At 38.5% G+C, this 144,179-nt stretch overlaps 1 protein-coding gene across 3 annotated transcripts; it reads left to right on the top strand.

Annotated features, from left to right (window-relative positions):
• The first annotated feature begins 79,466 nt into the window (after positions 1–79,466).
• On the top strand, positions 79,467–143,463 carry TNKS2 (tankyrase 2). 3 transcript variants are annotated; one of them, XM_036828431.1, is made up of 27 exons: positions 79,467–79,984; positions 92,497–92,721; positions 94,918–95,013; positions 96,913–96,949; positions 97,140–97,215; positions 97,584–97,678; positions 99,676–99,742; positions 102,296–102,482; positions 103,559–103,641; positions 106,012–106,103; positions 106,191–106,269; positions 109,232–109,403; positions 111,450–111,529; positions 115,540–115,685; positions 117,054–117,219; positions 117,991–118,210; positions 120,975–121,084; positions 121,794–121,982; positions 123,871–124,123; positions 125,123–125,205; positions 126,299–126,419; positions 129,619–129,716; positions 130,570–130,644; positions 134,913–135,018; positions 137,069–137,255; positions 140,127–140,283; positions 141,115–143,463. In XM_036828431.1, the coding sequence occupies exons 1-27, from the start codon at positions 79,786–79,788 to the stop codon at positions 141,175–141,177; spliced, it is 3,462 nt and encodes a 1,153-aa protein (XP_036684326.1). In that variant the 5' UTR covers positions 79,467–79,785; the 3' UTR covers positions 141,178–143,463. The 3 variants fall into 3 exon arrangements, with proteins under 3 accessions (XP_036684326.1, XP_036684324.1, XP_036684327.1); XM_036828429.1 differs by having other exon boundaries at positions 103,559–103,680; XM_036828432.1 differs by lacking the exon at positions 121,794–121,982 and having other exon boundaries at positions 103,559–103,680.
• Positions 143,464–144,179: the final 716 nt, after the last annotated feature.

Genomic DNA, 144,179 nt, shown 5'->3' with positions numbered 1-144,179 from the left:
CTGTAAGTACAGACTCTGTAGCAATAAAAAGAAAATGCTATTTGTTAAATGAATTAGTATTTCTGGTTCCTTTGAGACCCCATTCATTTTTTCAATTTGGGGTACTCGTAGGTTTGGGTTGTTGATAAGGTAGCATTATTAACAGAAAAACTTGCTCTTCTTCTGGATATGAATTGCAATTCAAACACTGAAAGAAGGGAAAAAGACTCAAGTGGGAGAAAACCTTAAAATCCTCCACCACAATCCCATAACTCTTAAAATAAGATCCAAATGCCCAGCCCTGACCTCTCTGATCAGGCCCCAAATCTGGTTTCCCTGGTCACTAAGGTCTCTGTCACGTGGGCCAGCTTTCTGCTCTTCAAACAAGCCAAGTGTGTGCCCTCCTCACAGACGATGCATCTGCTATTCCCACTGCCACACGTACTCTCCCCCAGGTTTTCTCCTGGCTGGGTAGCTTCTGGCGTCCAGGTCACTCCCTGTTGAGGCCTTTCTGGAGCTCTCAGTCTAAAGAACTACCGCCAGCCCCCAGCCCCCCCTCCATCTGTCCAGTCATTCTCTCTCTATCCCATGAACCTTTATTTTCCCATGAGGTTTGTTTTCTTCATAACACTTATCACTCGCAGAAATAATCATTTATGTTTGCTTGTGTCCTACTGTCATCTTCCCACGTGAGACCGTAAAATCCATGAGATAGATCAGGGACATTGTCCACACAGAAGAGTGCAATTCATACTTATTGAATGACAAGTGATTCCACAAATTACAAATCTTTGCCAAGCACTGACCAATACAAATCATATGAGAAGAGGAACCTCAGATTTCTGCACACCCATATCTATGCACCTGAATCATGTAGGATGAAATACCCAGGCCCTGAGGTTTCCACATCAAAGGCTCACTGACAATACCCAGTTGTCCCTAAAGACTCGTGAAGGCCCCCCCTTGCAAATATAAGAGGTCAAATTGGGAACTTTGAGCATGAGGCAGATGACTGTAAAATCAAACCAAGAGGTTTAGTAGCACCAAGGATGCTGGAAATCTGTGGGGCTGCTTCCAAGGTTCCTGGGGAAAAAAAGAGTTGGTACCACCTCTAGGTATCAGCAGGGAGAGTTGTTGTTCCAGTTTTATATACTGAGAGTAGCATAAGATTTCACATGAAAGAAAAAAATTCCTTTGATTTAAAAAAAGCATAGTTTAGAACCCACTTTTTTTTAAGTATAGTTGGTTTATAGTATTATATTAGTTTCAAGTACACAACAGAGTGATTCAATATTTTTATAGATTATACTCCATTTAAAGTTATTACAAAATAATGGCTATATTTCCCTGTGCTGTTCAGTATATCCTTGTTGCTTATTATTGTGTACATAGTGTTTGTATCTCTTAATCCAGGGGTCCCCAACCCCTGGGCCACAGACCAGCAGCAGTCCGTGGCCTGTTAGGAACCGGGCCGCACAGCAGGAGGTGAGGGGCGGGTGAGTGAGCAAAGCGCCATCTGTATTTACAGCCGCTCCCCATCGCTCGCATTACCGCATGAGCTCCGCCTCCTGTCAGATCAGCAGCTGCATTAGATTCTCATAGGAGCACGAGCCCTACTGTGAACTGTGCATGCAAAGGATCTAGGTTGCACGCTCCTTATGAGAATCTAATGCCTGATGATCTGAGGTGGAGCTAGCCCTGGGCAGTGGCTGCAAATACAGATTATCATTAGCAGAGAGGTTTGACTGCACAGAGACCATAATAAATCAACTGTTTGCAGACATATCAAAACCCTATCTGTGAGTGGCAAGTGACAATTAAGCTGCATCTTACGGAGCAGACTGGACATAAGCAACACACTTCAGGTGTCACTGTCTCCCATCACCCCCAGATGGGACCATCTAGTTGCAGGAAAACAAGCTCAGGGCTCCCACTGATTCTGCATTATGGAGAGTTCTATAATTATTTCATTCTATATTACAGTGTAATAATAATAGAAATAAAGTGCACGATAAATGTAATGCGCTCAAATCATCCGCAACCATTCCCCCTCACCCCATCCGTGGAAAAATTGTCTTCCACGAAACCGGCCCCTGGTGCCAAAAAGAATGAGGACCACTGTCTTAACCCCATACCCCTATCTTGCTCCTCCCCACTTCCCTCTCCCCACTGGTAACCACTAGTTCTCTGTATCTGTGAATCTGTTTCTATTTCTTTTGGAAACTATTTCTTTAGAGAATTTCTCTTCACTGGGGACAGAGTGAAAGTGCTAGAGGAAAAAAATTTTTTTTTTTTTTTTTACTGAAGTCTTTCTCAATATTCAGAATAAATAGTTTAAATGTTGTACTTCAGAGGTAGGAATTTAAAAATTTCAAGGCCAAGCACCCCGCCTGCAGGCCCAGGGAGTTGAATACCTTCACCCCTCCGTCCATCCTTCGCTCCTCCCCAGATGGTGGGTAATGCTCATTGCTCACTCCAGGCAAAGCACATTAGAAATACGGGGCCTGCAAACGTGCTACTGATGTGGGTAATATTTCCTGCGGGAAGAGAAACCAGGAAAATAATTGCCCTAGAAATAATTCAGTCAATGGGCATCCCTCGCCCAAACCCCACCAGGTGCCCACTCCTCCTAGGCGCAGGGTGATGGCATGCTGGCTAGCAGCTAATGGTGCAAGCCAGCATCCCAGAAGGCTTTGGTAAAAAGTCTGCTCACAGCCATCAGAATGATTTGGAATGTTTAGCTGCAAATAAACTCCTTCCTCTCATTTGCACTTCATGCCTTCAGGCTCCCAAGGTGCCGCTTCCCCTGCTGCTGCGGGGACAGTGGCAGGGGTTTTGTAGCCACTCTCCCCGGCAGCACAGGCCTGGGAGCGCCGAGCAGCCGCCCCTCACCTCTGCGTAGTGACTGCCGTCTCACTGCTGCTAGGCAAGAGATCATCGGTGCTGCTGAGACATGGCCAAGGTTCAGAAGGATGCAGAGCAGGCATCTAAACACAGGGCTTTGGTGCCAGCATTTGAGCCCTGACAGTGGTGGGTTAGGGGCCAAGGTCACCACACAGCTCAGTGTGACCTCAGAGGTCAGGGCACCCTGCCTGTGCCCAGGCCCCAACTCACTCAGCTGCCATGCTACGTAGATGCCACTCTTCCTACATACCAGCCTCCTGCTAGGGTAGCAACAAGAAGGTGTTAGGTGACATTAAATCCTATATGGCACGCAGGTAGTGACTGCACATCACCCGCTAGTTGGATCGTGACAGTCGCAGCTATAATTAGGGAAGGGGATCAGCACAGCCTTCCGTGGGTACTGCCAGTACTGGCACCTGGGCTCTTCGCGTTGTGCCAGCCAGCTTATTAGTAGTGTAGAACTTGTTCCGTGCCAACTGGGAAAACAATCACTTTAACTTGAGCCAGGGAGAGAACAGCATCTGCTGTTTGAAGAGCCACACCCTTGTGGTCCGACAAACAATTGGTTAATTGAATCCAAAGACCTATGCGTCTGCGTCTTTTTTTGGAAGTTGCTCCACCGCCCCACCCTCTGTCACTATATTGTCATTGCGGAAGCCCAGCGACAGCCCTAGTCCTGAGACTGGATGTGTGGCACTGGGGACGGGGATGGAAGGTTTTCAGTGGGGTACCACTCTCAGAAGTAGGGGCAGGCATTCCATTTCACAAGGGGCATCAAGAGACCAGCTAGCACAGGCCTCTGTTCACAAAGGTCCTCAAACTTAGAATTTTGAAATGACCTGCAAAAGAAATTATATATACAGTCAGTGAGATCCCCTGACAAGAGTGAAAGAAAATAATATTCAAGATGAAACTTTAAATTAGCATCCTCTTACTAGATGACACTGCATGGAGTGCAATAAGGTAATAATAATAGTAATAATTACTGACATGTATACAAAGCATACTGTTCTAAGAGTCTAGGTACTTGTATAAGACTTACATTTAATCCTCACAAAAACCCAAAAATGAGTTAATACTATGTCCCTTTTATAGACTAGAAACTGAGGTATAGAAAGACCAAATAACATGCCCAAGGTCACACAGCTGATGAGATAACACGGCTAATAAGTGCCAGGATTTGAACTCAGGCTATCTGAGCTCCAGGGTCCCTATGCTTCACTACTATACTATGATGTAATTGTTTTTAAAAATAAATCCTTGGTAATAGCACAATCACATTGCCATTCTGTGGGTTAAAAGCACCCACCTCTTAGCATGGAAACACTTGGCATTTCACCGTTTTTTAATATCCCAAGAGTCTCTAAAAATGGAAGCACCCCAGACTCTCTGAAAGGCCTCAGGTCAGGCCAGCAACAGCCTGTCTTCTTCATGAGGATTGCTCCTACTTGAGAGAGAAGCGACACAAGTTCTGGACGAGGATGTTGAAGGCCCTGTGAGTGGGCCTTTCTCTATGCTGCAGAATCGCATTCATGTGGTCATGTCAGTTCTTCAACTCAACGCTCTCAAATTAGGGATCAAGAGAGCTTCTCTGTACCTAATAACTGGCGATGCCGAGGCCCCTGAGAGCTCCAATTCCGTTCCAGCCTCCCCGATGGAGTGACAGCATCAGGGAGCCGTGCCAGGCACCCAGCCAAGGTGCTGGGAGGCATTGCCCAATGTGAGCTCTAACTGACCTACAAAATGGAAAGGTGGCAGTTGAATTGGGAAATCTCTCAGCAACAGAGTCCCGAGTCTGCTGGAGGGGACCACTGTGTACAATTAGTATTTGATGAATGGACATTAGGATTTATTCACTCAAACCCATTACTAGCCCTCCCTGGGAGGGCCCTGTGCTGGGCAATGTAGGAATGGAGATGAAAGAGACACGAGAGCCTGGAACCATGAACACACAACAAATCACTATTACAGTGTGGTTCATGAAGCAGACCACGGCGTGTACGCATGCTGGGCGAACCCAGAAGAGAGGGCAGTTTTCATTCTGCAGAGGGAATCTGTGGAAGGCTCCATTACAGGAGCTGACATTCTCAGGCAGCCTCTAAGGATGACCAGGTGTTGACTTAGCCAAGCCGAGAAAGCTAAGTGAAGGACAAAGGGAGGCAGCGGGGACACAGGAGTAAAGGCAGGGCCCCTAAGTGCCATCCAACCTGTTATCATCTTCCTGCCTTTGAGCAAACTTCCTGTTAATTAGTCGACTTAATGAATATTTACTGAGCACCTGCAGTGGGACTCATAATGCTTGAAAATTTGGGGGCACCACCTGGAATTCTTAATCAATGTTTGAAAAAGAACTAGGTGTTTCTGAACTAACTCTGATGCATGTTTCTCTTCAGAAACTAAAGTCAGCAGGAGCCATAGGACAAATGCAGAATTGCACAAGTGCATGTGCACACACACACGCACACACGCACACACACACACCCCACCCACACCTTCTTGTGAGGATGGAGACTGTCGAGGGGTTTAGAGCATTTTCACCTTCACGCTTGATTCCCTTCTTACTCTGACTTCTTAGATTATATCTGATGGGTTGACATCCTTTTTCGGGGACTGTTAGCAACAGATCACACTCCCAGCAGGGCCTTGAGACAAGCCTGTCCCCCATCAGGGTGGCTATCATCAGAGACAGAGGCCTGCATGAACAAGCACAGTGAGGCTGTCATGCCTTCTTTAGGGATTTCTGGGGCCAAGCTGACGCTTAGTTCTCTATCCCTTTATTGCCCTCAAATACTGTAGAAAAAAATCTGCTTCCAAGAAGAAGCCAACCGTGCCCTACCCCACACTAAGCTTCCAGGCCTGGCACAGGCTAGAGCTGCCAGAAAGAACTTTGAATGAAATTTAGAGTTTTAACTAACACCTATGGCTGGATACTTTTATCCTTTTTTAAAATTTCTTTTATTGAAGTATAGTTGATTTATAATATTGTGTTAATTTCAGCTGTACAGCAAAGTGATTCAGTTATGTGTATATATACATTCTTTTCCATATTCTTTTCCATTATGGTTTATCACAGGATATTGAATATGGTTCCCTGTGCTATACAGTAGGACCTTGTTGTTTATCCATTCTATATATAATAGTTTGCATCTGCTCATCCCAAACTCCCAATCCATCCCTCCGCCTTGGCAACCACAAGTCTGTTCTCTATGTCTGTGAGTCTGTTTCTGTTTCATAGGTAAGTTCACTTGTGTCATATTTTAGATTCCCCATGTAAGTGATATCATGTGGTATTTGTCTTTCTGACTCCCTTCACTTAATATGATAATCTCTAGGTCCATCCATGTTGCTGCAAATGGCATTATTTCGTTCTTTTTTATGGCTGAGTAGTATTCCATTGTATATATGTACCACATCTTCTTTATCCATTCCTCTGTCGATGGACATTTAAGTTTCCGTGTCTTGGCTGCTGAGAATAGTGCTGCTATGAACATAGGGGTACATGTATCTTTTTGAATTATAGTTTTGTCTGGACATAATCCCAGGAGTGGGATTGCTGGATCATATGGCAACTCCTCTATTTTTATGAATACTTTTATTCTTGAAGTGTTATCACATTTGTGACAACAAGTAACTGGAAAACCTTTCATTATCTACAGATGACCAGAAAAGTCAGGGGACCTGCCGTACACATACCCAAGAGCAGAAGGGAACTAGCTCCACAGAACAGGTTCAAGCAGGTGGTGGGAAAGAATTAAGTCGGTTTCTCTTTGTACTCTCCAAAGTTCTGTTCTTAAAATGTGATGTTTACCTACTTTCACCAGGAATTCTCAATATTCTGCTAGCCCAGCAGGTTGAAAAATGTCATCAACACAGTGGCTGGCTGGGTTCAAATCCCATTTCTACACTTACAGGTTTGCATAAAATTAGGCAGGATCGGGCTTCCCTGGTGGCACAGTGGTTAAGAATCCGCCTGCCAGTGCAAGGGACACTGGTTCAAGCCCTGGTTCGGGAAGATCCCACATGCAGTGAAGCAACTAAGCCCGGGTGCCACAGCTACTGAAGCCTGCACGCCTAGAGCCCATGCTCCGCAACAAGAGAATACACTGCAATGAGAGGCCCGTGCACCACAACGAGGAGTAGCCCCCACTCTCTGCAACTAGAGAAAGCCCACGCACAGCAACGAGGACACACACAACCAAAAATAAATTAAGAAAAAAAATTAGACAGGATGTTTATTCTCTCAACAGCCGCATAGAGCTTAGAACAGGATCTGGTACATAGCAAATGTTCAGTCAATGAGGGCCGATGTCATCAACTTACTCATCAGAGACCTTGAGATTAATCAAAGTTCTGCTCATTAACTTCTAAAGAGAAAGAGGTTAGTAAACATTTGGAATCTTGCTCCAGCCAGAAAAAGGCTGATGCCACTAGGGGTGCGTCCCTTACAGGACAGCAACACCCTTGTTTCCAGATTTCTGCCTCTAGGACCCACCCAGTTCAGTCCCTGTTCATAGTCATTGCCAAGAAAAGCTTGTTGAGCAAATGAGTGAAGGAATGCATGAATGAATGCATGCATGCCTACTCTGCCTATGCTCTGGCCACCGTGATCTGGTTGCTCTGGGGCCAGTTGAGTGGTAAGGATCTCTCATCTCTCCTTACCTTGAATCTACTGGGGCTCTTCAGAAACTCTTCCCAGCATGAGTCCCTCACTCCAACCTCTGATGACTGAAAGGCGATTGTCCTAAGCAGTTGCATATCGAGTTGTAGCATGTATCAGAATCACTTGGAGTGCTTTCTAAAATACAGATTGCTGGGCCCACCCCCAGAATTTCTGCTTCGGTAGGTCTGGTTAGAAATGTGCATGTCTAATAATTTAGTGGTTTCTAGGTTGAAATTTGCATTTCTAACAACTTCTAAGTGACACTAATGTTGCTGCTCCTGGGACCTCACCTTAGGAAACATTATTCTAAACCCTGGATTTGACTGCATCACCCACTGCTTGAAAAAATCTCGGAGAGTTCCCTTTAAAAGTCCACAAACTAAAGCTACTAAATAAGGTCCACACTCCTCAATCTTGGGCCCTTCCAGCTTAGCCCCAGTCCAACATTCTGGCCTTGTTTCCTGCCACACCCCTCTTTCTCTAGCCTCACTGAGCTACTCTCTATTTTGTGAACATTCCATGGCGCTGCCTTTGCACGGTTCCCTCTGCCTGGAATGCCTTTCTCAGTTATGCTAACAAACTCCTGCTCATCCTTGAAGACCTGATTCAATTGTCAGCCTCTGTGTCACTTTCTGTGAGCTCCTGTGGATATACGGTGTGGCCCCAGCACACTGTACATGGCCCTACTATCGCCCTTGCACATTGTCTTTTAGGTGCCTGTTATGTTACTTGACTGTCTGCCCCTCCAGCCATGACCACGTGTTATTCCTATTTGATGCTCAAAGACCAGCACGCTTGCCAAAAGGAGCAGTTTAGTGCCTATGTGATAAATAAGTGAGTTCCAGGCTACAACTGCCCTAGCTGATATCTAGCCTGCTCCACAGATGTTTACTGTATTAATCAGCTATTGGTGTAATAATGCTGCATAACAGACACATACACATACACACAGTCTCCAACAACAACAGTTTTTCTCACTCAGCTAGGGCAGCTCTGCTTCAGGCAGAGATTTGGCTGAGCTGGGCCACAGGCTGCAAGCTGGGTTCAAGCTTGCTGTACACATTTTCTCATTCTGGGACCCAGAGCTCTGCAAGACATGTTCTTCTCATGGTGGATCACATAAGCACAAGAGGTCTAGCCAAAACATGCAAGCATGTTTACAGACTCTGCTCACATCACATCTGCTAATATTCTGTTGGCCAAAACAAGTCATAGGGCCAAAACCAACATTAACAGAGTGCCATGGTGCCACTCTGTCTGCCATGGTACCAAAAAAACCACATGGCAAAGTGTATGGAGGTATAATTCTATAAGAAGCCAATTGGGAATTGGGAAGGAAGTATTGGAAGAATAACAATCCAACCTATCAAATATATTTTCCCATCTTAGGGGCCTCAATCATCTTTGTTTTTTCTGTTCAGATGACACAATAGAAACCCAGACACCCAGTGAATCTCCATTGCCAACCCTGGACATTAGCTGGGCTATCTCTGGACTTCAATTGCTGCATCCATAAAATGGACAGAGCCAAGCAAAGGCCCAGAAAACCTTGGTGGTATTCAGCCTTTTGATAAGAAATAGAAAAGTTGCCCCTCAGATATTTCCATATTTCTATTCCCTCTCTTAAGAAAAGCATTGCCACTGGTTACACTAGTTTTTCTTTTTCTTCTTTTTTTTTGATTTGTGTCTATACTACATCATATTTAAGATGTAGCTAGTTACTTCAAAATCTCACTTGAACTTCGGCCGTGCTTGCAGTTGTTCAAGTATTGATACTTAGAAAGTCATCTAAAATAATAGACTATCCTCAAAAATGTGCCATGTTGTGGTTTAAGGACTATGCTCTGGGTGGTCTGGTGGTTTACAAACTGTTGTGTAGGCAAGCCCAGCTGGAAGGGTCCTTTAAGATGGCAGAGAACTAAGAGATCAAAGGCTTCAGACAAACGGGTGTTCTTCCCAGAGCCAGGTGGGAAGAAACTCTCCTGTTACTGTACTATATATAGTGCTTGTGCTCTGAAAATAAGAATATTTTTTTATAGAGCTCTGGAGATTTGAGACAGAGGTCATTGTGACCTGCTCTCTGCTGGTAGGTCAGGACAGACCTACTGACTTCCCAGGGTGGTAACTGGAGCCAGTCAACTTATTCTTGCCTCACTGCTTCAGCCTTGAACTTCTGTCAACCATAGGCCTGGTCCGGAAACCCCAGAAGGGCTAGACTGAGCCACTGCATTTTTTTTAGTTACCATATGCAAAGTCATTATAGTCATTAGTGGAAACTGCCATTGTTAGAGAAATACCGCACTGGCCTGCTTGTGTTGAAAGCACAATTTCCATTCTTCTTTTGCAAAATGTTATGGGTTTAAAATTTCTCTTTTTTGATCTAATTCATCTTTTCATAATGGTACTTTCCTTGAGCTGAGGCCTCATTCACTATGATTTTACCTAATACTTAATCCAAAGGCTGACAAGCAGCCCTGCCTAAACCAGCAGAAGGAAACCAGTGGAAGGAGGCCATAAGGCAGTTCCCATGGAGATGGGAGAAAAGGCAGCAAGCCCCTACCCCACCCTCTACACACCCACACTCGTGTTCCGTTGCTAAGAATTACATCACACTATAGGTCTTCTCCAGGACAGGGCAATGACCTCTAAAAGTTTGCTGTGTCCCCTCTGTGAGCTTTTTGGAAACATGTAGCAGCACGTAGCACACCTCTAGTTCGTGACCCCCTCCTCTCACTACTCAGCCTCCCACCTACTTTTTTTTTTTTTTTTTTTTTAATTTATTTATTTTTGGCTGTGTTGGGTCTTCGATTCTGTGCGAGGGCTTTCTCTAGTTGCGGCAAGTGGGGGCCACTCTTCATCACGGTGCGCGGGCCTCTCATTATCGCGGCCTCTCCTGTTGCGGAGCACAAGCTCCAGACGTGCAGGCTCAGTAGTTGTGGCTCATGGGCCTAGTTGCTCCGCGGCATGTGGGATCTTCCCAGACCAGGGCTCGAACCCGTGTCCCCTGCATTGGCAGGCAGACTCTCAACCACTGCGCCACCAGGGAAGCCCTCTCCCACCTACTTTTAGCAACTAGCCAAGAAATCATCCGATATCCACACAGATGCTAAAGAGCAGGAGGCAGATTCTGTGTCAAAGCAGGCAGCACACGTAGCATAGTCCAAAGATCCAGGAGTTAGGAGACGGGGGCTCTGGCCCCATCTGACTAGATGGTGACCCTGGACAGGTCCCTTCATCTTGCTGCCCCTCAGTTCCCTTTCTGATCTCCTTCTCCATGTAAGTTTACCTCGTTCTTCTCTACTTCAACCCACTGTTGGACTCTTTCATAACATAACTTATAATTATTCTATCTTTTTACTTGCCCTTAGTCTGAAGAAATATTCATTTAATGAATGAATGATATCAAATGATCTAATTTTAATATTCTCTGACTTTTCAGCTAGTCAAAGCAAAAACAAAAACAAATAATTGTATAAAGAAGCATTAGCTCCCTTCTGGAGTTCCCAGGGAAGACATGGGGAGATGGATGATTAAGTGAAAATCCCCTGTTCATCAGCCACTCCTTCTTGTAACATTGCGTTTAGCATCATAGAGGACAATTTATCATTTTATATATTTGTGTTTTTAAAGCGCCCTGAATAATTGTCATGAGCACAGAAACTGGGAAGTCTTTCTTCTCTTTCTGGCACTTTCTTATCTTTCTAGCATCTCTCGCCTGATCTGATAAATCATTTTAATTAACATTTAGGTATGCAGTCTAGCTTACTAAGCAAGTCTAGGCTAGTCTCCACTTTCATCACACATTTTTAATGAGTTTTTGCATTGTTTCTGCCCAGTCTATCAACCCCAGAGAACTTAAAATCAAATTGAAACCTAAAAGTGTAAAAATAATTTAAATTGCCCTACAGACTGGAGTTGTTTGTGTTAGCAGAAACCATCCGGGCAAAGCCACTGTAACTGACTGTCGTTAGCCACTGTTTTTCAATATAACATTTAATTAAGATGTTGCTGATGATTGGCCAGTGGCCCCGGTCTCCATCCTCACCCCACTCCATAGCCCTTCAATTGCATCAAATTGGGCCAGCCCAAAGCTAATGGGCAAATTACAGAAAACTGCAGCTTAAATCCCTGCCCCCCAGCACACATACTTATCTCTTATTTGGTGACGTTGACTGGAGTTTTTATTCTGCTTTCTACTTATTTGCTTTCCAATAGCTAAAATGATAGATCTCATCCTTGCTCTTTATGGTTGCTTCTGACACAGGATGGAGATCCCAGTCTCTCTGAGACATCTCCTCTGGAAAGATATAGATTTGATCCTCTGTGCTGGCCTCCAGAGAACTTCTGGCCAGAGCAAATACATCCATGTAATATCAGATATTCATGACAAAAATTAAGCTGACTCCTAATGTTTTTGTTTAGATCTTTGCCCTATGTGGTCAACCTGCCATCTTTCCAGGCTTATTTCCCATTTTCCTTCACGCTAATCAGAACCAACTTTGCCTTGTTCCTCCTACAAGCTTTGTGTTTTCCGGAATCCTTGCCTCCTGAATACTCATCCCTTAAGGCTCAACTCACCTGCAGCCTCCCTCATGAAACTGTCCTAGATCACCACAACCGGAAGTAATCTAAACCCCCATGGGACTCATTTCTCTTAAAGGACTTTTCTCTTTCTGCCTTATGGTTATTTATGAAATTTCTTGTCTTCTGTATCAACAGTAAATTATTTGTATGCAGGGACAATCTCTTCATCGTCTTTGTATCTCACAGAGTAGTCACTATCATTGCCTCGCTTGTGACATGAGACACCTGTTATACATTTGGAGCTTGATACATGTTACTAAAGATAGATAACATTCTGTCATTCCTTTTGGACTCTAATGTCAGTAGGGAGCTGGAAAGCTAGTTAATGAACTAGAGCATGACTTAGGGAGAGTTTTCTGACTCAGTGTACGTCCGGGTGCCTAGGACTTAATCCATATACATCACAGGCCTATGTCAGGAGTTTTAATTTCACACTGAGCTAAGTGATAAACTATGGCTACACCAGCATCTACTTGGAGATGCGAGGACATACAGGTATTGATAGAGAAGTCTACTCCAACAGGTAAGGGCATAACTCCCTTTTTGTCCCTTTTGGATGACCCTATTCTTGTACTACCCATAGGTTCAGGACACAGCGACGGACATCCAGGGGGAAGCATATAAATGGGATGGATCCAGGGGCCTGGCTAAGTCTAGAAGAGCATGACCCAAGTTAATTCATGAATGCACAGCCAGATCTGAGAACTGAAAACAAAGTCAAGAGAGTATTCTGCATTGGGATTAGGAAAGATGGGAACTTTCAGAGAACTAGGGGTCTGAGATGATGTCACACTGCTAGTAGGAGGCACGGCTGGAATTTGAACAGAGTCAGCCCATGCTCTTCTCTACTGGGCTACACATCCTAGCCGGGGCCCCACCCAGACCCCACTCTCCCGGGCTTCATACTATCGCCTCTTTGTTGGCAGGAATTGTCCTGGGCCACGATACCTGTGCCTCAGTTTTGTCAGCTGTACATTGGAGGATAATAGTGCCTACCTTACTCAAAATATTAAATCCAGGAAACCCTGCTACAGCACAGAGGAAATGCTTGATAAATGTTCACCTGCTTATTATCATTGTTCTCTTTCTGGTTCTGGAGGTTGGGAAGACCCTTCCTCATCAGGCAATGAAACGTGCGGCCATGATGCAGAGGCAGAGAGCACTGCTGGGCTGCCACCAACGTTGTTTCCGAGGTGATTTCCTTGCCTTCAAGCCCCTCAGAGATGCAGCTTCTTGAGCCCCAGGGCCATGATGTTTTCCTAGTGCTGCAGGAATCCTGGTGAGCAACCTGGGCCCCCACCTTCGCCTGAGAGCTTATTAGGGAGTGAATGTTTGTATCCCCCCCTCCCAAAATTCCTGTGTTGAAATCCTGACCCACCCCCAATGTGATGGTATTAGGAAGTGGGGCCTTTGGGAGGTAATTAGGTCATGAAGGTGGAGTCCCCTGTGAATGGGATTAGTGGCCTGAGAAGAAGAGACAGGAGAGGCTGCTCCTCCCCCTGCTCTTCACCACGTGAGGCCACAACAAGAAGGTGGCCATCTGCAAACCAGGAAGAGGGCCCTCACCTTGCCAGCACCTTGATCTTGGACCTCCCGGCCTCCAGAGCTGTGAGAAATAAATGTCTGTTGTTTAGCAGTCAGTGCCAGTCAGTGGTAAAGCGGCCCAAACTGACTAAGACAGGGCTGCTCAGGGCTCTAGTGGGAGCAGCATTGGTGTGAGAACCAGTGAGTAAGTGCAGACAGTGGCTAACCTCCTTTCCCAACCAAAGCCCCGGGACCCAGGCCAGCTCATCCCAGAGAGGCTCTGCCAGACCTTCACGGAACCAAGCAAGGAGCAGCCTTGCTCCAGGCCAAGTCATAGGCCATGGGCCAGGCCCAGCTTCCGTGAAGCAGTCGGATCAGGGAGAGGCCCTGCCCCAGTCTGTACCTCCTCCTACACTCCTTGCCAAGGGCAGGCTTTCAGGGGGGCATGTGGGCCAGGAGCCCATCACAGCTTTCCCATGTGCGGCTCCCTGTAGGACTGAACAATTGCCAGCCTCTTGGCTCTGTTGATGAGAGCACTAAGAAGGTGTGCTTCCAGTCTCCCCAGGACAATGGTGACCCAAAGGCCTTCAACATTTCTAGCTCTTGCTGGGATCTAGACACACTGGGCTGGGGAGTGTATGGGTGGTGAAGGCTGTGCTCTTGGCTGTGGCTATGCTGTGAGAAGGGCAGCGCATGATACAGGACAAGGGTCAGTTCTCCTCGAAGCCTCCCACTGCCCTATCAAGTATCATCTGTCCTCAAGACAACTCCTTCTTCAGGCAAAGAGGAGGGACTGACTTGGGTTCTGCTCATTCTCCTCTCCTAGATACTTTGGAACCCCTGGGACCAATCACCTCAAGGCCAGAGAGAAGGCAGCACCTCAAAACCTGGGCGTGGGTCTGAAACCAGTAGGGCTGCCCAAGGAGAAAATTTGCAAATGGCCAGGCCTGAGAAATAAGATGACTAAGAAAGGAATCCAAGGAGACAGGCCATCAACTTAGAGATTTACCTGTGCTCACAAGCAGAAAGCAGAGGCTCCATAACCACAAACAGGGCAGAAGAAAGCAGAAGCCTGACAATTCGAGACCCACATGGAGCAGACAGAGGCAGGCTGGCCCGAGTGGGTAGTGTGGCTGGTTCAAGGCAAACCTTACAGAGCCCAGATTCCAGCTCTGACAGCTCTGTGTGAAATTCTAGAACACTTCCATTGGCTCAGACCAAGGTCCTAAAAGAGAAACTCCTCTGGAGAAGAAGGACCCCATCTGTCACTCTTGGGGCAACGGCATTCAATTTACAACACTGATGAAGCACCAGTGCATGCTGGGACCTGCGCCAGGCACTGGGGTACAGCAGGAATGAGATGACCTATTCCTGTCCTCACAGAGGACATAGCAGGAATTGGAGACAGTGCACTAGTGGTTACAGATGCACTGAGCATTGCACAGAAGTCCACTTAGCAAGAGAAAACGTTTTTCATCACTTCTCTACTCAGTTCCTTAATGAAGAGAACTGAAAATAGATATCAGATAGAAAGCAAACTTATGGTTACCCAAGGGGATAGCACAGGGGATGGAGACAAATTAGGAGTTTGGGATTAACATATACACACTATTATATATAAAATAGATAAACAACAAGGACCTATTGTATAGCACAGGGAGCTATATTCAATATCTTGTAATAACCTATAGTGGAAAAGAATCTGATAAAAACAACTGAATCGCTTTGCTGTATACCTGAAACTAACACAACATTGTAAATTAACTATACTTCAATTTTTTTAAATGGTTAAAAGATTTTAAAAACAATTTTTAATTTAAAAAAATAGATGTTAGATATAGAAGCTATCCAACCCTAGTCTCATGAGAGATTTTTTTTTTAAAGATAATTTTAAGGAGAGCCTTCACGATAGTGACTTCATGGTGGTGATTTACCCTAAACATCCCCAAAGTTGCTCAATCATTGAGGTTAGTTTTATCACCCATGAATACCTAAATCCTTCTTGAACTTTACCTATGTACTGCTTGATTCTATTCTACCACTGCGGGGTTAAATAGCGCTTCTAGTCTCTCAGGCTTTATCTCTCTCTGTGGGAGAATCCTTATCTCCTCAATGTATCTTCCCCCAAAAGTTGCTCCCTTCCCTTCATCACTTAGTTCTCCTACCCTGGATTTTTTCCTAGCCCCATTAGGTCATTCTTGAGAAGGGTGGTCAGAAATGATAGAAACCTCAGTTTTGTTGCCAGTACCCTTTGCCAGAACTGCCCACATACTCCCCCGGCCAGGAGCAGTCCCTGCCTTGCTTGCCTCTGCAGACCCAAGAAGGCATGGCCAGCGCCTGCCCTGCAGGAAGGAACCCTCATCTATAACGCCTCTCTCGTGCTCAGGTGCCTTCGTTTGCAAAGCTCTTTCACAGATATTTTCTCATTTGATATAACAATCTTGAGAGGTAGGCAAGGTAGATACTAGCATCTGCATGTTATAGAAAAGAAAACAAAGGTTCAAGAAGTTTAAATTAATCGCCCAACATCATCAAACTATCAGTGGCAGAGGCAGAAATTGAACTTGAGTCTCCAGAGCTGTCCTGCCCCATCCATTCCCATTGTTTAACCCCAAGGCCACTTACTCCAACTTCTAGTATCTGCCTCAGATCTCCTCCTTATTTTGGTGCAAACCTTGCATTCGGAGCCCGTGAAGTTCCAGATGAGAATCGCTTCCTCCATCGGAGGAAGTGATTACCACAGCTGAGAGGCTGACCCTCCCCATGCCTCTTCTGGTCTCCAGCTTCCCAAGAGAAGAGGGGAGAAGAGGTCAAGACCACTTCTAATGCTGCTGATGCTCTGAATAGTGACATCTCAGCGCAAGTCCACGTTTCTGCCTGACACTAAGCCGTGCCCACAACAATGCTCAAAAAATGTTTGGCAAATGGATAGGAATTCTGCTGTTTGCTTGTTTCCTAGCTCACTCCCTTATTTTGCCTTCTGGCTCATATGCTCTTTAAACTTGATTTTAGAAATTTCCAACAAATAATTCCACCCCTTTCAATTTAGAGACCCTGATATGACCTATTTCTTATGACTGTCAGCATTGTTTCCAAAGAGTACTTAGTGTGTGCACAAAATACTAGAGGCTCCTTTTATTCAAGCATATGATCAAGGCTTTTTTTTTTTTTTTTAAATAAGTTTATTTATTTATTTTTGGCTGCGCTGGGTATTCGTTGCTGCGCACGGGCTTTCTCTAGTTGCGGTGAGCTGGGGCTACTCTTCGTTGTGCATGGGCTTCTCATTGTGGTGGTCTCTCCTGCTGCAGAGCACAGGCTCCAGCAGTTGTGGCACACGGGCTCAGCTGCTCCACGGCACGTGGGATCTTCCCCGACCAGAGAGCGAACCCGTGTCCCCTGCATTGGCAGGCGGATTCTTATCCACTGCGCCACCAGGGAAGTCCCATGATCAAGGCTTTGACAGAGCAAAGGGGACCCACAGGTGCTTAACCCAAAAGGGAGTGAGGGTGGAGGAGAAGTGAGATGGCTCAGGGAAGGCTTCCAAGAAAGAAACAGTGGCTGGGCCAGTCTTTAAAAATGAGTAGTCAATATCAGAAATATGTTTTATTTTAGTGTGAGTTACCATTACTGTGTTTGTTTATTGTAAAGGTGGACATTTAGCATTCAGAGCAGTTTTCAATATAAAGTCATAAAAAAATGAGCAGCCAAGAAGGCAGAGAGGGAAGGATGTTCTAGGCAGAGGGCGTGGCACATGCAAAGGCACAGAGTGTGAGAGTTTATGGCACTTTGGGGAACTCTACGAAGTCTGGTGTGACTAGAGGGCAGGGTGGGATGGGACGGCGCTGGGAGATGATGGGCCCGGGCCAGGTAAGGCAGAGCCTTGTGTGCTGTGCCGAGGTGATGAGGCTTCATACTGAAGGGGATGCGTAACCATTGAGAAGTTAGTATAATATGATCGGATTTGTGGAAACACTCTGGCTGCATAAGGAAGATGGATCAGAGAGGAGCTAAATCTATTGAGAGGCTGCTGCTTTCATCTGGGTGAGAAATAACCAACAGAATTATTGAATGATGCACTGTGTCTTAGAAGACCAACACTGAATGGGATCTTGCCAATGGATCATCTTGTCCAAATGCTGTTTTAGAGATGAAGTAGGGGTGGCACTGCCTCGCCTGACCCATTTATTAGTCCTCTCTTCCATGAGTGTGTTAGTCTGCTAGGCATGCCATAACAAAACACCACACACGGGGTGGCTTAAACAACAGAAATTTATTTTCTCACAGTTCTGGAGGCTAGAAGTCCAGGATCAAGGGGTCGACAGATTTGCTTCTCCTAATGCCTCTCTTTCTGGCTTGCAGATGGTTACCTTCTCTCTGTGTCCTCATGGCCAGCCCTCTGTCTGTGTGGTCTGCATTCTAATCTCTCCTTCTTATAAAGACATCAGTCATATTGAATTAAGACCCATCCTAACGACCCCATTTTAACTTAATTACTGCTTTAAAAGCCCCATCTCCAAACACAGTCACGTTCTGAGGCTCTGGGGCTTAGGGCTTCAACGTACAAAGTGAGGGGAAGGGACTCAGATCAGCCCTAACAATGAGTAACAAGAAATTGTATTCCTAGATGCACAGGGGATGGATGTTAGGACAGGCATCTGGGTGTTAAAGGATGAATTCATGGCAGAAATTGGGAGAAAGGGAAATCCAAGCAGAGTGAATAAATGAGCAGCGTCCATCCTGGAATGTCCATCATGACAAAGTCCCTTGAGTCATAGAGCCCATGTCATGAGCAGTGTCGCATCCATGCTGATGATCATTCATCCCGCTCCCACCCAAGCACACAGCACCAGTCGGCCAGACATCTCTTCAGTGGGTCATCTCTAGTTTATTATTTGTACAGCCTACACATTGGTGGAGACCAGAGGTGAGGGCCTCTTCCAGATCACTGAGGAATGTGTTAAGTTGTCTCATCATCTTCTCACTGATCCATAAAAGAATCCCAACACCAAATTAACACTCTGCAACTGTCCCCATGGTGGAATACTATGCAGCCATTACCCAGTGACAACAGGGTAAGGCTCACAATATAGTATTAAGTGAAGAGACATGATACAAAGTTGCATTATAACTTTCATACTGTTAAAAAAAAAAAAAAGACTGGAAGACATTTCAAGAAGTTACCAATAACAGTGGTCTCTGGGAATAATGAGACTGACATATCTAGTTTTACAAATTTTCTATAAATTTACGTGAAAAATACATTTAACAAAGTTTTAAACTTCTATCCACAATAGTCACTTTTGCATATGCTCTTTGTTTCCTAGTACAGTGTTACAAAATACTCTGGGTGCTTTAAGTTTCTAATGAAGTTCACTACCAAGACAAAACATGTCCTCTCTTCCATAACAGTTTCCAAAAAATCAGTTTCTGAGTTTTTAAAATGGAATTCAAGGCAAGTGTTATAATATTTCTTTGTGTTCACCTATTTACAAAATAAACTTATTCTAGAAAATTTGAAAAATAGAGACAAGCACATAGAAAAAAGAAAATCACCTAATCTGACTCCACAAACATTTTGGTGACTTACTTTTCTATGTAAAACTGTTTAATGGGAGCAAACTACTTTATAACTTGCTTTTTTACTTATCAATAAATTATAGACATTGCTCCATACATCCATTATTCCTACACATCATTTTTATGACTGCCTACTATACCATTGCATAGCTATATCTTACTTTAGTTAACCAAGTCACCTTTGATGGAAATGTAGGTGGGTTTTTTTTTTCTTTCAGTCACAAATTAGACTGTAATGATAAATCAAAGCATATGTCCATGATTATTTCCATAGAATAAATTCCTAGCAGTAAAAATGCTGAATCAAACTCATTTGAGACTTAGGATATATATTGCCTAATTACCCTCCAGAAATGTACTCATTTACCCTCTCAGGGTGCCTATTTTTCTCACCAGTATTGAATATCATAATTTTAAAAAATCTTTTTCAATTTGAATAGGGGCAAAATGACATGTTATTACTTTATGTAAAATACTTTTTGAATGTCTAGATAAATTTTGTTCATTGGTTTGCCTATGTACATTCACTTATTTATCCCCTCAAAAAGCATATTTCTCCAATGTTCTATACTTGTCTGTTTAGTGTCTATTACATGCAAAGCTCTTTACTAAGTACATTTTCACAGTGGGTTATATTTATTTTATGCTACTGACCCTATACTTTATCTGTGATTCTACCATATTGCTGAGAATTACAGTGAAAATAACTTACTAGCCCATAATTCCTATGGTAACCTCTGGAACTTCCTAATAGATGTGTTATGTCACTAATCCACCAGCTAGCTGGTCACCTTTAGTAATGTTAAGGTTTATATTTTAGCCAATGGTCCCACAGTTTTACCTCCAGAAACACCTGGGTGGATGCCATATGCTCAAGTGATTTATTTACATCTGAATTATCATTTTGTTCTAGAACATTTTGTGCATGCATCATCATTTGACATGCACCATCTGGCTTGGCAGCTACTGAAATTAATTTAAGTGTCCGGCATCTTGTCTGAGATGCCATTGCTGGAGTGCCTCAGAGACACTAGACAAAATCATGTGTGGAAAAAAATGCCACCAAAGGGAATGGAAGTCAAGTTTAAGGTTAAAAAAAATTAGTAATTATAATACAGAATCTTCCTAAAATCCAGTACTGTCTTCATTTACTAATCTGGAATCAATGGATTTAATTCAGTAATAGGAAAGTCTCTTCAATGCTTAGAGCATATATTAATCAGACTTCTCTCAGGAGAAGGGAGCTCCTGCCGGATGGTTCAATGGAGATAAGTTAATACAGGGAACCAGTTATAAAGGTACTGGAAAAATTGAGCAGCTAAACAAAGGGCAATGAGATAACCCAGCAATTCACAACAACAGGGAGTTGTTATACCATATTATCAATACCCAGAAGCCAGAGCTACAAAGGAGAAACTGGAAACTCAAGACACCCCCTGATGAAATACCCTGGCTTCTCCTTTTCTTTTTTTCTACAGTCTCCCTCCTGGGCTCTCCATCTGTGAAATGCAGACAGAAAACAATTGGCAAGGAAGCTTGGGGAAATGCAATCTACTGGGGCAGCCCTGCTGGGATTTAGAGCAGAGCAGAGGAAATAGATATGAGATCTCAGATCAAATAAGCAGTGAGTGGCACAGGACACCAGCAGTGAGCTAGTATTTTGCCATGAAGAGGCTACTTCTCCTCTGCTCATGGAAGACTGCCCAGTGCCTCAGTCTCTCCAGATATTCACATTTATTGCTCTTCAACTCTAGCCTCCCCATGAATAGGTCCCCCATACCAGCCCCAGACCCACTTGTACTTCCCACTCTTAATCTCTGTTTGCACCTTGACCGATGTCACATTTCATCATCTTTGTCCATGGAGGTTGATCTAGACTCTGACCAGCTTTGAACTCCGTGTGCCTCTGCAAAGGCTCTGGACTTTCAGCCAATATCCAGACTTGTGACCTTTGCCCAATCCCATGGATCTGTCTGCACTTCCCAATTCCAGTTGTTCTTTCCCAAAATCAATGGAGCCATAAATAGAGGTTCAAGTATATTAAAATCATAATGGTAACTAATGTCATGAGTAAAAAATCATCTGTATCTATCAAATATTGGAGGAGCAAGGAGGGAATATGGGACAGGGTGAGCTAAATCTTCATCTGATGCAGGAGGTTAATATGTAACATTTAAAGTTGATAAATGGAGATGGAATTATAGCATATAAATTAGACAGCTGGAAGTAACCAACATAATTTAAAACACAAACAACTAAAAAAGAAATAGGATGGTTGCCTTTGGGCAGTGGGGCTGTAGAGGAAGGTGTAAAACAAGGGTTTTGCTTTTCATTATAAATTCTTCTGTATTCTTTGATTTTTTTTAACCATCATAGTTTCTGTACTCAGATTTTGCACTTGCTGGAATACTCTTCCCCCAGATATCCACATGGTTGGCTCCCTCAGTTCCTTCGGGCTTTCCCTGAGCACACTATTGAAAATAGCAACATCCATCTCCCCATTCTGTGTTTTCTTTCCATACCACTTATCACCATTGAACATTCTATATAATTTTCTTATTCATTTTGCTTCTTTTCTGTCTACCCCAATTACAATGTAATCTTCATAAGAGCAGGGGCCTGGTTTTGTTCACTGATAAATACCATCACCTAGAACAGTGGCTGGTACTGTTGACTGACTATATGAACAAATTGTGTGTGTGTGTGTCTGCATGTGTGTGACTACATGAAAAAAAAGTTAATGACCAATAAGTCTTTTAGAAAAATCCTCACTTTTTTTTTTTTTGCCTGTTTGTTTTTACTTTGTTATGTTTCACATTGAGATAGTTCTTGGAGGATTAACTATGCCTGAAGTTTTCCAAGTGGGTTACTCTTTTGTACACTTGTCCTTCAAAAGTTCCTCTGAGTTCAACCTAATGAAGCAACAGTGTGGTCCAAGAGCAGGGAACTGACATCATTGGGAAAAAGTAAAGGAGATTCACTGGCAGAACACTTCCTTACCCATGAGGATGAAGATTCCCCAGGGTGCTACCCAAGAAAAGAACCTTTAAAATGAGGGCAAACTCCATTGAGAAAGAATATAGCCAAAAGAACATACTGTCATAATGGGTGGTAGGTTTCATTTGTTTTCTCAAAATTTTCAGTTATTTAAATCTAGGTCTTCCGTGGTGGTGCAGTGGTTAAGAATCCACCTGCCAATGCAGGGAATGTGGGTTTGAGCCCTGGTCCGGGAAGATCTCACATGCCACAGAGCCACTAAACCCGTGCGCCACAACTACTGAAGCCCGTGCGCCTAGAGCCTATGGTCCGCAGCAAGAGAAGCCACCACAATGAGACGCCCACGCATAGCAATGAAGACCCAACGCGGCCAAAAATAAATGAATAAAAATAAATAAATAAATCTAAAAAGCTAAAGAATGAAAGGTTAGACAATCTTGTTAAAGTATAGGTCTTTTAGAGAGTCTAAAAACTACACACTTTGAGGACCTTAAATTCACTGTAACCAGTGTACTCTTATCCAATTTCTTCTGAAAAGACAAGTAGTTCCTCACAAAGGAATCCACAGGTATTAACAGCAAAAACACCCACTCTCTTCAGTCCCTCGAAGGCCTTCACCTGCAAGTTTGCTGCTGAGTCCTCTCACTGATACGACTGAATCACCAACACAGTTGAGTAGATAAGACTCAGAATGCAGAGTAAGAGACCCCGGTCTGGGTTCAAGACAAAGCTCACCACTTTCTGTGTTGTAACCGTGGAAAGATCTCCATGCTCTGAGGACTGGCCCCAAGCTCCTCATCTCTGTGGCAGGAGTAATGGAACCTACTTCACAGGGTTGTAAGGGTTAGATGGGGTAAGGGGCGTAAAATGCTTGCCACAGTCTGTACAGCATAGTAAGTGTCAATAAGAAGCGGGTATTTTTATGATTACTATCATTTTCGGGGTAGCTACAGTCATTTGTGAAGTTAGGACATGTCTCTCAAAAAACAGATAAATGTTGGATTCTAAATTTGATTTCATACCCATCACCTTACCAATACATTCCTCACAAATTGCCAGTCCTTATAACCGTTTAAATACACATGTTTAAGCTTTAATTACATGACTCTTCCAGAATAGAAGATATACCCTTACCTTTGACACACACACACAAATTTTGCCCCGTAGTGGTAGACTTGTGTTTTGTTGGAAAAACATGTTTTATAGTCCCATAGGCTCTGCCACTAGTTCTCATGCTGTGCTCCCTAAAATTTTATACTTTAGGATGATTAACAGATCTCTATCTATTGACTAGTATTCTCTGGGTAGTGGTTAGATTTTAAGATGACCAACATCTAGGTTTGGATTTCATCAGGCTGGCCGAACATTACTCAGGAGTTTGACTTGACCAGAAATTTCTAAAAGGAAAAGACTACTACCTCTGGCTTTCTCTTTCCAGGGGAAATGTGAACAGTTCAGTTTACCAACTCCGTCACTGACTAGACAAAGGCCCAGGTGCCCTAGAATTAGAGTTTCCAGATAAAATAAGAATGCCCAATTAAATCTGAGTTTCAGATAAACAATAAATAATTTTCAGTATAAGTATGTCCCAAATATTACATCACTATCTGAAACTCAAATTTAATAGGCATCCTATATTTTTATTTGCCAAATCTGGCAACCCTACCCAGAGCATAGAGATAACCACTAACCCCCTCACACTCCTCCATCATGGAGTTAACTTCCCACTAAATTTTGAGTTTCTTGAAGTGGGCCCTGCGTGTTTTGGTCCTTGTGCCTAGCACAGCATAGTTGTTTAATGAATGTGTCAGGAAGGAAGGAAGGAAGGGAAGGGAAGGAGGGAGGGAGGGAGGGAGAGAGGGAGGGAGGGACGATGGATCTAATCTTTGAGGACTCAGCAAGGGTCAGACTGTCAGATAACAACACCAGTGCTGCCGCCCTGAGCCCAGCAGCAGCTTGACCCCAGCTTCTAATCATGTAACTTGTCCTGATTCCCAGCATCCCTATAGACAAGACAAATAAAGGCAGGTGATCTGAACTGTACAACCCATACACTTCAAGGGTGATAATAAACAGCACTGATACTGGTCCACAGTGCTAAACACTCAATAGGGAATAGAAGGGTCCAGATAGAACTGGAGAAGGGGCCAATGCTGCTTAGTTCCAGGTCATTGTTGCCAACCAAAAGTACCCATCCTCAGCATGGCCAGATCATCCAGCTTTTCAAATGAAGCCGGAGATCCATGAGTTTATGTGAAATCTCCCAGTTATTAATTAAAGACAACTAATTCAAAAATTGTTTTATTAATATTTTATGGCCAAATAAAACACACTTGCAGGCTGAATTTGGCCCCCAGCCCTTGGTTCACATCTCTGGACTTTGTAACTCAAATTTTCTGTCTCTGCAGAGTTGCCGATAAGTTCATAAACTATTTTGATTGAAGTTGCTGCTGTACTAAATAAGTAACTTGAAGGCATCTCACCACTTTTGTGCCTATTTAGTTCAATTGGTTTTAAAATAGTGCTGACGAGATTAAGGACAAAAGAGCAACCATCCTATTTTTATAATAGCACATTTCACTCTCAGTCTTGACCAGTCCTCCCACCTACTCATGGCATTGGTTACATCAAGCCAAGAAAGGGGAAAAAAAAAAAAAAAAAAAAAATATATATATATATATATATATATATATATACACACACACATATGTGTATGTATATATATATATCTGGTGCAATATAAATCCATCCTAATTCCTGGAAAGCCAACCCAGAGTATGATCATTGATCATCCTAAAGTCATCTAAGTTGTTACCCTAAAGATCATAAAGTTTTAAAATATTTAAACTGCTCCAATGAACCATTTTCAGATCTAAAAAAAATTTTTTCATATTGTCCTATGCTTTCATTATGGTTTTAATTCCTCTATTGCCTATTTTATAATTTTAAACATACTTTATATAGTATCTTTCAGCTTGTTGATCTCAAATATAACACCAATTCTCTTGTTTGGTCTGTCAACTCTCCCTCATGGAGTATTTCTTCCTTATGTGTTTGTGTTTTCTCCTGTGAGCACATTTTCAGGAGGGATTTTTTTGGGGGGTGGAGAGATGCCTATGGAAATCCCATGTATCCTGTTACAGAAGTGTTGCTACAGGGAAATTTGGTATTTGCTTCTACAAATTTCACTGAGTTACCTTTTTTATGTTTTCTCTTGGATCGAACATTCTGGGACTACTTGGGTAAATATAAATTTGAACGCCACCTACACAACTCACATGGCTGGGTCTCTGATTTCTCAAAGGCAGAGAAATGTTTTGGATCACTTCCCTAATTGCACAAACTGTTTCTAGTCCTATTTTACTAAAGGTGCAGCCCTGGAAGCGTCTGTCTCTGAGGAGAGCTCTCAGATTTAGTTTCATCTCTTACAAAAGCCCAAGGCCACACCTCTGTCCTCAAATGAACATGAATATTAAGTCCCCAGTGACTAGTCCCTTTGGTCTATTTCCAGACTAATATCTTTCTGAGCCATTGTAGCACCAGATCTCAAAGTCACACATCTGGCTTCACATTTCCTCATTGGTTTTGGCTCCCAGGGAATTCTCTTTCTTTATTTTAAGCTCGGGTATTGCATTTAAATTTTTTGTGTCAACATTTTGTCCTGCATTTACAGGTGCTTGGAATGAGAAAAGAAGATAATATGGGCTATCTCAGTAAGCCATATCCCCAGAACCCAGAAAATATATTTTTATAAAGTTTTCTATTAAATGGAAAGCATACATTATCTTGGCAAAATTCTTATCAGAAAATACTGTTTCCATTTCCCAAATAACTTTGGTTCATTTCCCCAGCTGAAATTTCTTTTTTGGAAGGAAGTAGTGTATCCAAAATTGGCCATATGTTGTATATAAAATTTTATAAACTGCCTTCTTGGTATATTGTTTTTATCTTAAAACATTAGATAATTACCATCTCCTGTATCATTAAAAATTCATCCAAAAAACCCTGATTTTTAGGACCTGTGTATTATTTCACTGCATATCATAATTTATTTAACAATTACTCCATATTGAACGTGGACATATTTTCCAATGTTTTATATAAATGATACTATGATGATTATCATCATATTTAAATATTTGTTCACATTTTTTTATTATTTCCTTAAGATATATTCATAAAAATGTCTTTACTGGGGAATTGCATTAACTCATTCAAGCCTGTGTACTACATGGGAAATGATTGTTTAAATTGTATCACTGCCAAGAACCGAATTGGCTAAAGTGCTAGCAGGAAGAGAATGATTAGCAACTACCCTCCAGTAAACCACAATTTCATAAGATTATTGTTTGTTTTACGAAAAGTTGTCTCTTGATTGCAAGTCGTTAGGAACCAATGATAAGGAAAACCCTAGATGGGTTTCACAAGTGTGTTTAAATTTCACAAGCTTTGCCTATACCACCAGAAAGCCAAATGCAGTTTGCTGCTTTCATACAATCTCCCAACTTGCTTTTCAAAGACAGCCCTTCATTTCCTGCTCCACGTTTCCAAATGTCATCAGTCTATAAGGATCCAAATTGAATGCCATTTCCTTCAGGATCCCACCTTATCAGGAGAAGAAGATGCCTAATATCACCCTCCTCTGCTCTCCCACAGCACTTACTATATTCTCACAACGTCAAACACCGTCCACTCTTACAGTCGTTGTGCCCGTCTCCCATACTCAGCTATATGCCTTAAGAACAGGATCTGGTTTTCCCTGTTTTACTGCAAAATAATCGACATATATCAGTGTATAAGTTTAAGGTATACAGCAGGATGATATGATTTACATGTATTGTGAAATGATTGCCACAAAAGGTTTAGTTAATATCCATCATCCCATAGAGATGCAATAAAAAGAAAGGAAAAAAAATTCTCCTTGTAATGAGAACCCTTAGGATCTACTCTTTTAACAACTTTCCTATATATCATACAGCAGTGTAAACTATAGTCATCAAGTTGTACATGACATCACAAGGACTTATTTATCTTGTAACTGTAAGTTTGTACTTTTTGACCACCCTCCTCCAATTCCCCCTCTCCCCCACTCCACCTCTGATAATCACAAATCTGACCTCATTTTCTATGAGTCTGGTAACTTTTGTTTTGTTTTGTTTAGATTTCACATGTAAGTGAGACCATACAGTATTTGTCTTTCTCTGTCTGACTTATTTCACTTAGTATAATGCCTTCAAGGTCCATCCATGTTGTTGCAAATGGTAGGATTTCCTCGTTTATTATGGATAAATAATATTCCAGTATTCCACTCACAACTTCTGTATCCACTCTACCAATCAATGGACACGAAATGTTTCCATGTCTTGGCTATTTTAAATAATGCTGCTATGAGCATGGGGGTGCAGTTGTCTTTTTGAGTTAGTGTTTTCGTTGAGGACACAATCTTTTTTATAATTTATTTTATTGAAGTATAGTTGATTTACAATATTGTGTTAATTTCTACTGTACAGCAAAGTGATTCAGTTATACAGATATATACTGGGTGGGCCAAAATGTTCGTTTGGTTTTTTCCGTAAGATGGCTCTAGTAGCACTTAGTTGTCTCTGACTTCATTCGAAACAATTTTGTTAGATTGTATGTGACAGCTGTCATATCAGCGTGCATTTTAAAAAAGACATCAAAATTGGTGAATTTTTGTGTAGCCATTTTAATATTGACAATGGAAGAAAAAAAAGCAACATTTTTGACATATTATGTTTTATTATTTCAAGAAAGGTAAAACACAACTGAAACACGCAAAAAGATTTGTGCACTGTGTGGAGAAGATTGCTGTGACGGATCAAACATGTCAAAAGTGGTTTGCCAAGTTTCGTGCTGGAGATTTCTCACAGAACGATGCTCCACTGTTGGGTAGACCAGTTGAGGTTGATAGCGATCAAATTGAAACAATAATTGAGAACAATCAACGTATACCACTTGGGAGATAGCTGACATACTCAAAATATCCAAATCAAGCACTGAAAATCATTTGCACCAGCTTGCTTGTGTGAATCGCTTTGATGTTTGGGTTCCACATAAGTTAAGTGAAAAAAACCTTCTTGACCATATTTTTGTTTGCGATTCTCAACTTAAATGTAACAAAAACGTTCCATTTTTAAAACAAATTTTGACAGGCGATGAAAAGTGGATACTGTACAACAATGTTGAATAGAAGAGATCGTGGTGCAAGTGAAATGAACCACCACCAACCACACCAAAGGCTGGTCTTCACCAAAGAAGCTGATGTTGTGTATAGGGTGGGATTGGAAAGGAGTCCTCTATTATGAGCTCCTTCCGGAAAACCAAACAATTAATTCCAACAAGTACTGCTCCCAATTAGACCAACTGAAAGCGGCACTCGACACAAAGCGTCCAGAATTAGTCAACAGAAATGCATAATCTTCCATCAGGATAACACAAGACCGCATGTTTCTTTGATGACCAGGCAAAACTGTTACAGCTTGGCCGGGAAGTTCTGATTCATCCGCCATATTCACCAGACATTGCACCTTCGGATTTCCATTTATTTCAGTCTTTACAAAATTCTCCTAATAGAAAAAATTTCAATTCTCTGGAAGACTGTAAAAGGCACCTAGAACGGTTCTTTGCTCAAAAAGATAAAAAGTTTTGGGAAGATGGAATTATGAAGTTGCCTGAAAAATGGCAGAAGGTAGTGGAACAAAAGGGTGAATACGTTTTTCAATAAAGTTCTTGGTGAAAATGAAAAATGTGTCTTTTATTTTTACTTAAAAAACTGAAGGCACTTTTTGGCCCACCCAGTATATTCTTTTTCATATTCTTTTCCATTATGTTTATCGGGATATTGAGTATAGTTCTCTGTGCTATACAGTAGGACCTTGTTGTTTATCCATCCTATATATAATAGTTTGCATTTGCTAATACCAAACTCCCAATCCACCCCCCACCCTCCTCCCCCTTGGCAACCACAAGTCTGTTCTCTATGTCTGTGAGTCTATTTCTGTTTCGTAGATATGTTCATTTGTGTCATATTTTAGATTCCACATATAAGTGATATCATATGGTATTTGGAGGACAGAATCTTTGATTCATCTTCACATCCCCCAAAGTACCTAGAACTCTAACTCTGTCTAAGGCATAGGAAAGAGTCAATAAATAGTGCTTGTAGATTTTAATGCACAAATGGTAACAATCCTAACTCTATACAATTTCATTAACAACTTAGCAACAATATATAGTTCTACTATTAAAGAGTGAAAAATTCGTTTTTACTCAACTATTTTGAGGAAGTTTTCCTCTCAGAATATAAATACCGCCTTGATAAAAACTACCTAGTAATAGATTTAGAGACATCAAAACTTAAATAAATCAGTATGATTCAAGCAAAAATAAAGTAACATTCAAAAATTCAGTTAATATGATTTTTTGCATCTAACATTGTAACTAAGTTTATCTACATGATGGCTGAGAATAAGCCTAATTATAATACAAATAGCAAAGTTAAGTGATTTTTTTTCCTTTTTGAATACCTTTTTCTTTTGAAATTTTAGTAATAATCCTTAACTATTTGAGAAATGAATCTGGTCACCAAATGACCATTTCGTACTTTTTTTTCCTGTTAACAATAAGCTTATAGTGGATGGATGGATAGATGAATGGATGGATAGGTAGATAGATAGATAGATAGATGATAAGCAAATACAGCAACATGTTAACAACTATATTATTTAAATCAGAGCTTGGTAAACTTTTTCTGTAAAGGGTCAGATAGTAAGTACTTAGGCTTTGCAATCCCCATTGCAACGACTCAACTCTGCTGTTATAATACAAAAGCAGCCAGAAACAATACATGAATTAACAGGCATAGCTGTGTTCTGATAAAACTTTATTTACAAAAACAGGCAAGCAACTGGATTTGACCCATAGACTGTAGTTTGCCAACCCCTGATCAAAATGGTGCATATATAGATATTCACTATATAATTCTTTCAACTTTTCTGTATCTTTTAAAGATTTTATAATAAAATGTTGGGGGAAAAAATATGTCTATGAATTATCCAAAGGTTTTAACTACTATGCAAATGTTTAAATATTAAAAGCTTATATATTGTCCCCATGTTTTTGTTTTTATATGTGCTCTTTGATACAGCCTTCAGATGGTAAACAGTTCAATATCAAATTTTCTGAAATATCCTTAGATTTGGGCATTAAAATCATCCTGAACAGGAATGATTGATCCAAAATGATTGGTCCTTGGTAATAAGAAGAAAAATTGCCTCCCTGCTTTTCTCGCCCCAGTGACTTTCTGTGTAGCAATGACTTTCCACTTAATTGTGACCTTTCCTTTCGTGTCAGGGAAGGGGAGGTGGATCTTTTTGTGGCACTATTATTTTATATACAGTGTATACGCCTTTTTCCAACCTTTTAAAGACGTTCTATTATTTAAAGTTGGCATTATCTAAAGTTGACAGCAGTGACTTTTCACATTATATTATTTCCCTTTGAATATTTCCATCTACGTGGTACTTAATATAATTTGACATATTTTCATTTTCTTCACAATTTGGGATTTTTAAACTACTTTTCCTGGCAGTTGTGACACTGGTTACTTTAAAACATTAAAAGGAGTCTAAATTTGAGGTGTTTATAATATTAGCTCTGCTAGACTGAACAAGATGACAATCAGGCCATAAGACACCCTTTAGGATCTGTGTAGCCTTTTTTTTTTAATTTATTTATTTATGTATTTTTGGCTGCGTTGGGTCTTTGTTGCTGTGCGTGAGTTTTTCTCTAGTTGTGGTGAGCGGGGGCTACTCTTCGTTGCGGTGCATGGGCTTCTCATTGCAGTGGCTTCTCTTGTTGCGGAGCACAGGCTCTAGGCATGCAGGCTTCAGTAGTTGTGGCTCGTGGGCTGTAGAGCTCAGGCTCAGTAGTTGCGGTGTGTGGGCTCAGTAGTTGTGGCGCACGGGCTTAGTTGCTCTGCAGCATGTGGGATCTTCCCGCACCAGGGCTCGAACCCGTGTCCCCTGCATTGGCAGGCAGATTCTTAACCACTACGCCACCAGGGAAGTCCCCTGTGTAGCCTTCTTGAATTGAAGCAGAAAAAAATTCTGCGTCATAGTCACTGGCTTAATTCATAATCCAAACCAGCGTTAGGAGGCAATCATAGCGTCTTTTTCCCTGACAGAATTTTTCTTTAGGCCTATAACGCAATTCTGGCCTTAGAGACAACCATTCTCCATAGAAGACAAAAAATGGGAGCAGGGAGGAAAACGGTCTCTGTCATAGGATCATTTCAGCCACCACAATCCCAAGAGCTTCTGAGGAGCCCAGACCTCCTGGGTGCACACACTGCCTGCCTCCCAAAACTGAGGATCCCACCCAGCCTTCTTGCCACTTGGCTCTTTTATGGAGACCCCTGGTGTAAGACCCGGTGGATCCCCCCAGAGGACCTGGCCCTCTCCTGTGCTGCAGTCACCTGCACTAAGCGCCTACAGTCACCCACCTTGTTCTAGAGAGTCACCATTTTAAATGAAGAAACTGACTCTGAGAGAAGTTAGATGCCTACTACCTACACCCTTCCCTCCTACTGGGGTGAATCCCCAGTTCTGAACTCTTCTGTTTCTGCCCCATCACCACCATTTCCTGACAAGGCAGCTATCTTGCAAATGCCTCCTTTTTGAAATAGTGCAGAGTATAAACTCTGAAGTCAAGTATATCGGAGTTCAGCTCTCATAACTGCCACGTACTAGGTATGGGTTTTGATCAGGTTACTTAACCCTGCTGTGATGGTCTGATAATGGCTCCTAAGATTTGTCTGCATCCTGATACCTGGAACCTGTGAATGTTACCTTATATGGTCAAGTTTTTGCAGGTGTGATTAATTAAGGATCTTGAAATGAGGAGATTACCCCGACTATCCAAGTAGGCCCCAAATGCCATCACAAGTGTCCTTAAAGAGAAAGATAGAGGAAGAGTAGATGCCACACACAGACAAAAGAAGTGATGTGAAGGTGGCGGTGAAGATTGGAGTGATGTGGCCACAAGCCAAAGGATACAACGGCAGTTAGAAGCTGGAAGAGAAGGAACGGATGCTCCCTTGGAGCTTCCAGAAGGAACCAGCCCTGCTAACATCTTTTTTTTTTTTTTTTAATTCATTTATTTATTTATTTATTTATGGCTGTGTTGGGTCTTCGTTTCTATGCAAGGGCTTTCTCTAGTTGCGGCAAGCGGGGGCCACTCTTCATCGCGGTATGCGGGCCTCTCACCGTCGCGGCCTCTCTTGTTGCGGAGCACAGGCTCCAGACGCGCAGGCTCAGTAGTTGTGGCTCACGGGCCCAGCTGCTCCGTGGCATGTAGGATCCTCCCAGACCAGGGCTCGAACCCGCGTCCCCTGCATTGGCAGGCAGATTCTCAACCACTGCGCCACCAGGGAAGCCCCCTGCTAACATCTTGACTGCAGGCCTCTAGCCTCCAGAACTGTGAGAGAATAAATCTCTGTTGTTTCAAGCAACCTACTTTGTGGTAATTTGTTACAGCAGCCATGAAAAACTAATATACCCGCTAAGCCTCAGTTTCTTCATCTATTAAACAGAAATACTATATACCTTGCTAGGCTGTTTTGATAACAAAAGTTAACAAATGCAAAATACTACCTCAATCTCTGGCCTGTAGTAGGTATACAGTACATAGCAGCTATTGTTTCTATTATAATTATCTTCATTATTTTTTAACATGAGTAAAAGAGTATAGGCAGCTTATCCTAAACCCGACACTGCTGTTTTAAAGATTAGTCAAACCAAATACTCAGTATATCTTCTTTGTATGGGAAGAACCGTATATTTATTTATAGTTTTTATCAAATACTGCCTTTCATCAAAAAGCTGTCTTCTATACTGTTGCTATATTATTATGAAGTGCCAGATCTATTCATGCCAATAATTAAATAAGCCATGTTGCATTTTTCCAAGCATTTAATTGTGAATTTTACCATAAATTACATGTTTAAAATGGAAAATAAACAGTTCCAGCTGTTTTGAGGACAGCAAATCTAAATTCAAACTGCTGAATTCTGGAAGAACTACAGATCTTTTAAGTAAGCTATAATTTTTAAAAACCGATGTCAACTCTTGCTTATTCAAAACTTTAACATATGTAAGTAGGGGAAAGTGGGAGTTTTACATTATTAAAGACTGCTTCCCCTAACACAGAAGTGTAGTATGTAGGGAAGTAATCATTCATTTAACTAATGATTGTTAAGGAACTGTGCTAGGCATTGGAGGATACAAAGGTGAAAAAGACAGAGCCTCTACCTTGGAGGGACTACCAGGACAGTGAAGGACATAGAAATTTAAGCAGATAGATTAAAATTCAGAGTAATAGTGAAGCTAACAATTACCAGGTGTCTCCTATGTGCCAAACACTGTATAACTCTTTACATGAGTTATTTAATTCTCACAACAACTCTATGAAGTGAGGTTTTAGCAAGATTAACTCCCTAAAGCTCATATGGCTAGTTTAAGAAGTCTAATTCCTGAGACCTCTGTCTTAACCACTACTACAGAGGCATAAACTACATACTATGAGAACACAGAAAAGAAGAAACTTACTGTGTCTGAAGGAAGTGAGGAGGCTTCATCCCAGAAATACATTTAGGCTGGATCAAAACTGAATGGGAGTTAGGAGGACTTTTTTAAGGTGAAGAAAATGTCAAAAGGCACTCCAGAGGGAGAGAAGAACCTGTGCAAAAGTGAAGCATCAAAAAAGGGCTATTTTTTCAGGATGGCTGGAGTGCCAATGAGGTTTGGTGATCAGGAGTAGTATACTGTACACAGATAAAGACATCAAATGATTAAAGTCTTTGGGGAGAGCCAGGATCAGATTTGCATTTTAGAAAGATGCCTGAGGATCCACGTGGAGGATTGAGTGTACAAAAAGAAGTCAAACCTGGAGGCAGGGCCTTCTAGTTCAAGGTGGTAATCAGAACACTGCTCACTTACCAATTCCCATTAGAATAATGAAGCAAGTACAAAAGAAAATACTTTGTATTACTGTTGGAAATCAGAGAATGATGCCATCCACATATCAGAAGGCATTGTGGCAGAAGAGATGCTTGATCTCACTGATTGGTAGACTCATCTAAAAATGTCTGAAACAGGGGCTTCCCTGGCGGCACAGTGGTTAAGAATCCGCCTGCCAATGCAGGGGACATGGGTTCGAGCCCTGGTCTGGGAAGATCCCACACGCCACAGAGCAACTAAGCCTGTGCGCCACAACTAATGAGCCTGTGCTCTAGAGCCCGTGAGCCACAACTACTGAGCTGGCGTGCTGCATCTACTGAAGCCCACGCACGCACCTAGAGCCCATGCTCCGCAATAAAAGAAGCCACCGCAATGAGAAGCCCACGCACCGCAACGAAGAGTAGCCCCCGCTCTCCGCAACTAGAGAAAGCCCGTGCACAGCAGTTAAGACCCAACACAGCCAAAAATAAATAAATGAATTAATTTATTTTTTTAAAAATGTCTGAAACAAATTTGAAGCTCAGTGTGCGCACATACACACACTAAATTTAGACAAAATAGAATTCAATGGAAAATAATTTTTTAAAAAAGGAAAAGGGGTAATGTTAGATGTATAAAAGGGAAAATTCAACCAGGAATACAGTCATGAATGATTATGCACCAAATAAGATAGCATCAAAATAGATAAAACCAAAGCTGCTAGAAGCACAGGGAAAAGTCCAAAGTTGTAACCATAATAGGAGACTTTAACATACTCTCTCTTCTTAATAGATCTAATTAAAAGCAAACACAGTTAATGTATAAAAATATAACTGAAAGTTTGAGTTAATAATATATATCATACCTTGTATCCCATAAGTTTTAAATTGTTTCACATCTTAGCCAGCAAGAAAATCTCCATACATTCCAAAAACTAAAAAATTGTACAGGAAAAAAAAAAAAATTGTACAGGCTACATTTCCTAACTGCAATGCAATTAATAAAAGGGAAAACAAACAAAACAGTAGACCATTGGGAATTATTAAACACTATATTAAATAGTTTGGGCCACAAAAGAATATTAAATTGCAATTACAGACTTTTTAGAAAAGTCTAAAAGACTAAAGTCTAGTGTTTTTAGAAAACACTACATATCTAAACTTGTGGAGAAAAGTACTCAGAGGAAAACATGAAGCCTCAAGCATTTATATTAAACAAACAAAAAAAAAATCAAAATAACTTAAATATAGCTCAGTCAAGAAGCTGTAAAAAGCACCAAAAAATAAAGTTAAGGAAAATATGAGGAAAGACAGAATGCAGCAGCTCACAGCATAATCAGTTCAAAGTATCAATTATTTTTAAGAAACGGTTCATTTTTACAGACTAAGAAAACTTAGCTCTGGCAATCATAATCGAGGTTAAGAAGAAAAAACACCATGGTACAACATAAGGAATGAGAAAGGAGGCACAAACACAAATAAATTTATTTAATCTCTATTTTCTGAATACATATTATGTATATATATGACAATATCTTTCATGAAAAGGTGATAAACCTAGTAGGATAATAACCAAAGGCGAAAACTTTTCAACATGTCTAAAAATATCCCCCCAAATGGTACCAGGTTATATAGTCCCATGTGGTTTCACAGATTAGTTCTTACAAATCACAAAGAGGAATCCATAATTTATATGCTAAAGAATATAGAAAAAAAAGGAATGTTTCCCATTTCATTTTACCAGATGATATAACCTTGATATTTAAACCTGAAAAATATGCAAAACAATACAGTTATCTAACATATAGAGATTTAAAATCCTAAATAAAATACTGAAAATTATAATCCAGAAGTATACTTTTAGAATATCTTAATTTATAATTCAGTTAATGTAATTCACCTGTTAACAAACTAAAAATGTAAAAGCTGTGTGATCATCTCAACACACACAGAAAAATCATTTGACATCTAAATCTCAGCAAACTAGGAAGAGAAGGAAATTTTCTCAACACAATAAAAAATATCTATGAAAAATCTGCAGCTAATATCAAACTCAGTGGTGAAAGTCTAAATGTTTGCCATCTAAGATCAGGAACAAAATGAGAATATCCGGGACTTCCCTGGTGGCGCAGTGGTTGGGAGTCCGCCTGCCAGTGCAGGGGACGTGGGTTCGAGCCCTGGTCCAGGAGGATCCCATATGCTGTGGAACAACTGGGCCCGTGAACCACAACTACTGAGCCTGCGCTCTAGAGCCTGCGGGCCACAGCTGCTGAGGCCCGCACGCCTGGAGCCCGTGCTCTGCAGCAAGAGAGACCACCGCGGTGAGGGGCCCGCGCACCGCAACAAAGAGCGGCCCCCACTCACCACAACTAGAGAAAAGCCTGTGCGCAACAACGAAGACCCGACGCAGCCAAAAATAAATAAATAAATTTATTTTTTTAAAAAAATGAGAATATCCACTCTTACCACTTCTAGTCACCGTTGTTCTGGAGATTCTAGCCAGTGCAATAGCCAAGAAAAAGAAATAAAAAAACATCCAGATTGGAAAGGAAGAAGTAAAACTGTATTATTCACAGATGTCATGTTTGTCTATGTAAAAATATAATGAAATCTGCAAAAAAAAAAAAAGCTGTTAGAAATAATAAATAAGCCTAGCAGTATTGCAGGCTTAAGATTAATACATAAAAAGCAATTGTATTTTTATACATACTAGCAATGAACAATTAAAATTGAAAGTTCAAAAATAATGAGAAAAAGATTAACTAAGAACTAAATGCATGGAGAGATATACCATGTTCCTGGGTTGGAAAACTCAACACTGTTAAGATGAAGATTTTTCCCAAATTGGTCTATAGATTCAATGCAATCCCAATCAAAATCTCAGCAGTTTTTTAAGAACTTTACAAGCTAATTCTAAAATTCACACGGAAATACAAAGGACCTAGAAAGACAAAACAACTCTGAAAAAGAACAAAGTTGAAGGACTAACACTGACTTTACGATTTATTAAAGCACTACTTTATTATTGTGGTACACTGTGGACAGCATGGTATTAGCTTAAAAAGAGATAAATTGATCTATGGAACAGAACAGAGAATCCAGGGAAAAATAAATACATGGACAACCTGTTTTTGCCAAAGGTACAAAGGGGTGAAAAAAAATTCTTCCAAGAATAGTCTTTTCAACAAATGGTGCTGGAAAACTTGAATACCTATATGCAAAAAACAGCAAAAACAACTGATCCATACCTTGCACCATATACAAAGATTAATTCAAAATGGATCATAGACCTAAATGTAAAACCTAAAAGTATAAAACTTTTAGAAGAAAACATAGGAGAATATCTTTGTGACCTTAGTGTGAGCAAAGATTTCTTAAATATGCCATAAGAGCACAATCCACAAAAGAAAAAAATTAATAAATTGGACTTCATCAAAATTAAAAACTTTTATTCTTCAAAATACACTGTTAAGAAATGAAAAAGACAAGTCACAGACAGGGAGAAAATATTTGTAAAGCATATACCTGATAAAAGATTTATATCCAGAATATATAAAGAACTCTCAAAATTCAACAGTACAAAAACAAAGAACCCAATTTTTTTTTAATGGGCAAAAATATTTAAACAGATAATTCACCAAAAAAGATACATGGATGACAAATAAACACATAAAAAGATGCTCAATATCACTAGTCATTATGGAAATGTAAATTAAAACCACTGTATACCTATTAGAATAACTAAAATTTTAAAGTCTGACTGTACCAAGAGTTGGCAAGGATATGAAGGAACTGGAACTCTCATATAACGCTGAAGGAAATGTTGTGGTACCACCATTTTGGAAAATTGTTTGGCTGTTTCTTGAAAAAAAAAAAATTCAATTCTCAGTTTTTCCACCATAGATTGTTTTGTCTGTCCTTGAACTTCATCTAAATGGAATCACACAGTATTTACCATTTTGTGTAAATCTTCTTTCACTCATCACAATGCCTTTGAAATTTATCTGTATTATTGTATATATGAGTAGTTTTTTCCTTTTTATAGCTGAGCAGTATTCAGTTGTATGAATAAACCATAGTTTGTTTATCCAGCCTCTTACGGATGAACACCTGAGCTGTTTCCAGCTTGGGGCTATTATGAGTAAAGCTATGAATGCTCTCAAACAAGTCTTTCTGTGAACCACGCTTTCATTTCTCTTGGGTAAATACCTAGGAATTAAATATCTGGCTCATAAAGTAAGCCTATTGTTTCCTTTCATAAGGTACGACCAGAAATTTTCCCAAAGTGGTTGTACTATTTTAGGTTCTCACCAGCATTGTATAGACGTTCTAGTTTTGGGTGAAGCAGAGCTGGGGATTAACTACGCACAGTCGTGAGCAACTTTCTGGGGTGCTGGAAACGTTCTATATCTTTATATGGGTTTGGGTTCCACACATGCATTTGTTTGTCAAAAACTCAGCAAAGGAACAATTTTGTGTACATTTCATTGTATGTAAACTTCATATCATAAGAAAAAGCTGTAAACAAGTATTGAATACTAATGATTTGAATAGCTAATGAATGCTTACTGAAATATTTAGGGTGAATTGTTCTGATGCCTGCAATTTACTTTGTGATGCATCAAAAAAAAGGTAGATTGATGGGTGGACAGAGAGATGATTGCATTGATAGATACCTGATAAAACAAGAGCATAAAATGTTAATGATACAATTTTATAGTGTGTATAAAGGTGGTCACTTAAAAATCTTTTCAACTTCACTGTGTGTTTAAAATATTTCAAACCAAAATGCTAAAACTGAGCAAAAGATAAAACATAAATCTACCATAGGAGCCAGCTATCCTACTCCACTCCTAGGTATCAACCCAAGAGAAATGAAAGTATATGTCCACACTCAAATATTCAAAGCAACTTTATTTGTAATGACAAAAAACTGGAAACAACCCAAATGTCCACTAAGAGGTAAATGGATAAACAAAAGGTGGTATATCCACACAATAGACTACTATTCAGCAGTAAAAAGGAATGCACTATCAATATGTGCAACTCAAAATAATTTTGCTATGTGAAAGAAGTCAACCCCTGCCGAAAAAATTCCTACTGTATGATTTCATTTATATAAAATTCTAGAAGATGGAAATAATCTATGGTGACAGAAAGCAGAACAGAATTGCCTGGAGATAGGGTGTGGGGAGGAGTGTGGAAAGGGGTGGGGATGGGGAGAGAGGGGAGGATTACACATGGGAATGAGGAAACTTCAGGGCTTGATTGTGATGATAGTTTCACAGTCGTGTACATATGTCAAAACCTATCAGATTTTAAACTTTAAATAGGTGCAGTTTAGTATATTTCAATTGTACCTTTAAAAAGCTGTTTTTAAAATCCTAAAGAAAATATTGAAAATTTTAACCCAGCAGTATATTTTAGAATATTTTAATCCTGTAAGCTTAATGCAATGAATGCAAAGATTACATAATATTGAAAAAGTATTAATATGATAAATTATATTAATTAGTTAAAATTTAAATTTTCAGCTAACATTTTTAAAGCCTGATATTTTTCATTCTAAGAGAATTTCATAAATATTTCATAAAATGATTTTTAAAAAGTCTCTCAAGCTGATATCCAAAATGTTATTAGTGATAAAATACTAGATGGTTTCCCATAAAGCCAAGAATGCCCACTATTACTACCTTCATTGTTTAATTAATCTGACATTTCTAGCTAGTAGAATTAAATAAGTAAAATGAATAAGAGATATAAATATTGAAAAGGAGGTGATAGAAATGTCATTATTTGTAGATGAACTGGTTTTCCAACAGAATTTACAAAAATAAATCAAACAAAAGACTAGTGGAAGAAATTCCAATAAGTAGGTGGTTGGTTGTAAAACATATCAAAATAATGGTTTTTATATATTGTAATAACAACAATACAAAGTATTTCAAAATACATTTAAAATAAATATGCAGATCTAATGTAAAGAAAACTACAAGTCTTTACTGAGGGGCATAAAGTAGTCTTGGAAAACTGTAAGAGGTCGTGTTTCTGGACTAGGAAGGCTCAGTGGTAAGATGTCAATTCTGTAGAAATTAATCCAAGGCAACACAATGAAAATAAAAACGCCAGCAGGATTTCCCTCCAATTTGACATGATTCAAAACTTCATCTGCAAGAATAAGCATACAAGAAAAAAAAAACAGAACAATATAGAAAGAATATCAGTGCAGGGAAACCTGTCCAACAAGCTAACAAAATGTGCTAAGAAGGCACAATAACATAAACGTTAGGCTGAAATTTGGGTAATCATAGACAGATCAGTGGAACAGAATATAAAATCCCAAAAAGGACCCAAATATAGCAGTAACGTCTCAAATCAAATCAAATGGTATTCTAAGCACAAATCAAAAGAAGTCAAAATATAAAATATAAAAACTGGCAAAAACCCCAAACCTTAAATTTCTTTCTAACAAGAAAAAACAACACAAACAAAAAAGAAAAGGCAAATTGTGGCGAGAAAAATGTAATATATTATGACAGAGAAAGAGTTGCTCAAATATAAAAGAATCTCTAACAAACTAATGTTTCATTAGAAATACATGCAAAATCATAAACAGTGCATTTTTTATTGAAGGATAGTTGATGTACAATGTTGTGTTAGTTTTCGGTGTACAGCAAAGTGATTACATTATACATACATATATATTCTTTTTCTTAATTTTTATTTTATATTGGAGTATAGTTGATTTATAATGTTATGTTAGTTTCAGGTGTACAGCTAAGTGATTCAGTTATACATATACATATATCCGTTCTTTTTCAGATTCTTTTCCCATATAGGTTATTACAGAATATTGAGTAGAGGTCCCTGTGCTATATAGCAAGCAGGTCCTTATTGATTAGCGATTTTATATATAGTAGCTTGTATCTATTAATCCCAAACTCCTAATTTATCGCTTCCCCTCTTTCCCCTTTGATAACCATAAGTTTGTTTTCTATGTCTGTGAGCCCATTTCAAACTGCATTTTTAAGAAATACAAATGTTGCGTAGACAAAGAACAAATATAACATTACTATTAATCTGAGAAATGCATATTAAAATAATGAGATAAAGATATTTCCACCTGTCAAATGATTAAAGATAGTATCAAAGCATAACAATAGTAAATATTTGCAAAAGTGACTTTTTGTTGCATTTGACCAATGGGAGTCACCAGCAAGAGACAGGAAGCAGGAGAGAGATTGGAATTTTTATTTCCTGCATTTGGGCTGTGGTGTGCCATGCTGTGTTTCTATACCTGAGGCCACAGTACCTGTTAAATGGTCCTTCCCTCAGCTACAGCTCCCACCAGGTTCCAATAACAGCTCCCTCCCCAGACTCTTTCAAACCCCAGAGGCCTAGGGTGGAAAAAGTTTCCTGAGATATCTAGTTTCTAGATGCGCTCTACCTGCTGGTTCCTCTAACCCTGGCCTCACACCTCTGTAAATGCTCCCTCTGTTAAACTCTTCAAACCCTTTCATAACCACCTTAAGTGCGGTTTCCTAGCAGGACCCTGACTGATACACAACCCTACAGTATGAATGTATTGTTTAAGTCTCCGTGTGTGTGTGTGTGTGTGTGTGTGTGCATATACAAATGTAGACTTAGACATAGGTAGAGACACTCAGAAAAATATCAGAATGTATATATACCAAAATGTGTTACTTAGAAACACACACATGTGTATACACATACATACATTTCTATGTATATAAATTCAATAAATAATAAAGAATGTAGGAAAGATTTAGTAAAAAAAAAATGCCTTTGCTTAGCTTTTTATACAAAAACTTCATTTAGACCTTCACTATACACAGACTATATAAAAACTGCATGTAAAAAAATTAAAACTTTAAAGAAGGAAAATATAAATTAAAATTTATACAATCTCTTAGGGAAATGAATTTATAAATTCCATAGGAAGTTTGGGAGGGGAAAGTCTGAAAAAGATGAATCAATTTAACACTTAAAAATGTAATTTCTACTGACCACAAACAAAAGTAAATGAAAATGTATATGAAAAACAAAAATATGTACATAATTACAAGACCAGCAAAAGGTTCATATTATTAATGTATAAAGGACCATAACCAGCGAGAAAAGGGCATGAATGGAAAGTCCATGAAAGAGAAGTTGACTTTTTATACCTGCATTTAAAACTTCCAAGCCTCATCTCTCGCAGCACCTCCTCGACCCTATGCCTGTTCCTCTGGTTTAGGATTCTCATCCCTTCCCACCCCAACATTATCCCAGACCCCCACGTCTTCACCAACTCTCACCCTATCCACTCACCTGCACAGGCAAACATCTCACCTGGAAAACCCCAGCCAGGACCCCGCACCTTTGGGCCTGCACCCAAGTAACTGGTATAGCTTGGAATATCACACAACTGTGCAGACTAATCTCCCTTTCAATTAGTGACCAGCAATCTCACACTGCCCAGAAATCCCAATAACTTCCCTGATAATCTTGCTTTCCTACTTTTAAAGACAATAATTACATTTGACAGTACTGTCTACCAACGGGATCCACTTCCATGTCTCTCATTCACTTTTCAACCTTCTCCCATCTTCCCCCGTCTCTGACCCACTCTAATAAATTTGTGCTTACTCAGGTTGCCAAATCCCATAGACACTTTTCAATCCTAATCTTACTAAACCTCTCAATTGACCACATCCTCCACATTGAAACACCCTGCTGTTCCAATTCCATGAAACTTCACCTCCTTAGTTTCTTCCTTACCTCCCTGCTTGCTCTATCTAAGTTTCCTCTTCCAGCCTTCCCTTTTCTTCCCCATCTCTAAAGAGTGTGGAGTTATTCTAGGCCTCTATTCAGGAGTCTTCTCACTCTATACTGGATGATCTCACCCATTCTCATTTATTCCAGTATCAATTCTATGCTATCAAATCCCAGATTTTTATCTCCAATCCAGGTTTCTCTCCTGACCTCAAGACTCATATCACCACCTGGATATCTCGTCAGCTGCTCACATCTAATATGTCCAAAACAGAACTCATTCTTTCTACACCCTCCGTCATCCAAGCCCATTGCTCTACCTCTCAGTAGAAGACACCTCCATTAAAACAGCTGCTCCAACCAGTAACCTGGAAGTCATCATTGTTATTTCCCTCTTCCTTACTTCCCAAATCTAATTCACCACAAATTCTTGCTGATTCTACCTCCAAAATATATCTCAAACCCATCCTCTTCTGCTGAGTATTTGGCCCCAACCAAGCCACCTCTGTTTTCCTTCCTGACTACTGTCATAACCTTTTGACTGATCTCACTTCTACTCTTGCCCCTCCCTACTATTCATCACACAAGGGCCAGAAAAAAAAAAAAATTCTAGAAATATAAACCTGATCCAAACCCTTCAGTGCTTCCTATTAAAATTAGTGTCAAAATCAAGAACCCTCACCATGACACTACATGACCTGGCTCCTTGTAACTTTTAGGCTTCATCTCATATCCTTTCTGACTTCTCACTCTCCTCCAGCCACACTGTTCTTCTTTCAGGTCCTCAAACGTATCAAGCTCTTCCCACTTCAGGGAGCTCACCTATGTTTTTCTCTCTACTGAACCACTTTCCATGGCTCTTTGCCAGTCTAACTCTTACTTATCCTCTGGTCTCCGCTTAAATGTCATTCCCTCAGAGGTTTTCCCCAACCACTACCACCCTCAATCTAAATTAGGTCTCTCTAGTATACCATCTTGTACTTTGCCTTTGTATAATTTACCTTGGTTTGTGTTATATACCTATTTATTTGATTATTTCTAGTGTTTTCCCACTAAAACTAGATCATACACTGCATGAGAAAGGGTGCCAGGGAATATTTGTTTAGCTCATCACTTTTATACCCAGCACTCTGCCAGCACCTGGCACATGATCTTGGGTTTTTTTCCAACAATCAGATTAATGAATACATGAAGCTTTGGCTCAAGCCCCACTTCTTCTATAACTCCTTTCTCAGCCACCCTCCCTGCTCCCCAACGCTGGTAGATTTCAGCACGTGCTTCCTTGTTCCCCACTGAGTACCTGTAATCACACTTGACAAACAGTCTCACTGAACTTCTTTTGGGTTCTTAAATGAGCCAACACTCCATATCGCTTCTGGGCCTTCACACATGCTAATCACTCCAACTGGAACACTGCTTTCCTCACTTAACCAAATGATCCAGCTCCCATGATTAGGGTCAGTTAATGTTAGAGAGTGAATTAAGAACCTGCTCCAACCATTCCCTCCCTCCCTAGGAAGGTGAGAGGAGACCTGCTTCTACCTTCTTAAACCAACACCTTTCAATGTGAAAAACACATTAGGAAGAGGAAATTCTAAAATGACCTACTACTGGCCCCAGAACCACACTTTGCCACTGAAAATACTACAGATTTAACTCCATCTCCCACCAATGGAGTAGAAATAAATAAACCAGTTTCTCTAAAATGGCTTCAAGGACGGTGTCAATGCCATCTGTGTTAACAAAATTTCAGGCAAAAAAAAAAATCAATGGTTACATAAGGCAAGAATGCCTAATTTTCCACATAGTCGATTGGCTTTTTCGGAAGAACAGCCTTGAAAGTATCCAGAAATCAATTGCTTTGGTAATGTACACTCAGCAACCTCAAAGTTGACATATGACTTAAATCACCAAGTGGAAACAAGGGAGGCCTTAATAAGCACTGACCAAGTAAAGATGTACCCTGAGAACAGAGAGTACACGAGAAGGGGTTGACTGGCATGTGCCAAAACAAACTCAATCATCAATGGTATCGCATGTGCCATTTTTTTAAAATATTTATTTATTTGGTTGCGCCAGGTCTTAGTTGCAGCTCGCGGGCTCCTTAGTTGAGGCTCACGGGCTCCTTACTTGCAGCAGGTGGGCTCCTTAGTTGCAGCTCATCAGCTCCTTAGTTGCAGCATGTGAACTCTTAGTTGTGGCATGCATGTGGGATGCAGTTCCCTGACCAAGGATCGAACCCAGGCACCCCGCTTTGGGAGCATGGAGTCTTAACCACTGCGCCACCAGGGAAGTCCCAACATGTGCCATTTTTTATAATAACTATGTTGCGGGCATCACAGGTTGGCTCACTTGGCATTCATCCCTACTTTTCTTTCTTTGTTTCCTCTAGTATAGAAGTTAGGAAAGTGAAATTATTACTTTCTCGGCCTCTTCTGAAACTAGGGATGACTAAATGAACAGTTTTGGCTGAAGAAGCCTTCTTCTTCATTCCCTCAATTGCCTAAGTCAAAAACTTGGAGTCGCTGGGCAGTTGGACTGGCAGTAATGAGTAATAGTCTAATAGATTCAAAAGGTTTGACTATAATGGGATTGGGAGCTTATCTCAGAAGCCATTAAGTGTATGTTTGTTTGCAGACAAAGACAGATCCAAGAAATATTTGAGAGCTGAACACAGCAGCATTTCTTAGGCCTTACCTAACACTGCTTCTAGCCTTAAGGCTTATCACCAACAATCATCTACAGGATTAACATCTCCCAATCCAGCTGTCCAGCCAGGTAGATCCATTGATTATTTAGGAGTGTGTTGTTTAACTTCTGTATGTTTGTGAATTTCTCAAATTTCCTTCTGTTATTGTGATTTTCTAACTTTGTTTCATTGGAGTTGGAGAGCACACTTTGTATGATTTCAATTCTTTTAAATCTGAGACCTAACATATGATCTCTCCTGGAGAAGGTCCCATGTACATTTGAGAAGAATATATATTCTGACGTTGAGGGAGTGTTTTATAGATGTTCTGTGTCTGTTACTATGTTTATAATTTGATCAAGTTTCTATTTCCATGTTGATCTGTCTAGTTGTTATGTCCATTATTGAAAATGGGATATTGAAGTGTCCAACAATTATTGTTGAATTGTCTATTTCTCCCTTCAGTTCTGTCAGTTTTTCTTCATGTGTTTTGAAACTCTGTTGTTGGGTGCATACATACTATTGTTGTTTTATCTTCTTAATGAATTGACCCTTTTATCATTAAAAAAAAAAAAATTGGAGTCATCCTTGACTCCTCTCTTTCTCCCACACCCCACATCTGATCTGTTAGCAAATTCTGTTTGCTCCACCTCCACAATATATTCCAAATCTAAATATTTCTCACCACCTCCACCACTACTATCTTCATCTAAGTCAGCATGATCTATTGCCTGGGCCATTGCCATAGTCTCTCTGCCGCCATTCTTACCCCCTACAATCTATTTCCCAAAGAACAGCTCTGAAGTTATCTTTTTTTAAATGTAAACCTCATCATATTACTTCTTTGCTCAAAGCCTTCCAACATCTTTAAACAGAATAAAATAGAACTCCTTACCATAATCTACAAGGCCTTGTATGATCTGATTTCCAGCCACCTCATCAACATCCACGTCCACCACTCTCCTGCTTGCTCACTCTGCGTCAGCATTGCTGGCCTCCTTGCTGTTACTCAAACATGCCAAGCATGTTCCTCATCAGGGTCTTTCTATTTGTTGTTCTCTCTTCCTGGAACACTCTTCCGCCAGATACGTCTCCCCTTCATTTATTCGGGTCTTTACTAAATCATCACCCTATCAGAGACACCTTCTCCAAACATTGTATCTAAAATAGCATTATGCACATACTTCTTACTTCATTGCACATATTACAACTTGACTTTATCATTAATATGTATTGGTTTATTTCTATATTGTCCCTCCAACACTTACACATGCACAGGCACACAGACGCTATTTTATTTACAACTGTATCCTCAGCATCTAAAAAAGTGCCTGACATGTAGCAGGAGCTCAGTTATTGTATTTGTAGAATTAATAAGCTTCCCATAAACCTCTGCCCAAATTTGAGTTATCCTATATTACCATTCTTTACCATTTCTTCTACTTTTTCTAAATTAATAATTATGACACACATGGTTCATTTTCCACCCATCACTTAAGCCTCATACCCCACTTCCATGGCAATAAAACCCTGATTTTTTTCAAGTAACCACAGAGCCATTGATCTATCCCAGTCCCCAACAATGAATCATGATTCGCCTAAACCAGTCATGGTAATCCTATTCTACTTTGGCATAGACTGTTATACAGTAAACATGTCATCTGATTTTTTTCAAGGGAAGGGAAAATTAAATAAAATATTTCCCATCTCAAATAAAAAGACCAAGTCTTAGAAGTAACTAATGTTTTGTACTTGTCCCTTCCTTCTTGGAACATGGCTTTGAAGATATAATGCTCAGAGCTGTGGCAGCTATCTTGCAACAATGAGGTGACGTTCATGAAGACTAAAAGTCAACTTAACGAGAATAGTACAATGGAAAGACAAGAAGAGGTAAATCCTGATGACATCATTGAGCCAGTGAATAAGCCTGGAACTGCCCACTTCCGATGCTCTTATTAAGTAAACAATAGATATTCTTATGGTTTAGGCTATTGTTAGTTAGGTTTTCCTTTATTAACAGCCAAATGAAATCATAGCTCTTTCAACTATTTTATTTATGAATGTGTTTGTGAGGACAAATATGTTTTTCTTTTATGTAGAAGAACATTCTGGATAAGAAAAGAGAAGGAAAGAGGGAGAGAAGGAAGGGAGAAACAAACTCAGCTAACTTATGGATGAAATAATCCTGGAAGTGGAGTAGATTACAGGAAGGATAAAGAAGCAAATATATATATATATTTTTCCAATATCTTACCTAGTCTCAACTTCCTCCAAACTATCTTTATCTGAACCTTCCACTAGTACATAAAGATCATAAAGTAAGCCACTTCTTTGATAAATCTGTTACAGTGATTTCATACCATCACACTGTAAAACCTTTAATGACTTCTCATAATCTACCAGATAATGTTCATCTAGTTAGCATTCAAAGATTCTAAAATCCAGTCACACCAATCCATTGAATTTATCTCCTACTCTTTCCTAATCTAAATCTTCCCACTCAAATAAAAACAAATAAATAAGAACAAACTGTCCTTACTGTTCTCTTATTCTTTATTATATCTAAGCCTTGATCTCCCCATTCCAAGTTGCTGGATAATCTAACAGAGAAAGTAAGTAGGTATTTAAAACACTAGCAAAGCAGAGGGCAGAGAGAGAAAGAGAGAGAGATTCAACTATAATGCATTTATCCAGAATTTTGTAACCAGAAAACTAAAATAAACTGTTTAATTTCATCATGCATGCATGTTTTGTGCTTACAGTTTTAGAACTGTTTTATTTTGAATTGCATATGGTATACACACATCATAAATTTTCTTCTAAAAGTTAAATCAGGCCCTGACCACTTAGAACACATCTTCTCTCCTCCCATCTAAATCTGGCTCCATCCCTTGAAACTAAGTCAAAAATCTAACCTTCTCCAAGTAACCTTTCCAGACCACAGTTGGCTCCTTTTTTTTGATGAATTTTTGCAGTTTGTAGATCCAAGTTTTCTCTTAAATATATATAATATATTTGTTTACACTGCAAACTGATCTGTGTAAGTTATAACTTACCTCTCTTATTAGACTCAGAGTTTCCTACTCATGAGTAAATCCTTAGAATACACTGTACTTTTTTTCAGTCTCCCACATCGCAGCTAGAACAGCAAAAATGCAATGAACACTTGTTGAATGGGAAGAGTACAGACCCTTGACCTACCAGTTTATGTGACCGAGATGCAGACGACTGTTTGAATATAAATTCTTTATGTTTCAAGAGTTATCAGCAATTTATTGGGTCAAAGATAAACCCTGGATTAAGCTAGAAAGTAGGATACTATAATCGGCATCAATAAATGAAGACCCAAATCCTCCTTCGAGAAGTTCTGCAGGACTCTATCAATTTTAACCATATGCTCCTTGCAAAGTCTTTCCTAACAGACAAGGGAGGATAACACAAGAACTCCTTCTTCCTAACACAAGAACTTACTGGTTCAGACATTAACCATCGCTACCCAGTCCCACCCCTCCCCTTTCACCCAGCATCACTGCTATCCCCATCGCCAAATCAAAAATGCATATACTTTAAATCAGAATATAGAACAGCAACGAATAGCACTTATGCCATACCAAAATTTATTGCCATCACATGCCTACCTGCCCGCTGCCTATGACAGTCTGCTACCTGCCTCAGTGACAAAAATTGGCAGCCAGCATGCTTCTCCCTCCGCTTCAGTGTTAATGAGCTCTCCTGCTCCCTCCCTGTTTGGAAATCATGGCCAGCCGCCTCCAAAATATCAAAGGGAAGGGAGTAGGAACTTTGGCACCCTACTTTTAAAAGGGTGCCAGTCCACATTACCCCAAATCAATTAAATCAGAATTATTTTAGGGTGGTGGGATCACACACACACACACACACACACACACACAGATACACACAGACACACACACATGCACACGCTCCCTTACTTACTTTCTTAAAGCTTCCCAGATAATTTAAGTGAGCAGTCAGGGTTGCAACCAACTGACTCAGGACTTCCGGCTCTGCCTTAGATCGCCTGACCAGTGAGATCCAACTCCCTGTCGCTTCATTGGTAGATCTTATTTTCTAGCCTCTGCTCTTTAAATCATGAAAATAAAACGTCCTTTGAAGAGTCATACTTCCCCAAATTTCATCATTCATCAGTAGCTGATCTAAGTACAGAGTAAAGAGGCTCTCAGACCAGGCTCCTAACTTGTCAACTATGAGTCTTGCATGTTTTATACAAGAATACGGCTCTCCCTTCAAAGAACTAACACAAAAGATTTGCTCTTTAAGTTCATGCCAGAGAATGTACTTCTCTGATATCTAAATGCACCTTCTCTTTTTTTTTTTATTTAATTTAATTTTATTTATTTATTTATTTTCTTTCTTCAACATCTTTATTGGAGTACAGTTGCTCCACAATGGTGCGTTAGTTTCTGCTCTACAACAAAGTAAATCAGTTATACATATACATATGTTCCCACATCTCTTCCCTCTTGCATCTCCCTCCCTCCCACCCTCCCTATCCCACCCCTCTAGGTGGTCACAAAGTACAGAGCTGATCTCCCTGTGCTATGCGGTTGCTTCCCACTAGCTATCTATTTTACGTTTGGTAGTGTATATATGCCAGGACATGGAAGCAACCTAAGTGTCCATCATCGGATGAATGGATAAAGAAGATGTGGCACATATATACAATGGAATATTACTCAGCCATAAAAAGAAACGAAATTGAGTTATTTGTAATGAGGTGGATGGAGTTAGAGTCTGTCATACAGAGTGAAGTAAGTCAGAAAGAGAAAAACAAATACAGTATGCTAACACATATATATGGAATCTAAGGGAAAAAAAAAAAAAAGGTCATGAAGAACCTAGGGGCAAGACGGGAATAAAGACACAGACCTACTAGAGAATGGACTTGAGGATATGGGGAGGGGGAAGGGTAAGCTGTGATAAAGTGAGAGAGTGGCATGGACATATATGCACCTTCTCTTATATCAGAAGCCTGGCTAAAAGTGACACCATCAAGATGGCAACATAAATCATTCCCAGCTTCGTGTCCTTCTCACAAAACACCATCAGCAACCATCCATAGACATGGCACCACTGTGAAAATCCCAGAAACTGGGGTTGAGGCTAAAGCATACTCCTGGACCACAGAGACTGAGATGGACCACTTTTGAAGTGTCAAGGGGCACTCTGACCATGTCACCCCCTCCCCTAGGCCAGCATAGCATGGCACCAAGAGGACTCCCCTAGGACTACAGTTTTTCCAGTGGGAAAAGAGAGCCCAAGGTGGATATCCAGCTCCCCCAGCATTGCAGGATTCTTCCCAGGAGGCTGACTCAGTTCTCATCTCACAGGGACCACTGAGGGGATCTTCAGGGCTCAACCACTGGGGATCAGATAGAGACGGAGAAGGGGGGCAGGGCTTCCAGCAACCAGTCTCCAATCTGGGCAGACCACGTTCCTGCTTGCAACAGTGCCAGAGCAGAGATCTCAGCCAGCACTTCTGCCCATCTGCAGAGCCGAGCCAGTGGCTGATCCCAATCTAAAATAATTCTGATTTAATGGATGTGGGTCATCCATTAACATAATAAAAGCCATATATGACAAGCCCACAGCTCACATCATACTCAGTGGTGACAGACTGAAAGCTTCTCCTCTAAGATCAGGAACAAGACAAGGGTGCCCACTCACCAGTCTCACCACTCATGTTCAACATAGTACTGGAAGTCCTACTCAGAGTAATCAGGCAAGAAAAAGAAATAAAAGGAATCCAAATTAGAAAGGAAGAAGTGGGAATTCCCTGGCAGTCCAGTGGTTAGGACTCCACGCTTCCACTACAGGCGGCAGGGGTTCGATCCCTGGTGGGAGAACTAAGATCCCACATGCGGCTCAGCAGGGCCAAAAAAATTAAATAAACAAATAAATAAATAAATAAATAAAAGGGTGCCAGTCCATGATGTAAAAGGAAGACTATATTCTCTTCCAAATGTGGACACTGCCTATTTCCTTTATTGTAGTCGTTAGCTGATGTCGCTGGCAGTGAACATACCAAGTAAGCTTTTCCAGGATGAGCCTGTAGACTTGGAAATAAATCTTCCAAAACAAAAAGTCAAACTTCTAATTGTTTCTGTTTGTACCCACACATCCACCAACACACTTCATTTTTTAAAATATTTTTTTAACCAAGCAAGTCAAATTCATACTCCCTTCTGTCCCGTTACCAATAGCAAGTCATTTAGATTTCTACTTCTCCTTTTGGCCTATTTTCTTTGTCTTCTCAATTTACAAGAACAAAACAAAACAAAAACAACTTTTTTTTGTCACCAGTCATTGCTACATTTCCCATTTTCCCTTTTCTGTTCTCTGGCTCGTTTTTCCTGTCCTCTTGCTGAACAACAGAAATTTTAAAAAGTAAACTGAACTGTGGGTAATCTATAGTTGAAGTTTTAAGGTCAGTATGTTAAAACTGGATCTGAATACATCCAATAGATCATTTATTTCTTTATAAATCTGAATACAGATGCATTTAGTATTCATTATAAAGTGTTTTAAGGAGAAATGTAAAATTTTTTCTCAGGAAACTTTTATTTTGGAAGGCTGCATACTCGTTTTATGCCAATATCACATTATGATATGACAATAAATATGAACTACTATAAACTCTTTTCTACTGGATTCATTGACATGAGTTTAACAGGAAATCCAGAGCTCCAACTTCAATCAATTCCAGTGTCAAATGTCTGATTATCATATGCTCTACTTAATGAGTAACTAGCTAGAGAGTAAGATCTCAGCTTGATTGCAGCATGATATGTACAAACCAGACCACTGCATTTTCTATTTTTAACACAGTTAAAGAGTAACAAATATGTTTTAAAAGTCCACGAAAAAAAACACATAGCTAGGAGAATTGAAAAACTAAACGCTTCTAATTACAGGTTAAGTTACTCTCAAGGATCTGGGCTTGATTTTTCCTTAGGATCTCTCTACCAGTATCTATATTATTTAAGCCATGATTGTCTAGTGTGAGGACAAAGCCAAACAGATTCAAGCATACCCATGATTTTTATTATGCTCTTCCTCAGAATGAATCAAGATTTGAGTCCCAGTTCTACCACTCAAGAGCTACATGATATTTAGAATGCTTTTCAGTCTCAGTTTTCCTATTTGTAAAATAGAGATAATAACCTACTTCACAGGGCTGTTGTAGGAATTAAATGAGAGAATCTATATGAAATATCTATTTCAGCGTCTAGAATCTAGTGAATTTCCTTCGAACCTCTCCCCATCTCTAAACATTCTTACTATTGCAAGCCAGTAGGGATGTATATGGGAACATCCCTTCCATTCCTTTACAGCAATGAGTTGAATGAGTATCTTTCTGTTTATAAGTGTTCTTGCAAAATATATTGTTTTGTGTGAAGGTAATTTTGACTTCTATAAATAGTATTATATATCTCATTCTAGTTTTATTCTATTTCCATTTTGGCTTCGGCTTGGAGGAGCTCTTGAGTTCTTGTTATTGTGGTTTGGGAAAAGCATAAAATCTGTTAAATATTAGTCCTTCACAGCTCCTTTTCAAAGGCAAATTCAAAAGCAAGATTTTCTAAGTCAGGTATGCCCAAACTTGCTTGGAACAACTTTATCTGAAGAGATGAGATATACATGCAAGGCAAAGACATGATTGTAAGGGTGCAGACTTTTTCTTATCATAGGTCTTTTTTGGTTTTTTTTGCAGACGTGGGAGGGTGGGGTGGATGGCCCAGGTGCACAGGGTTGAGTTAATCATATTCTCCACTTCATGGCCCATTATCATCATTGGTCTCTGCAAGGCCTCACCCTTATTTTATTTATTTCCTTTAACCCCTATTCCTCATACCTTTCTCCTTCATCCCTCATAGGCAACCATGCCAATGAGTTGAATAGATATCTTTTTGGTTGTTAAGTGTATTTACAAAATATATTGTTTTGCGTAAAGATAATTGTAATTTACTTAAATAGTATTTTGCTATATATTTCTATTTCTTTTTTTCACTCTACACTATGCTTTTAAGTTCATCTATGCTGCCATGTGTAAATCTGCTTAGCTATTTCTGATTATTGCCTTGTTCTATGGTGTGGAACCACCACACCTAGCCACTGTCCCAGTAATGGACACTCAAGGGAGCATCTAACCACCTACCACTACAAATAATGCTGAAATTAAAATTCTTAAATGAGTTCCCACATTTACCTATGTGAAATTTCCTTGGCATACATATCTGGGAGCAGAGCTATATATTAATGTATATAATATATAATTTTATATATTATACTTGATACAATTTTAATTTTATCAAGTACTGCTGGATTACACCTGTCTACTGGTACCAGCTGTCCCTGAGAGTTCCTGTAACTCCAAACTTGGCATGATATAGCTTTCTAAGAAATAGAAACTGATATCTCATAGTTTTAATTTGAATTTCTCTGATTATTGATGCATTTAAGCATTTCTTAATTTGCTTGTTGGAGTTCCCTGCACTGTAAGTTAGGCAAATTCATGTTCATATCCTTTGCACATTTTCTTATTAGAATTGTTGTCTTAGTCTCCAGAGCATTATCTGTTATGGAAACTTGTCAAATGGTTCATGCCATGGAAACATAAGGGTCATTTTTAATTAAAATACCATGATCCCTCTAGTAAGCCAAATATGCACAAAATAATGCTTCCCAGCTTTAAATTGAGGAATTTGGGTTGCTAAAGGCAAAAAAGAGGACAAAATTAAAGAAACATCATTCAAAATTTCATTCCTCATAGTAAAAACAGCTGTAAGTTATGGTATTAGTACGATGTTTGTACTAAGAGCCATATCAGTAAAATTGATACTTTCCTCTTAGAAAGAAAGCATTTAGCAAAATTTATTTATCAAATAACACTATTGAATTCTGAATATCTGGAATATAGCTGTAGAAGGCAATTACTATCACATACCCAGTTTAGAAGATACTTCACTCTACAGTTGCTTAAAAGCACTGAAATTATGAGTTGCCTCATAACTCTATATATTTTATACAGACAATAGATACACACATGATGGCTTTATGTATTTAACACTGAAACCTCATGCTACAGGGGGAGAGTTTATGATTAACAATTATTTTGTGAACCTGTGATGTGAACTGGAAAATGTATGGTGGATTTAGTAATGATGGAGTACCAGCTATATTAGAGCAAGGGATGGATGTGCTGCTATGCAAATAAAAGAAACGATGTCTAAACACAGATCCATAGCTCAGCGGGTAATCTACATATACCTCTGGGTCTTCACTCAGCATTGAAGAAAATAGTGAACTGTGCCAATGATTAAGGGCAGCTAATAAATACTTTAAGTTTGCAATGAGAAGAAATATTTCATTTATTTATTTACTTTTAACATCTTTATTGGAGTATAATTGCTTTACAATGGTGTGTTAATTTCTGCTTTATAACAAAGTGAATCAACTATACATATACATATATCCCCATATCTCCTCGGTCTTGCGTCTCCCTCCCTCCCACCCTCCCTATCCCAGCCCTCTAGGTGGTCACAAAGCACCGAGCTGATTTCCCTGTGCTATGTGGCTGCTTCCCACTAGCTATCTATTTTACGTTTGGTAGTGTATATATGTCCATGCCACTCTCTCACTTTGTCCCAGCTTACCCTTCCCCCTCCCCGTGTCCTCAAGTCCATTCTCTAGTAGGTCTGCATCTTTATTCCCGTCCTGCCCCTAGGTTTTTCATGACCTTTTTTTCTTGGCTGCGTTGGGTCTTTGTTGCTGTGTGCGGGCTTTCTCTAGTTGCGGCGAGCAGGGGTTACTCTTCGTTGTGGTGCGCGGGCTTCTCATTGTGGTGGCTTCTCTTGTTGTGGAGCACAGGCTCTAGGCGCGCAGGCTTCAGTAGTTGTGGCATGAGGACTCAGTAGTTGTGGCTCACGGGCTCTAGAGCACAGGTTCAGTAGTCAGTTCAAGTTATCCATGATCAAACCAGTCAGAGATTATTATTAATAATTTTAATATGCTTTATTTTTTTAATTAATTTTATTTATTTATTTATTTTTGGTTGCGTTGGGTCTTCATTGCTGCATGCAGGCTTTCTCTAGTTGGCGGCGAGAGGGGGCTACTCTTGCGGTGCGCGGGCTTCTCGTTGCGGTGGGTTCTCTTGCTGCGGAGCGCGGGCTCTAGGCACGTGGGCTTCAGTAGTTGTGGCTAGCGGGTTCTAGAGCGCAGGCTCAGTAGTTGTGGTACACGGGCTTAGTTGCTCCACGGCATGTGGGATCTTCCCGGACCAAGGAGCAAACCTGTGTCTCCTGCATTGGCAGGCGGATTCTTAACCACTGCACCACTAGGGAAGTCCCTATGCTTTATTTTTTAATGCTAATAGATTCTAAGGCTAAATTTGGTGATTTGCATATGTTCTAAAAATCCATTAAATGGTCTGTGGACATCAAAAGTTAGAGAAACACAGTTTGATGGTAAGCTGTGATGAGAGAGTGTTTTACTCTGTGCCTCTGGGTAGCACTGATTTACAACTAGCATACAAGGTTTCAGACAGGAATCAAAAGGAGAGACTCTTTCTCTTCCTAGGTATGAGTCACGGAAACGGGTATTATTACTATACTGTACTGTCTATTTTTTAAACAAGAAAACTGTAATTTGGGTAAGTAAAATGAGCAGAGTCATATAGATTGTACACACGAGACGCAGACCTAACTCAGGTTTTCTCACCCCTAATTCAGACTCTGCTTTACACCATTCCTTCTCAGAATTGGAGCCTTTAGGGTGTATTTGGTATAGTGCAATGCTTTCGTTATTTAAACCATCAACTTAAAGGAATACTCACCTGGAACTCTAATTGGGTTGATGACTACTAACTAACTGAACTTCTGACAACTAGGTACTAGTTGTTCAGCTTCCATTGGGAAACTTCCTGCTATCCTGCAAAATTTTCTTCTTCTGCTTCCTTGAAAGAGCATTCGATGCAGCTCAAAGCAGTGCATGTTTGAGTCCAGAGCTCTCTCTATTCTAATGGCACCCTATTCCCCAGACTATGTGCAAAGCACCAATTCCTCTCCCTACCCCACAACTTGCCTCCCCTTCCCCAATTCACTTTCAGACCTGGACATAAGGAAGCAACTGAACGCTTTTTTCATATTTCTTTTTAAGCCTTAAACCAACATTGCACTTTGTAGTTGGGATGAAGGTTCATATTCATGCTATTTGCCCGTCTCTAAAGATGAGTAAAGCCATTTCCACTAGATGGCTGTCTTTACCAAGAACTGTAAGAGCCATGCCAGCTTGTAGCAATTTGCAAATTTTAAAGCCTACCTTTTACAGAGAAGTATATATATATGCAGCCATTTAGTAGACTTACTAATACAAAGCTTTTATCTATGATTCCATTTTTTTTAGGCACCACTTTGGAAAAAGTCAATAAATATTAAAAATGTAATGTGCTTTTAAAAAATAGAGAAATTATTTTTGTTTCTGGTTGAATTTTTTCTCCTTTTAATTGAACCTATAGTATGTATAAATTTAAGGTGTACAACATGTTAATTTGTTATATTTATATATTGTAATATGATTGACATTGTAGCAATAATTAGCACCTCTATCACATTACATAATTATCATTTCTTTTTAGTGGTTGGATCAATTAAGTTCTAGTCTCTTATCAAGTTTGTTGATTATAATACAATATTGTTGTCTATATTCACTAGACTATGCTAATGCACAAATTTCTAGGACTTATTTACTACTCATTGCAAGTTTGTAGCCTTAAACAACATCTGAAAATTTTCTTAAAGAAATAAAGAGTTTTACCCAAAAGAAAGACTGAAAGACATATATAAAAATTATCTCTTTGTAATTGTTGTTCATATTCTCAGATCAAAAAGTATTTGTTGATTATAAAAATTAAGTGTTTGATATTTGGGAGAAAAGATTGGCTACTGCTATTTACAGTTGACATTAGTGTTGCATTTTTTCCCCAGGTGATAAAGATACTTTTAAGTTAAAACATAATCCATTGAGTAGAATTTATCATATGCTACAATTTCTACTGTGATTATCAATGAGGAAAAGTGCACAAATTGTAAGCGTACAGCTAGATAAATTTTCACAAAGTGAAATGAATATAAATGTTTTTGTGCAATTGTAGATTTTATCTTTTTAGATTCTATTTTCTATTTGTTTGGTTACACCCAAGTAATCAACACCTAGATCAAGACTTAGAGTACTACAGCCACCCAGAAGCCCATTATTCTCCCCCCTGGTTACCTGCCCAAGATGGTGACCATAACCCTGACTTCTAATGCTATTAGACTTTTGCCTGTTTTTGAAACTTATATGAATCTTCTCAATTCTTTTGCTTTCCATTGTGTTTGTGGGTCTCATCCATGTTGTTTTCCCTGCTGTGAAATACCACAACTTTTTATTCATTCTATTATTAATGGACACATGTGTTTTCTAGTTTGGAACTATCATGAATAGTGCTTCTATGAAGTTCTTAAACCAAAACGCGTATGCATTTCTTGGGGTGGGGATATACCTAGAAGTGAGATTACTGGGTCATGGGATTTGCATATGTTCAGCTTTGGTAGACATTGCCAGTTTTCTGAAATGTTTGTAACCATCTACACTCTCACCAGCAGGGTATAAGAGTTCCAATGTTCTAGTTTTCCCCAGCATTTGGTAGTCAGTCCTTTTATATTGTAGCCATTCTGATAAGTAAGTAGTGATATCTCATTGTGGTTTTAAATTGCATTTCCTACTGAAATTGTTTATATGCTTACGGGTTAAGAACATTACAATCTTTTGTTCATTTTTCTAGAGTTTTTTATATCTTTTTTTAAAAAATATTAACTTGAGACATCTGTTCTTATAGTAATCTTTTTATTTATTTATTTATTTATTTATTTTTATATTTGGTTTTGGCTGTGTTGAGTCTTCGTTTCTGTGCGAGGGCTTTCTCTAGTTGCGGCAAGTGGGGGCCACTCTTCATCGCGGTGCGCGGGCCTCTTCACTGTCGCGACCTCTCTTGTTGCGGAGCACAGGCTCCAGACACGCAGGCTCAGCAGTTGTGGCTCACGGGCCCAGCTGCTCCGCGGCATGTGGGATCTTCCCAGACCAGGACTCGAACCCGTGTCCTCTGCATTAGCAGGCAGATTCTCAACCACTGCGCCACCAGGGAAGCCCCTATATCCTTTTTAAAATTAATGTGTAGGAGTTCTTCATATATCTGAGGCTTGTCAAATCGGTGGTCAGATATAAATATATTGTAACCATCTCTTCCCACTCTGGGGCTTGATTTTTTACTCTATAGTGGTATCTTTGATGAACAAAATCCAATTTATCATTTTTTTTAAAGATTTATATTTATTTATTTATTTATTTATTTATTTATTTATTTATTTATCTATCTTTGGCTGCGTTGGGTCTTTGTTGCGACGTGCGGGCTTCTCATTGTGGTGGCTTCCCTTGTTGCGGAGCACGGGCTCTAGGCACATGGACTTCAGTAGTTGCAGCACGCAGGCTCAGTAGTTGTGGCTCTTGGGCACTAGAGTGCAGGCTTAGTAGTTGTGGCGCACAGGCTTTGTTGCTCAGCAGCACGTGGGATCTTCCCGGACCAGGGATTGAACCCGTGTCCCCTGCATTGGCAGGCGGATTCTTAACCACTGTGCCACCAGGGAAGTCCCTATCATTTTTTTTCTTTATGGTTAGCACATTCTTTGAGTCCTGTTTTTAAAACTCTTTGCCAGTTCCAAATTCATGAATATATTACTCTATGATTTCTTCTTGGAGATTTATTATTTAACCCTTTATATTTAGATATAATCCACCTGCAATTGCTTTTTGTGTATGGTGTGAGGCAAGGAAAAAACTCATTTTTTCATGTGGATATCAAGTTGTCCCAGCACTATTTATTTAAATGACCATCATTTCACTACTACAGTTTCATCTTTGTCACAAATGAGGTAAATATGTATATAAATATATATATAGGTTTGTTTCTGGACTTTCTCTTCTCTTTCCTTTTTCTATTTTTCTCTCCTTGGGCCCATTATGTTCGTTACTGTAACAATAAACAAGTCTTGATATCTGGTAGTGTAAGTCCCTAAGCCTTGTTCTTCAAGGTTCTATTAGCTGCTCTTGGTCTTTTGCATTTCCAGATAAATCTTAGAATCAGCTTGTCAATTTCTACAGGGAGAATAAAAACAACAGCTGGGATTGTTATTGGAACTGGATTAAGTCAATAAGTCAATTTGGCGGAAAATTGATAATCTGTGGTGGCTTTATAATGTGTCAATTTAGGTAAGCAAAACTACATGTCCCAGAATTCCCTTCCCTGATTGCTTTTTGGTTAGAGTGAGCCATGGGAGATTTTTTTTGCCTGAGATTTGGAGGGCAGAAGTGAAGCAACAGTCATGATTTTCATGTTCAGAATTCCAGAGCAGGCATCGTTAGAGCTCATGAACAGTGCCACTTATCTCTTGGCTCACTTTGCTGGTATAGGAACAGCAGTCAGGCCTATAATTGCTCCAGCTTCCTCTGAATCCTCTTTCAGCTTCTCTGACTCCTTGGTAGTGGGCACCAGTATCTCCTGCAGGACACCCACATCACCAAGATTGGAGGCAGTGAGAGCTGAGCTCACTCATGTGTCCTCATGTGTTCCAGCTTTTCTTTGCTCTACCAACTTTATATCCATCCTCCTTTCTCAGCTGCCTGCCATACAGATTTCAAGCTCCAGCATGAGACACAAAGACAACAGCTTTACAGAGACTCTTTGACCAACTCCCACACTGTGTAAGGTCAGATTCTTATCACAAATCTCATATATATATATACATATATTATACATATATATACATGTATGTATATATATTATATGTATATATAATATGTGTGTATTTATTTATTTATCTTGTCTTAGTGATTCTGCTTTTCTGGTTGATCCCTGATTGATACAGCATTTTTACAAATTGGGTCTTCCAATTCATGAACATGATATAGACTTCTATTAATTTGATCATTTTTAATTTCTTTCAGTAATGATTTGTAGTTTTTTGATATGGTGGTTTTGCCCATATTTCATTATATTTATTGCCAGATATCTGATGTGTTTTTTATGCAATTATAGATTTTATCTTTTAAAATTTTATTTGCTATAGTTTGTGACTGGTATATAAAAACACAAATTGACTTTTACATTTTGATCATGTATCCTGCAACCTTGCTTAAATTCAGTTATTTGTTTTAATAGTTCATGAACTCTTTTGGATTTTCTACACACATAACCATATCATCTGAGATTAATGTGTTTCCTTCTTCCTTTTCTTGACTCTTTTGGACTGGCTCAGACCTCCAGTACAACGTTGAGTGATAAAAGGTAAGCTTGTCTCATTGCCCATATCAAGGGGGTGTTTTTAAATACTCACTCTTAAGGATTATGTTTTCTCTAGGTTTTTTTGTAGATATTCTTTTTTTTTTAATATTTACTTATTTATTTGGCTGTGCTGTGTCTTAGTTGCAGCACACAGGATCTTCATTGCTGCATGTGGGATCTTTAGTTGTGGCATGCGAGATCTTCTTCCCTGTCCAGGGATCAAACCCAGCCCCCCTGTACTGGGAGCACGGAGTTTTAACCACTGGACCACCAGGGAAGTCCCTTAGATATTCTTTATCAGATAAAATAAATTTCTTCTATTCTATTTGCTAAGAGTTTTTTTTTAACTTTTTATTTTATATTGGAGTACAGCTGATTAACAATGTTGTGATAGTTTCAGGTGCACAGCAAAGAAGCTCTATTTGCTAAGCGTTTTTTATCATGAATGATTATTGCATGATCAAATGCTTTTTCTGTATCTACTGACACCATCACGTGAGTTTCCTCTTTTTTCTGTTAATATGGTGAGTTACACTGATCAATTTTCATTTAAAGCCAATTTGGTCATGATATATCATCCTTTTTATATATTGATGGGTTCAATGTGCTAATATTTTGTTTAGGATATTTATATATCTGTTCTTGAAAGAGATTGGACTCTAATTTTCATTTCTTAAATGTCCTTTTCAAGCTTCAGTACCAAAAGTTATGCTAGCCTCTTAACATAAGTTAGAAGTGTTCCATCTTTTTCCCTTCTCTGGAGGGGTTGTATAAAATTAATATTTCTTCCTTAAATATTTGGAAGAATCACCCATAAGGCCATGTGGGCCTGAAGATTTCTTTATTGGGAACTTTTTAAATTACAGAATCAACTTATTTAGATACGAGACTATACAACATGGGTTGTATATATCATTTATTATATTTTTAATGTCTGTAAGATCTGTAGGAGTTTCTTTTTATTCCTGATATTGAAATTTTGTGCTTTCTCTCTTTTTTTCCTTGACTTATCTTGATAAGTCTGTCAAATTTATTAGTCTGTTCAAAGATCCAATTTTTTGTTCTGTTTGTTTTCTCTATTGTGCATTTGTTATATATTTAATTATTTCTGCTCTTATCTTTACTTTCTACTTTTGTAGATTTATTGATATTTTGCTGTTGTTTTCTAATTTTTCAAGATAAATATTTAGATTCTTTATTTTTAGTCTTCCTTCTTTTCTGATTATACATTTAAAGCTATATATTTCCCTATAAACACAGCATTAGTAGCAGCTATGGGTATTAATATGTTATATTTTTATTATCAGTCAATTCAAAATACTTTCTAGTTTCCATCATGATTTTTTACTTGAGCCATGACTTATTTAAAATTATATTGCTTAATTTCTTTAAAGTTGAGGGTTTTCTAGTTACCAGTTTTTGATTTCTTACTGAATTCACTATGGTCAAAGAACACATTCTGTATTATTGCAAACCTCTGAAATTTTTATGACACATGCTTTATGATCCAGCATATGGTCAATTTTGATAAATGTTCCACATGCATTTGAAATGATGTGTATTATGTTGTTGTGTGTAGTGTTCTATGTATGTCAGTTGTTTTGTTAATCATGTTGTTCAAATCTTTATACTTACTGATATTTTGTCTGCTTGTTCTAACAGGTGTTGAGAGATCCACGTTAAAGTGTTTCACTGTGACTGTGGATTTCCCTATTTCGCCTTTTAGTTCTGTCAAATTTTTGCTTCATGTACTTTGAAGCTATCTTATTGAGTGTATATAAATCTAAAATTGTTATATCTTCCTGAAGGATTCACGTCTTTAAAATTATTAAATGTTTCTCTTTACTCCTAGTAATATTTCTTGCTGTAACGTGTTCTTGTCTGATATTGATACAGCTACATCAGTTTTTATTTCATTAATTCTTTTTAATTCTTTTAGATTCACATTTTCTGTGTTCTTATATCAAGGTATGTTTCTTATAAGCAGCATATAATAGGATTCTGTTTTCTAACCAATATGATAATCTTTTCATTGAAATATTTAGTTCATTTACATTTAATGTAACTAAATGTACACTTAATGTAATGTAATGATTAATGCATAATATTATAATATGTTTACTATCTTATTACTTGTTTTACATCTCACCCAGATGGTTTTTATCTTTCATTTCTTATCTTCTTTTGGTTTAGTTAAATAATGCTATATTATTATTATTAAATAATGCTATATTTTCCATCTATTAGTTATTTATACTTTTTAAGCTATTCTTTTAGTGGTTAGCCTAAATACTATAATTTATTACCATATGTACTAATTTCCTAAGGCTGCCATAACTAAGTACTACAAGCTAGATGGCTTAAAACAACAGAAATGTATTCTGTCATAATTCTGGAGGCTAGAAGTCCAAAACACAAGGTGTCAGAAAGGTTGGTTCTTTCTGAGGGCTCTGAGGGAGAACTATTCCATGCCTCTCTTCTAGATTCTGGTGATAGCCAGCAATCCTTGGCATTCCTTGGTTTGTAGATGCATCATTCCAATCTCTGCCTACATCTTCATATGACATTCTTCCTATGTCTCTGTGTTGTCACATGGCTGTTTTCTTATAAGAACACCATACTGGAGTATGACCTTATCTCTACTTCACTAATAATTCTCCAATGACCCTATTTTCAAATAAGATCACATTCTGAGTATCTGGGGTCAGCATTTCACATATCTTTTTGGAGGAACACAATTTAACCCACCACACAGTCTAAAATTAATTATTACTTTTATTACTTCCCTGACAATGCTGAGACTTTAGAACACTTTAATTCCATTTACCATTTCCTGTCTGCTGTGTTATCGTGGATTTAATTCCACATATTTTAAAATTGCAAAGAACATTACTGTTGTTTTATACACTCAGAATCCATTCATGTTTATCTATATATTTATTCATATATTTAGCTTTTTCACTACCCTTCACTTTTTTTCCACATTTTCTTTTTCTATCTTGGAGCATTTGCTTTCCCTTTTTCTCCTAGTCCGCTGGGACTCCAGTTACGTATATGTTAGACCTGTTTACTATGTCCTATCTGTCACTGGTGAAATTCTCTTTTTCTTAATCTAGTTCTTCCTTCTTTTTCTCTATTTTCTTGAATATATTTACCATAATTATATTAAAAATTTTACTGATATCTATAATTCTGAATCACCTGTCTGGTTTTTCCCTTATGTTTTGGTTATTGTGTCCTATTTCTTGGCATGCCTAGTACTCTTTAGTTGACAGTCAGATATTGTGTTGAAAAGTTGTAGAAATTCTGGATGATGAGGGAATCTCTAGAGAGGATTCACCATTTCATCTGCTAGGTAGGTAGAGTTAGGGCTGGTCACCTTAATCCAATCACAGACTGAGCTAACTCAAGGTTATGCTGCAGTTTTACTAAAGCTTTTTCTACCTCTTCATCACTCCCACCCTAGAGCATAGCCTGCAAAGTTCCAACTAAAAGCCTGACTAGTTCCCCAGGGCCCTTCTCCCATGGCTTGTCTTGAACTCTAATCCTTCACTGCTAAGTAGCCTGGGACAGCCAGAAACCCCACTCTGCTTTTCAGAAACTTTCTGCCTCCTATACTTTACAGCTTCAGAATTCAGCAAAATGCTTTAAAAAAAAAAAAAAACCTGACCAGTTGAGTTCATTTTTCTACCCCTCTAGGCTCTAATTTGTGTTGCTTTAGACCCACAGGATTACCAGATACTCTGTTGGTTTTTCTGCCTTCCAGCAGCTGTCCTTTGCCCAAGACTTTTATTGCATGTTCAGCCACATTCCTTGAGCCCAGAATTGTGAAATACCCTTTGGAAAAACATGTCTGAAGAATGTTAGTTCAGCTCTCCGTGGTTTTCTCCTCTCCAGAATCTTGACCTCTCAAGTTCTAAGTTGTTTATCAGCTTTCCGATACCCATAAAGAGATTTTATTTGTTTTTGCTGTTGTTTTATCCAACTTCTCTCTAGTTATTCTGAAAGGATGCATTTTTCTGACATAAGTTACTCTACCATGCTAAAAGTAGAAATCCCAACCACAGAGTTTTAGAGCTTCCCCTTCAGTGAAGCTATTGATTTTGCTTAAGGAAGTTAGATTGCTGAATAAGAGAGTTTCTCTCTCTTTTTTTTAATCAGGTATATGATGATCTCTAAATACTAACTATATAGTAATTAGTGTGCCTTTTGACAAAATGTGAATTTAAATTAATTAAGAGAACTTGCCATTGGACTATTTTGTCAAGAAACAAATGAGAAAAATATACACAATAAAAACAAACATGCAATTAATAAAGGACATTGAAAACAACTTTTGTTCACGATTGAAGCAAAAAGAGAATGTGGTAAGGTTTTCATAGGAATAGAAATGCTCTTATTAAGTAAATATATGCTACACTAACCTAATAAAGTAATTTGCAATCTTAAAAGATGGAAGCAAAATGTTAATTTTATTTCATTTATTTCATATTGGTATAGATAACTAAAATATTTACAAAATAAAAATAGAATCCTTTCAAAAAATGTTATACCTTAGTAAACTATTAGCAGAGCCTTCTTTTTTACCTCATGTGTATAGAATTGAATTGATAATATTAATTTCATGGCAAGCTATCATTATCCATTCAAGTTAAGACCCATTAACATTTTAAAAAATGTAATATTTATTGTCTTTTTCCTTTATTTCTGTCCCCAGTCTCCAATTCCATGTTCTTTCTACATCCCATCATAAAGTCTCTTTCTTATGTATTATATAATGTATGTCCTTCCAATCTACCTTTCAATACATGTATTTGTCCTTGAAAATATGTGGTATTATTTTGTGTATTTCTTAATTTACATACATGAAACTATTCTATCAATTGCATTCTTTTTCAATTTTTGTACAATCTTGTTTATGAGGTCTTATTTATGTTGCTGTATGAAAATCCAGTTCATTTCTTCTGATCATTGCATCATATTCAATCATATGCTTATATATTTTCCTTATCCATTCCTTTATGAAGGACATGTAAGTTGTCTCCAACTCTTGACTACCATAAGCAACTGCAATGAACATCCTGTGCATGTCTACTTGTGCATCAGGTAAAAACTCTTGAGAGGAATTGCTACATCATAGCATATACACATAAACTTTATTAAACATTGACAGACTGCTCTCCAGAATGGCAGCACTATATCATTCAACCATAAATGGTTTCCCAGTATCCTCACCCGCTCCTAATATTATCTAATGATCTAATGAGTATAAGGTAGTCTCTCATCTTAATTCACATTGTAAATATGTCAGTCTTTCCCCCAATTAATCAATAAAAGCAATTCTAGTTAGAATTCCAGAATTTATGAGGTAATCAAACTTTTTCTAATATTTATGTATAAAAATAAATTCCACAAATAGAAAAGTCAATTTTATAAAAGAGGAGCAAAGAGGAGGAAACCTAACCTACAAGATATGAAAGTATATTACGGAGTTATAATAATAAAAACATATGCTTCTATTGCAGGAGCAGGCAAATAGACCATTGAAACAGAATTGAAATTCAAAAACAAACCAGGGATATATGGGAATTTTTTAAATAATAAGAACAGCAACAATAATAATGTGGAAGACAATATTGTCACAATTCTTCCTTTCTTTTTGGCCCCTGCCATAGTTTCACTATGGACAGATATCCTTACCCCACTGTTTTGGGGCTTGGCCATAGGACTTGCTTTGGTCAATGGAATGTGAGTGAATGTGACATGAGCAGAGGCTTTACATGTGTTTCATGGCTTGTCTTCTCTTGCATATCTGCCACCTGCCATGAAACACACACACACACACACACACACACACACACGATACACATATCACAGAAAGAGGTAATACAAATAGTAATAGCCAATACTTACTGTAGACTTTTTATCCCAGGTACTATCCTAAGTACTTTAGTTGTAATAACACAATTAATCTGCCCAGTCACCTCATGGGGTAAGTAATGTTATTATCATCATTTTACAGATGAGGCAACTGAAACATAGAACTTGCACAAGATTATAGAATGAAATAGGAATTCTAGGTAATACCATAATACAATGGGAAAAATGGATTATTTAATGAATGCTGTAGGGAAAATAGTTTATCCTACTAATTTTGATAATAATTTCACATCATTTTTTTGTTTTGTTTTTTTTTTTTTTTTTGGCTGCATTGGGTCTTCATTGCTGCGTGCAGGCTTTCTCTAGTTGCAACGAGCAGGGGCTACTCTTCACTGCGGTGCACAGACTTCTCATTGCGGTGGCTTCTCTTGTTGCAGCACGCAGGCTCCAGGACGTGCGGGCTTCAGTAGTTGTGGCACGCAGGCTCAGTAGTTGTGACTCATGTGCTCTAGAGCGCAGGCTCAGTAGTTGTGGTGCACGGGCTTAGTTGCTCCGTGGCATGTGAGATCTTCCCGGACCAGAGCTCGAACCCATGTCTCCTGCATTGGCAGGCAGACTCTTAACCACTGTGCCACCAGGGAAACCCCCACGTCAATTTTTAAAAAGGTAAATTTGATATGGATCAAAGGCCTAAGTGTGAAATGCTAAGAGAATGAAGGAGTATATCTCTATGATCTTTGAGAATGGAAAAACTTGTTTAAAAAGACCCAAAAAGCACAGATCTTAAGGTACAAATTAAAGGATCTGACTACATTAAATTAAAGGATTTTTTTTTTCAACAAAGAAAACCATAGAAAAAGTTAAACAGCCAGGGATTGCATTTGCAGAAGATATTTGTAATGTCGACAACAACAGGTTTTAATCAACTAGGCCAGTGGTCAGCAAGCTTTTCCTGTGAAAAGCCAGATACTCAATATTATAGGCTTTGGGAACCAGACTGTCTGTTGCAACTACTCAATTCTGCTGTTATAGCACAAAAGCAACCGTGGACAAGACGTAAATGAGTGGGCATGACTGTGCCCCAATAAAAACTGAACAAGTCCCATATGTTATCAACAGCGCAAGAGGGTTCTGGTTTCTCCATATCATCCCCACGTCTGACTTCCTATTTTTGTCATTCTGATGGATATAAAGTGGTAAGTCTTTGTTGTTTTAAATTTTCTAGTAACCACATTTAAAAAGTAAAAAGGAACAGGGGAAATTAATTTTAATAATAGATGTTCTTTAACCTAATATATCCAAAATATTTTCATTTTAACACATAATATTAATGAGATATATTTATGTATGTATATTTTAGGCTCATGGCACAGAACTAGCTAGGGCAACGTTAGAAGAAACTCATTGGAAAGTCAGACTTCTGTTACCCTGGATCCCTGCATAACCATGTGGAAAAAAACCTTCTCTCTCCACAGCCCAATCACATAGACTTTATGGTGTAAGAAATAAATTTCTATTGTATTAAGCCACCGAAATATTGGTAGTTTAGTATTACCTTAATTAATACAGAAATTAGAACCGTGATGTTGAGTGTTGTAAAAGAAAATCTAAATTGTGTGGCATTGGCTTAATGGTGGATAGGCAGTGAGGAAAATATTATGATTTGGGGGGGTAGTGTTGGAAATGGATATAGAGACCCATAAATGCAATGGCAAAATACATGGTAAACTGTTGTCAGAGATAACTTGAAAGACAGACCAGGTATTTACCAGGTCCATAGCTTAGGGGAAGACATTGGGAAAACAAAAATTAACTGTGTGTTATGGTTGTTACTGATTGTATTTAGCAAGATATTAGAAAACAAGATAATCTCAGGTAAGAATTAGCTAATTTCAAGCAGAAATGAAAGGGAATAAAGAGTATCCAGAACGTGGGGCCTAGGAGGGTCACAAAAGCTAAACAGAAGGAAATAGCATTGAGAAAACTCTTGTGCAACCAAGGACCATTAAGACTTCGCCAGGTAGCAAAGAATAAATTAAGAGGTTGGCCCTCCTTCTCAAGCCTTATGGCCTTAATGTAGCTATCATTATAGTAAGAGAAAGAAGCGTGGCATCAAGGAAGCAAAAATTAAATTAGGGTTGAGAATTGTGTCTGTGAAAGAATTTAACTATGGTTACAGGCACCAGGAATTGACTAGAAGCAAACTGATCAGAGACCTAATAAGTTTTTGAAGGAATTATCTGGCCAAAACCAAAAACAGAGTCTACTAAAGAAGCATTGACTCTTCTGGTCTTCAAAATTCAGGTCTTCAAATCTGCATAGCTGCAAGCAGAGTGAGAAAACTCTGCAGTCCCCAAGAAGGGTTTACTCCTCAGCTACCTCTTCAGCTGTGGCCAGGAAGGAAAATGGACAAGGAAGAATATCCAGGAGGGTTAACTCAAGGACCATGAGAAACAATGGACAAGGGAACTCCTCAACAGGAACAGGATCAGTATCTAATCAAAAATTACCCCACACCCGAGGGTAGGAGGTATTCACAATGCAAGTCCCAGAGGATTTCATAACTACTATGAACCCCTGACTGCTGTCTCCCATCTTTTCCTTTTCCAAATAGGAATTTTTAATTGTAGCTATTCTAGCCCCATCCCATTAATATATTTCGTGTGTGGGAGTAGGGATGAGAAGAGGTACAAATAACTTATCTCTTTAGTTCATAGGTGGCTTGACCACCTATGATGGAAAGAATTGCATATCACCAGGAAATTCTGGAACTTGAGTTGCATGCAGTGACTGAATGAGAGTTTGGGTAGTCTCTCTTAAGATGTGGTGTAAACTATGTGGGAAGAAGCATGAAGCAGATATTGGTTGCCAGAAGTGTGAACTATGGCAGAGACTGGCCACCCACTCAACAGACCTAATTCCTTTTTCTCCTGGACCCTCAACTACACCATATTTTCCAGCCTCCCTTTTGGTTAGGAACAACTGTGTGACTTTAAGCCTGTGGAATGTGAGTAGAGTGATATATGCCATTTCCAGGCTTGGCCTGTAAAAATCTCCCATGCAGTCCTCTTCTCTCTCTCTCTCTCTCTCTCCGCATATGTTGGCTGGCTATCAACATTTAGAACCACGGCAAAAGATGGCAGAGCCTCCACCAGTCTAGGCGCTGAATGACTCTATGGATCATGCCCCACCACCAGTTGGACTTCATATGTGCGAGAAATTTCCATTATGTAAAGCCACTGAGATTTTAAGGCTTATCTATTACAGCAGTTAGCTTTATTTGAATTGATATATGAATCCACCTTCACCCATAAATACCTTTTTTTTAAAACTTTTCTACCTAAAGGGAATATGTACAAAAATTGCTTATGGTAGTGAGAGTTGGAATTAACTTGGGTTTTCATCACTAAAAAAGACGGGGAGGTAAAATGAAGCATCTGGAAGCAATGTACTAGATGAACATACAATAAGATGTATAAATCTGAAAAACATAATATTGGGAAAAACAGCAAGGAGCACAACTATAGACAGCGATAGCACAGTATCATCAATGTAACTGATGGAAAACGGAAAAGAACTACAGCTTAGTACCACTGATATAAATTTAAAACACATAAATATACAAAACAGTATTATATATTTTTCAATAATAGTTCATAACCAAGGAATATACACCAAACATATCAGGGTAGAAGAATGGATCTAGGGATCCGTTGAAAGGGAAAAAAATAAAATAAAAGAGATTGCTGCCAAAACAGATGGTGATAAAGTGCCACCATCTTAGTCAGCTTGGACTACTGTAACACCATAGAAGGTGTGGCTTTAACAGCAAACTTTTATTTCTCACAGTTCTGGAGAACTTGCTGCTGTATCCTCATGTGGTAGAGAGAGAGATCATCTCTCTTATGTCTCTTCTAAGGGCACTAATCCCATTATGAGGACTCCAGTCTCAAGACCTAATTACCTCCCAAAGGCCCCCACATCCAAAACTCCAACAGACTGGAGATTAGGGTTTCAACCTGTGAATTTAGGGGGGGACACGAACATTCAGTCCATAGCAGCCATGAATTGCAGAATATGATTAACTCAGTTTTCTATACCTATATGTGGTAGATGCTGCAATGTGCCACCCAGATGCCTCTCAAGAAATGGAGGACTCATTCCCCCAGCCACTGGAAGTACTTCAGGAAGACAGCCCTCTTTGGGGATTACTTTGCCTAAGTAAAACTGGCCCAAGATCATCCCTCCCTAGAAGGGTAGTTCCTATTCCATGACTGGTCAATGTAGGAGGTGTAAGTGTCTGTTCCTCATGCCCAAATTTGGGACAATTTTAAGGGCCATCTGAGATCCAGAGTTTGTCATCAGGTTAGTTGATTGGAACTGTATCTCAGTTCAACTTCTCCCTCTACCCAATCCTGCTTCCTTCTCCTCCCTTGCACAAGTATTGATCCCAAGACCATTCCTTAATAAGCATCCTGCACGGTAGTCTCCATCTCAGAGTCAGCTTCCCAAAGAACGCAAGCTGTGACACGAACGTTAATGTGTGTGTGTGTGTGTCAACTTTTGTTAGCATATTTTTCCTTTTGCTGACTTCTATTTTTCAAACTTTCAACAACAAACATTTTGTGAAAAGAAAAAACAAGTAAATTTTTTTTAAAAAATGAGAATGCATTTCTGTCAGCTTTAGTCATAACAAAACATGCCAAATTTTCTGTGATGAACATAAAATAGCTGAAAGTACCATAGAAACTGAAAAGCCAAAATACTTTCACTATTTATCTAGGGAAATTCAAAGGGCTACGAAAGATGAAGAGTAAATAGGCATATAATCGGTTTCCATTAGGCAGCAAGTTAAATACCAAGGCAAAGCTTTTCCACTAAATCATTTTGCAGTTTCTGTCTCCTTCCCAAGCTCCTACAACATAACCCTTGAGCAGAGGTCAGTTGGTAACCCTTTTCATTCCCTCACAACTCGTACATTTAGTCCATTTGCCAACTTTGCCATGCTCTTGTGAGCTTTCAGTCCTTTGAGCACCTATATTTGACAAGCATTTCTCACAAGTATCAGTGGCCCTGTGTATTCATTTCCTAGAGCTGCTGAACTGAGTACTGCAAACTGAGTGGCCTATAATAACAGAAATTTATTCCCTCAAAATTTGCAAGCTGGAAGTCTGAAATCAAGGTGTTGGCAGGGCCATGCTTTCTCTGAAACACTCTATGGAGGATACTTCTTGCCTCCTCTAGCTACTAGTGGTTGCCAGTAATCCTCAAATGACCTTTTTCCATATGTTTCTGTGTCTGTGTGTCTTTGTCTTTTCTTGTAAGGACTCCAGTGATTGTATTTACAGCCCATCCTAATCCAATATGACCTCAACCTAATTACATTAGCGAAGACCCTATTTCCAAATTAGGTCACATTCTGAGGTTCAAACTGGACATGATTTTAGAGGGGACACTATCAACTCAGTACAGTCTGCCATCTGCCTCCCCCAAAACTCGCATCCATCCCATGTGCAAAATACATTCACCCCATCCCAAAGTCCCCTGAAGTCTTAACCCATTGCAGCATTAAATCTAATTCCAAAATATTGTCAACTTAAAAAAAATTCCAAATCTCATCATCTAAATCATCTACATCAGGTATGGGTGAAACTCTGGGTATGGTCCATCATGGGGCAAAATTCTTCTCTGTCCACAGACCTGTGAAACTAGAAAACAAACTGTCTGCTTCCAAAATACAATGATGGGACAGCCATGGGATAGACATTGCCATTCCTAAACTGAAAAAAAAAGAAAAAACAAAGTTAGGAGTAAAGAGATTACCTTTCTAAAACAGTTCACCACCCGGAAAGACAAATTCTATTAGGCTTCAAGGCTTAAGAGTAATCTTTTGTGACTTGATGCTCCATCCTCTCAGCCCTCCTAGGTGGCAGCCCCACCCTCTCTGGCCTCTGCCTTCATGGCTCTGCCCTCAAGGGTATTCTTTCTTCATTTCATCCTGTCCCTGTCCCCTTCCATCCGGGCTGGCAGTGTTTCTTTTTTTTTTTTAAGGTTTCTTTTTTATTAGTTTGCTTCAGAGAACCACTAACATTATAAAAAATATTGCTCAGATAAATTAGACGATGTTTAAAATTATGTTATAATCATCTGTATCAATATTGACTAGATGTACAAATTATACACTTTTCTAGTTTGATATGCTTGTCTTTTTATATGATGCTCTCATCAATGAACACTACATGTTCATAAACGATATTACTAAGAGATCTATTACAGTTTTTTTGGTGGTGGTGTTTGTTTGTTTGTTTGTTAGTTTGTTTGCCACACCATATAGCTTGTGGGATCTTAGTTCCCCAACCAGGAATTGAATCTGGGCCCTCCACAGTGAGAGTGTGGCAACTTAACCACCTTACTCTGGCAGTGTTTCTGTTGGTGTAAAATTCTCCAAAACCTTGTCAATCTTCTGTGGATGTCAAGAGAATCCACACCATCAGACACAAGCATTCCTGGGTAACCTTGTCTATTACTGGCTGCTGCTGAGATGGTTGATTGGAGCCATAAATTACACACACCTGATCTCTATAGCAAAGAGTTGTCCACTCACACCCTTGGCCCTGTTTCCAGAGTATGCTATCTGGGTAGGCTAAGAATTTTCCAATTCATCATTTGCAGGTTCTGTTTTCCTTAACCGTTTATTTCTCAATTTATCTCTTCTCTTATTTTACTGTAAGTGACAAGGAGAAACCAGTCTGCACCTTCCACATGTTGCTTGGAAATCTATCCAAATTCATCGCTTATAAATTCTATTTTCACCCAATAGTAGAACATAATTCAGCCAAGTTTGCTGCTGCTTTATAACAAGGATTACTTTTCCTATAGTGTTCATTAATATGTTCCTCATTTCTATCTGGCACCTCATCAGAAGCATTTTATCATTCATATTTCTAGTAACATTCTGTTAGTGATATTTGTATGCCCTCAGACTACAGAAGCTTTCTCTACAGTTTTCTCTTCCTTCTAGACCCTCACCAGAATTATGTTTAACTTCTATTTCTACCAACCATCTCTCCAAGGCAATCTAGGCTTTTTTCTATCATGCACTTAAAAATTCTTCCAGCCTCTACCCACTATCCAATTCCAAAGCCACTTCCATATTTTTAGGTATTTGTCACAGCAGCACCCCACTTTATAGCATCATAATCTGTTATTAGTTTCCTAGGACTACGATAACAAAGTACCTCAAACTGGGTGTCTTGTAATAATAGAAATTTATTCTCTCACAGTTCTGGAGGCTAGCTGTCTGAAAGCAAGGAATTAGCAGGGCTGTGCTGTCTCTGAAGGCTCTCTAGGGTAAGATCCTTTCTTGCCTTTTCTAGCTTCTGATGGTTGCCTGCAATCCCTGGCATTCCTTGGCTTGTGTATGCATCAAACCGATCTCCACCTCCATCCTCACATGGTCACTTTCTGAGATTCTGGGTGGATATGAATTTGGGGGAGGACACAATTCAACCTGGTATAGTCTTTTTCTGTACCTCCTTATTTCTGTTTTAACTCACTATCTCTAAGTCCAAGCTGTTCACTTCCCTTTTTAATTAATTAAAATATTTATTTATTTATTTATTTTATTTATTATTTTTGGCTGCGTTGGGTCTTTGTTGCTGCATGAGGGCTTTCTCTAGTTGCGGTGAGCGGGGGCTGCTCTTTGTTGTGGTGCGTGGGCTTCTCATTGCGGTGGCTTCTCTTGTTGCGGAGCACGGGCTCTAGGCGCGCAGGCTTCAGTAGTTGTGGCATGTGGGCTCAGTAGTTGTGGCTCGCGGGCTCTAGAGCGCAGGCTCAGTAGTCATGGCGCACGGGCTTAGTTGCTCCGCGGCATGTGGGATCTTCCCAGACCAGGAATTGAACCCGTGTCCCCTGCACTGGCAGGCAGATTCTTAATCACTGCGCCACCAGGGAAGTCCGTCACTTCCCTTTTTAAAAGCTTTTTTTTTCTTTTTACTTTTTTTGGGGGTTTATTTTATTTATTTATTTATTTGTTTATGGCTGTGTTGGGTCTTTGTTTCTGTGCGAGGGCTTTCTCTAGTTGTGGCAAGTGGGGGCCACTCTTCATCGCGGTGCGCGGGCCTCTCACTATTGCGGTCTCTCTTGTTGCGGAGCACAGGCTCCAGACGCGCAGGCTCAGTAACTGTGGCTCACGGGCCCAGTTTCTCCGCGGCATGTGGGATCTTCCCAGACCAGGGCTCGAACCCGTGTCCCCTGCATTGGCAGGCAGATTCTCAACCACTGCGCCACCAGGGAAGCCCCCCCCGTCACTTCCCTTTTAATGAGGGGAAAAATAAAGATTAGCAAGGGAAAGTATCTTGTTTCCAATTAAGAAAATGACTGTCAGATTCAGTCTCACGGTTGCTTTAGTTATACAGATAAACACCTCTGGAGTTATTTTTTGTGTGTTGTATTTGTTTCGAGTATTTTTTTTTTTCAAGCACCAGCTGGTTCTACATCACCTCTTTGGATTCTGTTAGCTTATGGTCTATTTAGAAGTTTTATATCTATGTTCATGATTGAAAGTGGTCTGTAATTTTCCTTTCTTGTCCTTACTTGCTTTGGTATCAAGGTTATAACAGTGTCATAGAATGAGTTAGGGAGTATTTTGTCTCCCTCTAGTCTCTGGAAAGAGTTTGAACAAGACTGGAATTATTCTGTGAAAGTTTGGTAGAATTTGCCTAAACAACTCTCTGGACTTGATGTTCACTTTGTGGGAAGTTTTTAAATTATTGATTGGTTTGATGTTAGAAAATCCATAAATATGATTAACTACACGGACAGATTAAAGAAGAAAATGTATCTCAATAGGTGTAGGAAAAAAATCATTTGATAAAATTCAACATCCAATTATGATAAAAACTTAACAAAAAAGGAAGCATTTTATAAAGATTCAACATCCATTCATGATAACAATCATTAGCAAAGTGCAAACAGAAGGAAACCTCTTTCACCTGAAAAAAGTGTAACTACCAAAACACTATGAAAAACAACATTTTAAAAAACATCATTTTTTAAAAAAAAATTATTAGCACCTTTAATTAATTAATTAATTAATTAATTAATTATGGCTCTGTTGGGTCTTCGTTTCTGTGCGAGGGCTTCCTCCAGTTGCGGCAAGTGGGGGCCACTCTTCATCGCAGTGCGCGGGCCTCTCACTATCGTGGCCTCTCGTTGCGGAGCACAGGCTCCAGACACGCAGGCTCAGTAGGTGTGGCTCACGGGCCCAGCTGCTCCGTGGCATGTGGGATCTTCCCAGACCAGGGCTCGAACCCGTGTCCCCTGCATCAGCAGGCAGATTGCCAAACACTGTGCCACCAGGGAAGCCCCCATTCTTTTTTTTTAATCAAAGTATAGTTGATTTACAATATTAGTTTCAGGTGTACAGCAAAGTGATTCAGATATCTATAACTCTTTTCCATTATAGGTTATTACAAGATATTGAATATAGTTCCCTGTACTACAGTAAATCCTTTTTATCTGTTTTATATATAGTAGTTTGTATCTGCTAATCACAAACTCCTAATTTGTCACCCCCTCTTCTTTCCCTTTTGGTAACCATAATTTTGTTTTCTATGTCTGTGAGTCTGTTTCTGTTTTGTAAATAAGTTCATTTGTATTATTTTTTAGATTCCACATATAAGTGATATCATATAATATTTGTCTTTGGCTTACTTCACTTAGTATGATAATCTCTAGGTCCATCCATGTTGCTGCAAATGGCAATATTTCATTCTTTTTATGGCTGAGTAATATTCCATTTTGTGTGTGTGTGTGTGTGTGTGTGTGTGTGTATATATACATATATATATATGCCACATCCTCTTTATCCATTCATCTCTAGAGGGATACGTAGGTTGCTTCCATGTCTTGGCTATTGTAAATAGTGCTGCTATGAATACTGAGGTGCATGTATCTTTTCAAATTAGAGTTTTCATCTTTTCCAGATATATGCCCAGGAGTGGGATTGCAGGATCATGTCGTAAGTCTATTTTTCATTTTTTGGGGAACCTCCATACTATTTTCCATAGTAGCTCCACCAATTTCTATTCCCACCAACAGTGTGGGAGGGTTCCCTTTTCTCCACATCCTCGCCAACATTTATTATTTATAGACTTTTTGATGATGGCCATTCTGACCGGTGTGAGATGACACCTCATTGTAGTTTTGATTTGCATTTTTCTAATAATTAGCAAAGTTGAGCATCTTTTCATGTGCCCGTTGGCCATCTGTATGTCTTCTTTGGAGAAATGGGTATTTAGTTCTGCCCATTTTTTGATTGGGTTGTTTTTTTGATATTGAATTGTCTGAGCTGTTTGTATATTTTGGAAATTAAGCCCTTTTTAGTCGTATCATTCACAAATATTTTCTCCCAGTCTGCAGGTTGTCTTTTCATTTTGTTTATGGTTTCCTTTGCTATGCAAAAGCTTATAACTTTGATTAGATTCCATTTGTTTATTTTTGCTTTTATTTCCTTTGCCTTGGGAGACTAAGAAAATATTGCTACGGTTTATGTCAGAGAATGTCTTGCCTATGTTCTCTTCTAGGTGAAAAAACATTTTTTTTTTAGTGATGGCTTTTTTTTTTAAATTATTTTTTGGCTGCGTCAGGTCTTAGTTGCAGCATGCGGGTTCTTGGTTGAGGTGTGCAGGATCTTTCATTGCAGCGTGCAGCCTTCTCTCTAGTTGTGGCGTGTGGGTTTTCTCTCTCTAGTTGTGGCGCGCAGACTCCAGGGTGCGTGGGCTCTGTAGTTGTGGTGCACAGGGTCCAGAGCGCATGGGTTCTGTAGTTTGCAGCACACAGGCTCTCTCTTTGAGGCGCGAGAACTCAGTAGTTGTGGTGCGTGGGCTTAGTTGCCCCACGGCATGTGGGATCTTAGTTCCCCAACCAGGAATCAAACCAGCGTCCCCTGCATTGGAAGGTGGATTCTTACCACTGGGCCACCAGGGAAATACCCAAAACATCATTCTTAACAGTAAAAGGTTAGATGTCCTTTTAAAAACCAGAACAAGGCAAGCATATCCAGTATCAATATTACATTAGCAGTCTTAGCCAACCCAGTAAGGCCTAAGGCCTAGGATGGGAAAAGGAGAAACTTTTTCCAACATTCACATTCACAGATGATTAGACTGTCTGGAGTGACTTCCCTTGCAGTCCAGTGGTTAAGACTTCACCTTCCAGGGCTTCCCCGGTGGCGCAGTCATTGGGAATCCGCCTGCCAATGCAGGGGACACGGGTTCGAGCCCTGGTTCGGGAAGATCCCACATGCCGCGGAGCAACTAAGCCCGTGCACCACAACTACTGAGCCTGCGCTCTCAAGCCCGCGAGTCACACCTACTGAAGCCCAGGCGCCTGAAGCCCATGCTCCGCAAGGAGAAGGCTGCGCACCGCAATGAAGAGTAGCTCCCGCTCTCTGCAACTAGAGAAAGCCCAGGCGCAGCAACACAGACCCAACTCAGCCAAAAATAAATACATAAATAAATTAATTAATTTAAAAAAAAAAGAAAAAGACTTCACCTTCCAATGCAGGGGGTGTGGGTTCGATCCCAGGTTGGGGAGCTAAGATCCCACATGCCTTCTGGCCAAAAAAAACCCAAAACATAAAACAGAAGCAATATTGTAACAAGTTCAATAAAAGACTTTAAAAATGGTCCACACCAAAAAAATCTTTAAAGAAACCCAGCTGATCACTACCTTAAGTGTGAGAATTAATTATGTGCTTGTTTTCATAGCAAAATAAATAAATAAATCGCAACTCATTGAACTTTGTCACCAGTATATCCACACCTCAGCCAAAGCAGCATAATATGGAGTTACGAGGGGTCCCTCATTTAGTCCTAAACTAATAACTGTGGAAACAGTAATTAATCTAAGCCATGCCTCTCAATCATTAATTTAGAATTGGAACAAACTTTCATTGCTTTCCTAATTTTCTTCAGATGATCTTGGGGCAGCTCATCCAAACTTCCCATCAAGCAACTCATTCATTTCCGAGAAGTGGCCCACAAGAAACAGCAAAATAGCAGTCGCGGGGGAAGGGAAGAGACAGTGGGGATGGGGGGGGGGGGAACAAACAAACAAGCGAAACAGAAGAGAAACCCCCAGGAGAAAGGGATTGTGGAAGCTGAAAAAATGGAAATTTTCCACAAAAGAAGTCCAAAATAATATGCAAGATCGGGGAAAAACTTTCAAGAGTTCTTTTCAGTGTAATAATGAAATTCAGATCAGGAAATCCATTCTTTAAGAAAGACGATAAGCAGAGCCGCTCGACTTCAGCAAAACCCACCACAAAGATGGCGGTGGGACGAAGCGCCCCTCTCCTCCCAAAGCTGGAGGCTCTCGCCTCACATTTCCCACAAACCCCTCCGCGCCGCCCCGCTCGCCGAAACCTGCCCGGCCCTCTACGACCACTGCGCACGCGCAGCGTGACGTCACGTGCGCTCCCAGGGCTCAGAGGAGCTGGCAGGAGGGGCCTTGCCAGCTTCCGCCTCCGCGTCGCTTCGGCGGTCGAAAGGCGGGTTCGCGTTGCCTCCGCCGCCGCCGCGGGGCAGCCGGGGTCGCGAGGCCGAGCGAGGGGCGCGCGGCGGCGCGGCCATGGGACTGCGCCGAGCCCGGTGACAGCAGGAATCCGAGCGGCCCGGGCCCTGAGCGCTTTTCCTCCCGGGGGCCTCGCCCTCCTGCTCGCGGGGCCGGGGCTCCTGCTGCCGTTGCTGGCGCTGCTGCTGGCGGCGGCGGCGGCCAGGATCATGTCGGGCCGCCGCTGCGCTGGCGGGGGCGCGGCCTGCGCGGGCGCGGCGGCCGAGGCCGTGGAACCGGCCGCTCGGGAGCTGTTCGAGGCGTGCCGCAACGGGGACGTGGAGCGAGTCAAGAGGCTGGTGACGCCAGAGAAGGTGAACAGGCGCGACACGGCGGGGAGGAAGTCCACCCCGCTCCACTTCGCCGCAGGTAACCGGGGCCAGCGCCACCTCGCCTCGCCCCCAGACCCCACCTGCGCACCCCGGCTCGCAGGCCCGAAACCAGACGCAGTGCTCCTCTGCCCCCGGCCTTCCCCCCTGGGACTCCGGTCCTGGTCATCTCGATCTCGTCTAGTGGGGACTGAGGAGTCCCCTAGGGGACTAGGGGGCAAATGTGCCGCACTCACTGGAAGCTGTGGGTTTTTTTTGTTTGTTTGGGCTTTTTTGCTTTGTTTTGTATCGACAATACCTGTACCAACTTCCGGTCTTACTACCCTAAAAGGCCTCTACATACTAGAAAGAGTAGGGAGGTAGTAGGCCTTGTGAGTTAAAGGCCAGTTATCTCCAAAATCTATCGTTCTTGCACGTTCCACTATAACTCTTAAAAAGCCTTTGGGTTACGTTCTTAATGCTTTTGTAAAATGCAGGGATGTGATTTAGGAGCAGCAGCTTAATTGATCATTGACACATTAGCGTTAGTAGGTTTACCTGGGTAGCAGTCATTAGCAAGTTTTCTGGAGACTAGAACTGGAAAGAGTCAAGTTTGGGAGAATTGATACCTGACTTAGGTTGTGTGCGGGCGGGTAATCTCTGCCAGACTCGTACAAATCGGGGTGGAAAGTAGTAGAATGCGAGGAAAGATGGTGCAGGTACTCTAGCTTGTATCTAGAATTTAAATTGGGGCTAACTTCGCCTCATTCTGAGATTTAGATCGTTTGAATTACGTTTTTTTTTTAAATTTACATCTTATTTCTATAAAGCATTTATACTTTTCACTTTGAGGAAGGATCGTGATTACCTGTATCAAGTGAGCCATGCGCAATTGAAAGTGGGAATAGAGTCTCATACTTCCGATAATGCTGGTTTTTCACTTCGTGCGTTACATGATTGTTTAAAATAATATTTTGCAAAAGCAGAAGGGTATGTTTTAAAGCACTCTGGTTTTTTTGGAGTAGGAATGATGAGCAGAGGGGCATAAGAAAGATTTCCTTGTTCACAGACATTGCTTTTACACTTTCTACCCATGGGAGATTTGTTTGTTTTAACCTGTACCTGTTTTAAAATGTAAATACTACTGGGAGGTATGCTTTCTCCATCAATTACAAATTTGTTGGGTTCCCATTGAGGAGCCTTTTAAGGGAGAAGGTTTGGGGGACCATCGGTGGGAGAACTAGAAACAGCCTGTGGGCAGCAGAAAGGGAAGGGTGAGGAATACCAAAATCTAATCTTCTGTTTAGCCATTTTGCCTAAAATTTTTGATGATCAGTGCTGCCTGTCCTCAGCTAATTTGGATTGTCCTGCTTGTCCGTGTAAAAGCATTTAAATAACTGATTTGGCAAACCGTCATAACCAACGATATGTAATCCAAGGGGTAGTGTTACTTATATTCTCTTCACTTGATCTGTGGGATAAAAATAACCAAAGAAGATCTTAGTTACTACCTTTCAAGAATTTGTTGCATTAATGAGTTCATATCTGAAAATAGTAATATTTAGAGGCTTAAGATTATGGATTAGCTTCTTATTGACCTTTTTCCTCCCAACCGTCCCACCCTGAGTTCTGTCCCAACATTGCAAAGTACTTTTTACATAGATTTCATGTGGTTTGTTTAGACTGAAATGGAAAACTTATTTTAGGAACCAACTTACCTCTCACAATTTACCCAAATTATCAGGTACAGGTTATAAGCTTAAGAAGTCAAGGTATAAAGAAAGTAATAAAATAAAAATTACTAATAGTCTGCATTAAATCAGAGCTTTAAAGCCCTGCATTTAAACTCAGGTGTATTAGAAACTTTTTTTTAATTAGCTCGGTAAATTCAATCTAAATTATTATTAGATTAATGAGAGAGAACCTCTTTTCTTAATTTTTAAATAAGTGCATCCAGCTGCATTTTTCTTAATACGTGGAGAATATATTTTATAAACTCTTCGTAGGTGGTGAGTTATTCGTTATGTTAATATGCGTGTAAGCAAGTTATTGGAAGCTCAGTGTAGGTGGGACTTTGTAACTGCCTGACCAAGCAGTTTCTTGTGTTTGTACATTATAGGGTAAGCTATGGGAGGGAAATTTTTATTTTAAGCCGATTAAAGCTTGGAGGTTTTATTGGGGGGTAGGGTAGACATGATTTTGTCCTTTTGTTTGGATTTCCAAGGAACAGGAACGAAAAGTAAAATGAATCACGATAGAAAAGATTAGAAAAAATTTGGTGTGTCTTTTCATCTAAAATATTTAGTTCAATTAAAGGAATAATCAATTGCCAGTCCTAGAGGAGTTAAGTTCTTCTATCAAATGAAAAAAGTAATCAACATAAACAGGAACTTTTCTCCTATTATTGGTCTAGATTACATTTCTTAGATAAGCATGCTTTAAGAAGTCACTTCTTATGAGAAAAATTCTTCCCTCTTCAATCCCTCTGCCACCAGCCCCCTACCTACATCCCCCCACTCCACACACACACACACACACACACAGAGGATATGAATGACTTTTTTGTGACACATTACAAAACTTGTAGAGGCAGGTTGGTGGTAGGAAGGCTACAGCTCTAATTTTGCTAAAAGCAATAGCATCTGAAATTCTTGACAGTATAATCCCCTAGAAAACAGCAGATCTCAGTAAAGGAGATTGCTTCTCTGAACTTATTTCTGAAAAATGAAGAGGGACAGAATCTTTGGGAGAAAGTCATCTTGTTGTCCGTCATAGCCAAAGAAAGAAATACACAGTATTCTCAAGAATCTTAGAACTCGGGGGACTGGGCTGGGAGGAATAGAATTCCCTGGCTTGAGAATCTTAAATATTCTTTGGAGTGTGCAGAGAGGTATCATTCAGTAGAAAAATACGTATAATAATTTATTAGGTTCAAGGAATTCAGGTATAGAGATGGTGGAAAAGAGATGATACATATGTATGTAGCTAGGGAATGACAAGTTTAGAAAAAACTTGCATTGTTAGAGTTCTAGTTAAACAAGGTAACATTTGTTTTGTTTTTGTAGTGTGTTGCTACTGTTCTGTATTTGTAGTATGCTACTCAGCCATATACATTGGACTAGTCAGACTTAACTTTATTATATTCAATTATGTGAATTGCATATAAGAGGGGTTTTTTGTTTGTTAGTTTGTTTTTCCCTGAAAGAGGGAAATGGAACTAGAGCATCTGGAACTTATTATCCAAGCAAGTGATATGAAAACTAGAGTTGCTTATTCTAGAGATGAAAGAAGACTAAGGTTAAACAATGTTGCTATCTTCACATATGTGTAAGATAGTCAAGTAGAAAGTGAGAGGATATGACTCCTCTGGCCTTGGCAGTCAAAACTAGGGGCTAGTAGGTGAAAGGTTACAAGGAGTCAGACTGCCTTTAACAATCTATTCAACTGTGGGATTGGCTGGAAGTCTCCAAACAGTGGCTGGATTGGCATCTTTCAGAGATGTTGTAGAAAGGATTTCTGTATAGGGTAGGCAATTGGACCAGTAAGTCAGAATCTGACTGGTATAAGAAAGTGGAATGATTCTTCCAATTGAAGATTTTAACAACTCAGCTACCAAAGATATAATAGCTTTTGTGATTGCCATTGATATCCTTTCCCAAAATGGTGCTATTGAAGATCTCCAATAATGTTTCAAAAGCATTTCCTTCTTTTGGCTGTAGGTCACCGTCATAATTATGGGAGATGCGCAGAATGTACCCACATTTCTTACCTAGGGCTAGAATTATAGACTTTTGTTTCTAGGATTGGTTTTTGCTGTGGGTAATAATTAAATTCTGCATCAGTAGAAAACCACAGTATCAAATAAAAACCAGTCTATTTAAGAATTCAGAATTTTTTTTGACTTATCACATCTCCCAGTATATTATCAAGACTTGAGTTATACCTTTTTCCTCAGCACTTGATGGATTTAGAGGTAGGCAGTTGACTTCAGTAACAACCAGTCTGGAGTACTTGTGCAGTATTTCCGCATTCAGGTTGTCAGAATTTCATCACCCCAGAGGCCATGGCATCCTTTTCCAAGTTTCTCCCACTCTGACCAGATTATTTGTCCCAAGTTGAGCTAGGCAAAACCTTCTCCCTTGTGTTCCTCATTCTCAAGAAATATACGTGGGAAGTACTTTTTCTGGATCTTAGTAAACTAAAGTTAATAGTGAATGAGAAGTATAAAATGATATCCCTTAAAAAAATCTGACGAGTCCTGGCTGTGTAAGTCAAGCTGAAGGCTGCTTGATTATACATTCCCATCTCCTAGGCCACAGGAGCCTTCTCTGTTTCATGGCATTTGTTGACATTTTCTGTTTCTGAATGTTTCCTTCTGGCAAAGCCCTACATGACACCAGCCTACTTTTAGGTTGGCAAGACATCACTGTCATTTCATATTGGACCAGCTGCATCATCAATGGCCCATTCCACCTTTGGACTGTAAAAAGGGGGAGGTGGTGGCTCTCAGTGAAACTTCCTAAGAGTCTAAGTTGGTTTCTCTGTAGTGACTTGCAGTGCTTCACAGCTTTCTGGAGGCCATTCAGATGAAAGCATGTTTCCAGTAGAACAGCAAAATATGATACTGTTAACAATAGTCATGGTTGGCAAGACAGTTCCTGGGACTGCTGAAACTGATGGCGTCTAGATTGTAATGAAATTTGACAGAAGAGAAATTGAATAGACTACTTTTCTTAGTCATCACAAATCATTAACTTCATATTTTCTGTGGAGGTCGTTTGCTTACTGTCCCAACAAAGTATTAGCCATGCACCAAACAAATGCTTATCAAGTCCTCCTATATACCAGGTACTGGCCTTGTCCAGTAAACAGAAATGAACAGGGGACAATGCCTGCCATTAAGTAACACAGTTTATTGATCAGCAAATTTACTTTCAAAATAAGCCTGTTTTGTTTCACTGTCAGTGCTTTATAGTGGATTCAAACTCAGTGTATGATTTCATCAGGATTTTCATGTTTGAAGATGAGTGCTATTCCATAATTGTAAAATAAACCACAGTGTATCCTGAGCAGCCATGAGTGCTAACTGTAGGCTTCTGATTCCTTTATAAAGAAATCCTTAGGATATGAAGATTGGCATGACTCTAAGGATATGCCTATTAATGTTTCACCTCGCCAGTGAGAGCATGAACAGAATATACCTTGCAAAACTATTTTTTCTTCAAGAAATGAGTACTTAACAGAAGTGCTTTGAACTATTCTTGACACCATAAGAATGGGGATTTTATCAGGAATTAGCCCTCAGAGATTGGGAAGCCATTTAAAGCTAAGGTTTCACCAAACTTCCAAAAGTAGAAGATTTTAAAATTTGAAATAGCTACCTGCTGACCCCCTCTAAATAATTCCTTTCATGTCAAGAAGTGGCTTCAAACATTCAAAATCTCAGACTCTTATCTACTGTCTCAGGATAGCAGCATGACCTCTGCGCACATATTGTATAGTCCTTACACTGTGACTTGGAAAACATGCTGATCTGTCAGTCAGTCTCCAGATGGGTGTCAGACCTCTTAAGGGCTAGGAAATCATGTTGATACAGTTATTGAAGTAGAAGTCATCTGTGTCTTGGACTGTTGGTAACTATGTAGATAAAATCACCTTAACCCTTTCTCCCCGTGTCTCCTCCCTAGCTAGAACTGCAATTTCAGTGTCTAGTCAGACACATCAGTATCGATTCTCTCTCTTCAGCTCTGGTTTGAGGCAGCCCTCTTCTCTTCTCAATGGTATTTTAACAAAAGGCTACACTTGACCTTTCTTCAGCTTGATCACGGATCCTTTAGAACAGATATCTTCCTAATTGACACTATCTGTTGTAACAACTAGATGTTCTACTACACCTATTTCTATGCCCACCTCACACTCCTTTTTTGGGAAGTTACTCTGTGAGTCGCCGTTTTGACTACTTCAGATGTGTCGATTACCACTGAAGAAATAGTGATCCTTCTCAAAGTGCTTGGGTACATCAAGTAACTCTCCAAAGAAAGAGGTACCTTTACTAATTTTTCTTTATTTTGATTCCTTTTCTCTTACTCTCCAACCTAAGTCTTTTTTAAAAGCTTTTCTTCCAGGTGGGTGCTGCGTGGCTGGGATAGCAGAGCCATTGACTGGGGCAGCTGTGGGTGGCTCACTTGGGAGGACTGTGATCAACAGTACCCAGGCTGTGGTAAGGAAGATTCAGGCCAGAGCATAGTGGCAGCAGATTTGGCCTTTCCCTCCTTGAAATTTTCCCTCATGGCTTCTGCAGTGCCATTCTTTCTTAGTTTTATTTCTCAGTCTCCTTTTCTCATACCGTGATATATTAATTCAGCAAATATCAACAAATTGCTATGTGCCATGCAGTGTGAAGGACACTGGGGAAGTAATGATGAACTAAGATAGACATTGATCCTCCTTTTACGGAACTTGAGAGTCCAGGAGATAAGTACTAAACAGTAATTACAAGTTTTTAATAAGTGCCAGAGGATACTGCTGTGAACAACAAAGACAGAAACTCCTGTGTTTTTTTCTGAAGTTTGCATTCTAGTGAAGGAGAGGGGAAAACCAACTGAATTGAATGTGGGTGTGCAGAATGGTCTGCTGTAGGTAGAATGCTCAGGGATGGCCTTCTTAAGGTGGAGACATTTAAACAGATTAGACAATGAGTAGAAATGAGGGATGCAAAGAGCAAGGGAGGAGTCCAAGCAGACAGGCAGCATGTACCACTGAAGTAAGGTTGGCATACTTGATGAACTGAAAGAAAGCTGGATCACAGCTCAGAAAGGGAAGAGTGGTATGAAATGAAGTTTGAGAAGGCGGTAACGGCCAGTTCATGCAGCAAACCTTGTAGGCCGCGGGAGTGTGATTGAATTTTATTCTAAGCAGCAGTGGAAAGCCAGTGAACTATTTTAAACAGGGGTATGATATGATGATTGTCTTTAAAAGATCTCTGGGGACAGGGTAGAAATGAGAGGCCCAATTAAGGAGACTTTTGCAATAGTTCAGGCTGGAGACAGTGGGTTGGGGCAGTGTCGGTGGAATGAAGAGAAGTTAGGGAACATGTTGAATCTGAGATGCCTTTGAAATACCGAGGTGGAGATATGTCCAGTAAACAGTCTGGAATTCAGGTGAAAAGTCTAGACCGGAGATTTAAATTTGCGGGTTGTGTATCTATGTGGTGCTTAAAGCCATAGGAGAAGATGTGATCATCTAAGAGGGAAAAGAGGGTAGAGAACTGAGTCTTGAGGAATCCTGGCATTAAAAATTGGGTGGAATAAGCAAGAAACCCCCAGGGAAGTAGGACATGTCCAAAACTTGAATTCCTCATCTTTTGCCATGAACCTATTTTGTCTGCAGCCTTCCCCATCTGAGTTGATGCCAACTCCACCACTCCATTTCTTTTTTTTTTTTTTTCTTCAGATTCCCCCCCGCCCCACTCCACCACTCCATTTCTTTTTTTTTTTTTTTTTAAAAATTTATTTATTTATTTATGGCTGTGTTGGGTCTTCGTTTCTGTGTGAGGGCTTTCTCTAGTTGTGGCGAGCGGGGGCCACTCTTCATCGCGGTGCGCGGGCCTCTCACTATCGCGGCCTCTCTTGTTGCGGAGCACAGGCTCCAGACGCGCAGGCTCAGTAATTGTGGCTCACGGGCCCAGCCGCTCCACGGCATGTGGGATCTTCCCAGACCAGGGCTCGAACCCGTGTCCCCTGCACTGGCAGGCGGATTCTCAACCACTGCGCCACCAGGGAAGCCCGTCACCACTCCATTTCTTAGTCCGAAAACCTTGGAGTCATCCATGACTCCTCTCGCCCCCGCCCTCTCTTAACCTCCTCACTCTTACCCTCACCCCACGTCCAATCTGTGAGCAAACTGTGCAGGGTCTACCTTCAGAGTACCCAGAATCTGTTACGTAATATTCTGACAAGTTCCACCACATTATGGTCCAAACCACCATAATCTCTCATCTACTTCTATCCTAAACCCTCTTAAATCTAGTCTCAACACAACAGCCAGAGGGTACTTTTCAAATATAAGTTATTTCATGTAATTTACCAGCTCAGAACCCTGCAGTGACACTCCCTTTTTCCCCACAGTAAAAAAGCCAGTTCTTACAGTGGTCCTCAAGCCTCTCTAGCTGGTCCTCATTACTTCTAACCTCATCTCCTGCTATGGTACCGCTTTCTCACTTGGCTCCATTTACTCTGGGCTTCTAACTGTTGGTCAGTAGGGCTAACACTCTCTCTTTCAGGTCTTTCAGGTCTTTGATCAAATGTCACCATCTCAGTAAGGCCTATGATGACCTCCCTGTTCCACTTTATGACCCCCTCCATACACACACCCTGATCACTTCTTATTCTACTCTTTTTCTAATTACCTTTTTTTAAAAAATATTTATTTATTTATGTATTTGGCTACGCCAGATCTTCATTGCAGCACACGGTATCTTTGGTTGCAGCATGCGGGCTCTTAGTTGCAGCATGCATGTGGGATCTAGTTCCCTGACCAGGGGTCGAACCTGGGCCCCCTGCATTGGGAGCGTGGCGTTTTACCCACTGGACCACCAAGAAAGTCTCCCTCTAATTACCTTCTAACGTACTCATTTTGTGCATTTGTTGTTCATCTCCCCCACCTCCATAGAAGTTCCTCAGAGGCGGAGATTTGGTCTGTTTTGTACACTAGTATGTCCCAGGCACCCAGAAAAGCGTCCATTACATGGTTGATATTGCCTGATCATTTGTTAAATGAACAGATGAGACAAGGAAAACCCAGGATGTGTGATGTCATGGAAACTTGGAGAGATGTTTCACAAGGGAGGGAGTAGTCAGTTGTCGAATGTAGCTGAGAGGTCTAGTCAGATGAGGACAGACATGTGTCTTTTGGGTTTGGCAGCATGGAGATTGTAAGTGGCCTTGATGAAAGCAGTTGTAAGGAAGAAGCCAGATGGATTTGGGAGAAGAATAAATGAGAGAATTGGTGACAGTCCTTAGAGGTTTGAATATGCAGGGGAGCAGAGAAGTGGAAAAGTAAATTCAGGGAGAATGTTTTTAATAAAATGGAAGATATAGAACATGTTTACATACTGCTGGGAATGGTCTGGTAGAGAGGGAGAGACTGATGTGAGTGGGAAGACCTTGAGAAGGTGAGCAAGGCCTTAGTGTAAGGGTGAGAAGGGATTGATCTTTGATAGAAAATACACTTCTTTCAACAAAACAGAAAGTTAGTAGTGCTCTCTAGTCAACTTCACTCATTTTCTTGCATGGCTTCAAACACCATCTTTATGGTCAGGACTTCAAAATGTCAGTTGCTAACTCATACTAATTTCCTTAGTTCAAAATCCACAGAACCTTCTACTTACTGGGCATTTGTTCCTGAAACTAAGCATTTCCAAAAACAAATAATCTTATCTCACAAAACATCCTGTTTTACTTTGTGTCTCAGACATCTGATAGTCATCTCTTTTCCCCAAATTAAAGAAGTTGCCAGATACTGTCAGTTTTCTCTTCTGTCTTTAGTTACTCCTGGCAACATTGTATGCAGTAGCAAAAGATTAGACACAACCTAACTATTCATGAGAAAGGAACTTGTTAAATTTTGGTACTTGCAGTCAATAAAATGTGTGCTGATAGGAGTTGATTTCTAGCATGTTATTAGTTTTTGTTTTTTTTTTTAAGGAAGATGCAAAACAGGGTTTTAAAATATACAGTATATTAGTAGGTATTTGCTTGTCCTTCAGTGACCATTGATGTGTTATATAGCAGTATTTTTCATACTGTTTCTACACGATGCCTCTGGAATAGGGGGATAATTTCCTTTGGGTCTTTGTGAAGGAGAAGGCAGCAGATTCAACCTGAATAGTATTATTTTAAACTGAATTCAGTTAATTTGCAACTTTATGAGTGCCAGCTATGTACCAGGCATTGGGTATCTTTGCAGTGAACAAGACACATATTGGAATTTTATGTAGGATTTCATTAGAAAATGCTAACTCAAAAAGGCTTGTGCGCCCCCATGTTCACTGCAGCATTATTTTTCTTTCTTTTTTTCTTTCTTTTTTTTTAATTGAAGTATAGTTAATTTATAATGTGTTAGTTTCTGCTTATTGCAAAGTGATTCAGTTTTATATATGTGTGTGTGTGTGTATATGTATATAGATTCTTTTTCATATTCTTTTCCATTGTGTTTATTACAATGTATTGAATTAAGTTCCCTGTGCTATACAGTAGGACCTTGTTATTTATCTGTTTTATACGTAGTAGTTTGTATCTGCTAATCACAAACTCCTAATCTGTCTCACACACACACACACACACACACCCCATTTCCCCTTTGGTAACCATAAGCTTGTTTTCTATGTCTGTGAGTCTGTTTCTGTTTTATAAATAAGTTCATTTGTATCATATTTTAGATTCCACATATAAGTGATATCATATGGTATTTGTCTTATCCATTCATCTGTCCATGGACATTTAGGTTGCTTCCATGTCTTGGCTGTTGTAAATAGTGCCACTGCAGCATTATTTACAATAGCCAAGACATGGGAAAAAACTTAAGTGTCTATCAAGGGATGAATGGATAAAGAAACTGAGGTGTATATACACAATGGAATATAATTCAGCTGTTAAAAAAAAAAAAAAAAAAAAGAATGAAATCTTCCATTTGCAGCAACATGAATGGACTTTGAGGGCATTATGTTATGTGAAATTAAGTCCTGGGGATGAAATGTACAGCATGATGACTATAGTTAATAATACTGTATTATATATTTGAAAGTTGCTAAGAGAATAGATCTTAAAAGTTCTCATCACAAGAAAAAAAAATTTTAACTATGCGTGGTGATAGATGTTAACTAGACGTATTGTGGTGTCCATTTTGCAGTATATACAAATACCAAATCATTATGTTGTGCACTTGAAAGTAATATAACCTTAAATGTCAATTATATCTCAATTTTTTTAAAGGCAAAAAAAAATTGCATTAAATCTATTGCCTGAAAGCAGCTTGAAAAACACTAGTCTATAGGACAAAATCCATACACCACCTTAGTGTGGCTTGTAAGGTTCTTCCTCATCTGGCTTCTGCCTACTTGGGCATTCAGTGTCCTGGCCACTATGAATGATTAGCTCTTTCACACTTCGATGCCTGTGTACATTTTATTTCTTCTGCTTCAACTGCAGTGCTCTTTCCTTGCTTAGCTTTTTCCCACTCCCTATCTCTTTTCTCTTCACCTCACTTCTCTCCTCTCATTTTCCTAATGATCCCTTCATTTTTCTGTAAGCCTTCAGCTCACATGTCATCACTGGACTCTCCTTTGGGATAGTCCTTCCTGTTCTTTGCTTTCCCCCAGCTGGGTAGTCTCTTCTTTGAGTTCTCGTAGCATTTTCTATATACCTCTTTTATGACAGTTATAGTATATTGAGATTACTGTTTCTCCACATCCTAAATTGTAAACTCTTTGAGGGTAGGGAGAATCAAAGATCGAGAATAGGGAGTATCAGAGACACCCACCTCTGTGACCTAGAGCTTAGAATATTTAAACAAAACAAAACAAAACTGTTAATCTCTTCAGTCATCTAACTCTTCCCTCAGTTGCAGCCAGGCCAGCCTCAGACGTACACCTTGGAAAGATTGTATGTCGTTGCTTTCTCATTCAACTCCACTCTGGTCTTCTTAGAAGGACTACATTCAGGCTTGCTGGTTTTAAGAATATTCTGATAAAATTTCAGATGAATGTAAAGGTCTTTTCTCTCTCTCCCAGTACACAGGTATATCTCCCCATCTGCTTTAACATATGCCTGAAATCCTTTTCTTTTCACTATTAACTGTAAGAAGATTTTAGGTGCTGTTATGTGGGAATGGTAAAAGATTGAAACTCATTGGTACTAAATCTATTAACCAGTATAAATGAGTTGTGAGACTTTTTTGGTTTTTTTCCTTATGGGGACAGTGGCAGCAGAACTGTGGGACATGGGTTTCTAAAGAAGGCCTCCTGCCTAGGCAGAAGTTGCTTGTGTTGTGCAAGTGGCAAAGTAGGGGCTCCTTTGAAGACACCTCATATCACACTTCTGCCTAGTATCACCTCTCTCTATCTTCACTACATAGACAAATACAAACATTTTTGTTGCTGTCTTATAGTCCCCCAGTTCAACAGAAACATTTTATGAGATACATGTGGGAAAGGGATTCTAGCAAGAGTTGGTTAATATATACTTTGAATACTTGAAAATGTCTGCACACAGAATATGCAGAACTCGTTATTTGCAATTAGGAATGCTGTTGTAGAGTGGGAAATGTTTGAACTTTGGGCTTTCAGTCACTAATTTCATAACCTTCCTCTGAAGTTAGTAGTAGTACTACCTAATGCATTGAAGAGACCCTTTGACCTTCTCATTAACATTAGTTAGTGATATATTTCATCAATGAATTCTTGAATCTGTTACTGTTTTGCATCCAGAAACATTTTAGCATGGCTTATACTTATTGATTCTAATTTGATATATTTCCTTTGGAGAACTTAAATGTGTATAATTTGTTTTCTTCTAGGTTTCGGACGGAAAGATGTAGTTGAATATTTGCTTCAGAATGGTGCAAATGTCCAAGCACGTGATGATGGGGGGCTTATTCCTCTTCATAATGCATGCTCTTTTGGTCATGCTGAAGTAGTCAATCTCCTCTTGCGACATGGTGCAGACCCAAATGCTCGTGATAATTGGAATTATACTCCTCTCCATGAAGCTGCAATTAAAGGAAAGATTGATGTTTGCATTGGTAAGACTGTTTACATTCCAGAATTTTTCTGAAATAGTTTGTAACTATTCTGAATCTTAATTGAATTCATTTGTTAATGTGATCAAATTCTGCCAGGCTGAATTTAAATATTTAAGAACATTTCGTGATTAATCCAACCACTGTTTACTGAGTGTCTTTTTGTATGTGGTACTGAGCTTAAATATCTTAGAGAATAGAGTAGTACAGAATTTCTCTTCTCTAGAAATATGGATTCTCTTGGGAATAACACACACACACAAAGAACCAGATGAAGGCATGGTGGAAGTGAACAGAGTGTTAGAGGATAATGAGTGCAGTGACTGGGCTGGAGTTGAGTCACTCCTTCCGGAGTCTTCCCAGGAAGTACTGGGGAGAAAGGTCAGAAAGGTAGGTAGTGACTTCTTTATAAGGAGCTTTGGATGCCAGGGTAAGGAGCTTGATATTGTTACGTAGATAGTTTGGAATCATTGATAACTTTTAAGGAGGGGACAGTGTGGTGAGAGCAATATATTTTTGAAGGAGTGATCTGGTAGAGGACTGAGTAGAAGGGATGGCATTAGGGAGACTAGCTAGGAAGCTATAGAATAATGCAGATGAGAAATGATGAAGGCATGAACTCTAGGGTGGTTGTAGGAGAGTAGAAATGGCAGGATAAGTAAAGAAGCATTTGAAGGAAAAACTGTCAGTCATTTAGGATACTTTAATGAATGAAATAGGATTTGCCTAACAGATTGATCACTGACAGAAAATTATACGTGAGAAGGCTGCTTATTTGAGAATTGTCATTAACCCGGTATTGACTTTTCTGAGCTTAACAGAGTCAGAGATTTTGGACTGCTACCTTACCTCTATTTCCTGATGCAAAACAGGGACACTGGAAATCCTTGAGACAGATAGAAAACCAGTTCTGTGCACTAGGAAAAGTCTAGGGGCTCTATGCTAGACTTAAATTGTTCTTTCTCTCTCTCCCACCCCCTCCACCAACCCAAATCACTTTATACTGAAGTCATGAGCTTAGTTTAAATTAGGTTAGGTAATTTATAAAGATAAGAAAAGGATTACCTAGTAACCTCTGTCCAGTTCTCCTTTCCTGTGTGTTATCTTTTTTTGATTGTTTTTGTCCTTTGTGTTATCTGCCCTCTGCTCAGAATCCTTTTCGGGTACCTGAGTTTCAGGCATATAAATAATTAGCTTTAATAATGTAGGGTTTTCCAGATATAGTTATAGATCTGCACTGTCCAGTATGGTAGTTGAAGACTTGTAATGTGGCTAGTTCAAATTGTGATGTACTGTAAGGGGAAAACACATACCAGATTTCAAAGATTAGTACAAAGAAAAGGAATGCAAAATATCTCAATTTTATATTGCTTACAATATAAATGTAAATATTGAAATGACAATATTTGGGGTATATTGGATTAAATAAAATATGTTAAAATTAACCTGTTTCTTTTTTATTTTTATAATCTGGCTGCTAGAAAATTTTAAATTACATATGTGGCTCACATTTTATTTCTATTGGACATCACTGTTAGAGATAGGAGTACAGTGGAATGAACATTAACCCTGTAAAGGAACAGGAGCTGAGCTTCCCTTTCTGCATGTATTTGCCTGTCTTTCCCCAGCTCCCTATTTATAGAGTGTGATGGAATATCTTTATGTAACCAAATAACAGTATGGACAGAGTATAGCACAAGTCTTTTTATGCTTTTTGGGTTGTAATGTAGCAGTTTTGATTGGGGGTTTGTTAACTCTACAGAGTGGTTTTTTCTTTTTCTTTCTTTCTTTTTTTTTTTTAATCCCGCAGATCCCTATTCCTGGGCTATTCACAGCTTTAGAAATTTCATTTTTGTTATTATAGAGTAATCTTTCTAGGCAGTGTTTATTTGGTATGAGAAAACAGAAAACAAGCTTTCAAGTAAACTTGCCTTTTAGTTCTTTATCTGTCCTCAGTCACTTGTTTAGCAAAGGAAAATCTGACATTGAGCTTAGGGGAGATAAATGTGTCTAATACATTAAATAATGGAATATTTTATATATTCTTATCTTTAAAATATAACATTTACCATTACTATCAGGATATAAAAAGTCTTTAAATTACTTTGAGACTTCTGGACCAGAATTTTTGAGAAAATGATTTATTAAAATCAAATTGTCACAATTACCGTCTTGAAAGGTAGTGTTGCTGTTTTTCAGTGCTCTTACAGCATGGAGCTGAGCCAACCATTCGAAATACAGATGGAAGGACGGCATTGGATTTAGCAGACCCGTCCGCCAAAGCAGTGCTGACTGGTAAGTCTACATACTCTCTTTGGGTATTCTGGGAAGAATATAAAGAAGGAGCTTGCTAGGTAGACAGTCAGTTAATGAACTCAATGAGATTTTTTTAATAGTATCAGTTCAGTTGCTATTCTTTTTTGCATCTGAACAGTTGACATTTGATTCTTGTCTAAGGAAGGTAAAGTTTTGTTTTTTTTTTTTTTTATGAGCTTTTAAATTTGTGATTCCTGCCTTATTGGGGGCAGGGGTGGTAGATAATTGTGTGTTAGTAATCATTCTCTTGCTTTTCTAAACAGAGGATTCTGGGCACATCAATTTCAGTACCATGAAGAGTGACAATTATTGTGTTCTACTGGAACATATTCATGTGCTTGGAACATATTAAGATATATAAGGCTGTGGTCCCTAGGTTTAGGTTTATTTTAGACTGTCTGGCTTTTTTGAGTGGTAGTATCTACTTCACATATTTTCTCCCTTATCAGAGTATTTCCTCTGAAGCAACTCTCTGCCATATTATTTTTTTGGATTCTTATCTACCATGTGATCACCATTAGAATTATGTCTAATAGTCAAGAGCTTGAGGGGCTCTGCTGTGAGCTTTTGTGCTTGGGCTTTGTGATATTTCTCCTGGTATTACTGAGAAAATTTAGACTAGTCCCCCAAAAGAGTTCTAGAAAAATGAGCTATTGTAACCAACAATTCAGTGTTCATTTCCTCCTTCCCTATTCCACGCTATTCCCTATTTTTACCTTTTTAAAAAATCTTGGGACTCAAAAGAAGCCTTGCACAGCAATCAATATACAATGCATATTGTGGACACCAGTTAGGATTTTGTTTAAGCAAATAAACACTTAATTATGTTAATTTAAATTGTATCGATTTTAAAGTTTTTGCCTGTATTCATTTGTAAATATAAAGGCTATAGGCATAAGGGGTTTATTTAGTCCTGTTTTTGTGTATATATATATATATATTTTTTTTAATTTTATTTATTTATTTTTGGCTGCGTTGGATCTTCATTGCTGCGTGCGGGCTTTTCTTTGGTTACAGCGAGCAGTGGCTACTCTTCGTTGCAGTACATGGGCTTCTCATTGCGGTGGCTTCTCTTGTTGCGGAGTGTGGGCCCTAGGCACGCGGGCTTCAGTAGTTGTGGCTCGCAGGGTCTAGAGAGCAGGCTCAGTAGTTGTGGCGCACGGGCTTAGTTGCTCCATGGCATGTGGGATCTTCCCGGACCAGGGCTCGAACCCATGTCCCCTTCATTGGCAGGCGGATTCTTAACCACTGCGCTACCAGGGAAGCCCTATTTGTATATATTTAAAGCAGCATTGTAATAAAACAATTTTAGTGTAGAAAAATCTTCTGGATTCATAAAAATGTTAATGATTATGTTCCATTGGTGATGCTGTAGAGTATCTTTTGTAATTTCTGTGATATTGTTATATTTTTATATTGGATTTTGTTTTGTTTTGATTTTGAATGAAGTTGTGAATGCATTTTTTGTCTGTTAAACAAATAACATTGGTTTTATGAAATTTGAGGAGTAAAAAAGAAATGGAAAAGGTTACCCATAACCTACCCCCTAAGATAAACTTTGTTAAAATTTTGATTTACTTCCTTCTTGGCTTTCCTCTTTCTGTGCATATTGTTTTCATATAGTTGTGGTCATGTTTCATTATATAACATTGAATCTTTTTTTTTCACTTTCATAACAAAGGTATTCTGTCTGTCTTCATATAAATATTTTTAAACTGCACAGTATTCTGTTGATTATTTTCCATTTATTGGAAATTTATTTCCAATTTTTTCTACTTTAAATATAGTTCACTGAGCATCTTTATGCATAAAACTGACATTACTTTTGTAATTAATTTTTTTTTAATTTCTGCTTTTTTTTTTCCCCCTAATTCACAGGTGAATATAAGAAAGATGAACTCTTAGAAAGTGCCAGGTGTGTACTAGTGTTATAAGCATGTACCATAAACATTTCACCATTTAATTTTTAATTTTTTAATTTTATTTTATTTTTACAATAAGCAAACTCTAAAAGAGAATGAATTTATTTTTAGTGGTCACATACATGTCTCCAGATAGGATCTGATAAAGAATACAAATTGCTAATACATTTTTTTGTATGCTAGGAGTGGCAATGAGGAAAAAATGATGGCTCTGCTTACACCATTAAATGTCAACTGCCATGCAAGTGATGGCAGAAAGGTACTTCCTTTTGCAACTAAGTTTGTGTGCATCTCCTGGTAACATGAAATCGTGTTTATCTTTTAACTGAAAACATTTGACGAAAATGCTGATATTTTCTTTTAAGCAATAATTTGGATTAATTCTTAACCTTAGTAAAACTTTGTTAATAATAAACATTTTGGTAGCTTCCTATTTGCAATAGTGAACTTATAAACTTTTATACTATGCCTTCGGTATATATGTTGGATTTTGTAAAACCAGATTATTACTGTTATTTAGACAGTGAAGTTATAAAGGTTTTTCTGGATTTCTGGTTTTATATTTGGATTTTTCATGCATATTTTTTAGCTATTGAATTTCATTAATTTGTCTGTTTAACATTTCAGTCAACTCCATTGCATTTGGCAGCAGGTTACAACAGAGTAAAGATAGTACAGCTATTGTTGCAACATGGAGCTGATGTTCATGCTAAAGATAAAGGGTAAATAAGCATTTAAACAAAAAGGATTTTTTAAATGTTATTGTCCTTATGATAATCTCTGTAATCTTGTAAAAATCATATTTTTTACTAAACAGCCTAAAACATTTATTGAGCTTTTGTAATATGCAGATTGCTCTGAGAACATAGGGAATTATAAAACCTTAAGGCCACCACCCATAGGGCTTACACTGTACTCTAGGAGGCATGAAAAGATACCTAGCAGTATACGTTCTCTACTAAGTGTGAGGTGATAAATAGAAAGGGATAGCACTTACAGGAGTTCTTAGGAGGGAATGCTCAGTGCTGGCTGCAGTGGTTGAGAAATCCTTCAGGAGGAGGTGATACTTGACCTGGACTTAGTTCAAGAAAGCAGAGAGTTTAGGAAACATCACTCTGTGCAAGAGAATTGATGTGAGGGAAGGTGCTACAACAGATACTGCAGCATATATTAAGAAACAATGACTAGACCAACGTGGCTGAAGCCTATGATTAATATAGGGGAGAAGTAAAGGTTAGGGTTGGAGAAATAGGTAAGAACCAGCTTTTAAAGAACTTGGTATTCTAGCCTAAGGAATTCAAGCTTGATTCTGTGAGCCACAATAGCTGTTGAAGTATCTTAAGCAAGGGGAATGATTCTTCTAAAAGAGGAGTTTTATGAAAAGAGGAGTTTTAGGAAACACACTCTGGCAGCAATGTGTAGGGTTGATTGAAGAAGGAGGCTAGAGGCAAAAAGAGCAGTTAGGAGAGTGAGCATTGTAGGGGTTCAGGCATAATGAGATCTTCAATAGTAGTGGCAGAGGAAATGGAAATAAAAAGGCACAGATGCAAGAGATATTACAGTGTAAGAATGGTTAAGGTTTGTTGAATATCTGGATGTGATGAGGGAGAATAGTAGAGATTATTACATTTCATATTCTGAAGCTGAATGAGTGAGACCCAATGATACACATACTGAAATCCAGTAGAGAAAATTAATTACTTTGGAGCGGGAAAACATTGCATTCACTTTTAGAAGTCTTGGTTTTTATGAGATGATGATGGGAACTCGGGTAGAGGTAGCTAGTAGATAGTTGGGAATGAAATTGGTGCTCAGGTAAGTAAGAAATCATAATCAAAATGGTGAGGAAAGCCATGAGCCTCTACAGAGAGGACTGATAGAACCAAAAACTAAGCCTTGGGTGGCCATCACTCAGCGGTGGCCATCCCTCAACAGCGACCATCATGATGATGTCTGTGGTGATTAGTGAGTGATTCCCAAGGAGGAGCAGCTTACAGATACAATACAGGATTTTAAGGTTCTGCTGTACCTTCCTGTATAGAAAGTTCTTCCTCCATTGCCGTCATAAAGGAATTGGGTTTTATATTAAGGAATATAGCAGTTTACTTTACAGAATCTTTAAAAAAAAAAAAGTTTCAAAGAAGAGCCAGTGTTTGAGCTCTGAGTTTGGAGAAGATGTGTAGAAGTCAGAAGGGAGGGAAATCTATCCCATTACACGCAGGGGATACTATGGAGTTCAGGGAACTTTAAGTGGTTTAGCACACCGTTATCGAAGGGTAAGGCTAGAGAGTCAGATCATTGTATGCCAGGCTAAACCGTTGGAACCATCATTTGAAAGCAAGGAAGTAGCAATGAAGGACATGAAAACGAGGACTAACCATATCAGATTTACCTTTTAGAAAAATCTGGCTATAGCTTGGAGGCTAAATTGAAGTGGGGCCCATTTCAGTAGTACAGGGAGGAATAAACAAGGCCCAAACTAAGGGGATGGCAGTAACAGTGGGGGCAGGGGTGGGGGGGGTGGATTTGAAAGAGACTTGGGCGTTAGAATTGTTAGGACTTAGGGTTCAAATAGATATTATTAAGTTTTATGAACTTTTGTTAGAAGGTCACATAAGCTATTTGCTAGTTAAATTTGCATAAATTTAATTAAAATTAAAGAAACTAAAGCCTAGGGAATCTGTAATAACACAGGGTTTTCCCCCTTCTCGCATTGTAGTGATCTGGTGCCCCTGCACAATGCCTGTTCCTATGGTCATTATGAAGTAACTGAACTTCTGGTCAAGGTTAGTTCTTGTATACTTTTCTTATATAAAATTACTTGAAATACATAGTATGTATGTCTTCTTTGTGTTTTTAGTGCTTGGTGGATATAGAAGGAGTATTTATAATCATTACAAAATGTGGATGATTGATAGATCAGCATCTGACTGCTTTGAGAATTTTGAGATACCATAAGATTTTTTATATAAAGTAGCTTTCCCATTTTGTGAATATCAGAATAAAGTTTTGAAGTTTCAAAACTCTTGAAAATATCAGAAGTAATTTTTAGTGGACCATATGTTATTAAAACCACCAGTTAGATTTTCAAGACCTGCCCAGTTGTACTTTGGGTTGGAACAGGCTTACTTGGTAAGCTTCACTTCTTCCCTTATGCTGGGCAGCTATTGTTTAACAAGCAGGTTCCATGGACTGGCAAGAAACTTCTTGTTTTGCTCCCTGTTGGATGAGAATAGAAGCTATATATTCTCTTTGAGAGTGGGTTCAAGGATGTTACCCACACCCATTTCTTTTTGTCCCCCAGTCTCTACATATATATTTGACATTCTTTAGACTTCTCTCACTCCGCTTTCATTCTGCCCTTGAAACTTTTCCTCATTCTGTCAGCAGCTGCCATGAGAAGGGAAAGAGGGCATTTGTTTCCAATGCCTCTCTGCTTCCTTTTGGGCATGTGCTACCACCGAATATATTTTCCCACAGAAATAACTTTACTATAATGATTAGCTACTCTGAGTAGCCCATAAGCCTTTTAAAATGTATAATGTGACTATAATATTACACATTTAACAGTAATGCTTTTGCTTATTGTAAAACTGAATCTTGAATTTAACAGAATATTTGGAATGTTAATTGTGGATGAGAGAAACATGAGAGATTGCATTGGGGCTTACAACTGAATGGTGTTTTCCTAAGACCTAGTGTTCACTAAATAAGAGTGGGAGGATGATTAGAGGTCATATATAGAGAGGACGCTAAGTGAGGTGAGGGTGCAGTTACTAGAGCAGTCAAGCTCAGGGGAGTCAGGAGTAATCTAATAGTTTTAAAACACTGTTCGTTGAGAATTAGTTTCCCATCATTGAAAGTACTAAAAGAGTAAGTAGCTGGTTTGCCTTCTGCAGAAATGCTATGGAAGGGATTTTGTGTTTGATGAGAGGTTGAACTAGAATGACCTCTGTGGTTTATCCAAATCCAATGCTTGGAAACGTCTAAAATTAAAAGGACTAACAATACCAAATATTAGCAAGGATGTGGAGCCCTGGAACTCAGAACGTTGCTGATGGCAATACAAAAATAATACAACCACTTTAGAAAACTGTTTGGCAGTTCTACTAAAAGTAAACATACATCTTCCACAGAACCCAACAATTCCACCCCTAGGGATTTATCCAAGAGAAATCATAGCATGTATCCAACATTCATAGTTGTTATGAATGTTCATAACAACTTATTCAAAATAGTCAAAAACTAGAAACAGTCCAAATGCCCATGAACAGGATGATGGATAAGTGAATTGTGATATATCTATACAGTGGAATGCTACTCAGCAATAAAAACAAACTTTTTTTTTTTTTTTAATTTTATTTCTTTTTGGCTGTGTTGGGTCTTCGTTACTGCGCGGGGCTTTCTCCAGTTGCGGCCAGCGGGGGCTACTCTTCGTTGTGGTGCACGGGCTTCTCATTGCAGAGGCTTGTCTTGTTGTGGAGCACGGGCTCTAGGTGTGCGGGCTTCAGTAGTTGTGGCACATGGGCTCAGTAGTTGTGGCTCGTAGGCTCTAGAGCACAGGCTCAGTAGTTGTGACACACGGGCTCAGTTGCTCCGCAGCATGTGGGGTCTTCCCGGACCAGGGCTCGAACCCGTGTCCCCTGCATTGGCAGGCGGATTCTTAACCACTGCACCACCAGGGAAGCCCCAGCAGGTGGATTCTTAACTGCTGCGCCACCAGGGAAGTCCCCAATAAAAACAAACTTGATACAACAACATGAGTGAATCTCAGAAACGTTGTGTGAAAGAAGCTAGCCACAAAAGTACATACTGTGCTATTCTACTTTTATGAAATTCAGGGACATGTAATTCTAATATATAGTGCTAACAGTCAGAATGGGGGCAGGAATTGTCTATAAAAGGAGCATGAGGGAACATTCTGGGGTGATGAAAGCATCCTCTATCTTGAATTGGGTGATGGTCTCATGGATATATACATTTGTCAAAACTCATCAAACTGTATACTTAAGAACTGTGCATTTTACCATATGTACATTATATCTCAGGAAAGGAAAAAATAGTTCTTGGAAAAGATGCAGGTTAAATATAAAGCTTCATTTTTAACTGTTTTTTAACAAAAGTTAAATAGGCACTTGTGGGTAGGCCTAGCAACCACTGACTGTTCTTCTGTGGGGAAAAAAATTACTCTTTCTGAAGTAATTGGTTTGAAAAGTGACCTTTGGGAACATAACCTTTTTAAGCTTGCATGATGTTAAATTACACACTACTGATAACTCTAAATTCTCTTAAAAATTGAGCGCTAAATATATGCTTTACCCACCCTACCCGACCCCCAGCATGGTGCCTGCGTAAATGCAATGGACTTGTGGCAGTTCACTCCTCTTCATGAGGCAGCTTCCAAGAACAGAGTTGAAGTGTGTTCTCTTCTCCTAAGTTACGGCGCAGATCCAACACTGCTGAATTGTCACAATAAAAGTGCTATAGACTTGGCTCCCACACCACAGTTAAAAGAAAGATTAGCATGTAAGTATAAAATGATGACTGTTCATTCAGCTAAGCTCTTACATCAGTAAACTAACATTTTTTCTTTCTTGTTTGTTTTTTGGAAATTTTTGAATAATAAGGTATTTTCCTTAACCATGGGTATCTATTATTGTTCACACTAACATATTTAATCATTTGAAAGTTTTCTACTCATTTTGCTCTTAAGATGCTATGAAAAGAAAGTATATTTGTATTTGCTTTTTTCAAGTCAAGTTAAATGCTTCTTGTGTGTGTTACTCTTATAGATGGTATGCTTTTGGAAAGAAAGAATTTGAGCTTTATTCCTATCTTTGATGTGACTTTCTTATTAGCTGCTATGAAGTTTTGAAGTGTTATTTGTAGGATTGCTGTCTTGTAAACATAGTCCCCAGATCTTACCATCTAATATTCTTTGGTATCTGGGCAATTCTGTGCTTTTCTGTCTATAACTGAAATAGATGTAGTGGTGAGAAATAGCCACATATTTCAGATATAGTATTACTATACATAAATAGGAAACTTGTGTTAAGCTTGTATTATTCTGGAATAGTAAAAGATAATGGGTGGTTTCACAAGTCCGATGAATAATAGCGAGGAATCTTGAGAAAATGCCCTCTTCCATTTATTGATCAGTAGGTGGCTCTTAGAAATATCCCGCTAGTCTAGTCCCCAGTTCTCTGATGTGTGAGCAGAACCATCTGCTGCTGCTGTAACGTTAATATGGGGACAGTGATCACCTTTTCTTTTATTTCTTTACTGAGAAAAGTTCTGTGCTTTGGAAAATTCTCAGAACTCTCTGGTCTGGGAATATATAGCAATAATCCATATATCAGACCGAAATAGACCTTGAATAGGCCATGTTGTATACACATGGGAATGAATGAGGTCATAACTGAGGGGAGCTGGCATACCACTGTCGCCCTTTCCAAGGGTTATATTTGGAGAATATCTTTAGAGCTTCATTCTGGCTACTTGGTAGATAATTTTGAAAATAAGTTCAAGAAAAATACTGTGTCTGGCAAGTCCCATAAATTTGATAATTCTCATGCAGATTTAAATGCTTTTTCTTCATCTAGATGAATTTAAAGGCCACTCGTTGCTTCAAGCTGCACGGGAAGCTGATGTCACACGAATCAAAAAACATCTGTCTCTGGAAATGGTGAATTTTAAGCATCCTCAAACACATGAAACAGCATTGGTAATGTTTCAGATTTAAGTTTTTAAAATGAAATAACCAAAAACATGCTGAATTAATCATCATGTCTTACTTCTTTCGGTGATGCAGGATAACTAACATAATGTCCTACTTTTAATAACAGTATTGTTTTAAAAAGATGTGCTTTTTAAGAATTAATGCCTGCAGGTATATAAAGAAAAAATTTCAAACAATACAGAAAAATAGACAACCACATCCGCTCAAAATGCAGTACTGTTGTTCATTTGCACATCCTTCCAGACAAAAATTTTATTCACATACTGGCATGTATTATATGTGACTTTTCTATTATCATAAATCATATATATCATTTGCTTTTTTTAATTATAAAGAGCATAAATGTTTATGATTGAAAATTTGGAACCCACTGAAAAAGAAAATAATCTTGCCATCAAGATAAAAGCCACTGATTTTCCTTTTGGTATTGTAATTTTTTCAGAATTAGATCTAAAGTCTGTATATACCCCCTTTATACTGTGTGAGTAAAGTGTCTGTGTGAGTAGAGGCAGCTTGCCTGATAGAGGTAATGTCAGCTCTGTGGTGCTGTAACAAAGTAGATGAGAACTGGGCAGTCTTTGGAAAAGCAGTAAGAAAAGAATGGAAGCTAGTAGAGGTAAGTGGTGGAAGATAGGAAGGGGAATGTTGTGATCAGAGGCTACCTTAGAAGTAGAAATTTAAGGAACAAAGCTGTATGAGTTGCAGAATGTGCTTTCGGTGAGGGAAGATGACGCTACGTAAATTAATGTCTTTAGGGGCAGATTTAACTTGTAGTAGCTTTACTTACCTAATATCTTTTATGGTTAATTTTCTTCCTTATGCCATGGTATAAACTCTGAAGTTTTATGTAGAAACCTATTTATAAAACATTGTAGAACTTTTTGCTACTTTAAAAAAAAATCTGTGTTTAAAAAAAAATAGCAAAGTTGCAGACTAATAAGAAATGCCACTGCAAAATTTAAATCATAACAGTATCAAGATGGTACAGGGAAACTTGGAAAAACTGACATGGAAAATCTTCCAGTCTGAAAAGTTAATTCTACATGTTGTTTTCCTCTGAGCATTCTACTATTAAACCACTCATTTTTTTTATTAACCTTAAAATACAAGGAATTAACTGTTGGTAGATAGTTGTGTTGCAGAGACATTGTCTTCCAGGTTTCCAGAGATTACAGGCCCTGTCTGTAACAGGATGGGGCAGAAGAGTAAGGGTGCAATTTGAAATGGATGAGCTCAAGAATTCTTGGATATAAACTATTTTCCATTCTCTGTGCCATCCTGATAGATGTCCTGGGATGATTATTCAAAACATATCAAAAGAGCTGTGTTCACCAATTAGAAATGATTTTATTGAGGGCAAAGGAATGATTTTGGTGACAGCAACAACATCAAAGAATGAATCTGAAGCAAAGTCATGAAGGTTAGATAAGCTTTATAATTAGCAATAGGTTTAAATCAGACACATTTCATATGTACTGTGTTTAGATGTGTGCACAGGTTAGCTTGACAGTTATCCAGAACTTTTATTCCATGAAATCTCAGGTTTCAGTTTTAACTTAACTTTCATGCATTAATTTAGTCGTTCACTCATTCTGACACCTATTGTGTATGGGTATAATCCTGGATGTTGGGGAGACAAAGATCTGGGACATGACCGTGAGATACTTATTGGGTTTATAACTGGCAAATCCCTACCTCCTATCTCCTTTTCTCCTTGGTACATCATAGACATAGATCCTGCAGCCTCCAACTCAGAGTATATAATTTTCTACCACTGATTTTACCAAACAAGTAATTCAAGGTCCTTATCCTGCTGGAGCAACTCATTGAGGAAGATATAAATACCACCCAGTTTGTCGGCTATTCCATCAGTGTTTTTCTAAGCAGAATCCAGAGCTGACAAGTGCTGTGTTATTTCTTCATGTAAAGAAATCCCAAGCTTTGGGGTGTTTTATTAACCTTTGAAAAATAACATAAACACCATGCTCTTTGGGAACAGTTTTGAAAGGACTGTTGGTCACAATTTAAGTTTTTCATTACAGCAGTAGTAGCTTTTTCAGAGATGTAGGACAACTATGAAGCTTAATCAAAATATTTAATAACATATCACTTGCTAAATAGGGTTTTCAGGCCCTGTCAGAATTTAGCAATCATTGCACATTCTATCCAAAAGAAAGTCTTTGAAGAGCAAAGTTAAGTCAAAAATGAAACAAAGACATGAAATAACTTCTTAATTGTTCTTGATTGGAAACACGAAAGTTCTTAAAAATCAGTTATGTATAGTCCTTGATTAATGCTGCAATTTAAATTATCTAGCATTGTGCTGCCGCATCTCCATATCCCAAAAGAAAGCAAATATGTGAACTGTTGCTAAGAAAAGGAGCAAACATCAATGAAAAGACTAAAGAGTAAGTATGCTTTTAATAATTAAAAATTATTGACACTTTTATTTTTGGAAAATACATTCATTGTCTGGCTGACTTTTTCTCTTTAAGATTCTTGACTCCTCTACACGTTGCATCTGAGAAAGCTCATAACGATGTTGTCGAAGTAGTGGTGAAACATGAAGCAAAGGTATACTTCATTTTTGGTAATCTTTGGTAATCCAGTGAGTTGTTTTCTATTTAGCAGATGAAATGCCTGACTTCCTAAGCTATTTACTCTTTCATAGGTATTTTTCCCTCAGAGTAGTCCTGCAGATACTTTTTCTATATCTTTTTGCTAGAAAGTCTGTGGATTTACTCAAGAAACATTATTCCTATATATCCTTCCTTCTCTCTTCCTTTTAACCACACCCCACTGGTCAAGTTATCCTTCTTTTTCTAACAATACACTCTTAAGAATATCCCCAGCCAGACATATTTATTCTGACCTATCATCTTTTCTGGGATTCTCTTCTGTTATCTTCTGTTGCTTGGTTACCATGGTAACTCCTGTTATTTACCCCAACCACAGTCTCTCTTACCCTCTGTTATTTCATAACTAAGCCAGAGATCATGGAACAGAAGGAAATAAATTAAGTAACTTGACTAAAAACATAGCTCCTCATATTGCGAAGTTCTGTAGTTGGCATTTGTACACAAAGCATTTTTTTAAAATCACAAAAGTCATTCATTCCAGAACATTCAGTAGAGAAATGTATTCTAAAATGTGGCATGTAAGATGGTTTTAAGGAATATCCGAAATGAACATTTTTATAAGAGTTATAATTTTTATTAGGAGAATATTGGTTTCCTATTTGTAGAAACGGTATACTTAAGTTTAAAAGTCAAGGTGATTTCACTATGTTGGACACCTGAAGCTTATATAATATATGTCAACTATACCTCAAAAAAAAGTCAGGTGGATTTAAAGAAAACAAAGCATTTTATTCATGGAATAATCAGGTTTTCATCAAGGCTAAAAGTCATTATTTCTTACCCAGGAACTTAAAAAAAAATTACTCAGTAAACAATACACATAGCATCCCAGATTGGAAGAGATGACAGTCACCTAATTCAACAGTTTTCAGTTTTTAGCCATCGATCGTTGCTTTCTTCAAACAAAATCTGTGGTAGAAATTCATTATATAATAGAATTGAGCTGCTGTGATGAAGGGAGAAGAAAGAAATAGAGATCCCTTTACCCCTTGGGGACCCCTGAGGCTCTTCTCTAAATGAACTTTGCAGAATGATTTTCTAATCTGTCCTTCCTTGGGTTTCCACTCAAGGAACCACTTAGAATTCTACAGTTTCTTTTTATGTTGCCTCTCAGTGTCCTAATTTCTCTTTTATTTTGGGGGAATTCTTGATAATGTATAATCTCAATCTTTCCTATTGTAAAGTATTGAAAAAATAAAGTTTATTTCTGCTTGACTGCTTGGCATATCTCATTTGTCTGTCTGTCCTATAACTTTTCGTTGATTGCACTTTTTTTTTTACATGTGGTGCATTACTTGAGGAATATCTGGATGCATATTAAATTTGAGCTGTGAAGCTCGGTGAAACAATCTTGTCTAGGGTGACCAACCATCCAGGTTTGTCCCAAGACTAAGGGATTTAACACAGGACTTTCAGTGCTAAAACCGGAAAAGTCCCAGGCAAACCAAGACGAGTTCGTCACCCTAACCCTAACACAGAGTGGCACCCAAATAAAGTTTTCAAGTGGATATATAGTTCACATTGCAGTGAGTTTTGGTACATGAATAAACAGATTAATTGCTCTGGGCATTTTAAGTTGATTTTTCTGATTCTGTAAGCATGGAGACTAGCTCTTGATAGGCTACTTTTAGATTCACTGAGAAAGTCTTACTGTATAATCCTGTTCAGGTCTTCTCCGATTCCATGAATATGAATTGGACAGTGTCTCAAAACACTAGTGGTCACATGATTGATTACTGAGGAATTTGATTTCTCAGTTAGGTTTTGAAGAATTATTTTCCTGGGCAGGGGCGGGGTGGGGATGAGATAAGAGGGGTCTTACAGGTGATTTTTTTTTTTTTAATTATGAAAAATTTCAAAAATACAACCAAGTTGAAAGAATTTTGCAGAGTATAACTATATACTTACCACCTAAATTCTACCGCTAGCATTTCACCGTATTGTTTTCTTACATATCCATCAATTTCTCTCTCTATCCATCAGTATCTTATTTTTTGACACACTTCAAAGTAATTCGCAAGTTACTACACACTTCTCCCCAAATTCTTTTAAGGCATCAGCTAGAGGTCAATATTTGTTTACAGTCTTTCTTTGGATGTGAAATTTACATGCAGTGAAATATACAAATCTTAAATGTGCATTTACTGAATTTTGCCTAATGCATACACCTGTGTAACCAAAACTCTTGAAGATAGAGAACATTATCTCATGGCAGAGGCCATGTCCCAGCCAAGGCAGTCTCCATGCCTAGAGGCAACAACCATTTTGATTTTTTCTAACATAGATTAGATTTGCCTGTTCTGGGCCTTCATGTCCATGGGATCGTACAATATATACTCTTTTGTGTAAGACTTTTTCCACTTAGGATAATGTTTTGGAGATTGAACCACGTATCAATAGTTTGTTCTTTTTATTGCTGAGAAGTATTCCATTGTGTGAATATACCATAGTGTCCTTATCCATACAGATTATATTTTACATGATAAATAAGATAGAAGATTAAGCCAATAGAAATAAGTATTTTAATGCTGATTTAGTCTCTGGCTTTGTTACCGACTGTTATCTTGGGGTTAGTCTCCACATTTCTGCACCTCAGAGATCCATAAAAATACATGCATTAGACTTTCTTAGGCAGTGTCTCACTCTAAATGTGGTGAATCTCTGAGTACTTCAATGCTAAACAACTGTTATTCAATATTTTTAATTGAAAATTGGACCTTCATGAATTGGTGAATTTATACTCTAGATTTGAGCAAAAATACTTTCTTTGGCACTGGATAATGGGCTTCATAAGAGATTAATTGAGATTTTAAAATTAGTAACAAGTGCTGGATACATGATTAGATCATTTTAAGTTTTGTACCGCAGGCTAATTTCACCTTTTTCTGATTGTTAAGGTTAATGCTCTGGATAATCTCGGTCAGACTTCTCTGCACAGAGCTGCGCATTGTGGTCATCTACAAACCTGTCGCCTACTCCTAAGCTATGGGTGTGATCCTAACATTATATCCCTTCAGGGCTTTACTGCCTTACAGATGGGAAATGAAAACGTGCAGCAACTTCTTCAAGGTATTGAATACTTCCGTGAAATTATAATTTTTTAAATTAACCTTTAAGTTTTTTTCACATACCATGTAGGAGTTGGTAGTAAAAAGAAACATTTTCAGAATTGTTGGCTGTTATTTCTTCTTCATCAACTCATTGTACTCAATGCCCAAATGTTGTAAGTCTTTTATGAGTTTGTTCCAGTAGCATTTGCTGCCCAGCTTCTGTGAGTATATAGCTGTCTCTTAAGTTTTTATCTAGAAAGGTTTTAAAATTGAGACACAACAGTTGCTATTTCTTTTTAAAGAAAGGAAAACTGAAAAGGGTAGATGATGTCTCTTAGAAGAGCAACCGTAGTGATAAACAGTACTCTAAAGACTCGCCCTGCCTCTTCACTCTTTTTTAGCTCCTTCATATAAAGCATATAGAATTTGTACAAGGTAACCAACTATTTGACTTACATGTAACTGTTGAATGGACTGATACTTATTACATTTTAAAATCAAATCAATTTAGATCAGATATCTACACATTTGGCCTAGGTTAAACATTTCAGCCTAGAAATCTGGTCCCATAAATTTTAGTGTCTTTGCCTATATCTCTGTATTTTACTAGAATTTAATGGAGTGTCTTTGACATCTCAAAGCTCAAATGAGAAGAAATGTAACAGATCAAGCCTTTTGTACCTTTAATAGTCACCCTTGATGATCCTTATGCCTATGGTCTGGAAACTGCATTTTGAGAAAAACACTGCTTGAATAGATGAAGGCAGATTAATAAGGTCTCCTGTGAACTTCTAAAATTGTGAACTAACTACAAGACTGCTCTCAAAATTGCCTTTACTTCCCCATACACCATGCATTTGTTTCAGTGTCAGTTTTGGGGGTAATAACATTAGTCCTATTCAGTTACCTAGTGATGGACATTTACAGTCTTCCTAGTTTTATACTAAGTGCTATTACTTAACCTTTCCAACCAGTTTCTTAGAGTCAGTTATCAAAGTGGCATTTCCAAGTCAAGGTTAACATAATTGTTAAATCATTTCTAGAAAAGCTGTTATGTACCATTTTACATTCCTACCAGTAGTATGTGACAGGACCTGTTTTCCTTGTCAGCCCCAGGTATTATGATTCTTAATCATTTCCTTGGGTGAATGTGTGTCTATGTGCGTGTATGTGAATTACAGAAGTAATGGACGCTTTTAAATATGCAAATTATAGAAATATTGACAGTGTAACTCCCCATTTGCTCTTTGCCCACTAATGGATGAAAAAAAAAGCCCAGTATTTCATTATTTTAATTTGCATTTCTTAGATTTATGTTGGAGTATTTTTTCCATTTTGTTCTTTGCCTATGATTTTGTTTAATGCTGTGTTATTACCTGACAGATATTTTTCCAAATTTGTTTTGTTTCTGCCTTTGATATACTGCTTTAAGATGCTTTTCTGCTCCAAGACAAAAAAATATTCACCTATATTTTCTTTTAGTATTTTTAAGGTTTAATTTTTTTATACTTAGCGTCTTTAATCCATCTGAAGTTTATTTGTTCTGAGAACAAGGTACATGTTTTCTTCCTTTCCTATGAGATTTTAAATGAGCTATAAAACATAGAGTTTCAGACCTGAAAATAACTTCAGATGTTTCTAGTCCAACTTCTCTCTTTTTAGAACTGGAAAAATCAGAGGCCTAGAAAGTTCAAGTGACTTGCTCCAATTCAGGTAGCTAGTCAATGGCAGAACCATGGTTAGATATCTAGCTGTTGCTCTCCTAATTTAATACTTTACCACCAGTCAACTGACTTGGTTATAGAGCAAGCCATCTTTCATTATATTATGTTCCTTTATATTGCTTAAATCTCATTTTATAATTATTATTCACATCTACATACATTTCACATATGTAATGTTTCAAAAAAGTTTTTATTGCTTTTCCCCTACTACCATGGAGATTCCCTATGTAATTATCACCAAACTATAAAAAGAACTTTACTCTTAGATAAGATGCCTTCCTTAAAACTTGGTCCCCCTTCCAAATGGGAGTTAATCACTCTTTACTTCTCTTTCTTTTTAGAGGGTATCCCATTAGGTAATTCAGAGGCAGACAGACAATTGCTGGAGGCTGCAAAGGCTGGAGATGTAGAAACTGTAAAAGTAAGACATAATCTTATGGTTTTGTTAACTTTTGTGTTTTTATTTTGACAGTGTTTAATGAATCTGTACTGTAAAAATGAAAAATCTAGTTATATGTGCATTGTGTTAAAAGGTAAATAATGCTAATCTAGTTCTGCTCTGCAAATAAGGGTCATTGGGTAATGAAAGAAACCTTAGTTTCACATGCATCTCAATAAATACATCATAGTCACAAATTTAAATAAACTGCATGTTTATGGGAATGCATTTTCTTTAAAGGACCTATTCATTTGTCCCTTTAAAAGAATAAGGTGTATGAAATTATTGTCCATTATTGTTTACATATGACACATAAAACAGGAAGGGAAGAAAACTAAACAACGTATCCCTCCGTCTATATATTTTTTCTGGTTTCTTCATTTCTTTGCCCCCTCTACCTCTGTGAGGACCCAGTGTTTAAATATAGTAATAATATAGTGTCACCACCTTTTAGAGCCACTGTCTCCTAATAAGCTTCAATTTATCTGGACTGAAATGTTCTTTTTCTTTCTCAGAAGAGCCAACTTGAGCCCGTCTATGGCCCCCATCTCCTATAACAGTCTTCCCTAGAATAACCTTTTCTCGAATTTTGCTTTTACTGTAGAATCATATGTAACGTCTTAATGCCTATACCAGATATTTCTGTTACCTACAGAAACTGTATATCCAGCTAAATAACTCAGAAGATTAAAATTTTGAAAGAGCAAGACTGCTTTTCAAGTCAACTAATATAAATTAAAAGTAACTCGGCATGTTTCATGATTAAATAATTCTTTTTTTTTTTTTTAAACAATCTTTTATTTTATTTTTTATTTTTGGCTGCATTGGGTCTTCGTTGCTGCGCGCAGGCTTTCTCTAGTTGCGGCGAGCGGGAGCTACTCTTCGTTGCGGTGCGCTGGCTTCTCATTGCGGTGGCTTCTCATTGCGGAGCACGGGCTCTAGGCGCTCGGGCTTCGGTAGTTGTGGCACGTGGGCTCAGTAGTTGTGGCTCGCAGGCTCTAGAGCGCAGGCTCAGTAGTTGTGGCACACGGGCTTAGTTGCTCCGCGGCATGTGGGATCTTCCCGGACCAGGGATCGAACCCCTGTCCCCTGCATTGGCAGGCGAATTCTTAATCACTGTGCCACCAGGGAAGCCCAGATAATTCTTTAGTAATGCAATAATGTTAATTTTAATTTCCAAAGCTAAGACGGGGGAAAAAGCCCGGTTGTGTCCTCCCTCCCCACCAACACATCCCCCACAGACTTTCAAAACAGTGCTAGGTCCTATTTGAGGGGGCATTGATAGGTAATAAGTTTTATAAAAAGCTAAAATTATTGATTTGATACATGTCGGAAGTCTCTATTTCAACCAGTTTCACTATATTTCTATATGGTGGTGTTAATCCTGAACAGACCCACCCCACAAAGTCAGTTTTACATTTCCTGAGAAGAAAATGTGAATGTTGGCCTCATCAGAACTTGAGCTCTGAGGACATTTATTCACTGTCCTTTTAAATAAAGAGATTTCTGGAAGTTGATTTAAAAGTCCATGCGATCTTTTCCTACTGCTTTTTGTGTGTAGGTAGTACAGTCATCTCCAAATAACTTAAGGGTTTTTTTTTTTTAATAACTTCATTTTTTGAAAGAAAAATGCTATTATGCAATTTTATTGTTTGACTTGTTTTATAATTATGTTCTCATGCCCTTAGTTAGAAGGTTAACATGATATTGAATGGGGGATTTTGTTTCTCTTACTGACTAATGACTTGTGGAAAAACAAATCACTTGAGTTAAGGGTAGTGAGCTTAGTTTTTTCCTGGAGGAGTGATAAGTTGGGCAGGTGGAGTTAGAGTCAACTAGCTGATTTTTGTGTGTGGGGGGTGGAGGTGGTGATAAAAAATTGTAATGCTCATCTACTTACATATGTTAAAGAGCATAAAACTACATTCAGTACATCTAATATTAAAGACCAGACTTTGTTCTCATAGAGATAGAAGAAGCCTAGAGGAAGAAATAGATGAAGAGAGGATGAGACTGGGGACAGGAATTGGACTTAGAGAATAACATAATGCCATTGAATTGAGGAAGACCTTCCTCTATCCCTGTGATAGTCATTAGGCTGTCTTCCCTTACCTCTGCTTTAAAAGTCACTTAGAGGAGGGACTTCCCTGCTGGCACAGTGGTTAAGAATCCACCTGCCAATGCAGGGGACACAAGTTCGAGCCCTGGTCCAGGAAGATCCCACATGCCGCGGAGCAACTAAGCCCGTGTGCCACAACTACTGAGCCTGCGCTCTAGAGCCTGCGAGCCACAACTGCTGAGCCTGCGTACCACAACTACTGAAGCCCACGTGCCGAGAGCCCGTGCTCTGCAGCAAGAGAAGCCACCGCAGTAAGCAGTCCGCGCACTGCAATGAAGAGTAGCCCCTGCTCACCACAACTAGAGAAGGCCCATGCGCAGCAATGAAAACCCAACACAGCCAAATAAATAAATTTAATTAATTAATTAATTAATTAAATAATAAAGTCACTTAGAGGAAATTTATCTCCAACAACCTTTCTATTCCTTGTATATCTCTAGACAGGTGGCTTGGTATGAATCGCTGGGACATATTACCCAATGAACACTTAATTATGTGCTTGGTTGTGTTTGTTTACTGGTGAGCTATCAGGCTAGATACTTTTTGGACACCTACTATTAGAAAACTTGTCTGAGTGGACAAAATGAAACTTGAGAGCTAGGGAGTTAGAGTGGCCAGTGATACCTACCAAACCTAGCAGCACTTGACACGTGTTAAAAAAATACTCATTCCTAGAGCCCGGCTTCAGACCCATGAAACACTGTTTCTCAGTGGTGGGACCCTGAATGTATATATCTTGTTTGGGAAGCACTGAAGAGCTTTATCAGACCTGTTACTAAACCTGTTGAGATAAATCCACTGATAGCTGGCTCCTTTGGTTTATTAGGCTTAAAGTTATCCCTGCTTTTAGGGTAGGGTAGTTTAAAAAAGGGGGGAAGGGAAGGGTTTTTACTAATATTCTTTACTAAAATACTCTTTTGACTTTTTTTTGAACACCATGATTTATTATCTCTGTTGCTTTCCTTCCCCAAATGTTCATACTTTTCATGCAAAATACTCGAGTATTTTGAGTGTTACTCTGACAGCCTTTCTCAGCTAGACTTCCTCATCTGAACCAACAAAACACAAAAGAATTCTTTGAGTGACTTTAATTCTCCTAAGGATGGTACCTAACCAATAGCATTCTATTAGTTAATTCATTCCATATAGTACAGTATAATTCTCTAAGTGTAATTCCTCGACTGCCAGCATCAGCATCAGCTGCGAGCTTGTTAGAAATGCAACTTCTCAGGCCCCATCTCAGACATACTGGATTAGGAAATCTGGAGGTTGGACCCACTGCACATGAAAGTTTAAGAACTACTGTTCTAGAATAGTACTTCTCAAACGTTAATGCGCTTACAGATCACCTAGAGTTCGTGTCAGAATGCAGATTCTGATTCAGTAGGTGGGAGTCTGATAATCTGAGTTTTTAACAAGTTCCCAGGTGATGCCATCATGCTTCTATGATCCAGTGTATCTCTACAGATATTTGTCACAAAATGAAAGCTATGATTGCTTTCAGGTACTTGCGTTACCTTTATGTATACAGCAGTAATGGTAATAATAAAATTTACCTACTAGCTTTAGCAAAAGTAGATGATTATAGATAAGAGGACCAGAGGGATTCCCAATAAATGACAAGATGAAATAAGAAGAATAAATAGCAAAGAGTTTCTGAAAATACTGATATGATGAAACAAGAAAATAAATCAGACATTTGAAATTTCTACTAAATGAATGAAAACAAGTCAGAATATGTAGCATCATGTATGTATGAGAATACTGATATGATGAGACAAGAAAATAAATCAGACATTTGAAATTTCTACTAAATGAATGAAAACAAGTCGGAATATGTAACATCATGTGTATACTGTGTTGCGTCCTGTAGAAATTGTGTACTGTTCAGAGTGTCAACTGCAGAGACATTGAAGGGCGTCAGTCTACGCCACTCCATTTTGCAGCTGGCTATAATCGGGTGTCTGTGGTGGAATATCTGCTGCAACACGGAGCTGATGTGCACGCTAAAGATAAAGGGCAAGTACCAACAATTGCCATGGCCTCTCTGTTCCTTTATCTGAGCTTTTTAGGAAAATCTGAAAACATTTTTATGATAGATGGTAGTTCTTTTATTTTCAGAGAAGTCTGTTTCCTAACTGGCTTAAATATAGCTTCTTAATTTCAGTTAAGATTTTATGATGAGTAGCATTTATATAAAGACTTAGTTGCATAATGCCTTGTAATTTTGTAATGGCCAAGGAGATTACAACAATAGTGTGATGCTGATTTTTAATGTGGTAAATTTTTCAGTTTGCATTGAGGATACTTGAATTCTTCCAGTTTATCTTAAAGTTACTTTTCTTTAAAAATATGTAATTGGGACAAAGTGAGAGAGTGGCATGGACATATATACACTACCAAATGTAAAACTGATAGCTAGTGGGAAGCAGCCGCATAGCATAGGGAGATCAGCTTGGTGCTTTGTGACCACCTAGAGGGGTGGGATAGGGAGGGTGGGAGGGAGGGAGACGCAAGAGGGAAGAGATATGGGGATATATGTATATGTATAACTGATTCACTTTGTTATAAAGCAGAAACTAACACACCATTGTAAAGCAATTACACTCCAATAAAGATGTAAAAAAAGAAGAAAAAAATATATATATATATGTATATAATTCTTGGGAATTCCCTGGCAGTTGAGTGGTTAGGACTCAGTGCTCTCACTGCCGTGGCCCCGGATTTGACCCCTGGTCGGGGAACTAAAAATCCCATAAGCTGCGCTGCATGGCCATAGAATAGAATAGAATATTCTTAATTCTAGATATTGCAAAATAGACGTTTGTTATGTTCTCTGCAATTTTAAATATTTTTAAAATGTCCTCTCTGCCTACCCCCCCCCGCCCCAAAGTAATTCCATTTCCGCTTTCAATAAATTTAGGTTCTATAAATTTAAATCAGTAAAATTTCTTTTTTTTTTTTAATTTTTTTTTATTTTTAAAGACTTAAACACATTTTTTTGTTTTTTTTTAAATTTATGGCTGTGTTGGGTCTTCGTTTCTGTGCGAGGGCTTTCTCTAGTTGCGGCAAGTGGGGGCCACTCTTCATCACGGTGCGCGGACCTCTCACTATCGCGGCCTCTCTTGTTGCGGAGCACAAGCTCCAGACGCGCAGGCTCAGTAATTGTGGCTCACGGGCCTAGTTGCTCCGCGGCATGTGGGATCTTCCCAGACCAGGGCTCAAACCCGTGTCCCCTGCATTGGCAGGCAGATTCTCAACCACTGCGCCACCAGGGAAGCCCTAAATCAGTAAAATTTCTTATGCAGGTCAAGAAATTTATCAGCTGTATGTAATTATTTAAATTAAAATATATCTTTGTGTTGTGTTGCTTATTTAACTTTTCAGAGGCCTTGTACCTTTGCACAATGCATGTTCTTATGGACATTATGAAGTTGCAGAACTTCTTGTTAAGCATGGAGCAGTAGTTAATGTAGCAGACTTATGGAAATTTACACCTTTACATGAAGCTGCAGCAAAAGGAAAATATGAAATTTGCAAACTTCTGCTCCAGGTATATTTAAATACTTATGGACAGGGTATATTATGTGGAATATGTTTATGATATTTCTAATAATTCTAATATAAACTTAAACTAGTTAGGGGGTAGGAAGCAAAAATCTAATTCTGTACCTAGATTTCAGAATAAATGTCATGAACAGTATAAGCCAGGTTTATTTAGTACTAATGAAATTGATAGTACTGGTTTATCTGTACTGGTACCAGTGTAGATATTGTACAGTAAAAAGAGTATAGTTAAATTTATACTTTATACGAACATTGAAATATGTTTGTGAAAACTAAAAATAGCATATGTGAAAGGTAATTTTTAGTGAAATACTACCTTGTTTTGAATGTAGTTTAAAATTTTGACTATATTATTGCATTGTTAAAGCCCAGTAATATTTAAGTGCCTCTGTATTTTTTGTTGTAATTTTTTATGTATTAAATTAAGCGTTATTAACAGTCACGTTAACCTTTAAGGTAGAGTCTCTGTATAAAATAGTTTTCTTTAGCTCAGTGCTTTGTGACCACCTAGAGGGGTGGGATAGGGAGGGTGGGAGGGAGACGCAAGAGGGAGGAGATATGGGGATATATGTATATGTGTAGCTGATTCACTTTGTTATAAAGCAGGAACTAACACACCATTGTAAAGCAATTATACTCCAATAAAGATGTTTTAAAAAAAAAATAGTTTGCTTTGGTATCGTTACATTGAATATTTTCTCATTGACCAAGGGCAAACTTAAGCTAATTCCTCCCTTTCTGTTTTTCACATGCCCAGCATGGTGCAGACCCCACAAAGAAAAATAGAGATGGAAATACTCCCTTGGATCTCGTTAAAGATGGAGATACAGATATTCAAGATCTACTTAGGGGAGATGCAGCTTTGTTGGATGCTGCCAAGAAGGGTTGTTTAGCCAGAGTAAAGAAGTTGTCTTCACCAGATAATGTGAATTGCCGTGATACCCAAGGCCGACATTCAACACCTTTACATTTAGCAGGTAAGTGAATGAAGTGTCACAGATTTAGGCTGGTGACATCTAAGATTCGTTTTACCCGAGTACAATATTTCCTGTAAGTAAATTTGAAAGATTCAAATCAAGTATCTTCTAATACAACAGTTATACTCTAGTGTATTTGTACAGGGCCATGTTCACTTTAGCACTAGCATGTTACATTCATTAAGAACAATCAAAAGAGGCTCTGCCAGTCACCATGTGCTTTGGAACCTTTATTCCAGGTCATCATATTGTTTGAATCATCTTTGTGAGTGTGTTTTGGCTACAGAAACTTTAAAAATAGGCCTGCTGAGCTGGCCATCCTCATGGAACGCTAAATCTTTCCATTCTTCTAATGATAGCTGTTAAGCATAAGCAGAAAAAATCTTTAAAGACTTCCAGTAGTTACATAAACTTCTTGTCATTTGTCATATTAGTTTGTAAGGCCTGCCTTAACAAATTACCACAGACTAGGTGGCTTAAACAACAGAAATGTATTTTCTCCGTTCTGGAAATGTTGGCAGGATTGGTTTCTTCTGAGGCCTCTCTCCTTGGCTTGCAGATGGCCACCTTCTCTCTGGGGCCTCACATGGCCTTTTCTCTGTGTATGTGCATCACTGGTGTCTCTATGTCCTAATCTCCTCCTCTTATAAGGACAACAGTCACATTAAATTAGGGTTGACCCTAACGGCCTTGTTTTAACTTAATTATCTCTTGAAAGGCTTTATCTCCAAATACAGTCACATTCTAAGGTACTAGTGGTTAGGGCTTCAACACAGGATATTTGGGGAATACAGTTGAGTACAAAACATTTGTTCTAAGTTTTCACTCATAAAATTGGCGCAATGTATCTTTGTCTTCACTGCATGTAATGCAGCATTGTGATTTCAGCACAGCTTTTTGAGCTGCACTGAAGATGCTAGGGGGACTTCCCTGGCGGTCCTGTGGTTAAGACTCCATGTTTCCACTGCAGGAGGCACGGGTTCAATCCCTGGTCAGGGAACTAAGATCCTGCATGCCACTTGGCCAAAATATTTTTTAAAAATAAAAACAAAGTTACAAATGCATATTCCTTTTAAAAAAATAAAAAAAATAAGATGCTAGGGAATGGGCCATTAAAATCACTGAGCTACAACTAATACTTTAGTGGAGTTGCGTCATAGGCACATTTGACTCATACAAGTTTTATCTAAATACATGTGGTTTGAAAAGAGAAAAAAAAGGAATGCAGGTGTTTCTGCCACTTTGTGTAATGTAGGAGGTGTAAGTTTACTCTTCTCTCAGTTCCTTTCAGTCTCACAGTGTGAGCAACTATGTTCCTAGGTTTTTGTTGTTTTGGGGGGTTTTTTTGTTGTGTTTTTTGGCCACGCCTTGTGCAGCATGTAGGCTCTTAGTTCCCCAACCAGGTGTTGAACCCGGGCCCCCTGCAATGGAAGTGCGGAGTCCCAACCACTGGACCGCCAGGGAAGTCCCTTAAGAGATAATTTTAGTGTATGTGGTTTTTACCTTTAAATTATGACCCCATGTAAGTTGGAACCCCACTGGCAAAGGAAAAGAATTACTCCGTCTATGTGTCTTTTAGAGCATTAAAAGTGCACTAAAAGTGATAAGCCACAAATGCTAACGAAGCGAGGTAAAGCTTTTCTTCTTCCACTGGCAATCAGGAGTTTCTAGCCCAGGTAAGACAAAATGTGGCCTGACCTCTGATTCGAATTGTGCTGTGCATAATTACGTATATTAGCTTTGTATTTTTATGGTAGCTTACCTAGAACATTTAATATTACTGTTTAAGTCTGTGTTCTTTGTAAGTGGCAAATACGTTGTATACACAAAATGTTTTTTACTTATGTGGTATTATACCTTGAGATCTGGAAGGACTTTTGGATTTGGTGTAGTATTTAGCTTATGGTAGTTTTGTAGTTTTGTTTTTCTTTACTTGATCTTACTAAATTTTTTTTTTTTTTTTTTTTTTTTTTTTTTTTAGCAAAAGGCTGAAAACTACCGTAAAAATGAATGACTTAAATACTTTGAACTATTTTAAAGTTTCAAGTGATACCTGGTTTTATGTTGACAAAATTAAGTTCCAGGTTTGCTTTCAAACTATTGATTATGTGTCAAATAAAATACACATACTTTACTGTGAGCATGCATTTACTAAGATAGCTGACAGTTCCCAAAATGACAGCTGGGAGGTTACGGTACATTTATAAAATACTAAGTTTTATTACTTCATGGCTTTCGCAGCAATAGATTCTGCTGCTTGTAGAGATATACACCCTTACATTCTCTCTAGCAAAAAGCATGTCCTTGTGGCCTTCTGGGGAAATGGGGCCCTGAGACCCACACTGGTGTGTTGTCTTCTGCTCTGCCAGCCACTTGTGTTCCTAACTTGGCTTTTATATGATTGGATGCCTTTTGCTTGCAGCCTTGAGACCATGTACCTGAGTTCAGGAAGTTGTGTATACAACAACCATGAAAGCAGGGGCTTTGGTAAGAAGGTTTTAAAAGGAAAGATTTAAGTATATCAGTCAATATAACTTTAGAGTCTCCAAAACAAATGGATATCATTACTGAAAGCTTCCAACTTGAGGCCAGTGGGCAATTTTTTTTTAATAAGATAAATCTTTAATAGACTCCATTGGAGAATTTCAGATTTCTATAAAAATCTCTTATTTTTAAAATCCTGTCTATTCTTTATATATAGATATATACATATATGTAGCTATTTTTTATATTAACAAGTAATTTTACTTTTTTTCTATATTAGCTGGTTATAATAACTTAGAAGTTGCAGAGTATCTGCTACAACATGGAGCTGATGTGAATGCTCAAGACAAAGGAGGACTTATTCCTTTACACAATGCAGCATCTTATGGGGTAAGTACTTTCGTGTTACCTTTAAAAATGTCTGAAATTTTCAAAGTGAAAATCAGTATTACAATTCAAAAGGAATTTAGTTTGACTTTCTCATTTTATAGAGAAGTAAATATGAGAGCTAAAGAGGTTAAATAACTTCCAAGTTTCAATTCCGAATCTATTATAGCTTGCCGTGTGACATGCAGCACATTTTGTCTTTTGTTGTATTACCTTCCTTAGCACATATCTCTTATTTTCAGTGAGATGTTGGTGATTTTGTTCATTTGCTGGTGCTCAGAAACTCCACTGGGATTCATACGAATCTGTAGAGATGAGATGCGTTGTTCCTGACTTATAATAGCCTTGAATGTTAACAATCAGTATTGACCATCTTCAGTTGATTAATTAAGGAAGGCTGCTGGTTTATAAATTGATGTTTAGCAGTTTTAACACTTAAATAAATTAGAAACTGTTAAAGTCCTATTAATTTAGTTCCTTCCTGTGTAGAATGCCTACCTATTTTCTAGATATTTTCTCAAGTTAGGTAAATGTCTACTACTGTAATTTTTAATCAGCTACCCATAAATTATGATGATGGGGGGAAAACACAGTTTTTCATTCTAGAGTAAGTTTGAAACTGGAAAAATAGGTGTATAGCTGGTTTCTTTTTAAGAACTAAAGTACGATAAAATAATATTTCCGACTGTAACAGGAGTATTTTCTTTTACAGCATGTAGATGTAGCAGCTTTACTAATAAAGTATAATGCATGTGTCAATGCTACGGACAAATGGGCTTTCACACCTTTGCACGAAGCAGCCCAAAAGGGACGAACACAGCTTTGTGCTTTATTGTTGGCCCATGGAGCTGATCCAACTCTTAAAAATCAGGAAGGACAAACACCTTTAGATTTAGTTTCAGTAAGTGATGGGCTCTTTGAAAAATCTCAGTGCTTTCCTGACTTTTTAAAATTCACTTGGTATATATAAAATGTCTTTATGGTGAATGTGGCAAAATCTGGCTTTTAGCCCGATTTAAATTTTAGACCTCTTTGGTATTAAAATACAATGAGTAAATAATAGAATTATCAGTTACTGTAAGCTGAGTACTTTTAGAAATGGGAAAAAGAAGTATAAGGTATAGCTGCTTACATTAGTTAGGAAACAAGCAGGCAAGGCCCTCAGTGGATGCTGTTACAGTGCACAGGGCACAAGATGGTACAAGCCCATGGGTCTTTATGAACTTCCCCAGCTGGGAACATGGCCTTCAGGGTGCAGCCGCAAAGCCTGCCTTTATAGAGATTTTCTTCCCTCCCAGCACAGCCTCATCCCAAAGATTTTATTGCTTACCCCACCAAAACTGTTCATGAAACAAGTTTGTTCCTCCAGTTCTCCATGGGAAGTCTTTTTTTCTTTCCTCTCCCAAGGAAACTCCTGTAGGTGTCTCCATTGTGGCCTCCAACCTCTGCTCTGGCCACTGTGATGCAGGTGCTTCTCTTGCCTCTGCCACTGAGGACATTGACCCAGAGCAGTGGAGGGAAAAGGGGAAGAAATTCTTCTTGAGGTGGAGAGGAAGGGGAGTCTCTTCTGCACACTGCTTTCTACTGAGATTCCACTGTTGCAAGTTACATTGAGAAGCTGATTTAGTTCAGCTGCATTGGGGGTTGGATAGAATTTTCTCAGCAGGCTGACAACCCAGCCATATTTGCAACATTATTTCTTAAGGGAAATATCCTTCCAGTTCCAAACTACCTTAGAAGTGAACTTTTCTAATTCAGTCTGCACATACGTTAGTCCACTAGATATAATTAAGTGACATTGAAACAGGGTGCACTAAGAACATGCATGGGTTTTAGAGTCAAACAGACCTGCCTTAGAATTCCAGCTCTACCACTTTCAGTTGTGCAGTCTTGCAAGTTGCCTAACCTCAAAACCTCAGTTACTTAATCTCCAAATGCAGGTAAAATATATCTGGTTAATATGAAAATTAAACGAGGTGATGTATTTAAAGTCCTCAGCGTGGTATCAAGTACATAAAAAGCACCCAATAAATTGTGCTAATGTTACTTTTAAGTGTTAGATACCAACTATGTGTGTCATGGGAGTCCTCAGATTCAGGGGAAGAAAAAGGTGAGGATTGAAAAGGCAGTATAAATGAAAAGCCATGAAAACAAGTACTGTTTACTTCTTGCTGAATGTTAATTACTTAGTGTCTTAATTGAGCATTGTTAAAGAATAGTTATTTGTTACTTATTAAATTAATATACCAGTAAAGTTGGGATTTTTTTTTTCCATTCTAGCAGATTTGATTAAAATGATTATCTTTTTTCCTACCCTTCCAAATGTTCAATTTTGAGGAACAAATATATTACTGAATATTTTCAAAAAACAAAAAACAAAAAACTCATTCTGTTTGCTAAAGTTCTATGTAGATTGAATTACGTCTTCAGAATGCATTTAAAAGTTTTTAAATCAAAAAAAAAAAGTTTTTAAATCTTTTTAAAATTTATATTTCTAAAATTCATTTCAGTGCTTTTCAATCATGATATCTTAGGATTTTTTTCTTGCTTTGCCACATTTAACAGTTTTATTTTGTATGTCTCAGAAGATGTGTTCTGTATTATGTTTTATGTTTAATAGCTGAATATTATTTTTTGGTTCACTTTTTAAAATAGTTTTTTATATAATAAGCAATTCTAGTGCAAATCTGCTGGGTTTTTGTCATATTTTTTAATGTGTTCTATTGGGTATAGTATAGAATTTTAAAACTTGCTTATTGCAGATTTCATCTCTCTGACATATACCCTAGGCAGATGATGTCAGTGCTCTCCTGACAGCAGCCATGCCCCCTTCTGCTCTGCCTTCATGTTATAAATCTCAAGTGCTTAATGGCGTGAGAAGCCCAGGAGCCACTGCAGATGCTCTGTCTTCAGGGCCATCCAGCCCATCAAGCCTTTCTGCAGCCAGCAGTCTTGACAACTTATCTGGCAGTTTTTCTGAACTGTCTTCAGTAGTTAGTTCAAGTGGAACAGAGGGTGCTTCCAGTTTGGAGAAAAAGGAAGGTGAGACATTCAGCCAAAATAATTGGTATTGTAGCCACATATTTGTCATTTGGATTACTAAAAAACCATTTTTTTAACCTTAGATACAACTGTTAGTATCAGATTAACATAGCCTAAAAGTTTTAGCCTTTTATTGTTTTCTTTACATTAGTATTAGAATTCCTAATGAAACTTTCTCCCTCCGCGATGAGACTTAATGAGTGTTCTGCTGCTAACCTACTCTTTAGATGTAAACATAATTTTTGAAAGGTATAGAAGTCCTTTTGGTTGAGTACTTATGCCTTTATTTATCTCTTCCAGTGTATTATTACAGAATTATGAAATACTTTTAACCCCACATCAAAATACCTAATTTTGAATATCATTTTTTAAAAAGAAAAGAAAGGGAATTCCCTGCCAGTCCAGTGGTTAGGACTCAGCGCTCTCACTGCTGTGGGCCTAGATTCAGTCCCTGGTTGGGGAACTAAGATCCCACAAGCCATGTGGCACAGCCAAAAAAAAAGAAAAGAAAAGAAAAAAAGACACATACCTACGGTCTCTTTACCTTTTACCTGTCAAAATTGATCTCACCCTATGCAACACTGGAACTTGTTTTCATAAACTTTTTTTGTAAAATAGCTTACCTCTTCAAAGATAGGGAAACTTTGCTTTTTTAATTGAGATATAATTGACATATAACATTTTATTAGTTTAAGCTGTATGGAAACATTTTAAAGATACAATTAAAAATAAAATTTCTTAAAAAGAAAAGATTTCTTTGTAACATGAGAGTGCCCCATTAGTTAACTCTTTTCTTCTAATAATGTTGAAATTTTATAGCTTTCTCCTTGCGATTTTTGATGTTAAGTTTAATATTATATCCCAAACGGCTGTTAATATTTTGCTTCATCTTTACATTCTTCATGCATGTGATAATGTCACAAAACTTTGCTGTTATAATGTTGATATACATTATTCTGATATGAAATTTTGTTTACTGTGATTTTTTTAATTTTCTAGTTCCAGGAGTAGATTTTAGCATAACTCAGTTTGTAAGGAATCTTGGACTTGAACACCTAATGGATATATTTGAGAGAGAACAGGTAAGTACATGAGTTGTTTTGCTTGGTTTGGTGTTTGGGGGAACCTCAAGGGGAAAATAGAACATACTTGAAATGCCCTGAACCATTCAGCCTATTGAGGGGTGAAAAGGATGTTTTTTTAAGAGACTGGAAATCAATCAGTCTTCTAATTTGGCTTGTTCTTGGAATATCCATTTAGTTTATTAGCACATAAAAATTGTTTCTTGTGTAGTAGCAATAAAATAAGCTTTCTCGAGTAAGTTTAGCGTATTCATTTCTTAAAAGTAAATTATCCTTGAGCTCAGTTTGTTCAATTCTGTTGTGTCAGTCACTACCCACTCTAAGCCTGACACTTCGCTAGCCACTATGGGGAGATACATAGACACACAAACTATGTATCTGGGCGTTTCTAGAACAGTCCTAATTTAAAGTATTCTGTCAGAATACATTTACTGATTTTTTGAGTCCAGAAAATATAATTATTATAGACTTGCACCCCTAAGGAACTTGCGATCTAGTTAGGGAGCTATACCAAGAACATATAAAGAGTCAAGTTTCTGGCATAGAAATTATAAGAAAAAAAGAGTTACTACAAGCTGGACCTGTTCAGGGAAAGCTTCATGGAAGATTTGTAAAAAAAAAAAAAAAAAAAAAGCAGGATTTTAAAGAATGTCTTAAGTTTCACAAAATGGGAATAATATATTTGAGGTAAAAGGCTTAGTTTGAACAATGATGCTCAAGTTATCAGTTAGCATAGTCCAGAGTCTGTAGGAACATTACATTAAGACATTGTGTAAATAGGTTGGATGCAGAGTGATGGTAAAATAGTGTGCCTAAATGTGGCTAATTTGAAAATGCATTTTTGTTTTGCAGTTTAGTTCTGCTCAGGTTCTTATATTAAATGAAAATAATGATATTTTTGGTAGTTCATGACTCAACTTTCTGTTTAATTAGCTGCAACTTTTCAGTTTCAGTCTAACAGCTGGTGTGCTTTCATTTCTAATCTGTTCAAAATAATTTGAAATAAATGTATAAGTCTAATACATTGTGAGAACACCAATATATGAATGTCTTCCAAACAAGTCTTCTAAACAGTTTCATTCTCTTTTGTAAGATCACTTTGGATGTATTAGTTGAGATGGGGCACAAGGAGCTGAAGGAGATTGGAATCAATGCTTATGGACATAGACACAAACTAATTAAAGGAGTTGAGAGACTTATCTCTGGGCAACAAGGTATTTCATTTTAAGTCATTGCTATCATCAATTTAACAGCTTGCACAAAGGCAGCCCTCAACTTAATAAATGATCATTTTAAAATCTGCAACAGAGAGTCCACTTAATAAGCGTACTGAGTAGGATTCCAGAAACCTGGGATCGAATCTTAAATCTACCTCTGTTAAGCTTCCTGAGCTGCTACCTTTAACTCTGTGAACCTAAGTGAAATGTCTGGGCCATTCAGAAATGTGGGTGTTGCTTTATCTCTGAAATTTTTTCCGTTATTTCCATTCACTTATTTCTGAAGTTATTGCAGCTCAAAAATTGTATGGTTCTAAAAGATCTGAAACTTGGATATCTAATATCTTATTGTAATATAATAGGTAATGACTAGGTGTTCAGGCCTGCCCATAAAATAATGTTGTGAATCTCTTTTGTTGTAAATAGTTAAATTCTAAACACTTGCAGTAAAAATATTGGAGGACAGTAATGTTGCAACTAAAGAAACTTAGCGAAACAAAGTTGAATAATATTTTATTTCTCTTGAATGTTGATACGTTAGGAAAATGCAAATTGCATTTGTTCAATAGATATTCACACTTCCTGTATATCAGGTCTTGGGTATAAAAGATGAATTATTTTAGGTGTCAGAACCACATTTTAAGTTCATTGTTAAACTGAGGGAGTGATGTACCCCAGGGTCAGAAGCATCCTGTAATTGAAGACCTGGCTGTACAACTGTGGTTAAAGACAAACCCCCATTAGCAAAAATGAGAGAATTTTTAGGGAAGGATGTATGCTAGCCAGGATGGGTCCATCTCTTGAAGAAGAAAAAAGAGAGCTTTGAAAATCAGGTGATTCAAGCTAAGAATGTTTTAAACTGGAATTCTGGAATAGAATTGATTAAAGGTAGATGCACTTTACTTGCCTGATAGGAACTGGGGCAAAACATTTAAAATGCGAGATAGTCTTGGATATTTCTAGTATAGAAGACAAAATTTTATGAGATAAAGAAGAGGGAAGTGGCGCAGTGGTTGAGAATCTGCCTGCCAATGCAGGGGATACGAGTTCGAGCCCTGGTCTGGGAAGATCCCACACGCCGTGGAGCAACTAGGCCTGTGAGCCATAACTACTGAGCCTGCGTGTCTGGAGCCTGTGCCCCGCAACAAGAGAGGCCGCGATAGTGAAAAGGCCCGCGCACCGCGATGAAGAGTGGCCCCCGCTTGCCGCAACTAGAGAAAGCCCTCACACGAAACGAAGACCCAGCACAGCCCAAAATTAATTAATTAATTAATTTTTTAAAAAAAAGAAGAAGAAGAGGGAAGACTCATGGCTCCCTGGAATGTTAGTATGAAGAGGAACTAGAACCCTCAGTTGTGGACTGCCATCATGACTCTACTAGAAAACACTGGATCTGATAGGATAGCAGTTAAGATTGATGAAGGGCTCAGGAAACAATGATGGAAACAGATATACTGCCTTCAAGTGTCAGAGGTCCATACCTCCATGCTGCCTCTGGTCATTCTGATAACATCCAGCTACACTTTAGTAGGAACATTCATTCCTACATGGAGGAGAAACATCATGGCACAGAATGACTGTGTCTGATCTAGCACATCAGGGTCACTTTCCTACATAAAGTTACCACCTTCCTCATTTTCATTTGAAGCCAGGATTCTATACCTATATTATACCCAATTTGCAAAATGGAACCAGTGGCAAGCTTCTGACAGTCTCTCATCTCGCTGACTTAACAGCCTTAGCTATCATTCAATGCATCAGTCAATAGATTACTTTTTCTGGGACTTCCCTGGTGGTGCAGTGGTTAAGAATCCGCCTGCCAGTGCAGGGGACACAGGTTCGAGCCCTGGTCCGGGAAGATCCCACATGCCTTGGAGCAGCTAACCCCGTGCACCACAACTGCTGAAGCCCACGCGTCTAGAGTACATGCTCCGCAACAAGAGAAGCCACCACAATGAGAAGCCTGCGCACCACAACAAAGAGCAACCCCCGCTCACTGCAACTAGCGAAAGCCTGCGCACAGCAACAAAGACCCAACGCAGCCAAAAATAAATAAATAAATTTATTTTTTTAAAAAATAGATTACTTGTTCTGATCTTTCAGCACTGATAAGTGTCTTCTTGAGGCCATTAGAAGATGGCTTAGTCAAGTGTTTGTCAGACTTTATTCTGTTAAGTGTTTTTTCTATAAAATACCTCCTCTGTATAGTCTCCATACTTCCTGTAGACATTGTAGTTCAGCCATATCTATACATCTTTATCAGAGTTTGGCATGTTGGTGGTAGTACTGTTACTCAGACCAGAACAGTGCTCTTAATCTCCAGAGGCAAACCACCATGCATTAATCCAGCAGTAAAGGATTTGAGCCTTAACTGAGAAAACAGTGGAGCTCTGGAGATCTTGTGGAAATCTGGAGAGTTGTGTTACAGATGTAACAAAAAAATTAGAAAATTCTGTTTTAAGATTCCATTTAAAAAGCTTTTGTGAGAGTAAAGATACAAAAATATATATGATTATCTTGACTGTTGACATTCAGAAAATATGACATTCATTGCTGAATTAAAGAATCTATCATGGGTTAGAATAAGCATTCCATCGTTAGTAGACTTTATGACTTCTCATTCTTGGATGATTTAAAATTACCTGAGGCCATGCAAGTTTCTTCCTCAGTTTTACAAAAAATAAAGGGACCAAATGCTGAAAGGGCTGCCTAGTTAATAAAGGAAATACTTTGAAGAAGAAAACATGTGACAGATAGGAAATGAAGAATAGAAAGATTTTCTGAACTATTCTCACAAAACCCTTATGACTTATAAGATAAAAAAAACAGTCATCTAAATGCAGTGTGATATTCTGGTTTGGATCCTGGAAAAGTAAAAGGACATTAGTGGGGGAAACTGGTGAAATCCAAATAAAGTCTGTAATTTACTTAATTTTTGACAGGTGTACTATGATTGTGTAAAATGGTAACATTAAGGAAACATTAATGTTCCTGATGGTAACATTAGGAAGTGGAGTAAGAGTACACAGGAACTCTCAGTGCTCTAAGCCTTCCTGTAAATCTAAATTATCCCAAAATAAAAAGTTTTTTAAAATTGATAGTAAGCATCAGATAAATTAGGTGGTTGTTTTGGGTTGATGTTTATTGGGGGGGGTTTTTGGCAAATTTTTTTTTACCTTTAAATTTCATTTGATAGGTCTTAACCCATACTTAACTCTGAACACCTCTGGAAGTGGAACAATTCTCATAGATCTGTCTCCTGATGATAAAGAGTTTCAGTCTGTGGAGGAAGAGGTATGTTCATATACCTTAAATAAATGTTGGTTCAGTAGCTAAATTTCCCAGAAGTTTCCAGGTCTACCTGAACATGTATGTAGCAGGGTTTTTTAATGTCCCTAACTCTTTACCACCTGGAAAACTTCTGAAATCAGCATTTAAAGTACACTATCTCAGTAAACCTTAATTCTAATAACTTGGTTCAGCACTACAATTAATACACAGAGTTATGTTGAAGAAGAGGTTGCTAATATTTCCTTCTTTCATGAAGGCAATTGCAAAGCCCAGTATCGTAGACAAGACCCAGAACATGTGAATGCTACTTATCTAGGAAATTTTTTTCTAGCTTTCTTTCCACAAAACTCTTTTATCCACCAAAATCTTAGAATACTGCCTTGCACTTTGAAGAACATCATACCCTAATTGTGTGAGCTGAGCACAGAGATACAAAGTTGAGTGAGACTTAGTTCTAAAGCTCAGGAAACTCCAACTCTCAATGATATACAAATTGTGCTTTATTAGAGCAAAACAAATGGGAACAAATAAATCATTGGGGTTTTTTTTGGTATGTCAGGTGGTTGGCTTTGTATGTTTAGCTCACCTATGCATCTGCTTGTTTCTTTTTCTTCCCGTAGTTTGCATTATATAATTTTCACCTGTATGTACTTTTAGATTGATTGTATTAGCTATCTGCTATCTCTCAAAAATAGTACATGTGAACTTATAGAACTCATTCCTTAAACAACAAAAATATTAAAAACCCATTTTGTATTCTCAAAAATAGAATCATATGGGTCAAGAACCATGTTCCCTAAATCAAAAAAAAAACACAAAAGCTAACGCACGTATATTTGAAATATTTTTCCGTCAGATGCAGAGTACAGTCCGAGAGCACAGAGATGGAGGTCATGCAGGTGGAATCTTCAACAGATACAATATTCTCAAGGTAATAAGTTAGTGAAAATAAAGTTTGCTGAGACCATAGTTTTCAAAGCCTGAAGCCATGATTAACTTTCACAAGAATGTAATCTGTCCAGCCCAATAAGTCTTTCACAGGGCATCAGGGGGGATGTTTTGGGAAATAATATGTCCTTGGAAGGTTAGGATCCTCAAATCTCTGTACTAAACACTAGTTCAGCCTCTGTTGAACATATTTAAGTTTAGGGATTATGCTTTATCTTGGGGTAAAGATAAATCCTGCAGGTTTAGGACTTTAAATATGTAAACTACTATTAAGGTACTCTGTTGTAACAAAGTTGAATTTTTTTTGACTCATGGAAGGACTCCCGTGTTTATAATTACACCATGGTTTGTTTGTCCTAACTGTGACTACTCCAGGTTTCTGTGGGTCCCCACATATACCAATTTTTGGTAATTTTAGTAGTACTCCTTCTATACCTTCCATCTTTCCAAAAATAGTCTTTAAAAATAATGTTTTAAAGAGTCCTGACTGTTATTGATATCAGTTACTCTTCTCAGGACCTTTTTCAGCTTTACTAGTTTGTGTTGTTGTTGTTTAAGCTATATAGCAACCAAACTGCATGCTCTACTTGAGATGCATAATAATTTTCTATTAACTACATTGATATATTCTTAATCATTATAAGACTTAGAGTTATAATTAAAATGTGGCAAGTATCTTTCTAATACCTAAATTTTAAACTCAAAGGTGAACAGTATCAAATCTTTCAGCTGTGTTGTATTACTGTTTCACAATAATATACTATTATGAGTATACAAATAGATGTCATATTTTAGAATTTGTGAATACTAAAACTATTCATTGAGATTGCTGTGTTCATACTATTTAGAAATAAGATGATATAAAACAAGCACACATTCATTTTTCAGGTGAAAGGGTTATTCTTCTGGGAGCTGTATTTTATTAGTTCATATCATAGTATGACCTGAGTGACATCTTGAGATTTCTATTCATGGATAGACATATAGTAATTTTTAATAAGACAAATAATTATTCCTCCTACAGGCAAATTTCAGTCAAGTCCATTTTGTGTGCAAGCAGTAACAGAATGTGTAGAGGTTTGTTAAGGGTGAGGGCAGGGAAGAGAATATGTGTTTGATTTCCAAAGTTACTGAATTTGGGAGGTATGCTGTTTTCTTCCTCTATAAAGGTATTTTAATGTAATATCTAATAAAAGTTTTTTCTTTGATAAAACTTTGTTCCCTTTTATTTTTAAACATTAATGAGCTCTGTTTATGCCAGTTGTGTTCCTTGATTATGTCTGTGATGGTATTTTGAGTTAATTTGAATCAAGACTAAAACCACCAGCTCCCAGATGTGTTCTAGAACCAGCAGGGGGCTGTAGCACCCTTAAATACAGCTAAGAAACAGCACTAGGATTGTGAATTTTGACAGTACTCCTAATGAAACCAGTATCCATCTTTAACTCTTCTCCAGACAAATTTTAGGAATTGGAGGGATAGGGAAGGATAGAGGGAGTACTAGGTAGGGGTGTGTGTGTGTGTGTGTGTTTGGTGTGGCTATTTCAATTTTTTTTTTTAACATCTTTATTGGAGTATAATTGCTTTACAGTGGTGTGTTAGTTTTTGCTTTATAACAAAGTGAATCAGTTATACATATACATATGTCCCCATATCCTCTCCCTCCCACCCTCCCTATCCCACGCCTCTAGGTGGTCACAAAGCACTGAGCTGATCTCCCTGTGCTATGCAGCTGCTTCCCACTAGCTATCTATTTTACATTTGGTAGTGTATATATGTCCACGCCACTCTCACTTTGTCCCAGTTTACCCTTCCCCCTCCCCGTATCCTCAGTCTATCCTCAGTCCATTCTCTACATCTGCGTCTTTATTCCTGTCCTGCCCCTAGGTTCTTCATAACCTTTTTTTTTTTTTTTTTTAAAGTCAACATTTTAAGCTTTAATAATCTTCGGAAGCAGAATTTTTTAAATGTTTTGAACAGTGACATCACCACTAGAACAAGTACATGCCCTTCCAAGAGGACTGCTTAGAAGGAAAACAACATCTACTTCGAAGTATATAATTTCTAGATTGCCTGCTAAAACAACACATCATTTGATAAATCCTTCACACAATTTGAAATGTTCTGATAATCAAAATATCATTTTAGACCAAGTTCTGATCATATCAGACAGCAAAAAATTTACCACACTAGTTCAGCTCTAGGCTAGGAAAAATCATTTAAAATAATTTGGAAAAAAAATCATGTACCAGCAGGTACAAGAGCAATATCTAATATAATCCTGACAAAGATGGTTAAAAATATAGATTTACTGCATTTTACCACTCCTAATAGAATCAAACAATCACTCAAAATTCACCACTAAAAACCTAAAAACAAGTATTCTTTCTTTCTTTTTTTTTTTTTTTTTGGCTGCGTTGGGTCTTCACTGCTACTCACAGGCTTTCTCTAGTTGTGGAGAATGGGGGCTACTCTTCGTTGCAGTGTGCGGGCTTCTCATTGCGGTGGCTTCTCTTATTGCAGAGCACGGGCTCCAGGCACGTGGGCTTCAGTATTTGCAGCACACGGGCTCAGTAGTTGTGGCTCACGGGCTCTAGAGCGCAGACTCAGTAGTTGTGGTGCACAGGCTTAGTTGCTCCACGGCATGTGGGATCTTCCCGGACCAGGGCTCGATCCCATGTCCCTTGTATTGGCAGGCGGATTCTTCAGCACTGCACCACCAGGGGAGTCCCAAAACAAGTATTCTTTTGGGAGCTAATAATACACACTCAGTTTAAATCTGTTCAGTGAACTGAACAGTCTAGACTCAGAATCAGCAAGGATATTCCAAGGTTATTAAATGTTCCCACCTTCAGGGAATTCCAGTCATTGTTTTCCATAATTCCAAAGAGCAGATGCATAAAAATATTTTAAATGGAGTGAATACTAATATCTTTAAAATTACCAACATTTAGAAAATGCACTTCATCAAAATTTCTTCACCTTCAGTATAGTTGAATATTTTTGTTTCACTTTCACATTTACTCTTGCTTTTGCATATTGAAATATGTAAAATGCTCTTTATTTTACTCATCTATGCTAAGCACATGTTGCCAAGTTGCTGTCAAGTATTTAATCAATTTCCTATGCAATACTCAGTTCTAATTTCTTGGGGATATGCATACCAAGAGATGGGCAGTGGAATCTTTTTCTAACAAAGCATCACCAACTCAGAGACAAAAACCTCGGGTCAGATCCAGCGGGACGTTCTCCTCGCCGCTGTCATTCTGCCCTCTATTTGGAGGTTCTTCAGCGAGCGGCCGTGGCCGACCGCCGCCATATTGACGGGTTTCAGTCACAACACCGGAAACCTTTTTTTTTTTTTTTTTGATTCTATATATATGTGTTAGCATACGGTATTTGTTTTTCTCTTTCTGACTTACTTCACTCTGTATGACAGTCTCTAGGTCCATCCACCTCATTACAAATAACTCCGTTTCTTTTTATGGCTGAGTAATATTCCATTGTATATATGTGCCACATCTTCTTTATCCATTCATCTGTCGATGGACACTTAAGTTGATTCCATGTCCTGGCTATTGTAAATAGTGCTGCAGTGAACATTGTAGTACATGTCTCTTTTTGAATTATGGTTTTCTCGGTATGTGCCCAGTAGTGGGATTGCTGGGTCATATGGTAGTTCTATTTTTAGCTTTTTAAGGAACCTCCATACTGTTCTCCATAGTGGCTGTATCGGTTTACATTCCCACCAACAGTGCAAGAGGGTTCCCTTTTCTCCACACCCTCTCCAGCATTTATTGTGTGTAGGTTTTCTGATGATGGCCATTCTGACTTGTCTATTTCAAATATTTTTAATTAAAAACAGATAAAGATGGTATTTTGAGCCAGATAAAGCAGGGGGGAAAAGATAGTATTCTCTTTCTTATACTTCCATACAGAACTCAGCATGTCTGATTTGGAGATGTTTTAGTAATAATTCTAAAATAATGAGAATGGAAGTATTTTAATCAATTAACAGTACTCTTGACCTTTACATATAGCTTTTTTCCCCTTTGTAGTTTTTTGATTTCCAAAATGTACCTATATTTCCATTTTTATGGTTGGGTTAAAGTTTTTTAGTTGACTAAAAATAACACATAATTTATATTTCAGAGAAAAGTTTTGCCTCTCTTCTGGCCCTATGTGGCCCATTTTTGGATAAGATTAATTATTATGATCTAGAGATTTTATTTTTCTGGTTTCTTTTTAAAGATTCAGAAAGTTTGTAACAAGAAACTATGGGAAAGATATACTCACAGGAGGAAAGAAGTTTCTGAAGAAAACCACAACCATGCAAATGAAAGAATGCTATTTCATGGTAAGATTCCTCTCCCCCTACCCTACCACCATCCTCCTCCACATTTTTTGTCAGGTTTGAAATAATAATGAATCTTTATATTCCTCATGTCATTTAAAAAAATAAACAGTATTTCTGTAAATCTTTACATTTATATTTTTTTGGGTTTTTTTTGGCTGTGTTGGGTCTATGTTGCTGTGAACGAGGTTTCTCTAGATGCGGCGAGCAGGGGCTACTCTTCATTGCAGTGCGCAGGCTTCTCATTGCAGCGGCTTCTTTTGTTGAGAAGCACGGGCTCTAGGCATGTGAGCTTCAGTAGTTGTGGCGCATGGGCTCAGTAGTTGTGGCTCGCGGGCTCTAGAGCACAGGCTCAGTAGTTGTGGCGCACGAGCTTTGTTGCTCCGTGGCATGTGGGATCTTCCAGACCAGGGATCCAACCCGTGTCCCCTGCATTTGCAGGCGGATTCTTAACCACTGCGCCACCAGGGAAGTCCCTGTATTTTTAACGTCTTTTGAGTTTGCATGTTTTACAGTGGGTAGTGTATAAATAGGATTACCGTAACAGAAAAAGTGTAGAAATGAGAATGTTGACTATTCATATTTTCCCTTTTATTTTAATATAGTTGATTTTGTGTGATGATTACTCTGAAAAATGGTGTGTTTTACTTTTAACTGGTTGGGTGAATTAAAGTTAAAATAAGATCTGAAAATTGCCTCAGAAGAATATATACATCCTGTTCTGACTGTGATTCTAAGTGTCAAGGCTACATTTAACTTCAGCAAAAAGAGCCATTGTCATTGAACCTGTGGAGTTTTCTGAGAACTTTTGTTGAATTGAGAGCACCATTACTTGTCATTCTTGAAATTTCCTGTTTATGTTGCAAGTTGGCAGGTGTTGATGATTGGTGTTTCATGTTTATAGCAAAAATTAATATAGATATTAATGTAGTGTTTATCAAGTCTTCAAGCACATTACCCATGATCGGGCCAGTCTGTTCCTTCAGTTGGCTTTGATTGCAGAAAATTTTTAGAGGCTGGTAAAGTTCTATAAAACACAGCATTTAAATGTCACAGTCCCCTGGAAGAATGGCTATAGCAGACTGAATTGGTATATAATATCTAAATGGTACTTCTCATTCCAAAACCCTAAAAATCATTGTGATAATTTCTTGGCACAGAGCATATTTATTTATGTATTGACTTGATGGTTGTAATGAATGATTTTTTCTGTTTTATAATAGAAATGGTTTTGGTTTTTCAATTCAAATAAGTTATTGTATTCTTCAGTATTTCTGTAAAGTGGAATTCAGTGTATTTTCCTGTCCCTTTATGAACAGGGACACTGATCTTGATGGATCAGTTAGTTGTGTTATATTGGCTTTTCCCAACCCCCAGCCTCACTCCACTCCCTGGCCTGGTACCCATGCTTAGTACCTCCTCTCCTTTGGCTAAGCTTCTTCTTGGCATACGTGCAAGGAAGGAGGAGAAAGAAGTCAATATGTAGGGAATGAAGGAACACACCACATTTACAGTTGAAATCTGGTACTAGCAAGTGATAAAAGGTAGAGAAGTGGAAGGATAGGAGAGAGCAGGTGTAAAGAAGAAAATGAACATGAAAAGATCACTTTGGCCACTTTTGATATCTAGAAAAAGTACACAGATGTGGGCGTCATTGCATGACCTACTTGCATTCAGCCTTGCCATAAGAGGTGAATTATGAGACTCTTGGTTCTGGATATATATGAATTTGGGGCATGGAATTTGATAACTCTAGCATTAATATTTCAGGTGATCTGTTTGTTTTTCTAGTTGAATCTGTATGTGTCCTTACTTTGGCATCTGAACCACTACCCTATTAGAAACATTCATTCATATTAGCAGTTCTTCTAAAATAACTATTCTAAAGTGGTGAGCTAGCTGACAGTTAACTTGTTAACCCTTGTGTTTTGATTTTGCTTTATTGTGGTGGTGGTGTATATATGTTTAAGAATTTAACTTCTAAGGGGCTTTAACTTTTGTTCTTGTTCTTCTAAGATAATTTTTAAATGTTATATATTTATATGTATTTTAGGGTCTCCCTTTGTGAATGCAATTATTCATAAAGGCTTTGACGAAAGGCATGCCTACATAGGTGGCATGTTTGGAGCTGGGATCTATTTTGCTGAAAACTCTTCCAAAAGCAATCAATATGTGTATGGAATCGGAGGAGGTACTGGGTGTCCAGTACACAAAGACAGATCTTGTTACATTTGCCACAGGTAAGAGGTCACTTGTTCTCGTTTATTTTGATAAGAATCAGATAAGAACTGGTTTCAAATTTGAGAAATTTTCGGGGCAAAACATTATCTCGGACAACTTTAGGAATCCAAGCTAGTCATATTTCAGGTTGCTTTTGGTCCTCTCACCAGTTCTAATAATGGCTAATATTTATTAAATGATCTGTATGGGCCAAGCACAGTTCTACGCACTTGACCTGTTCAACTCATTCAATCATTAGAGCACATGGTGCTTTCAGAATATGGAATAGAAAATATCACTGGGCATGAAAGAGATTTTATTGTGGACTGTTTAAAAATCTAGTATTCAAAGGCTAAAATGGCATTACTTGTTACACCTAATCATTTCATGGCGATGTGTGAGAGAGTCTCTCTTCCATTGTGATAATGATCTTAATCCTCAATCTGTGATGTTACTACTCAAAAAGTTATAATAAAATACATCAGTCCCTTTAGAAAGCACATTATCAAAGAACTACTTTGTACTTCTTTTTTCCTACTTTAGTTACCCTGGTCTAACTCAGTTGTTAAAATCATTCAAATGACTTGGGTCGAATTGATAAAATCCTCATAGGTAAATAAATTATCTTTCACCATTTGAAAACTCAAGTAAGATTAATTACTGAGGTTTATTCTGTAGTTAGGACACTTCTTATAAAGACCTAGAACAGTAGCTATCAAACATGAGCAAGCTCAGAATCACCTAGAGGGCTAGTAAAAACACAGATTCCGGTGGCATGCATCCTGAATTGTTGATTTAGTAGGTGGGGCCCTAGAACTTGAATTTCTACCAATTTCTACCAAGTTCCTAGCTGATGCTGAAGCTTCTGATCACTGATGTAGAAACCCTAGAGCAGTAGTTCTCAGCTTTGGCAGCACATTGGAGTTACCTAAGGGGCTTTAAAAACTAATGCCTGTGTCCCACCCTCAAGAGATTCTCACTTAATTGGTCTCGGGTCTGGTCTGTGCATGGGATTTTTAAAAGATTCCCAGCTGACTTTGAAAGGTTACCAAGGGTAAAGGACTGTAGTCCTGAAGGGAAACAAAGACTGTTTATGTTTTGTTCTTGTTGTTTTCCCCCTAAATTTAGACTCACATAGGTATCTAAAGTCAGTCCTCCTGGGTATGACCTCCCACCCATTTCTATTTTAGATCATAAGTTGGAATGGTTAGGAGGCTTGTAATTTCTTAAGATTCTGTAAATTGAACATTGCTACTTTTACTTGTCATATATTATCTGGAGGCTAAATAGTTCTGATTATTAGTATTAGTAGTAAGCATTGTTCGAGTACCTCTTCTCCGCTGCCTTTGAAGTAGAATGCTTGTATGTCTGGAAATAAGTTTATTAATTAAGATTTCTGTATGCTGGATTATCATGGGACTGATTGTGACTATAATAGAAAATCTATTAGAAACACTAACAAGGGCTTCCCTGGTGGCACAGTGGTTAAGAATCTGCCTGCCAATGCAGAGGACACAGGTTTGAGCCCTGGTCCGGGAAGATCCCACATGCCGCGGAGCAACTAAGCCCGTGCGCCACAACTACCGAGCCTGCTCTCTAGAAGCCTGCAAGCCACAACTACCGAAGCCCATGCACCTAGAGCCCGTGCTCCACAACAAGAGAAGCCACCTTAATGAGAGGCCTGCGCACCGCAACGAAGAGTAGCCCCCACTCTCTGCAACTAAGAAGAAAGCCCACGTGCAGCAATGAAGACCCAAAGCAGCCATAAATATATATATAAAAAGAAAGAAAGAAACGCTAAGAAGGTTTCCAAAGGGCATATTTAGAATAAAAAGTACATAGCCCGTCTTCTTTGGAGACAGAATCATCAGTTAGTCCGCCAAATCTCCTCTTCTCCTATAGAAAGAAAAGAAAATTAGAGAAACAATGAAGTAATAAAGAGTTCATTGGACCTAAGGAAGGCCAATCATATGCCTGTGGGGAGTGGGAAGGTAATACTTAAACTTCTGGTGAGGGAAGACCTATTTGAAGACATGACATTTCAGCTGAAACTTGAAAAATGAATATTAGCCAGTAGAAGAGTGGTAGAATGCATATCATTCTAGATGATAGAGGAAACAGTATGTCTGATGGCCATAGGGCAAGAAAGTTTGGCCTGTGGGAAAAAAAACTAATGCGCCTGGGCATAATGAACACAGTAAAATTCGAGACTTTACAGCCATTAAAAGGAATTTGGATTTTCTTCCAGGCACAGTGAATAGCCTCTAAAAGGTTTTAAGCAGAAAAGCGATGCAATCTGATTTATGGTTTTTGTTGTTTGTTGTTTTTTTTCCCTAAATCACTGGTTGCTTGGATGGAAAATAATTTAGACAGGAATTAGAGTAGAAACAGAAAGACTAGTTCAAAGGCCATTGTTACAGTCCAGGTGAAAATTTTGGTGATTTGGACTCAATAGTGACAGTAGAATTAAGAGAAGAGAATTGATTTCAATACATTTTGAAAGTGGAATCAACAGGACTTACCTGGGTAAATGTTCAACTTTGTAAGGCACTTCATGGAAGCCCCTTAAAGCCTCCTCCTCCTTCCCACTTGGGCTATGATTTGTGCTTTTGCTGGGATACAAACAGGATGGCAAAGTCTATATCACTTTAAGATTATTACAATTGCTATATCATTTTATAGTTAAAATAAGGATTAATTAAAGTGACAAATTCTTTCATTAGTGAGAGTAGTAGAAGACATTCTTACAAAGTTCTTTAAAGGGTAAAATGATAGAAACCGTCATAAGTGTTCATGTATAAATGCATTAAAAAGCTTATGTAGTGTACATAAATAAAATTGTCATGTACGACTTGTCTTCAGGGAGATCTTTTCCTTTTCACATGTTATAGGCAGCTGCTCTTTTGCCGGGTAACCTTGGGAAAGTCTTTCCTGCAGTTCAGTGCAATGAAAATGGCACATTCTCCACCAGGACATCACTCAGTCACTGGTCGACCCAGTGTAAATGGCCTAGCATTAGCTGAATATGTTATTTACAGAGGAGAACAGGTAATTCAGTTTTATTTGCTCATCTTCAAAAATGCTTTAGAGCCATACTTTAACCTCTTACAAATCTTTTAAATTGACAAGGCATATTGCCTTAAGAGCTGGATTTCTTTTTAACTCATGTTTGGAAATTATTTCAGACTTAAAGAAAAATTGCAAAAATAATAAAGAGAATTCCCTTATACCCTTTACCCAGATCTTCCAAATGTTAACATTTTAGCATTCTGTCTTTCTCCTTTATCATGCTCTCCCTACTGTATGTGTGTATACTTTTTTTTTTTTTTTCTGAGCTGCTTGGAAGTAGGTAATAGGCATCTTTCTTTACCCTTAAATTCTTCAATGTGTATTTCCTAAAATCAAGGACATTCTCTTAAAATTGTTAAAATCAGGAAAATATCATTAATGTAATATATCTAACCTACAGACCTTATTCAGATTTTGTCAACCATGCTTTTTTTTTTTAGCTTCTGTAAATTATAATTAATTAGAATCCTATATTTAATAGTTAACCTCTCTGTAGCAAAGAAATGTGTAATTCCCTCTTGCTCTTAGTGACATAGATCCAGTCAAAAGCATCTCTAGAGCGTTGTGTACTGGGGATATGTATCAGGATCACCTCAGTTATTAAAAACAAACACATGCTTAATACTCATCCTAGACCTGCTGATTCAGAATCTAAGGGATTGGAGTCAAGGTAAGGCTGTTTTGGGAAAATGCCCTTTGATGATTCTGATCCACAGCACTAATTTAGAACCTCTTCCCTAGGAATCCTTATAATAAGTCTCCTTTCAAAAAATTTGTTTACCAATATTTGAATTAATCTTTCTCTTCTAGGCTTATCCTGAATATTTAATTACTTACCAGATTGTAAGGCCTGAAGGTATGGTTGATGGATAAATAGTTGTTTTAGGAAACTAGCAACACTGAACCTAAAATCATCTAAGCAGCTGGTGGCCTCGTAAGTTTTACTCCTTTGCTGAGAAAAATCATCTTGTCCACAAGCCTGTGGCAAAAGGTTAAAAATGTGAAAGGATTTTAACATTCTGACTTGATAAAGCTTTAATAATGTACAGTGTTTTCTAAATATTTCCTGTTTTTCAGCACTTTAACAGATGCCATTCCAGGTTAAACTGGGTTTGTCTGTACTAAATTATAAACAGAGTTAACTTGAATCTTTTATACGTTATACATTGATTCTAACAGAAACTGTAATTCCCCTCAACAGAACTCATTTTACTAATATAGTACTGTGTTCTTTAAAACACAGCATTTACACTGAATACAGTTTCATTTGTAAAACTGTAAATAAGAGCTTTTGTACTAGCCCCATATTTATTTACATTGCTTTGTAATATAAATCTACTGTTTTAGAACTGCAGCGGTTTACAAATTTTGTTCATATGTACTGCTCATCTGTACTTCATCTTGCATCATCATGATTGAATGATCTTTTACCTTTGATTCCAGAGGCTATGTTGAGTTGTTAGCAGAGACCTTGTCACTTGGGAAGGATTGATTCATCAGATTTAATTTGCTGATGGAAGCATTTATGTCTCATTAGAAGTCTTTCCCATTTAAGAGCTTGTTTCATAAATACTCTGGGAGTTTAATTTGTGATAACTTTGTATGTATAACACACATTCCAAAGAGCTCTAACTTTGATGGTCCTGATTATTAAAGACACTTCTTTCTAGCCTCAAACCCTGGGTTTCACATTGGAAAATTTTCTCATGTCATTTTGTGAAAATTAGAGCAAGAGCTTCTATTTTTTAGAGAGGCTAATTCCTGCCACTGAACAATTATAGTGTTCTTTTCATGGAATGTAAATAGGAAGTTGAATTTTCAGATGTGGGAAGGGTAATCCTGAAATTTTTCCAGCCTGTTCTAATTACCTTAAATCTAAAGGGAAAAAAATAGCAGATGGGAGTGGGTAGTTTTTTCTCCTAAGTATTTTTCTCCTGTTCTTTTTCTTTGGCCTTACTGTTTTACTTGTAGCCAATCTATACACCATAGGTAAGCTCAACCCAAAACCATGAAATGTAGGTGTCCCAGTTCTCTCCTGGCCTCCTGAATAGGCAGGTGCAGTGAAATGGGTGCTTCCGCTCCTGGGTTGCCTCATCATGATGTGGTACACCCACTTGGAAATACGCTTTGTTTATGCACCACCTGGTGACCAGGCTTGTTTGGCAGCTGTGGAGGGGAATGCTATCCCATAAAATGCCATTCCTATTTTTTTAACGTAAAACTATCTTTTCCATGAAATATGCTAAAGCATCTTGGTACAGAGACATGAGTTACAGCTTGGCAGTCTGTTTGTTGACTGTAGTTCCCTCAGAAGTCAAGGCAAGATTGTTACCCATTAAATCTTTGTTAATGAGGCTGTTCCCCTCCACTCTCTGTACCAGTTCACATTTGTTTTACATTTTATTCGGTCTCTAAATTAACTGGGCTTTTGCAGTAATTTGTACATAAAGTGCTAGAAAATCATGTTTCTTGTCTTGAGTAAGAGTTAATCACAGTAAATGCATATCTGGAGTTGTGTTTCTATGATGTAAATTGTGATCATTTAAGAGGTCAATTCCTGACCATGAAGTGCTTTTATACAGCTCTCTAATAATGGCAAATATGATCCTAATGTCATTCTTGGAACACAAATGGAGTATGCCAAATTTTATGTAATTTTTCAGGTTCTGGAAGCTTCTAGGTTTTATAATTAGAAGATAATGAGATGAGTTAATGGAGTTTATATTTACATACCTTATCTCTCAACATTTAGCCCATACTGCTCACCCTATGAGTGACTCTGGAATTGCTTATCATGTAAAATCATCGTGGTCTATGAGTTTACGATATTGCAGCCTGTGTTGTTTCATCTAATCCATTGCTTAATTAGTGTGTTGCTTTTCTATGAATGATTATATTGTGGTTAATATGTTAGCATGGCAATATTTCAGATAGCTTTTTGTTAGGAGCTTGGGGGGGTTTGGGGGTGACTGGGGATTTCTTTGAAGTTTTTGCATGAAATACCTTACTTTATGATGATGGAATTGCTTTTTCTTTTGTGATTTTTTTTTTAAGAGATTTAACTTTTTGTGTGAGTAGTACTATTATATCCATCTTGAGTGTCTTACTTGTATCACATTCCATACCCTCATTTAATTCTTAATAAACTGTTCACTTGTTTTTCTGGGTAGCATGGTAATTACTGGAATAGTATAAATGTGTTGAATGGTCTTTGAGAAAATGGATTAAGATTACAATAAACCACAATTGCAGGAAAATAATGTAGTTCTGAGTCTAATAGTGAAGACTGCAGTTTAAAATTTGAAATACTGAATGTCATGACCATACCTGCTCAGATGCTTTAAGATGAAAGTAGCTGTCAGACTCTTTTAGACATTTAGTCCATCCTACACAAGTTTTGGCAAACCTTAAAGCTGTTTCCTGGGAAATCTATCCTTTTTTGTTTTTTGGCCACACCACACAGTTTGCGGGGTTTTAGTTCCCCGACCAGGGATCAAACCCGGGCCCTTGGCAGTGAGAACTCGGAGTCCTGACCGCTGGACCGCCAGGGAATTCCCCTGGGAAATATATCTTAACTTTTTAAAGAGGAATAGGAATATATTTTTGTATTCTGTGTCATAGAAAATTTCTTTATAACTTTACAAATCTTAAAGTTAGTAGTATTTATTATTCTTAAAAAAAAGTATAGTAAGATAAATGTATTTTAGATTTCAATATGCTAAGTGTCTGTGTGTGTGGTCAGGTCCCTGCTTTCCATAATAGGAGAATAATGGTGCAAATAATCCATAAGTCATTTGGCTTTGAAATATTTTTTAGCAGCTTTATCTTACTGCTTGAGTTGGTATAATATTAAAGTGTTCTCTTGCTAGTTCTTA

The sequence above is a fragment of the Balaenoptera musculus genome, chromosome 16 (genome assembly GCF_009873245.2).
Source record: "Balaenoptera musculus isolate JJ_BM4_2016_0621 chromosome 16, mBalMus1.pri.v3, whole genome shotgun sequence".
Lineage (NCBI taxonomy): Eukaryota > Metazoa > Chordata > Mammalia > Artiodactyla > Balaenopteridae > Balaenoptera > Balaenoptera musculus.
This window is presented reverse-complemented; position numbering and strand designations above follow the sequence as displayed.

Excerpts from the sequence above, each read along its gene's own strand:
- TNKS2 (XM_036828429.1), top strand. The coding sequence starts at position 79,786 with ATGTCGGGCCGCCGCTGCGCTGGCGGGGGCGCGGCCTGCGCGGGCGCG. Across the intron at positions 79,985-92,496 it reads CCCGCTCCACTTCGCCGCAG|GTTTCGGACGGAAAGATGTA; the intron begins GTAACCGGGGCC and ends GTTTTCTTCTAG. Across the intron at positions 109,404-111,449 it reads CGTGCAGCAACTTCTTCAAG|AGGGTATCCCATTAGGTAAT; the intron begins GTATTGAATACT and ends CTTTCTTTTTAG.